This window comes from Rhinolophus ferrumequinum, chromosome 10, assembly GCF_004115265.2.
Source record: "Rhinolophus ferrumequinum isolate MPI-CBG mRhiFer1 chromosome 10, mRhiFer1_v1.p, whole genome shotgun sequence".
Lineage (NCBI taxonomy): Eukaryota > Metazoa > Chordata > Mammalia > Chiroptera > Rhinolophidae > Rhinolophus > Rhinolophus ferrumequinum.
In genome coordinates this window covers 86,065,013-86,209,191 of record NC_046293.1, presented here as the reverse complement: position 1 = coordinate 86,209,191, position 144,179 = coordinate 86,065,013, and the positions used below count along the sequence as shown (strand labels likewise).

At 42.4% G+C, this 144,179-nt stretch overlaps 2 protein-coding genes, 1 long non-coding RNA gene and 1 pseudogene across 11 annotated transcripts; 2 read left to right on the top strand and 2 right to left on the bottom strand.

Annotated features, from left to right (window-relative positions):
- Positions 1 to 28,947: 28,947 nt before the first annotated feature.
- Positions 28,948 to 112,591, top strand: GALNT8 (polypeptide N-acetylgalactosaminyltransferase 8). Of its 9 annotated transcripts, XR_004424171.1 has the most exons (13): positions 28,948 to 29,313; positions 34,534 to 34,798; positions 47,520 to 47,686; positions 52,191 to 52,374; positions 53,084 to 53,281; positions 53,786 to 53,900; positions 65,787 to 65,972; positions 74,090 to 74,227; positions 74,780 to 74,875; positions 75,893 to 76,060; positions 96,396 to 96,577; positions 107,493 to 107,692; positions 112,555 to 112,591. XR_004424171.1 is itself a non-coding variant. In XM_033117987.1 (12 exons), exons 1-11 carry the CDS (start codon positions 29,103 to 29,105, stop codon positions 83,090 to 83,092), a joined length of 1,794 nt encoding a protein of 597 aa, XP_032973878.1. In that variant the 5' UTR covers positions 28,948 to 29,102; the 3' UTR covers positions 83,093 to 83,139; positions 83,442 to 83,546. The 9 variants fall into 9 exon arrangements, 7 of the variants coding, with proteins under 7 accessions (XP_032973878.1, XP_032973879.1, XP_032973876.1 ...); XR_004424170.1 differs by lacking the exon at positions 112,555 to 112,591 and having other exon boundaries at positions 107,493 to 108,277; XM_033117987.1 differs by lacking the exons at positions 96,396 to 96,577; positions 107,493 to 107,692; positions 112,555 to 112,591 and adding exons at positions 83,027 to 83,139; positions 83,442 to 83,546.
- Positions 50,297 to 50,795, bottom strand: LOC117028263 (60S ribosomal protein L22-like; annotated as a pseudogene).
- A 1,011-nt stretch (positions 112,592 to 113,602) lies between the features above and the next one.
- On the top strand, positions 113,603 to 117,078 carry KCNA6 (potassium voltage-gated channel subfamily A member 6). Its single transcript, XM_033117993.1, has one exon. The coding sequence runs from the start codon at positions 115,419 to 115,421 to the stop codon at positions 117,009 to 117,011; it is 1,593 nt and encodes a 530-aa protein (XP_032973884.1). The 5' UTR covers positions 113,603 to 115,418; the 3' UTR covers positions 117,012 to 117,078.
- A 377-nt stretch (positions 117,079 to 117,455) lies between these two features.
- LOC117029023 (uncharacterized) lies at positions 117,456 to 134,767 on the bottom strand. Its single transcript, XR_004424172.1, has 3 exons — positions 134,509 to 134,767; positions 126,032 to 126,102; positions 117,456 to 117,593 (listed from the first exon to the last, which is right to left on the bottom strand). It is a non-coding gene; the product is annotated as an uncharacterized LOC117029023 (long non-coding RNA).
- Between the last annotated feature and the right edge of the window lie 9,412 nt (positions 134,768 to 144,179).

The window sequence follows — 144,179 nt, the reverse complement described above, 5'->3', positions numbered from 1 at the left end:
GTGAATTGGGTTTGTTTTTTTTCCATGAGCCGACAATGGGAAGTTCTGTTGTAGCTGTCAAAAATAGACACATTTTCTGCACTTTGATTTTTTTTTAAAGAAAAAATAATGTCCATAATTAAGCCCCTCAAAGGCGGGGACTTGTCTTATTTTCTATTGTATGCCCGGCACCTCTATTTGGTGCATTAGAGCTCAATAAATCTTTGTTGAATGAAACAAAAGAAAAAGAAAAAAAGAAGGAAGAACACATTTTCTTTAAGAAAACATTTTGGAGACTCATCAGTTCACTGTATTGTTTCATTTATTTATTAATTCTTTTATTTGACAGTTATTGAGACCCTGCTATGACCCCACGCTATGCTACGCTATGTAAATCAGAGACAAAGGAGATGTTTTCTGTCTCTAGGGAACTAAAGTCTTGTTGGGAAGAGACACACGTAAACAGACCAGTTAAAATACAGCCAGGTAATGCTGTTTCAGAGATACAAGCAAAACACCATGGGAGCACGGGGGCACGTCAGTGGCTGAATGGAGAGTTAGGAAAAGCATCCCATGGAAGATGGTGTTTCAGGTGGACTTCCCAGGATGAGTAGAAGTTTGCCACACCTGAAGTGAGAGAAACAGGAGAGGACATGTCAGGCAGAGGAAGCAGACAAACACACAGTGCTACAAAGAAACTGGGCTGGACCAGCAGCAAGTTTCATCATGCAGACCTTGCAGAGCAGGTTCAGACATTTGGACCTCATCTGACTAGAAACAGGAGCCACTGAAGGGATTGAAGCAAAACAGCAATATCAGGTTTGTGTTTTGGAAAGATCCCTCTGACTGTACCGTGTAGAGGGGATCAGATGGGGACAGAACTGGAAGCAGTGAGATCAGCTGGTTCTGGGGAAGTCATCTAAGCAAGACATGATGATAGCTGGAAAGCCTGGAGAAACAGAAGTCGACCAGTTTGAAAGATATTTAGGAAGTTCAATCGGCACATCTTGGTGATGAACTGGATGTGAAAGATGAAGGTGAAGAATCAAGGATGCTTCCAAGCTTTTTGGCTTGGGAAGCTAGCGGTTGGTGGCACCATTGTCCAAGGCATGGAACATTGGAAGAGGAGCAGATTTACCAGGGGAAGAAGATGAGTTAATTTTTGTATATATCTAATTGGAAGTGCCTGTGGAACACCCAAGTGGAAATGTCCAAGAAGCAGAATGATTTTGACTAATATACCTATGACAAAAGGTCAATACAATTATTAACCAAAGAAATGCAAATGTAAATGACAATAAGATATTTCCCATCTATCATACTAGTGAATAATAATAATAATCATAATCATACAGAGTTTGCAAAGATTGGTGATATGGGTAATCCTCCATACTGCTGGGAGAGAGGGATGGTGGGATATAAAATGAAAGGAAGAGTAACTTGGGAATATGAGAGCAACTTGAAGAGTAACTTCAAGGAATTTACCTTAGGGAAATAATCTGAAAAATTAAATTTTTATTCAAAGATATTTATTGTTGCATTGCTCCTAGTGGTAATAGATTGGAAATAGCTGCCAACAATCAAGGCTTGGATGAATGATTGTGGTAAAATTCCATCCTGCCACGCAAAATAACGTTTTTGAAGAATACTCAATGACATGGAAAGATATTTAAATATATCAGATTTAAAAATATCAGAAAGATATTTAAATATATCAGATATTTAAATATATATTATATATTATAGATATATAATATATATTTAATATATTTAAATATATTATATATCAGATATTTAAATATATCAGAAATATAAAATATCATTAAATTTTAAAAAGCAAGTTCAAACTTCACATGATCCCATTTTTATTGTAAAAAAAAAATGTTTTAAAAGGTGACCGGAAGGATAGAATCAAAGTGTCATCTCAGGTTCTTCCTCGCTGTTTTAAATGTTTGGTTTTGTTTCTCTATTTTATAAACTTTCTATAATGAACATGTTTTACTTTTATAATAATAAAACTAATAAATAATAACAAATAAATTAAAATTTTCAAAGCAGTAATAGTGATTTTTAGAGATTGCTGCCAGAGTATAATGGTGTTAAAACACCATTGCCAGTGTGGGCCTGGTAAGTTGAGGAGAAAGGATGAGCCTCAAGTATAAGGACAGGGGTCCATCAATCCACTGATACTATAAACAGTTTTACATGCATGCATATTCATTTATGTATTTTCTGTGACAAAGCTCTACTCAGATAAGAATTCAGTATTTTTATCCAAGAGTAGGTGAAGATTATTTAAATAAGGAAAGAAACACCTATAGTTGCAGCGATAAGCTGTGGTGCAGAAGCTTCTGGAAATACAGTTCTCTTCACAAGGCTTCTAGGTAGACCATCTTCAAACATTAGAAGATTACTGTGATCATTTTTTTTTGTTTTTGAGCAACCTAATACTTTCTTCAGTTGAAACCTTCCTTCTCTGGTAACTTATATATGATACAGATGAAAGCAAGGTCCTCTGTAGAAGCAGGAAGCAGTGAAGAGGACAGTAGGTCTGGGGCTCTGCTAGCCTGTCATCTACCTTCTGTCTTTATATCAGCCCACCTGTGTCTGTCTGGAGTTCCTAAGCTTCTCAGAGGACAGCTGGAAAAACCCCTGGCTTAGAGCAGTAGGGGTAAAAAGCTAAGCTCCTTGGAAAGGTGCTTAACCTTAGTAACATTTAGAAAGGAGAGTGTTCTGATAGCAAACAGACCAGGCTAGGGAGGAATGGGCCAGAAAAGCTTTCTGTTCCGCAGCGGGAGTGTGAGCAGGAACACAGTGGAGGAACGCTGGGTTCTTTCCCAGGATCCACCACAGCGCTGAAGCCTTTAGTAGAGCCACTGAGCCAGTTTGAAAGTTATGCCATTACTTGTCTGAATCAACCAGCTAGATTTAGAATCAAGCTGAGACACCAAGCACACACACACATACACACACACACACACACACAGACACACACACACCATACATGTAATAGGCTGTCTCCTACTTTGGTTCACACTGCCCCCATGAAGAAGTGAGAAAATATATATGTTTTTGTTCCAGAGGGATGGAGAAGAAGTCTGTTCCCAGAGAGCTAGAAATATGACAAAATCCCTAATTAAGTTTTTGCGAATGTTTTCTACCCTCTGCCCCTCAACTCCCTAAATAGTCCCACTGTGGCAACATTAAAAATGGCTAAGAGAGGTCACAGCAGTCGTAATACCTGCCCCAGAAGCATTCCATAATTCAGCCTGCCTCGAACCCTTATGGATATAGCAATTCCCACCCCCCATCACACAGAAACTCACGCCCCCCCCCACCCCACCACCCATATGTGGAGTCCCTCCATCACCTGTGGATGCTTCTCGCACCATCTCTGTCCTGCTTGGAGGATGTTGCACCGCATCCCAACTTTGGAGGAAACAGGAGACCTGCCTGGCTCCTGCCACACCAGTCTGTAGCTAAGAGCTCCCAAGGAGGGAAGAAAAGAAAGAAATTATTAGGACATCATTTCAAATGTTTATTTAAAAACCTCTCTGGCTCTCTCACATTTCTTCAGTGATTTCAGAAAAAGAAAAATTTCCTGGAGTTTCTAATGGCTTTTTTTTTTTTTTAATTACGAGGAGGCATATGCTTTAATTTTATTATTAAAATCTTCTATTTTGGTAATTATACAAGATGATGAATATTCATATAAAAGTCTTTTCATGGACATAAGTTTTCACTTGCCTCAGTTCCTAGAAATGGAATAGCTGGATCATAGTATAGGTCTATGTTTAAGTTTGTCAGTGAGAGTTCTGTAAATGCCAATTAGGCCACTTTGATTGTGTTGTTCAAATCTTCTGCATCATTATTATGGTTGGGAGAATTCTAAGATGGGCCCTATGATCTCCACTCCCTGATGTTATTGCTGTCGTTAAATTATGTTACATGGCAAAAGAGGGTTTACAGATGCAGTTGCAGGAGACCAGAATACTCCACCCCGAAAATATGCCTCTTTGGTGTAAGGATTATTTTGAGAAACAGCAGACACAGGAAGAAGCTCTGAAAGTAGAGTAGAAATTACTCTTTCTTTTATAAGTGAAATTTACATTTATAAAGGAAAGCTGCATTTCTAAGGGTATCTCCCTCTCTGGAAGAGAAGATGACTATATCACAAGAGACTCATCAATGGAGAGGGCACCAACTTAAATCTACAGAGCAAATCTTGCTTTTATTTATCATATTTTTCCTGATCCCTCTCATAATTGGCCTTTCCATACCCTTCTTTCTTTGTTTTCAGCTGAAGATGATATTTAAGCCTGAATTTTAAGCCATCTCTTAGAGTGTTATTCATTTCCCTGAGTATCTTCCCAAGCTCTGTAGGTGTTAATAAACTTCTGTTTGGTTTTCTTTTGTTAATTTGTATTTTGTTATAGGAATTCCAGAACTTAGAAGAGTGGAGGGGAGATATTCTTTCCTTCTCTACACAATTAAAATTATGAATCAGTTGACATGAGATAGGAAGGTTATTCTAGTAGACTTTCTCCATTGATATAAACTCTTTAAAAGCAGAGAGTTTTCTCTGGCTGGTAGCAGAAGAGGAAGTCAGAGAGATTTCAAACGTGAGGAAGATGGATGCACCGTTGCTGGCTTTGAAGATGGAGGGGACCATGTGGCAAGGAAGGCAGGTAGCTTCTGGGAGCTGAGTGGCCCTGCCTAACAGCCAGCAAGGAAACAACGACCTAAGGCTTGCCCCAGCAAGGAACTCAATTCTGCCAACAACCTGAATGACTCTAGAAGTGAATTCTTCCCCAGAGGCTACAGACCCCAGATTAGCTGATATTCTAATTTGGGCACTTTTAAGATTGTCCTGGATTCTGACCTACAAAACTGTGGTGTTTTAAGCCACCAACTTTGTGGCAATTTGTTATGTAGCAAGAAAAAACTAGTACACTTACTAACTTTTTGTTCTAATTGTTTTATCACTTATTCTCTCCAGGATTGTACATTTGCCTGTTTATTTCTGTCAGTTTTTGCTGCATGTTTTGATGCTTCATTATAAGGTTCATATATATTTAAGATAGAATTGACCCTTTCATTATTATAAAAGTGTCTCCTGTATTTTTGGTAATACTACTTGTTTGAAAGTCTTTCTTGTCTGATATTAATATAGCCACACCAATTTTCTTATGCTTATTGCTGCATGGCATTTCTTTTTCCAATCTTTTACTGTCAATCATTTGTGTCTTTATATTTAAAATGTGTCTCTTGGAGACAGAATATAGTTGAGTCTTGCCTTTTTATCTAGTCTAGTCCAGGGGTCAGCAAACTTTCCTCTAAGGGACCAGGTGGTAAAAATTTTAGGCTTGGCAGGCCATATGGTCTCTGTCACACTACTCAAATTTTTGTTGTAGCACAAAAACAGACACTGACAGTCCATTTATGTGTTCCACCAAAATTTTATTTACAAAAAAAGGTGGGATTCCCGGTTTCTTGTCAAACACGTAAGGAACTTGGAAGTTGTCACTTTGTCCTAAGAACAAGTAAAAAGCTAAATAAACTGAGAATCAACAGCTCTTCTGAGATCCTTCTGAGAACTGAGGTCACAAGGCAAATCACTGCCCCCCAAATTGAGGAAACAGACTGGCAGATACAGAGAATCACAACTTACTGGAGCAGAAACTGAGGGGGCAGGAACTGCCTTAGAAACTAGTACTGGGGTAGGAAAACCTAAACTGTAATATATGAATTACTGGAGGCTCAGTGTGAACAAGTCTCAGGTTAAAAATTCCTGGAAGGGTCCAGTTTTAGGAGGGCACCCACACTTCTGTGAGTTTTATCTCCAAAACTTGACGGAATTCTCATAGTGAACATTGGAGCAAAATATTTTTGTGCTTTTGACAGGGGGAGAGAAAAGTAATAATTCTGAAATATGCAAGAGCCATCTGTTCTTTTTAACAAGATATGCCCTCAAGAGAAACTATTTTACCACAGCCTAACCTGCTGGGGCTTTATCAGAGCCTAACTTACCTGGGGGAAGAGAGAAATGCCCAACTCCAGCCCCCTCTGGTCATCTTGTCCCACCTGAGGAGGAGGAAGAAACTGAGAAACACTTGTGAGGTTCAGAACCCAGGGTTACAGGTTCACCAAAAGACAGACCTAATCCTAGGACCATGTAACACTTTCATTCTCCACACACCACCTAACCACCACTTCACTAAAGGCCTATTTACCATGCTTCCTTTTACACATTATGTGCAATTTTCAATAAAAAGTTACGAGGCATACTAAAAGGTAAAAATACAGTTTGAAGACACAGAGCAAACACGATACCTAGACTCAGATATGTCAGTGATGTTGGAATCATCAAGCCAGGAATTTAGAATAACTATGAGTAATATGGTAAGTTCAATAATGGACAAAATAGACAAAAAAAAAAAAAGAGAACAGATCGTGTAGTATAAGCAGAAAGACGGACATTCTAAGAAACAATGAAAAATAAATGCTAGAGATCAAACCACTATAACATAAATGAAAAATGCCTTTGATGGGATCATTAGTAGACTGGACTCAGCTAAGGAAAGAACCTCTGAGCTTGAGATATGTCAATAGAAACTTTTAGAACTAAAGCAAAAAGAAAAAAGGCAAAAATAAAAAAATGGAGAAGAGTATTTTAAAAACGGACACTACAAAATGTGTAATATATGCATAGTGAGAATACCAGAAGAAGAGAGAAAAGAACAGATGTAATATTTGAAGCAACAATGACTTAGAACTTTCCCAAATTAATGTTAAACATCAAACCACTGGTTCAGAACACAAGAATCAGTGTTCTTATATAATAAATGCAAAAACAAACAAAAAACCCAAACCAAACCAAACCAAACAAACAAAAAATCCAAAACTACATTTAGGTATCTTATAGTTAAACTTTAGAAAATCAAACATAAAGAAAAATTATTCAAAGAAGCAAGAGAAAAGAAACACCATACCTATAGAAGAAAACAAAGATTACATCTAATTTTTCCTCAGAAACCATGCAAGCAAGAAGACAGGGGAGTGAAATATTTTAAATGCTGAGAAAAATCCCCTGCCAACCTAGAATTCAGTATCTTGCAAAACAACCCTTCAAAAGTAATGGGAAAATACAGACATTCTCAGACAAATGAAAGTTGAGGAATTTGTTGCTAGTAGATCTGCCTTACAAGAAACAAGTAGATCTGCCTTACAAGAAGTTCTTCAGAGAGAAGGAAAGTGATAGAGGTTAGAAACTGAGATTGACATGAAAATGGAAGAGCATTAGAGAAAGCATAAGTGAAGGTAAAATAAAAACTTATTTTTCTTATTCTTAATTCATCTAATAGATAAAAGTTTGTAAAATATAATGGCATTTGATGTACATGTTAAATGAATGACAAAGGATAAGAGGCAGGAATTTATTACTATAAAGTATTTGCAGGACCTGTGAAGCATTATTTGAAAGTAGACTTCAATTATTTGTAAATGTAGATTGCAAACTCTAGGACAAACACTGAAATAAGAAGGGAAAAAAAAAGCAGTATAACTGATATGTTAAGAAAGGAAAGAAAATGGAATCATGGAAAATGTTCAATTAAAGCCATAAAAGGCATAAAAAGAGTGAAAGACAAAAGAAAAACAAAGAACAAGGGAAACAGAAAATATTAGCAAATATGGGAGATATTAATCCAACTATTAAATAATCACCTTAAAAATCAGTGGTCTAAATATACCAGTGAAAAGACACATATCAGTGTGGATAAAAAAACTAGACCCAACCATTTGTTGTCTACAAGGAATCCAGTTTAATTATAAAAACACATCAGTTAAAAGTACAGGGATGGAGAAAAATATACCATGCTAATACTAAAGAAAAGAAAGCTGGAGTAGCCATATTAATTTCAGACAGAGCAGACTTCAGAGCAAGAAAAATTATCAGGGATAATGACAGGCTTTACATAATGATAAAAGGGTCAATACTCCAAGGAGATATAACAATGCTTAATGTGTATATACCTGAAACAGAGTGTCAAACCATATGAGGCAAATACTGATAGAACTGCAAGTAGAAATAAATGAATCCACTATTATACTTGGAAACTTCAGCTCTCCATTATATATACTGAAAAGATACAGGAGACAATCAGTCAAAACATAGTTGAACTCAACAGCACCATCAATTAACTGGATATAATTGACATCTACACAATACTTCATCCAACAACAGCAGAATACACATTCTTTTCAAGCTCATGTGGAACATTCACCAGGTAGACCACATTTTGGGCCATAAAATTCACCTTCACAAATTTAATATTATAGAAATCATATAACATATGCTCTTGTATCATATGGAGTTTAAATAGAAAGCTAGCTAGAATATCTCAAAATACACAGAGATTAGACAACACAGTTCTAAATTACACATAGATCAATATTCCATTGTATAGACGTACCACCTCTTCTTTATCCATTCTTCCATCAACAGACACCCAGGCTGCCTCCACATCTTGGCCATTGTAAACAATGTTGCAATGAACATATGGATGCCCATGTCTCTTCGAAGTAGTGTTTGAATTTCTTCAGATAAATACTCTAAAGTGAGATTACTGGATCCTTCATTATCTCTTGTTATGACCTTTGTTTTAAAGTCTATTTTGTCTGGTATAAGTATTGCTATCTCAGATTTCTTTTCTTTTTTTTTAAATTTCCATTTTCATGAAATATTTTTTTCCATCCTTTTACTTTCAGTCTCTGTGTGTCTTGGAATCTGAAGTGAGTCTCTTATAGGCAGCATATGTAAGGATCTTGTTTTCTTATCCATTCAGCCCTCCTATGTCTTTTGAGTGGAACATTTAATCCATTTACATTGAAAGTAATTAGTGATAGATATGTAGCTATTGCCATTTTATTATTCATAATTTTGATTCCTCCCTTCCCCCCCCCCCCCCCATCTTAAAGAACTCCCTCTAACATTCCTTGTAATACTGGTTTGGTGATGATGAACTCCTTTAGGTTTTTTCTTGTCTGGAAAGCTCTTTATCTGTCCTTCGATTCTAAATGATAGCTTTGCTGGGTAGAATAATCTTGGTTGTTGGTCCCTGCTTTTCATCACATTGAATACTTTGTGCCAATCCCTTCTGGCCTGCAAAGTTTTTGTTGAGAAATCAGCTGACAATCTTCTGGGAGCTCCATTATAAGTTACTAGTTGCCTTTCTCTTGCCGCTTTTAGGATTCTCTCTTTGTCTTTAACCTTTGTCATTCTAATTATAACTTGTGTTGGTGTGGGTCTGTTTGGGTTCATCCTGTTTGGGACTCTTTGGGCTTCCTGGACTTGTATGTCTATTTCCTTCACCAGGTTAGGAAGGTTTTTCAGTCATTATTTCTTCAAATAGGTTCTCAATCCCTTATTTTCTCTCATCTTCTTCTGGTACCCCCTATGATGCAACTGTTCTTATGCTTAATGTTGTGCCAGAGGTCTCTTAAACTATCTCCATTTTTTTTGGATTCTTTTTTCTTTTTGCTGTTCTGATTGGGTGTTTTATGCTATCTTGTCTTCCAAATTGTTGATTCAATCCTCTGCTTTATGTAGACTGCTGGTGATTTCTTCTTGTGCATTCTTCATTTCAGTTATTGTATTCTTCATTTCTGACTGGTTATTATTACTTTTTATGGTTTCTATGTCCTTTTTCATGCTTGCTATCTCTCTGTTGAAGTTCTCACTAAGTTCCTTGAACATAATTGTAACCATGTTTTGAACTCTGTCTCTGGTAGGTTGCTTGGGTCCACTTTGTTTAGTTGTTTTTCTGGAGTTTTCTCCTGTTCTTTCATTTGGGATGTATTTCTTTGTTTCCTCATTTTGGCTGCCTCACTATTTGTTTCTGTATTTTAGGTAGATCTGCTACATCCCCAGTGTTGGCCAGATGGCCTTATGAGTTAGGTGTCCTATGGGGCCCAGCAGCACATTTTCCCTGGTTACCTGCACCGGGTGCTCCAGGAGTGTTCCTTGTGTGGGTTGTGTGTGCCCTCCTGTTACAGTTGAGCCTTGGCTGCTGTTGACACATTAGTGGGTGGGATTGACCCTTAGGAAGTGGGGTTTGGCCATGCCTACAGTTTGCAGGCTGCTCTGCAGGGCACGGTTGGGGGGCTTACTCCACAAAGTGGGATTTGCCCCAGCAGGCTCTGGTGCTTGTTGAGACCACTCTTTGGGTGTGCCACTTATGGGGTTAATTGGACTGTGCTCTGCTGTGGTCTGGAACCAACCTCCAAGTATTTTCATTCTGGGGCCCATTGTGAGGGGCTCTGCTGCAGGCCCCTCACTGCCTGTGACCTGCCAGGGACTACCTGGTAAGAGCTACAAAGTGATCCATGGTTTTTTGCTGCCTGTTATAACCCTGGAGGCATATGGGAGATGCTGCAAATTGAGAATGTCTGCCACTGGTACTGGGTCTGGGGTAGCTCTGCAAAGAGCCAAGACACCCAGAGGCCTGCTGCCACCTGACAGCTTCCTTAAGGTTCAGCCACTTATAAAGCCTCCTGTGCAAGTTGAGTGAGAAAGAGTCTCAGGGAGTCACTAAAGTGGGAAGAGTTGTAGTCACCAGGTTAATGTAAATTCTGGTTTGGTGCTGGTGCTGAGCCTGAAGCTACTCAGCACAAGTCTCAGAGCACACCACTATCTGTCACTACCCGCCTGGGGTCTGTAGGACTCTGATAGTTTTTCAAGAAAGAGTGCAATGCGGGTGGGGATGGCTGCTCTTGGAGAAAGTGCCTTTGGCATTGGGGGAGTTGGGTGGAGTGGGGTCCCAGTGAGACAGCAGGTCAAAGCTGTGGAGCTCACCAGACCATTGAGATTTAGATTTGGCCATAAGTGTAGGGGGCGGGCTCAACACAGGATAGATGAAGCCCAACTGCTGGCTGCACGGGAGCAGAACCCCTCATAGGAAAAGTGCCGACTGTCCTCCAGCCTTAGTTTGGAAGTCACATGATTCAGTCTGCCTGCTGTATGTCTTCAACACCCCCCAAATTACTGTCCCTCTGCTGGAGTACAAGGTGAGTGTCCGGGAGTGAGAGAGTCTGTGCGTGAGTCCTGTAAGAGGATGCCTAGGTTTCCCACGGCCTTCCATCCCACTCAGATAGTCAGAATTCCCACTGTTTTTCACTGCCAGATGTTGTGGGGGCTCCTCTTCCTGGCACCAGTACTCTGGGATGGGGAGGACAGTGTGGGGCTGGGCCCCTCACTCCTCTGGGGGCAACCTTCTCAGCTGAGATATCCCTCCTGGTTCTCAACCACCACATGAAGGTTTGGAATTAGCCAGTTCTGTGTTTCTGCCCTTCCTACCTGTCTTAATATGGTTTCTTTCTTTTTTTTTCTTTTGCCCCCACCCCCGCAGTTTTTAAGCCATTGTTTCTTGATCTAGTTGTAGAGTGCAGCTCCCTGGCCCATGCTGGTATTATGAGCCTTGCACTCCACCTGGCTGTGGTAGTTGGTCACCACTTGTTGGTTGGCCCCTTACAGCAGCTCATGACAGCTCTCATCGGCTGCCGACTGCTCACGATGGCTGCCAGCCACTCATGCTGACTGCTGGCCAGCACAGCCACCGGCCTCTCACGGTAGCACACAGCAGCCCATGGCAGCTCACAGCAGTCCATGGCAGCCTTTTGCAGCTCACACCGACCTCTGGCTGCTCACGGCAGCCCAGCTCCAGGGAGAGCTGTTGTTCACAATCTTAGCTGTAGAGGGCACAGCTCCAGCCATGTGGGAATCCCATCGGCAGCCTTCAGCATTAGGAGCATGGTGCTCCAACCACCTGAGCCACTGGGTCTCCCTCAGTATGATTTCTTCTTTATATCCTTATACAACTTCTCTTCAGCCAGACTTCAGATGGTTCTCCAGCCTGATTGTTCTATAATTTAGTTGTAATTTTAATTTATTCACAGAAGGAAGCAGGCACAGTGTTTACGAGTATCTGCTCAACCATCTTGGATTTCCTTCCCTCATGAATCTATTTTTAAATATTATTTTTCTCCTCTTTTTCCTTCACATTAGATAATTTCTATTGATATATCTTGAAATTCATAAGCTTTTTGTCTAAAGTTGCCAATCTGCTGCTAAGTCTAGCCAATGAATCTTTACTTTCACTGTAAATTTCAGTTCCAGAATTCCCATTTTGCTCTTTAATTTTAGAGTTTCTACTTTTTCCTTGAGATTTCTCACTCTCTGCACTCATTATGTCCATTCTTGGACTTTTTTTTTTTTTTTAAGGATAGCAAACCTTAATTTTTGTATTTTATTTATTTATCTTTTCATTTTTTATTTTTTGACTTTCAAGATTACTATATGTTTCAGGTGTACAGCACACTGGTTAGACAATTATACAATTTACAAAGTGATCCCCAATAAGTCTAGTGCCCACCAGGCACCATACATAGTTTTAACAATATTGTTGACTATATTCCCTATGCATCCCAAATGGGATGTAGTCCCATTTGTTTACATTTTCTTTGTTTTTTCCCTTGTCTGAAAAGGTATATCAACAAAAATATTACTAAGGGTAATGTCAGACAATTTATTGCCTATGTTTTCTTCTAGGAGTTTTATGGTTTCAGGTCTTACATCCCTGTGACTTTTGTAACTATCAATTGTACTCCTTATTCCCTTCACTTTTTCACCCAGCACCCTACCCCATCATCTGGCAACCATCATTGTGTTCTCTGTATCTATGAGTGTGTTTCTGTGTTGTCAGTTCATTTATATTGTTCTTTAGATTCCACATATAAATGAAATCATGTGGTATTTGTTTTCCTCAGTCTGAGTTATTTCACTTAGGATTATACACTCTAGGTCTGTTCATGTTGTCACAAATAGTAAGATTTAATGTTCATATATATATATGAATATGAATATGTATATATACCACTTCTTTATCCAATCAGTTATTGATGGGCACTTAGGTTGCTTCCTTATCTTGGCTATTGTAAATATTGTTGTGACGAACATTGGGGTTCATATATCTTTTCAAATTAGTGTTTTGGATTTCTTTGCATAAATACCCAGAGTGGAATTACTGAGTTATAGGTAGTTCTACCTTTAATTTTTTGAGGAATGCTCTCCATGGTGCCTACTCCAATTTGCAATCCAGCCAACTATGTATCAGAGTTTCCTTTTCTCCACATACTTGCCAACACTTGTTTGTCGATTTATTGATGATAGCCATTCTGGCAGGAGTGAGGTGTTATGTCATTTTGGTTTTAATTTACATTTCTCTGATTACTAGTGATGTTGACCATCTTTTCATGTGTCTATCGGCCATCTGCATGTCCTCTTTGGAGAAATGTCTATTCAGGTCCTCTGCCCATTTTTAAATTGGATTTTGTTGTTGTTGTTGTTGTTGTTGTTGTTGGGTTGTATGATTTCTCTATAAATTTTTGGATATTAATCCCTAATTGGATATATCAGTGGCAAATATCTTCTCCCAACTTGTCAGTTGTCTTTTTGTTTTGTTGATGGTTTTCTTTGTGGTGCAAAAACTTTTTACCTTGATGTAGTCCCATTTGTTTACATTTTCTTTGTTTTTTCCCTTGTCTGAAAAGGTATATCAACAAAAATATTACTAAGGGTAATGTCAGACAATTTATTGCCTATGTTTTCTTCTAGGAGTTTTATGGTTTCGGGTCTTACATTAAAGTCTTTAATACATTTTGAGTTTATTCTTGCATATGGTGCAAAAAGGTGGTCTAGTTTTATATTTTTTTGCATGTATCTGTTCAGTTTTCCCAACACTATTTATTGAATGGACTCTCTGTACCCCATTATTCTTGCTTCATTTGTGATAGATTAATTGCCCACGTAGGCATGGGTTTATTTCTGGTCTCTATCCTGTTCCATTGATCTATGTGTCTGTTTTGATGCTAGCACCATGCTGTTTTAAATATTACAGCTTTGTAGTATAGTTTGATATCAGGAAGTGTCACACCTCCAACTTTGTTCTTCTTTCTCAAGATTGTTTTGGCTACTCGTGATCATTTGTGGTTCCATATAGATGTTAGGGTTATTTGTTCTAGTTTTGTAAAAAATGCCATTGGTGTTTTGATAGGAATTGCATTAAATCTATAGACTGTTTTGGGTAGAATGGACATTTTAATGATATTTGTTCATAGTATTTTTAAAAAATCTTTGTGTTTCTGTGGTGTTAGTTTTCACTTCTCCTCTTCCATTTCTGATTTTATTTATTTGGGTCCTCTCTCTTTTTTCCTCGATGTGTTTGGTTAAAGCTTTGACAATTTTCTGTATCTTTTCAAATAAGCAGCTCTTGGTTTCTATAATTTTTGTGTTTTTTTTTAGATTCTATTTTGTTTATTTTTTCTTGGATCTTCATTATCTTTTTACTCTCTTTGGGCTTAGTTTGTTGTTCTTTCTAGTTCCTTTAGGTGTAAGGTTAGATTGTTTGTATAAAATTATTCTGTTTTTTAAATAATTTTATTAAATTTATTGGTGTGGTGTAACATTGGTTAATAAAATTATATGGGCTCATGTGTACAATTCTATAATACACCATCTGTACACTGCATTGTGTGTTTACCACCCAACATCAAATCTAACTTCTGTTTCCATATATTTGACCTTCTTTACCCATTTCTTCCTCCCCCATCCCTCTTTCCCTCTGGTAACCACCGTACTGTTGTCTATGTCTATGAGTTTTTGTTTGTTTGTTTGTCTTGTTTGTTCATTTGTTGCTTTCAGTTTTATATACCATATATGAGTGAAATCATATGGTTCTCGAATTTTTCCATCTGATTTATTTTGCTTAGCATGAAATTCTCAAGATCTATCCATGTTATCACAAGGGACAGTATTTCATCTTTTCTTTGAGCTGAGTAGTATTCCACTGTATATATGTACCACATTTTCTTTATCCAATCATCTATTGAAGGATTCAGGTTGTTTCCATTTCTCGGCCACCGTGAATAATACTGCAATGAACATATGGGTTTATATATATCTTATGAATACATATCTTCAAAATTTTGGGGTAGACACCCAAAAGAAGGATTGCTCGGTCATATACTAATTCTATTCTTAATTTTTTGAGAGACCTCTGTACTGTTTTCCATAGTGGCTGTACCAACTTACATTCCCATCAGCAGTGTATGAGGGTTCCTTTTTCTCCACAACCTCTCCAACACTTAAACTGGATTGTTTATTTATTTATTTATTTATTTATTTATTTATTTATTTATCTGGATGAGTTGCATGAGTACTTTATATATTTTAGATATTAACCCCTTACAAGACATTTTGTTTGCAAATATCTTTTCCCAGTCAATTTTTTGTCATTTTGTTTTGTTGGTATATATATATATATATATTTTTTTTTTTTTCTGTGCAAAAGCTTCTTAGTTTAGTACAGTCCACTCGTTTATATTTGCTTTTATTTCTCTTGCTTTTGAGGTCAAATTTATAAAATCCTCTCTAAGGACCTTTATACTGGAAACTACAAAACATTATTAAAAGAATTTAAAGAAGACAAAAAGAAATGGATATTCCATATTCATGGACTGGAAGAATCAATATTATTAAAAATGGCCATATTACTCAAAGAAATATGCAGATTTAAGGCAATCCCCATCAAAATCCGAATGGCATTTTTTAAAACAAATAGAACAGCAACAAAATTATCAGATTTGTATGGAACCACAAAAGACCCCGAATCCTGAGAAATTCTGAGAAAAAAGAACAAAGTCAGAGGTATCACACTTCCTGACTTCAAATTATGCTACAAAGCAACAGTAATTAACACAGCATTGTGTTGGCAGAAAAAACAGACACCCAGATCAATTGTACAGAATTGAGAGTCCAGAAATAAACCCATATATACATGGCCAAATAATTTTTCACAAAGGAACCAAAAACATACAATGGAGAAAAGAAAGCCTCTTCAATAAATGGTGCTGGGAAAATTGGAAAGCCACATGAAAGAGTGAAACTAGACTGCTATTTGTCAACATACACAGAAATTAACTAAAAATGGATCAAAGACCTAAATGCAAGACTTAAAACAATAAAATACACAGAAGAAAACAGAGGTACTAAACTTATTGACCTTGGTCTTAGAGATTTTCTGTTGCTTCTTGAGGTAGGCCTGCATTGCTATGAATTTCCTTCTCAGAACTGCCTTGGCTGTGTCCCATAGATTTTGAGTAGTGTTTTTGTTTTCATTTGTCTTAAGGTATCTTTTGATTTCTTTCTTGATCTGTTGTTAACCCATTGATTGTTTAGTAGCATGTTACTTAGCCTCCATGTATTTGAGTGTTTTCCTTTTCTTCTTGGAATTGATTTCTAGTTTCATACTATTGTGATTGGAGAAAATGCTTGATATGATTTCAATCTTAAATTTATGGAGACTTGTTTTGTGGCCTAACATGTGGTCTATCCTGGAAAATGTTCTGTGTCTGCTTGGAAAGAATATATATATTCTGCTGCTTTGGGGTGAAATGCTCTAAAAATATCAATTAAGTCCATCTGGTCTAATGTGTCATTTAAGTATGTTGTTTCCTTGTTGATTTTTGTCTGGATGATCTATCCATTGATGTCAACGGGGTGTTAGAGTCCCCTACTATAACTGTATTACTGTCAATCTGTCCCTTTATGTCCATCAACATTTGCTCCATGAATTTAGATTCTCCTACATTGGGAGTGTAAATGTTTACAAGGGTTATAATCTCTTGTTGTATTGATCCCTTTATCATTGTGTAGTGTTCTTCTTTGTCTCTTGTTATAGCCTTTATTTTAAAGTCTATGTGGTCTGGTATAAGTGTTGCTACCCCAGTTTTTTTTTTTTTTGTTTGTTTGTTTGTTTTTTTAATTTTCCTTTGCATGAAATATCTTTTTCTATCCCATTACTTGGGTGTGGCTAATTGGGTGTGGCTCTGTATGTGTCTGCATGTGTCTTTCATTTTGAAATAATTCTCGTGTAGACACAATGTGTATGGGTCTTGTTTTCTTATCCATTCAGCCACCCTATATCTTTTGATTGGAGCATTTAACCCATTTACATTTAAAGTGATTATTAATAGGTATGTAGTTACTGCCATTTTATTATAAACATTTATATTCTTGTTTTCCCCCTTCTTCTTCTTAAAGAAGTCCCTTTAACATTTCTTATAATGTTGGTTTGGTAGTGATGAACTCCTTTACTTATTTCTTGTCTGGGAAGCTCTTAATCTTGCTTTCAATTTTAAAGAATAGCCTTGCTGGATAGAATAGTCTTGGTTGTAGGTCCTTGCTTTTCATCACTTTGAATGTTTTCTGCTAATCCCTTTTGGCCTGCACAGTTTCTGTTGAGAAATCAGCTGACAGTCTTATGGGAGCTTCCTTGTAGGTAACTAATTGCTTTTCTCTTGCTGCTTTTAAGATTCTCTCTTTGTCTTTAACCTTTGGCATTTTCATTATGATGTGTCTTGGTGTGGGCCTCTTTGGGTTCCTCTTGTTTGGGACTCTGTGCTTTCTCGACTTGTGTGTCTATTTCTTTCACCAAGTTAAGAAACTTCTCAGTCATTATTTCATCAGGTACATTTTCCATCCCTTGCTCTCTCCTTTCTCCGTTTGGTACCCCTACAATGCAAATGTTGTTATACTTGATGTTGTCCCAGAGGTCTCTTAAACTATCCTCATTTTTTCAATTCTTTTTGCTGTTCCAATTGGGTGTTTTCTGCTACCTTTTCTTCCAAATCACTAATCCAATCCTCTGCTTCATTTAGTCTGCTGGTGATTTCATCTGATGTGTTCTTCATTTCAGCTATTGTATTCTTAATTTCTGACTTTTTTTTTGGTATGGTTTTTATGTCCTTTTAAAAATGTTTACAATTTATTTGTTGAAGTTCTGATTGAGTTAATCTATTCTTCCCCTAAGTACATTGAGCATCTTAACAACCAGTGTTTTGAACTCTGTATCTCGTAGATTGTTTCCATTTCATTTAGTTATTTTTCTGGAGTTTTCTCCTGTTCTTTCATTTGGGACGTGTTTCTTTGTCTCCTCATTTTGGCTACCGCTCTGTGTTTGTTTTACGTATTAGATAGATCTGCTACATCGCCTAGTCTTGGCAGGGTGGACTTAAGTAGTAAGTGGTCTGTGGAGCCCAGTGGCACAGTCTCCTTGGTCACCTGATCCAGGTGCTCCAGGAGTGTCCCTTGTGTGGATTGTGTGTACCCTCCTGTTGTAGTTAAGCCTTGATTGCTGTTTGCTTGTCAGTTGTTGGGGTTGATCCTCAGACTGACTGGCTGTGAGGATTGCCCACAACCACAGTGGGAGCTGACCCCATGGAGCAGTATTTGCCTCAGTTTTGGCTCTGGTATCTGCCAATACCACCCTTTGGGTGTGCAGTTTGTGGAGCTAATTGGGTGTGGCTCTGTAGTGGTCTGGCATTGGCCAACTGGTGTGTTGGTTCTGAAGTCTCTTGGAAGGGGTTCAGGTACAGGCCCAGTTCAACTGCTGTCTGTCTCTAGCCTGGAGTCACCTGGTAGGAGCTATGCAATCTGCAGTTGGCAACTGCCTCTGCTGGGCCCTCAGAGGCTCATTGGTAGAGGCCACATTGCCACTCGAGCCTGGTTTCCACCTGCACTGGGCCTGGTGGAAGGAACAGGGCACACTGAGGCCAGTCATCACTTGTCTGGGGCCTGCGGACCTTGGAGGGGTTTTAGGAAAGCTTGCAGTGTGGGCTGAGTCTGCCTGTGAAGCACAACCACTGAAAGACACAAAGGCATTGTAAGAGTTGGGTGAACAGGGCTCTCTGGGAGTCACCAGGTGAATGCATATTCAGTTCTGGTGCCCGCCTTCCCCTGACAGCTTGTGGGGGGAGAGTTCAACACAGGGACAATGGTGGCCTTCATACTGAAGCCACACAATTCAGTTTTTCCCTGTGTGTCTCTGGTGTCTTTTGAGAGTCTGTCCCTTTGCTGAAACTCAGTGTGAGTGCCTGTGAATGAGTGAATCTGTGTGCAAACCCTTTAAGAGGATGTCTGTGTTTCCAGCAGCGCTCTGTCTCATACGGAAGGGATAGAATTGCCTCTGGTTTTCACAGCCAGCTGTTGTGGGGACTACTCTCCCTGGCACTGGATCCCTGGGCTCAAGAGCCCTGTATGAGTCTGGGTTTCCTTTTTCCACAGTGGGGACCTCTGCAGCTGAGATATTCCCTCCTGATTTTTAACCATCATATGTGGGAGTGACAGTAGTCTATTTGTGTCTCCACCCCTCCTGCCAGTTTTGATATGGCTTCTTCTTTATATCCTTAGTTATATAAGTTCTGTTCAGCTAGTCTTCAGATGGTTCTCCAGGTTGATTTCTCTGTAATGTAGCTGTAATTTTGATGTGATCATGGGAGGAGGTGAGCACAGCGATTACCTACTTTGCCATCTTGACTGGACCTTCTGCTTGGACATTTTTATAATAGCCACTTTAAGGTTGCTGTGTGTTTAATTATCACATGTGTGTCATTTTCTGCTCAGTTTCCACTGACCAATTTTCTTGTTTATGGGTCACATTTTTCTGCCTCTTCACATGTCCAGTAATTTGTGGTTATATCCTTAACACTGTGAATGAATCCTTGTAAAACAGATGGCTTATGTTGTCTTTAAAGAGTGCTGAGTTTTGCTCTGGATGTTAATATACTAGCAACTCATTTTGGTACTATTGAAAGTTGCTTTGAGGTTTCGTTAGAGTAGTTTTAGAGGGGCCCTTATCCTAGGGCATGTTTGTTACTCTTAAGTAGTGATCTTCCTGGTGTCTTAGCAGAATAAATTTCTGAATGTTCAGTGTAAATTTCTGAATTATGATTCAACCGGCACTCCTGTGTCCCCCAAGACTGTGTGACCTCTAATGTCTCTGCTATGTCCTCAAACCTGTAACAGTAGCTCTAAGATAGACTTCGTGGAGTTTCTCCCTGAGCCCTTTCATCCTATCCCTTGTCTGAGAATTTGGAATGAATCCCCAGAAAAACTTCTGTGATCCTTCTTTCTATGAAGCTCCTTCAACTTTGATACCCTGCACTGAAATTTCCAGATGCTTTAGTAACTCCCAAACTCTGCTCTCTGACTCCCCAGCACAGTGGGACTATCATGCTCTGCTTGGGGTTCACCATCTTATGCCATGATTGTGAAATTGTCCCCCAGTAAAGTGATGGCATACATGTAGCACTCACTTTATGTTTCTCTTCTCTCAGGGATCATAGTCTTTTGCTTCCCATTGCCTGAAAATAGTTGTCTCACATATTTTTCTTTCAGTTTTATAGTTGTTTTTGGTAGGAAAGCAAATCCAATCCTGGTTACTCTATCATAGCTGGAAGCAGAAGTTGATTCCAGAAAAATTTAAAAATATTGTGGTGCTTTTTCATCTGTTATAAACAGATTTTTTTCAACAAATTTTATATAAGATAGAAATATCCTTCTCTCAAAGCTATTAAACTAACATTTACTTGCCTACAAGTGAAGAGTATCTTTTCCTAAGTGCTTTTTACAATTTTCTTTTAAACTGATAGTTCCATGTTGAACTATTTAAAGTCTCACTGGAATGCTTAAATGAAATGGAAACTGACCTGTTGGCTGGCAGGTGACAGATGGTAAATAAGGTAGTGCTTTAAATCATCATCTGTTAGATAATACTTGAAGAACTGAGTTTAAAGTCATAAAATTCAGTTACATGGATAAGTGTGGGCTGTATAAAAATTGTGTCTATTCTAGTTCTGATGATAATGGCCAAGACTGCCTTGCTAGGTCACTGATGAAACTCATAACCAGATGTGGTTAAAAATCAAACAAACAAGCAGTGTTTTGGTTCTGGTCCCAGCTCTCCTCTTCTTTTGTTGCCTTGTTCTGCAATCTATATTCGTCTATTTTCCAATTCCATTCTTTTATAGGTACTTAGGGCTGATGGATAAATTGCAAAGAATTTTATTATTCTGGTGTTTCCCAAAGTTAAGTCTTTATCCGTTGTATTGACTATAACATTGGCTCTTCCTAATTTATACTCTTAATTATGCATGAGGTTTTATGATGCTTTCTAATTCTGCCGTATGATTCTTTCTCTTCTGTTCCTATGGTGGGAGAGATTTATTTAAGTCTCTTGATTATTGGTGTGAAAGACTAATAATCTTTAAAGTGAGTTACACCCTAAAGTTTTCTTACTCAGCAGTCTTACATTATGATTTCTTTCTGGGTCATCCTATTTTATATTCCCACTCCTGGCTGAGCACCAAGAGTGAAACATTACTGACTTGGAACCCTTGTATCTTTGTCATGTATAAACTTCAGAACAATGATAAATATAGAGGCAACCAATCCAGGAGATCAAAAAGAACACTAGGTGATATATATATATAATATTATAGTATATATATAATATATATATTATATAATATTATATATATAATATATAATATATAATATATAATATATATAACATATAATATATTATATAATATATATATTATACATATACTATAATATTATATATAATATATAATATATATTATATATACTATAATATATATTATATATATATACACACATATACATATATACATATATATATAATACATATATACATGTATATACATATACACAAATATATATATATATATATATATATATATATATATATATATATATATATACATGAGAAAAATATTTGTAGGTTATCTGTACTAATCTCTAAAACTATAGCATAAAGAACTGTGATTCAAACACTGAAAAGAAAAGACTACATCCTGATTCAGAGTAAATACCACTTAACCTTCTGACCCTCAGTTTCCTTATCTGTGATATGGGGTGATGATAAAAGCATCACAGGGTGGTTATGAAGGCCAAAAGAAATCACATATATACAGTGCCTAACACTGGCTGGCTCATAGAAGGTGCTTACAAAATATTTATTTCCGTTTTTCCTTCCAACACATGCTCATAATCTACAAATATGTTTTCTCAGCCATTACTATCAACCCTATTTCTTGTCAAATGAATGAATCTTTTGCAATTACACAGATATTTGTAACTGATTTAGTAAGGGTAGTTTAATCTCTTGAGAATATTTTACCTCCAAGTGAGCATAGAATGAGCAGAAATTTTAGTGATAAAATATAAGGGCAGAAGTTTTCCTCCAAAAGGGTCAGCATTATGATAAATAAAAGAAATCCATTATGAAATATTTACTGTCTGGCTGGGGGTTTTATGCTAAGGGAAAGGAAAAACAGACATTGTGAATGATTGAATCACCATTTTCCACCGATATGACTTAAGACATTATAAACTGAAATTGTCCATACTTGAATATTCCATTGCTATGTTTAATTACAATACGCTTTTACTCTCAAAAACTTTACTCATTTCCTCCAAGAAAATTTTCTGCCCTTGATCTCTCCCCAAAGCTTCAGAGCCAACTTTTCTTACTGGACACACCAAGGTCTGACAATTAAGTTTACGAACTTGTTTCAATCATTTTTCTAACGTTTTTTGATATCAGAAGTATTATTCATTATGAATTTGTACCAACTGGACAAACAGTTAACCAAGTTTACTATTTGGAAATGCTGACAAGGCTACATGAAAAAGTTAGACGACCTGAACTTTTCGCCAACAATTCGTGGTTCTTGCATCACGACAATGCACCAGCTCACATGGCACTGTCTGTGAGGGAGTTTTTAGCCAGTAAACAAATAAATGTATTGGGATACCCTCTCTACTCACTTGATCTGGCCCCCAATGACTTCTTTCTTTACCCGAAGATAAAGGAAATATTGAAAGGAAGACATTTTGATGACATTCAGGACAACAAGGGTAATACGACAACAGTTGTGATGGCCATTCCAGAAAAAGAGTTCCAAAATTGCTTTGAAGGGTGGACTAGGCACTGGTGTTGGTGTATAGCTTCCCAAGGGGAATACTTTGAAGGTGACCCTAGTGATATTCAGTAATGAGGTATGTAGCACTTTTCCTAGGATGAGTTTGCGAACATAATTGTCAGACTTCATATGTGATCTTGCAGAGACCTTTCAAATGAAATATATCCTTAGTTGACCTAATTATTTCCTCTTTCCCCATATGTACTCTTCCTCTTTATGCTCTCCCTGGATTATGGGCACTATCAAGCACTCATTTGCTAAAGCTATAAACTTCAGAGTCCTCTTTATGACTTCTCTCCCCTTAGCTTCTGTTTTCAGATGGCTACCATCTGGTAGCCAGTAATTTTATTTTAGAATATCATTAATTTATAAATGTTTCCCAGTATGAAGCTGGTAAGACAATATCACAGAATAATTAAAAATAGAAAAAGTAAATTAATTGCCTATACTGGTACTAATACAACCATTCTTATTGTTTCAGCATATTTTCTTCTAGTCTTTCTCCTTGTACAGAAGTTTGGTTTTCTTGTTTTAGTTTCCTTCTTCTTCTTCTTTTTTTTTCTTTTCTTTTCTTTTTTCTTTTTTTTTTTTTGAGCTTCTTTACTTTCTGGTACTACAAGATGCTTCAGGCTCATCTTATATTTTTCCTGCCCCAGAATCAACTATTTCTCTAAGGTACACTCGTTCCTTGTATTGGGGAATCCGGACATTGCATATTGGTCTTCTTTCCAATATTGCTGTAACCATGGTCATGTGCCGGGCAGGGGGCAGTTCCCATTTGGATTCTAAGCATGCTCATTACTTGGGTTTAGCCATGGCTGGGCACATCTGGCAAAATGGTCGGGGAGGCAACCAGGAGTCTGTAAAGACCAGGTGCCTCCTGGGGAAGAACTCACACTGAGGAAAGGAGTCAGGCAGACAAGTGTGGACAGATGTAAAGTCCTCACCATCTGAGTGAGAAGTGATTCTGATTAGGTGTGGTAGGTGACATTTGGATTATCTCTGACTCAGCATCCCTCCCAATCCTTATCATAGTTGTATCCTAGGTAGAAAAAAGTGCTGTCTGTGGGTAAAAATGGAAAGAATTTTATTTTCGCTACAAACTTCATAAGGCAATGGCATATAAGAGAGATTGGCTTTGAGGCTCCTTACCCCCAACTCTTTCCTTCCAGCACAGGGTGTCTCCTAGTTTGGGGCACCTCTAAGGGGACTGTGAGTACATCTTCTGAAGCAGTAAGGGCCTGAGTATTCTACAGAAGGAGCAGGGTGGGCTGTAAGAGTTTGCTGTGTTTGGTGGAGAGACCACCTGCTGATGCGGTTAAGGAGGAAAAGTGTAAGATGCTACATGGAGGCTTGCTGTCCATGCTTCTGAGACTCCACAGGGGACTTTCAGAAATATGTAAGGAGTCTTTGAAGAGATCTGGAATCTTGTAACAGCAGACATGGTAAGGGGCAAATAAATTTGGGCTGTCAGTGGCACTGTGTCACTATTTAGGACTCTTATAAGACCCATATAGGAAGCTTGGGCCACCCAAACAATTTTCTAGCCTTTTTTTTTTTTTCCACTTAGCATTTTGTTAAGAACAGTGTTTCATGTTGTGATATGGCTTTCAATACCTATTTACCGAAAACAACAGCAACGATAACATATAGTGTTTATTGAATATGCCAGGCTCTTTACAAAGCCTACCTCATTTAAACTTCACAATAACTCTGCAAAGGGGTGTTACAGATTCCTTTGCAGATAAGGGAAATTAGGTTGAGAGAGGTGAAATAACTTTCCTGAGTTTACCTGGCTATTGTGTAACAGAATCACTGTCTTACTATAACATCCGTACTTTCTCCAACAGTTTTTCCTTGCTGCCCATAATACTCTAATAGTCTATGGAGTGGAGGTACCATAATTTACTTAGCCATTACCATATCGTAAATTATTCCCCTGTGGTTGGACACTTAGATCAACTTATTATGATTATTTTTTACTATTATAAACAAAAATGAAGTCAACAGATTGTAGCATTTGCATGTCAGTTTTCATCTCTACATGCTGACCACCCTGAACTATTAGTCCCAGTTCAAGTATTTGTGCTTTTTCATTCCTTACACTGACTCCGTCTGTTGGAGGGACTGACACTTACATACTTTTCAAGATGCCACACACCAAGGCTGAACAGCCACTTGCTCAGTTGTGACCCTTGGCCCCTGTTGGTGCCTCCTACAGGGTTCTAATCACATTCACTCTAATTGCAAATCAGTCCATCTCTTCCATGGGTTTGTGAGCTTGCTGGGGCAGCGAAGTAAGCTTATTCATATGAGGCACTTGTTAAAATGCAGATGCCCAGGTCCCATGAAACCTATAGAATTAGAATCTGTAGGCTTGGGACCTGGACATCTGCATTTTGATCGAGCTACCCAGGTGATTTTTATGAACTTGAACATTGGAGGACCACTGTCCCAGTGTTCTGAGCAGTGATTGGATGCCTGAGGGAAGCTAGTATTCCCACAAACATTCACATGGCCCCTTTGGAGCAAGTGAAGACTACAGGGAAAGAAATAGTTGCTCTTTCTAGCTGACTGAACTTCTGAGATTGTGATGCAAATTTTTATTAAATTATTCTATTTATTTTAAATAGGTAATCCATGTAATATGATATAAATTTAAAATACACATAAATTGTACAGTGAAAAGTCAGTCTACTTCCTACCTCTATCTCTCTGTTTCCCAGCCCTCATCATCCCCACAGGTAACTTTCGTGTGTTTTTAATAAAAAGTTTATAATTTCAGACTGTAATCTACTTCAGCAGTAAGTTTGTTTAGGATAGGGATAGCTTTGTTTTTAAACATTTAATTTTGAAATAATTATCGATTCACAAAATTTTGCAAGAATAGTACATAGCACGTCTGTGTACCTTTATCCACTTCCCCCAGTGGATGCATTTTATATAGCTATAGTGCAATAGCAAAGCCAGAAATTTGACATTGAGACCGTGTGTGTATAGTTCTATGCCATTTTATCACAATGTAGATTTGTGTAACCACGGCTACAATCAAAATACTTGAGTGTGATCCCATCACCATTATACCTATATAACTTATTACAGTCTACTAGTGTTGTCATTTTACCCATTCAGGTGAAAGGTAGAAACCTTATCTGCTTTTAACTCCTTTTATCCTTTCCGATTTATAATGCAATTGTCTTTAAATATCTCTTTTACATACTTTGAGAACCACGTCAGACAATGCTATAATTTTTGTGACAACTGTCAAACAATTTAGAAACTCAAAAGGAGAAGGGAAGTCTGTATTTAGTAAGATTTTTACTTTTTCTGTTGTTCTTTCTTTCTTCTGGGTGTTCCAAGATTCCTTCTTTTGTCATTTGTTCATTTTGAAAATTTTCTGTAGGCTTTATTTTAGAGTAGATTTGCAAATTCTCTTAATTTTCTGAGAATGGCTTGATTTCCTTCATTCCTGAGGGATATTTTTGTTGAATATACGATTCTGGATTGACCACTCTTTTCTTTCAGCACTTGAAAACGTTGTGGTACTTCCTTCTAGTTTCTGTGATTTCTGATCAGAAAGCTGCTGTCATTCAAATAGCTTTTTTCTCCCCTACAAGTGAGCTATTGTTTCTCTCTCAGTGTTTTCAAAATTTTTTCATTGTCTTTAGTTTTCAGAAGTTTGATTATGATGTGTCTTGGGATAGATCTCTTTGAGTTTATCCTATTTGCAATTCACTCAGCTTTTTAAATCTGTAGGTTTACATCTTTTGACAACTTTGGGAAATTTTCAGCCCTATTTCTTTGAATTCTTGTTTAGCCTCACATCTTTCCTCTCTTTCTGAGACTCTGATGAAAAACTAATTCTTCTGTTATAGTCTCATGTTCTTGATGTTTTGTTATCATTTTTTGAGTCTGTTCTCACTGTGCTGTTCAGATTGGATAATTTCTATTGTCCTACTTATCTTCTGATTAAGTTCCCTGATCCTTTTCTCTATCTTTTTCATTCTGCTGTTGAGGCTCCTCCACTGATTTAAAAATTTTACTTATCATATTTTCATTTCTAAAATTTTTGTTTGGTTCTTCTATTCATTTTCTTATACTTTATTTTTCTTTGCTGAGACTTACTATTTTTATATTTGTTTCAAGCATGTTCATAACTGTTTGTTGAAGTATTTTTATGGTGACTGCTTTAAAATCCTTATTAGACAATTCCAAAATCTCTGTCATATTGGTATTGGTGTCTGCTGCTTTTCTTACTCAAGTTCAGGTTTTCCTGGTTCTAGGTTTGTCAAGGATTTTTTTGGACAATTCTGAGTATTATACTATGAGACTCTGGATCTCAATTAAATCTTCTGTTTTAGAAGGACTTTCTGACACTGCTCTGGTGGCGAAAGGGAGGTGCCAACTTGTTACTGCCAGGTAGGAGTGGAAGTCCAGGTTTCCCACTTTGCCTCCATTGACAATGGGCGGGTGGCGGGGATGTACCTTTACTGCTGGGTGGGAAAGGAAATTCAGGTTCCCCACTAGACCTCTGCTGGACACCAGCTGGCTGAGAGGGAGGGCCATTTCATTACTGTTTATTGACCTCATAGGGAACAGGCATAACATTTATGGCTTCCCACAAGGCCACCATCCTAGAGGGGGATGAAGGCGGGGCACCTTGTCACAGCTCGGGGTGAGGGTGGAAGTCAAGGCTTTCCACCTGGCCTTTGTTAATACGATGGGCGTGGAGCAGCAGGGTTTTCAGTGCTGTCTGGATGGAATAGAGCAGTTTTTGTCTGAATGTTCTCAGTCTTGCTCGGCTGCCCTTTCCTGTTCCTTTGGCTGCAGAGAGACCAGGATCTTTGGGGGCTTTTATTGCCTTTGCCTGTGGGCATTTACAGTTTGGCAACTTTTTCAGTCTGGGATATATTAGGCAAAAAGAAACCCCAGGCTGTCTTGAGGAGAAACCTCATGGCTGTCTTGTTCTTTGGGTCCTGAGATCTTTTGCCAGTCTGCCCTCTTTTCTCTACTTTTCAGAGTCTTCTTATGTGTGTTTTACATATAATGTCCAGAGTTTCTAGCTGCCTTTAGTGGGTAGGAATAGAGATAAGTGGTTTACTCCATTTTGAGTCAGAAATGGAAGTGATTGTGCATTTTTAATTTATTTTGACTCTAATTTGTCGGCGAGAACATGGGGAAGACTAATGAAAAACAAACCAACAAAATACTACTCATTTTGTTCATTTCTTTTTGTTTTGTTTCATTCTGCCTGTTTTTTCTGAAGCCACATTTCTTTACTTTATTCTAAATGTCTGCCCAAGCTCTTTTCTGCATATGTTGTGTTTGGGAACCTAGTAAGGTGTCCAAGGGTCTGGAACACGATGGGAGATGTGATTATGGAGGAACCCAACACTACTAGCCTGAGAACTTTAAATTTGGGGAGAATAATTTTAAGTGTTTAATCTACAATGGTGATAATTAGATGACTGGTCCAAAACATATAGTGAATGTGAGGTGTGGACGCAGAAGTGTTACTGGAAGCTGGAGCAGGGTAGAAGCTCTGTGTGCAAGTGACTGGCAGAGGACAGGGATCGGTGAGGCAGGGCCATCCCCTGGGGCTCACCTCCCAGAACTCCCTCCAGCTCATCCACCTGCTTCTAACAGAACCGGCAGAAAAATCTGCCCCCAAGTTTGTTGAATCAACATTCGTTGCACATCTACAATGTTCAAGTCTTGTAGAGTTAGATAAAAAGGCACCTGAGATGTGATCCTTGGTCTCAAAGAGCATACGGTACAGAAATTTCCACTTTGTGGATTCTTTTCTCGTACTATTTACCTCTTCTATACTCAGAAGAACAGACCTCACATGCCCTTTCAGAGAGTCTCCCAGGAGATTTTCACCAGGAAGAAGGAACATTAAAAACCCAAACCAAATGAAACAGAGTATAGAGAGAAAAGCCTCCCACCCTGCAGCTCCAGGAACAAGCATTAACCTGACTTCTGAGATAGAGCAGGGTGGGCCCAGGGAACCTGCTGGTCATTGGGCGGCTGCCATGGCACGCTCCACACACCTCATGCTGCTCAGGAGAAGCCAGGAAGCGTGTGACAGCTTTCCTAGTCAGAGAACATCTGGCTCAGTAGGCAAGGTGTCATCTATGCAGCCGGCGCAGACCAGGCTCAGCCTGCCTGGGCAGTGACACGCTCGGTCCCACAGGGGGAGGCACAGCCGAGACAGTATGACGCTCAGGAGAAATGTCTACAAAGTTCTGTGCTTTGGGCTGATTCTGGTTATTGCCTACAATCTCTTCCTGGTGTTTTATACCAAGGCGATTTTACAAAAGTTGATTCTGAGTAGTCTCCAAAAGGAGCTCCATTTGCCACTGTCTGAATGGAACGGGACTGTGATAAAGAGACTCTCACACTTGGAGTTGGATTTTCAGCATCTGAGTAAGTTTATAACACTAACTTGAAGGGGATGGTGTGTGTGTGTGTGTGTGTGTGTGTGTGTGTATGTTTAGGGACACTTAGAAAAACGGGGTGCGGAGACAAAAAGGAGAAAGAGGTCACATTCTCATCTCTCAGTTGCTCAGTTTCAGCATCTGACATTGAATTTTATGCCTCCAAATGGGTGGTAATTGAGAATTAATGGGGATCAGAGCAAGCAGTTGAGGGGAGGGGAGCAGCGTGTGTCTATGTGAGTGGTGTGTGTGTGTGTGTGTGTGTGTGTGTGTGTGCAGACACTTGCACACACACATGATCACAAGTACCTACATGCGGCAGGTAGGCCAAGACTCAGATGAAAAATCCCTGAGAGGTTCAGGGACATCTAGGCACAGCCCTGTCCTTAGCGCTTTGTGTGGCAGGGCTGTTCCACAGAGGTGACAGTCTCTGGGGCAAACCTCGCTTCCACTTTGCTGTGAGCTACTATGAGGAACTAATGGAGCCTTGTTAGAGGACCTAAGATCCAATCCTGACGAACCCATGACAACTGTGTGACCTGGAGCAAGTGCTTATGTCTCTCTGCCTGAGGCTCCTGATCTATAAATGGAGCTGATGAGAAGATCTCGAGGCCACACGGTTATGAAACGTATGCAGAAAGTGCTCTATAAACTGATGTGTATTAAATTTTAACTTCTTTTATAGGGGTATAATTGACATATAAAATTGTATTAGTTTTTTTCTTTCTTTCTAATTCGGGAATATAGGGAACAGCATGTTTTTCCAGGACCCATCAGCTCCATGTCAAGTCATTGGTTTCAATCTAGTTGTGGACGGCGCTGCTGACTGGCCCATGTGGGAATCAAATCGGCGACCTTGGTGTTATGAGCACCGCGCTTCAACCACTGAGCCAACCAGCAGCCCCAAAGTTATATGATAATGTGAAATGATCACCATGATAAGTTTAGTTAACATCCATCACCACACAATTATAAATATTATTTTCCTTGTGATAAGAACATTTAAGATCTACTCTCTTGTCAACTTTCAAATATATGGTATTAGTAACTATAACCACCATGTTGTACATTGTATCCCCAGGACCTATTTATTTTATAACTGGAAGTTTGTACATTTTGACCCCCTTCACTCATTTCGACTATCCCTCACTCCCACCTCTGGCAACCACCAATGTTCTCTGTATCTATGAGAAAATGCTCTGATGTGTATTAATACACATGTGTGTATTAAATTTTAACTTCTTTTATTGGAGTATCATTGACATATAAAATTGTATTAGTTTTTTTCTTTCATACTATTTCATACTTTTTCATACTATTTCATACATTTTTCTTCTCTCTCTCTCTCTCTCTCTCTTTTTAAGGTTCCACATGTAAGTGAAACCAAATGATATTTGTCTTTCTCTGTCTGACTTGTTTCACTTAGCTTCATGCTGTCAAGGCGCACCCAGTTTCAACCTCTTCACATGAATTCTGTGCTTTTTTTGTGATTCTGGCTCATTACGAAACTCTAATCCCTATGATTTGTGTGTGTCTCAGCCTCTGACTCCAGTCACTATGAAACTCTAATCCCTATGATTTGTGTGTGTCTCAGCCTCTGACTCCAGTCAGGGGAAATAGCCATGTATCCCCTGCTCCCAAGTGACAGGGGCCAAATGCCCGAAGGGACGTTGGATGTGTGAGCAGGAAGTGACTGCACAGGTGTGTGGGTGTGTGCACGAGGGGGTGGGCGTTGGGGAAAGTGTCTTTTAAAATGAGAATATTGTCCTCGTTCAGGGTGAGGCAGAGGGACAGATGGAAGGACAGACAGGAGGAGAAAAAGGAAGAAGAAATTAGGGAAAGGGACATGGAGAAAGAGGATGAGAGAGGACCAAAGAGATGAGGACAGAAAAGGAGCAAAGAAAGGAGAGTCTAGGGCAAGAGAAGGAAAGCGTTTATGTGAGGATACGAGGCCAAAGGGCAAAGGAGAGCGGGTGAGAGAGAAGGAGGCACAAAGCACCCTAGCACCGTCTCCCCCCCTCCCCCGCCTCAGGAGGCTCGTCGTAGTTTGCTATGGTACAATTTTCTGAAAGGCAAGCTTCATAAAGGTTGGTTCAATAACTGTCTCCTACAGAGGCTTACCACTCTATTCCCTGTGCCTGGCACAGAGAAATTACATGGATGAGTATGTGAATGAACGAGTTTGGGAAGAAGAGGACAGAGGACAGGCAGTCGGGGTGAAAGGAAGAGTGATACAGGACAAGAAAGTAGATCCAACAAAGGGAAGATTGACAGCTCCAGAAGCCCTGGCTTTGAGCCTATCTGACCAGGTTGACACTGACTTGCAAATGTGCTGAGTGCACCTTCACTGAGAGGACGCCTGCATACCTGGGCAGCCACTGTCACCCCTTGACAGAGCTCCCAGACCACACCAGGACTCTCATCCAACCCCAGGGCTCATGCCACTGGCTCAGCCACCTTGGGCCTTAAACAGCTGTAGCCTGGTTATTCTTTCCTTAAGCTGGAACACAGTAACACCTCGAGAAGTCCTCTGGAGCCATCAGGTTTACTTCCCTTTCCTCTTTGCAATGACCAGTTCCTCCTTTTCTTATTCTTGATGCTCCCTACCTTTTATTCACTTTAGAATGATGTGGTGTCAGGGACTCCTGACCACCTGAGATGAATTTCAAAGTGTCTTCTGGACCCTGTTTCCAGATCATAAAAGCTCTTTTTTCCCGAAGGGCTTCCTGAAATTGAAAGCCTGTTTAGTTACAAATCATCCTGCTTGCTCATTGCCGCCAAGGAGATTGAAGGAAATCACAAGCCAACAAGGGTACCTAGGCATATTATGTACACTACCACAGAGCAAAAGCAAGCACACAGTGACAATGATATCGCTGCAGTGGGACGGTAAGGACGCTAAACCAGTTTTCTGGAATTTCTCCTGAGGTTCTTAAAGGTCCCGCCACAGGATGCCATTGGGTCTTGGTAAGTTTCATGATAAAGCGTAGGGATGGTCTAGTGGCCCTACGAGCCCATCCTGCTGGACTCTGCACTTACATCCTCAAATTGACTCCGGGGTGTCCAGATCCAAACAATTTCCCAATGACAGCAATGAATGAAAGAGAAAAACCAGATATCCCCCAAAGAAGAACATAGGGGAATTCAAAGGAATGAAGAACCCAAGGCTACCCTATGACTCCCATGTGCTTAACACAAAAGAGTTTGAATAAAAATACTACTCAATTTGGAATACTATAAAAATTCTGCTCTCACTTTTATTTTCTACCTGAGCAAATATACATGGTATTCACATGAACCATCTTGGAAAGATACACCATTTATTTTCCTTTCTGAGTTTGCTTAGACCCTCTTCTTTTTGTCTTAAGCACTTTCATCATTGATTCTCCTCCTTGGACCAGTTTTATACCACCTTCTGAAAATGTCCACCTCCCAGTTGCAGGGCTTTCCTGCTTCCCTTTAAGGGTTGTATATGTAGCTGAAATTCAGCCATGTTCTGCTCACCAAGCCTGGTGCTGGGGCCCGGGGCTGCATCTGCCCCGAGGAAATTCACGCAAGGGGACTGTTCCCTCACCAAGCTGGTGGCCCAGGGCTACAATTATCAGAAAAAGGTGTGCTTTCTTTTTACTTTGCAGGAAGGTACATATGGGCTAAAGGTGATCTTATCAGTCTGGTTGGAATTTAGTGTGAATTTAGGGAAGGATTAGTGGGGACTAAGTGGATGTCTATGGTGGAGTGCCTCGGTTACCATTTGGGAGTTCCATAATCAATGTTGGCTTGGGAAATACTACTAATCGATTCTACGTTTGGTCCGATTACAGAAAGGAGAGAGTTGGACCTTTCCGTGGTAATAGCCCTTTATCTTACTATGGCTGTGGTAATAGCCCTTTATCTTATGGAAACCTGGCTGCCCTCTCTTTGCTAACATTTTTCCTTGTCAAGTTTTCTCACTCATTACAGACTTTGCAATGGCTCCTGGTTCAGGCTTCGTCCCTGCCACAAATGCTGCTTTCAGCCTGGGCCACTGCAGTGTCCTATGGGTGACCCATTCAACACCTTGGCCTTCCATGTATAAAGTCCATTGCCTCCATCCCACCTAACTCTTCTAAGGTGCATCCTAAACTGTGCCATCCCTCAGAAGTGCTCACGCCTGAAATGACAAGTTTATGCTGTCCTTTGCTGATCACAACCTCACCACTGCAGCATACTTATTCAGCCCTTCTCCGTGACAGTGCCATTTCTCCAACTCCTCTCTTGCCAATATCCACAACTCCATTGCACACTTGTTCTGTTGCACCCGCCTAGGAACCCCCAACATTGTGTGAAATCAGCTGCCCATCGTCTGTGCACGTTCACCCAAGTGTGGAGCACGCCTGGAAAATTCCGCTCACTGAGCCCTGCCTCAGCCAGCATTCTCCCCAACCCTCAGTGCTTCCGTGTCCCACAAATCAGTTCTCACTTCCATTTCTTATCATACAAATGTTTAGAGTTTTCCACTCTTCTCAAGACTCTCCCTCACCTCCCCCACAGCCCCAAGCAGAGGAAACAGAGAAGCCATAGAAAATAGAATCACAGCCAAACTTTACTGTGAGCGAGGCCCTACGCTCTTTACAGGTACTAATCCACATCGTTACCACAGCAACTTTCTGAGGTACTTGGCAAACCTAAGGCACCAAGAAGACAAATCTCCTGGCCAAGGTCACATCATTAGAAAGAGGCAGCCACTGATTGCGTAGTACAGTGTTTCTCAAATTTTGTAGTGCAAAAGAATGACTCATTGATTTTGTTAAAAGTGCAGGTTCTGGCCTCTTCTCCCGCCCCTATCTGACCCTGAGATTCTGATTTCCTTGGTTTGGGGATAAGCCTGGATATGTACATTTTTACATGATCACAACAGATGATTCTGATGTGTTTCTTGGGCCTTATTATCAATGTACGTGTTTCTTAGATTACAGTTTTTGGAGGAACTCTGAAGGTGTGGGACTTGGGATAGATAAGTCCTGATAGACGTAGAAAGAGGTGTGTTTTAGAGTACGCCATGCCAGAACAGCCTGGCATGATGACTCTGACAACTTCCCCTGACATATCGCATCCTCTGTAAATTTTAGAAATTGGAGAGGAAAACATTTCAAGGAAATTTAAATGCAAAGCAACGCCCAGCTAGCTAATGACTGGCTGAAGTGTCTTTTCCCTTGCCCTTCATTTGCAGAAAAAAGTGTGCAATTGGTTGTGAAGCAACAAGAACGTGTGGACAACATACTGGAGAGGGTGGAAGCCAAGGCGAGTGAGATGAAGAAGCAGAAACCCAGAGAGAAACTCTTCCCAGACTCACTGCTTTTCAAGCAGTGGGGGGAGGATCTTCCTGAGGCTGAGCAGAAAAAGGCCCAGGACCTCTTCCAGAAGTTTGGTTACAATGTTTACCTCAGTAACCAGTTACCCTTCAATCGTCCCATCCCAGACACACGAGATTCCAGGTAGGATGAACCTCAATTTAATTTGGGGATGAGCTTTGGGAGCAGTGAAAATCAAGAGATGGAAAGAGGGTTGAGGGAATGGGAAATTGGTAGGGAAGGGATACTGGGCGTAGAAAGTTCTGGCAAGCTGACTGAGCAGAGTTCTTGTTTTTAATCCATTTTATAATCGCAGCTCAGAGAAAATAACTGGTCCAAACATTTGTAGCCTTTTAGAGATGCACAAATGTCAGAGATTCTTGAGAATTCTGGTATGATGGGTCTAACTCATAATGTTACAGACAGAGAAACTGAGGCCGAGAAATGGAAAGGACTTGTGCAAGTTACATGAAGTTAACAGGTCTCCTTCCTCCCTTGGTGTTTTCCTCAAGCTCTCTTTTTGAATTCCTCTTTGTTATTAATTCTAACTTACAGAGTATCCCCTCTCTCTTTCCTTTTGTTTCCCATTCCCATTATTTTTTCTCTTTCTGCCTCTCCTGTCCTCCTTCGTAAATTTTAAAAATAACACCTTTGTGTAGATAAAATTCACATGTCATATAATCCATCCATTTAAAGTGTACATTTTTATGGTTTTAGTTTACAGAGTTGAGCACCATCACCATAATCAGTTTTTAAATATGAATTAATATTAGGATGCCAAACAAACCTCAAATTCTTTGCATAAATTCCATTTGATCATGGTACGTAATTGTTTCTTTACGTTGCTGGATTTAGTTTGCTAGTATTTGTTGAGGAGTTTTGTGTCTCAATTCATAATAGATACTGATTTGTAGTTTTCTTTCCTTGTGACGTTCTGGTTTGGTTTTGTGACTGGATAATACTAGCTTCATAGAATGAGTTGGAAAGTGTTTTTTCCTTTTCTATATTTCGGAAAAGTTTGTAAAGGATTGGTATTAGTTCTTCTTTAAATACTTGGTAGAATTTACCAGTGGACTCACCTGGACCTGGGCCTTTTTTTCGTCGGTATTTTTTGATTAGTAATTCAATCTCTTTGTTTGATATAGTCTATACAGATTTCTATTTGTTCTTGAGTTAGTTTTGTAATTTGTGTCTTTCTAGGAATTTGTTCATTTCATCCAAGTTTTCTAATTTGTTGGCAGACAGTTGTTTATAGTATTGCCTTATAATCTTTTTTATTTCTGTAAAGTCTGACTTTTATTCCTGAATTTAGTAATTTGAGTATTCTTTATCATTTTATTGGTCATTTGTAAATTTTGTTGATGTTTTCAAAAAACCAACATTTTACTTACTTTCTTTATTGTTATACCTATTCTCTATTTTATGTATTTCTACTTTCATCTTTACTACATCCTTCCTTTTGCTTGCTTTGGAGTTAGTTTGCTCTTTCGTTTCTATTTTCTAAAGAAAGAAAGCTAGATTTTTGATTTGAGATCTTTCTTCTTTTTAATATAGGTGTTTACAGCCATAGATTTCCTTCGAAGCTCTTCTTTATCTGTACCACATAAGTTTTGGTGTGTTGTGTTTTGTTTTTCAATCATTTTAAGGTATTTTCCAATTTCCCTTGTGATGCTTTTCTTTGACTAAATAGTTATTTAGGGATGTATTGTTTAATTTATACATATTTGTAAATTTTCCAAACTTTTCCTCTTTTTATCTTTAATGTCACTCTATTGTGATGAATTTAATCTTTTTAAATTTGCTGAGACTTATTTTGTACCCTAGCATCTAGTCTCTTCTGGATAATGTTGTGTATGCAGTTGAAAGTATTCTGATGTTGTTGGGTAGAGTATTGTATAGATAGATGTCTGTTAGTTGGTTTGCGGCATTCTGTAAGTCTTTCATTTCCATGTTTATCTTCTACCTTGTTGTTGTATCTATAATTGAAAGTGGGGGTGTTGCAGTCTCTAAAGATTATTGCTGAATTGTCTATTACTCCCTTCAATTTGTCAGTTTTTGTTTCAGGTATTTTGAGACTCTGTGGCTAGGGGCATACTATGTTTCTAATTGTTATATCTTCCTGATGGATTGATGCTTTAATCTTTATAAAATTTTTTTATCATGCTAGTATAACTACTCTAGCTTTATTTTTGTTGTTTGCATGATATATTCTTTACTTTCCACCTATTTGTCTGTTTTGACCCAAAGTGTATTTTCTGAAGACAAAATATAGTTGGTGCTTTAAAAAAAACAAAAACAAAACAACCACAATGTGACAATCTCTACCTTTTGATTGAGTAGTTTAATTCATTGATATTTAATATTTTATTGATATGGTTGGATTTATTTCTGCCATTCTATTTTTGTTTTTTAATGTCTCATTTTTTTTCCTTTTGTCCTCCTTTAGTACTTGTTTTTTTATATCAAGTGAATACTTTCTAATGCAACAGTATAATTCTTTTAACAATTTTTTAGTATATTTTTATAATGGTTCCTCTAGGGCTTATCACATACATCTTAATTTATCTGTCTACTTAGACTTATTCCAATGAGATATAGGAAGGTTGCACATATATAACTCTATTTCTTCTTCCTCTTTTTTGCTATTGTTGTCACATATATTACATATATGTATGATACCAACCTAAAAATATACTGTTATAGTTATATAATTATATGCCTACTAAATGTCAGGAAATAGGAAAGTATAAATTTATAGAGTTTTTATATTTATCTTTTTCTTTACCATGTCAGATTCTCTACACTTGCTCCTGTGATTCAATTTACCATCTGGTGCCATTTCCTTACTTCAATACAGCTTTGCTCTCATCCACCTCTTTTGTGCTATTATTGTCAAGTACATTAAATTAGTATGTGTTATAGGCCCAACGATACAAGTGTATACACTTTTTAAAAATATGATTGCTTTTAAACTCGGTTAAGAGAACAAAGGAGAATAAGCATTTATACTGTCTTTTATAATTACACAATTACCTTTATTGATGCTCTTTGTTTTGTGTGTGGATTACTGTCAGAGATTACTTGCTTTCAGCCTAAAGAACTTAGTATTTCTTGTAAGGTGGGACTGCTACCAACAAATTTTCTCAGTGCTTGTTTGTTTGCCAGTGTCTTTATTTCACCTTCATATTTGAAAGACATAAGATAAAAGATACTTGGTTGACATCTTTTTTTTCTTTTTTTTCTTTCAACACTTTCAATAGTTATCCCATTGCCTTCTGGCTCTATTGTTTCTGATGAGAGGTCAACTATTAATATTATTGGGGTTCCCTTAGAAATGGTGAGTTATTTTCTTGCTTCTTTCAAGACTTTTTTTTTATCTTTGGCTTTCAGCTATGGTATGTCTGGGTATGTACCTCTACCACTCTTGTACCTGGGGTTCATTGGGGTTCATCGAGCTTCTTGGATGTGCCTTGATATTTTTGAGTAAGAATTTTTCCTTTGGGGGTTATGAAACACATATTCTGCAATTTTGTCTTCCATGTCAAGTCCAGTTGACTGGTAGTGACTACCTGGAGTGTTGTGGTGGGGAAATTTTGAGTCTATGTGGTCCAAGGTATGAGTGCCATAACCTATTGGAGATGCCTGCCATCATGCCAGGGGAAAATGGCGGCATGTGTGTCAGTATTTGCCACTTGCATACCAGGAGGCAAGTGGGACATAATACATTTTCTCCTGGGTTGGTTGCATAATTTAGATCTTTAGGTATGAAGAGAATATGGTGGCATCAGTTGATAATTTAGGGATTAGCTCATGAAAGTGCTTGTTAGAAAGCATTACTGTGGATAAAAAAACATGTATGTGTCAGTTATACATATATACTTGCATAACATCTGAGTCACATTTGATATTTATAAACCAAATGAGGACTCTTTCTCCCTGCTGTCCATTAAAAAATCCATGTGGTTCAGATATATATGGATTTCAACGCTAAAACATTCTGGAAACCACCATGGTTAGAGAAGTATAGGAAGAACACTCCATTGACTTTCTCTGAGAGAGAAATAATTTAGTAAATCAGAGCTATCACTTAGAATCTTGAATTTAGAGATTATAAAAGAATAAACTTTCTATGCCATTTAATCCAGCTTCCTGCTAAACCAGATGTCAAAGCGATTATAGTCATTAAGTTTCCCCAGCTTTCTGAGTAGCTGTCTGATACCAGAAAGATGCTAGCCCTGGCAGTTCTCATATTGTTGTTATGCCCTCTCTTTACCTTTCAGAGACCAGAGAAAGGCTATTGTATGGAAGAGTATTGTATGGAATCAGAGAATCAGTCAGTCACTTTATTGAGTTTAGGTAGATATTGAATACCAACAAACAAACACATGAAAAGACATAAGTTTGATAGTTAAACTCTATTAAGTAGTCCACCAAAATGCTGTGGCCAGGACCAGCGACAAAATTTGCAGGGCCCAGTGCAAGATGAAAATGTGGGGCCTTTTGTTTAGAACATTATTAAGTATTTCAAGATGGTGATAGCAAAGTATGAAGCCAAGTCAATTCACTAACTGCCCAGGCTGCACACTCAGGAAGCTGGCTTTGCTGCTGGCATAACTCGCCTTAGGAAATCCCAGTGTAAGAATATATTTTGCAATTGCTTAGAGCCTGTTTGCACGTGTACCTATCAGTTTATTCTCTCTGTTTTAGGCAAAGTTGTGATATGCATAAAATTTACCTTTCTAACTATAACACCTAGAATTTACTCACTGTATCTATTTCTCCCATTGTGCCCCTTGTTGCTAGACGTGGTGGAGGGGGCGACTGCGGTTCTATATTGGGAGGAATTGCTAATGATCAGTTACACTGGCTGTCATCCAAGCAATACTATTTTTCAATAGTTTCCTGCACACCCAATATGGTAGCCACTAGACATACATGGCTAATTAAGTTTAATTTAATTAAAATTGAATTAAATTAAAATTGAATTAAAGTAATAGTGAATTAAATTAAAAGTTTTTTGGTTACGTAGCCACATTATAAGTGCTCTATAGTCACATGTGGCTAGTGACTGCATAATAGACAATATAGATACAAAACATTTCCATCACTGCAGAAAATTTTATAGGACAGTGCTAGGAAGCAAGGAGGAAGGAGAGATCATTCTTTTTGGAACTGCAGGAGCCACATTTCCTGCCTTTCTTCTTTTTTTTTCTTTTTTGTAATTCTATTCTTAATTTTATTTATTTATTTATTTTTATTATTATTTTTTAATTTATTGGGGTGACAATTGTTAGTAAAATTACATAGATTTCAGGTGTACAATTATACAATATATCATCTATAAATCCCATTGTGTGTTCACCACCCAGAGTCAGTTCTTCTTCCATCACCATATATTTGATCCCCCTTACCCTCATCTCCCACCCCCCACCCCCTTACCCTCTGGTAACCACTAAACTATTGTCTGTCTTGTCTATGAGGTTTTTTTTGTGTGTGTTTTTTTCCTTAGACGTTTATCATTTCTATCCCTCACACTGTGGACCCCCCTCCCCCATCCACTATCTCTCTGATATCGCACCGAGCCATCCCATTTCCACTGTCTCCACTCCCAATGCTGTATTCTGCCTCTTGTAAATGTATACATACCTATATATACATATATATGTGTATATATATACATATATATATACATATATATATATATACATATATATATATATATAATATTATAGTTGGCATTCATTATTGTTCAGCTTCAGGTGTACAGTGCAGTGATCAGGCATCTACATCTTCCCTGAGATGGTCTCTGAAATGGGACACATGTCTTCCCTGCCTTTCTTGACAGAAGGTGGGGAAAAGAATGTGGGGTGTGCCTAAGAGAAGTGTTGTGAAAGCATTTGGAATATAGTGAAGAAAATATTCAAACAGATGCTGGGTAGAGGAAACAGAATCTGATTGGATTATGTGGATTAGAGGGAAGAGAAGCTGAGCAGAGTTTTAATCAGTTTTCAATTTAACATAATTATCAGATCCACTCTCAATTCAATGCACATTTATCATATAGACCCTCTGTGTGAGACATTAAGAACTGCCACTGAGCTTGAAAAAATTTTAAGTTCTCCTCTCAGGCTCCTCTGTCTCAGCTTGAAATATGGATGATCATCAGGCTTTAGCTCAAGGCTCTTATCTGCATGTAGCTGGAATGATTTTATCCAAGTCTTAGGAATCATCCACTTACATGCTGAAGACACTCAAGTTCACAGGTCGCTAATCCACATTGTTCATCCGCGTCTCTGGGACCATCTATTCAGTAACCTATGGCGAATTGTATGGTGTGTCTCAGAGGCACTTCAGACTCAACATGGCCAAACCTGAAAGTACCCGTTTCTTTTTCTCCTCTGGTTGTTCCTACCTCAGTGAATGGTGTTATTGTACAAGTAATAATTATAACAACAACAAGAACTATCACATTAGTTATAAGAGCAGCTAACATTTTTAGAACATTTATTCTGAGCACGTTAAGCACATTATTACATTTGACTTTCATAATAATACTATTGAGAGAGAATAGAACATATATATTGGTCTCTGCCTGGGTTCTTGATACAAAGATCCCGAAACCCTTGTAAATCCCTAAGTAATAAGATTCTGAGCATCATTTGTTCTACTGAGGCTACTCTGGGTGGGCTCCTGGATGAGGGCTGGTCACCAGGAAGACCAAAGCATTACCAGAAGCTTGGACTTTTTGGTTGTATTCCCCCATCCCCCAGAGAGGGGAGAAGGGCTGCCTGTGGAGTTAATTAATCACGCCTATATGAGGATAATTCCATAAAATCCCATAGTACAGGGTTTGGAGAGCTTCCATGTTGGCAAACACATCCACCCAGGTGGGTGACACATCCCACCTTCACGGGAAGAGACGCTTCTGTGCTTGGGATGCTCCCAGACCTTGCCTGATGTATCTCTTCATCTGGCTGTTCATTTATAACCTTTATTATATTCTTTAATAATTTACCAATGTAAGTGTTTCCTAGAGTTCTATGAGCTGCTCTAGCAAATTAGTTGAACCTGAAGAGGGGGTCCTGAGAACCTCTGATTTGTGGTCGAGTCTGACAGAAGTTGTGGGTAACCTGGAGACCTCCCACTTGTAATTGGCATCTGAAGTGGGGTGGGGAGAGTCTTGTGGGACTGACCCTTTCACCTGTGGGATCTGATGCTATCTCTAGGTAGATACTGTCAGAATGGTTGGACACCCAGCTAGTGTCACAGAGATAGTGCTTCTGATGCTTGTTACCAGAAGTGTCAAGAGTGAAGTGTTCTGTGTGATAATAATATGAGTAATAAAGGAGACACATAGTAGGTGTCTGTGTACCTACCCTACATAGGTGGAAAACTGGTAAGATTTATACTACTATAATGTAAGTATTATTATTATTGCTACTACCATTTTACAGATGACATAAAGGAGGCACCAAAAGGGGAAGGTAACTTTCCCAAGATCATACAGATAGAAAGCAACAGGGCTGTGGCGTGACTACAGAAACTCTGCTTACTTGCTCCTATTCATTGTCTAGGAGCCCCCGCCCCCCCCCCACCCCATTCCTGGTTTTGCTTTCTGCACTTTCAGTTACCCACAGTCAACCACTGTCAACCACAGTCTAAAAATATTAAATAAAAAATTTCAGAAATAATTCGTAAGTGTTCAATTGCGTACTATTCTGAGTAGTGCGATGAAGGCTTGGGCCAACTCGCTCGATCCCGCCCAGGATGTGAATCATCCCTTTGTCTGGCATCTCCACACTGTACATACAGTACAATATGATATTTTGAGAGAGAGAGAGACCACATCCACATAACTTTTATTACAGTGTATTGCTATAATTGTTCCGCTTTATTATTAATCATTGTTAATCTCTTTCTGTGCCTAATTTATAAATTAAACTTTATTATAGGTATGAGTGTGTTAAAAGAAAAAAACCACAGGCCCAAAATGATGTCACTGGTGCTAAAAGCCCATGATATCAATCCTAGATTTAATATCTGATCCAACTGTAGTTTCAACCTCTCCTAGAAATGAAATCTTAATCAACCAGTCTGGAATTTTCTGGCCAAGCATCAGTAAAATGTGGGCTCTCTTCATCCCATAGAGAAAGAAGAGGTAATCTGTATGCGAAAAACCCTTCTGTTCTCTTCCCCAAAGAAAAGGTGGGCTTGCCCCAAAATAATCCTTTCTTTTCTTTTCTTAATAGCTCCCTTGCCCCACCGTTCTTCCTATAAAAACCTTCCGTTTTGTACAAGCACTCCAAGCACACTTCTAGTTGCTAGATGGGATGCTGCCCAATTCATGAATTTCTTAACTAAAGCTAATTACCGTGTTTCCCCAAAAATAAGACCTAGCCAGACAATCAGCTCTAATGTGTCTTTTGGAGCAAAAGTTAATATAAGACCCAGTCTTATTTTAATATAAGACAGGGATAATATAATATAATATAATACTATGTATAATATAATATAATATAATATAATATAATATAATATAATACTGGGTCTTATATTAATTTTTGCTCCAAAAGATGCATTAGAGTTGATGGTTCGGCTAGGTCTTATTTTCAGGGAAACACTAGATCTTCAAATTTGGCTGAATTAAACATAGTATATATATCTATCTATATATAGATAGATATAGAGATAGATATCTCTATATCTATATAGATATCTCTATATAGATATGTATATATCTATCTCTATATCTGTCTATATCTATATCTATATCATCTATATCATCTATCTATATCTATATAATATATATATATATATATATATATATATATATATATATATATATATATATATTATCCGTAATTTCAGGCATCGATGGGGGTTTTGGAAAGTATCTCTTGTGGGTAATTGGGGACCACTGTCATCTCCAGGTTAATCTACAATCCCTTTCAAAATACCAGCTGAGTTTGGGTAAGAATTGACAAGCTGATCCCAAAATTCAGATGAAAATGCGAGCAATCCCAAATAGCCAAAACATTTTGAAAAAGAAGAAAAAAGTTACAGCACTCATATTTTCCTAATTTCAAAACTTACTACCAAGCTACAGTACATAAGACAAGGTTCAGGATAGACAGATGGATCAGTGGAATAGACTTGATATCCAGAAATAAACTTTTATAATAGGAAATATATGTTCGGACTTTGCCCATGTTCCTGGCACAGAACTCCTAAAATCCTTGGAATTTCTTAAGTGAGAAGAGAGATAAAGGTGTTTTTCTGTTATTCATAACAAGCTCTTTTCACCCCTACCTGAGTTTATGTTAATGAGGTGACTTCTGACAAGCTTCTAAGGAGGTGGGCCAGTTGCCAGGCTAAGCAACCTTGTGATTAGAGGTGTGGAACATTCAGCTCTTCCACCCTTCAGGGAGGGGAGAGGGGCCCTGAGAAGATGTGGTCACAGATGGCCAATGATTTCATCAGTTATACCTACACAGTGAAGCCTCCATAAAAAGTCCCTGAACTATGGCATTTGGGGAGCTTCGGGGTTGGTGAACAAGAGACAGCTGTGAGCCACATGCCAGCTGTGTGCTGCACCCCAAACTCCACTGGGACAGATGCTCCGGTGCTCGAGACCCTTCAGGACCTTGCTGGTCATTCGTAGCCTTTAATATCCTTTGTAATAAATTGGTAATCTGGTAAGTAAACCGGTTTCCTGAGTTCTGTGAGCAACTTTAGCAAATTAATCTGACCCAAGCAGGGGATCGTGGGAACCTGTTTTATAGCCAGTGGGTCAGAAGCACAGGTAACAGCCTGGACATGGGATTGGCCTCTGTAGTGGGTGGGGGAGCAGCCTTGCGGGCCTGACCCCTGAACCTGTGAATCTGATGTTAACTTCACATAGACAGCATCAGAATTGAGTTCAATTATGGGACACCCCTCTAGTGTCACAGAACTCTTTTATACGGAAAAAACCCACACACTTTTCGTCACTGAAGTTTTCTTTGTGAGTAGTGCTGTGAGTAGAGAGAAAGACAAAAGGAGAGTTTTTCTTCTTTACAGGTGCCATGATAATTCAATGGAGGAAAGAATAGGCTCTTCAACAAATGTGTTGGGATAACTGGCGATTTATATGCAAAAAAGATGAAGTTGGACCCCTATATCCTACCATACATAAATATTAATTAAAAATGGTCATACATGTACATGTAAGAGATAAAACTATAAAACTCTTGGGAGAAAACATAGGAGTAAATCTTGGAGATCATGGGTTAGGCTAGTGGTTTTTAGATATGACACCAGAAGAGAATATTGAAAAGTTGAACTTCAACAAAACTGAAAAATCTTTTGTTGCAAATAATATCATCAAGAAAGTAAAAAAAGGACTCACAGGGTGGGAGACATATTTGCAAATCATGTATCCAATAAGGTACTTGAATCTAAATACATAAATAACTCTTACAACTCAATAATGAATATACAAATAATTAAATTAAAAATGAACAAAGGACTTTGACATTGCTTTAAAAAAATACACAAATGGCCAACAAGCAATTAAAAGATGCTTAACATCATGAGTTATTAGGGAAATGGAAATCAAAACCACAGTGAGAATACTTCACAACCACTGGGATGGCTAACATTAAAATGACAGAAAATGACAAGCGTTGTTCAGGATCTAGAGAATAAATTCTCATTCATTACTGGTGTATGGCGATGTAAAATGGTGCAGCCACTTTGGAAAACAGTATGGCAATTCATCAACTTGTTTGTAAACCTAAATTAATTTCAGACTGTAATAAAGAATAAAAGGCATTTATTGAGAGGAGCTGCAGCTCAGGAGACACAGATTCAGGTAGCAACCTAAACTGTGTTCCACTGAGACAAAGGGGAGGGGTCTTTTATAGCAAAAGTTTGCACCCAGGTTCTCCATTTATGTAAATGAGGTATCCAAATTGTGCAGTTCTGGTTAGACAGGGCAGGTCTCTGGCTGTTTAGAAAGATGAAACCAGGCTTTCCCGACAGTGGTTGATGCAGATGGCATAAACAAGTGGGACATAGTGTAGGAAGCTGAGCGTTCAGTCTGAGGATCTTCCTGGTGTACAGAGTATGTGAGAAGACCCTGTCAGCACATGGCCACTCGTCTCCTATAATTTATAAAGTTTGGGCCCTTAGTTGACCATGAGGAGTCCCCCTCAGCAGGTAAACCCTTTCTTGAGGTTCACATCAAATGAATCTTTCTTCTTGGGGACCACATGTTAAACATAGAGTTATTTGACTTAGCAGTTACAGTCTCAGGTGTGTATAGAAGTGAAATGAAAACATATGTCAACATGAAAACTTGTTCAAGGATGTTCACAGTGGCATTAATAGTGAAAAAGCAGAAGCGTCCTAAATGTCCAACAACTGATGAATGGATAAATATGTGGCATATCCATGCAGTAGAATATTATTAGGCAATAAAAAGGAATGAAGTACTGATATGTACTACAAAATTGATGAACCTTGAAAATGTGCTAGTGAAAGAAGCCAGTCACAAAAGACCACATATTGTATGTTTCCATTTATATGAAAAGGCCAGAATAGGCAATTCTACAGAGATAAAAATTAGATTAGTGGATGTCTCTGGCTGAAGTGGGTGGGAGTGAAATGGGTTGGGGAGAAATGGTGAGTGACTGGTAATGCGTATGGGTTTTTTTCAGTGTGATGAAATATTTTAAAATTAGGTAGTCGTGATGGTTGGTCAGCTCTGAATGTTATAAAAAACAGTGAATTGTACACTTTTAAGTGGGTGAATTTTATCATATGTAAAATGTTATCGCAATAAAAATATTTTAAAGAAGAGTAAGCCAGTGCCTAGCATATGGTAAGCATTTAATAAATGCAAATTATGACATTTAAAAAAGTGTGTCAAGCACAATTTTTTTGGGCCGTTTGCCACCTCTCTATAGTGGTGAAGTAAAAGACTGTGTGAGAAATGAGTGAAGGTCTGAGAACATGGGGAAAGGGTGGTGGCAATGACAGAAAGAAGGCCTCTGGCAAGGAAGCTAATTTGGGGATGGAAGAGATATAGAAATTCCTTTGGGGGTATGTTGAATGTTTAGGTGGAAATATTTACTGGAGGTTAATAAAAAAGAAATGGATTTTATCCCCATAACAGGAAAATTTGGATAAACAAATATATAATCTTCTTGCTAGTATGATAAGCAAGTAAGAGTTTCCCTTCCTAATGAGCTTGGAGAATTAATGAGTTGATTGATATTATAACATTATATTTGATGGTGGGGCCAACATATTAATGGCCACCATCTAAGGACTGATAAATGAAGGAGGTGACTCCATTGAATACAACAGAATTTATTATAGGGTAATATACTTATGGGAAGGTTAAGTTGGGGCAGAAGAGCTGATGGAGCAACTCTGAGCAGATTATTCTCCACTAACAGACCCCTGTTACACTACTTTTTTATAATATAATTCTGGGTACTAATGACTGGTAGGACAAAGGGACAAAGATTGCAGTAGGGTCAGGGGCCATACCTCCTGGTGCTCTTGTGATTGTTTATAATCAATTCTCTGACCAGTTTGATATTTATCACACTTGTCCTGTCATTCTGGCTGTTATTAACAAAAAAAATATATGGCTACATTTTATGGAACACAGATAATCATTAACTAGAAGACTTTGATACGCTTACTAAGAACAGCGAGGTCAGTCAAAGGTCACAGCATGAAAGAACACAAAGATGGAGATGGTGTTTGTTTACATCTACACCTATACACATTATATGTAGTGAAGGGGTACATTGGAGAGTGATGTTTAAACAATTTTAAAAGGCAATGTGGTTATAGAAATGGTCTCTTGTAGGTGCCTTCAGAAGACATATCCTTCCCAGCTCCCATCCCTCAGTGTCATTCTCATATTCGTGAACGAAGCTCTGTCCATTATACAACGGGCCGTCACCAGCGTCATCAACCGGACCCCCTCGCGACTGTTGAAGGAGATCATCTTGGTGGATGATTTTAGCTCAAATGGTGAGCAACTCGATCAAGGAATACTAGTGAAAACGACCACTTATCGACTGTGCTTGGTTGGAAAGGCGTTTTAGCTTAGTGTTTGGGACACTTTGGGCTCCTCATAAAGGAAAGCGAAAGGGATCATTTACTGAGTGCCTGAGGGTTCTGGGCACATTAACATTCTCACAGTCGGACGGGACCATCGTGTTGCTTACACAAATGAAGAACGAAGACAGAACACATAGTGTGCCCAAATTGCGTGGCGAGTCAGGGTGGCGCTGAGTCAGGCCCAGGAGTGTGCAACTCCAAAGCCACCTGTGCCCTGTCCATGCACCATGAGAGAGGCCTGTGGGAGTGAGGCGGGGTCCAAAGGGGGATCTCAGAAGGGTTTCAGAGCCATCCCCTATGGGGGAAAAAAACAACCTTTTCAGGTAATTAAGCCCAGAGAAAAAGGCAGCTTTGGATTCTGAGACCTCTACAATGACAATGTCTTTTGCTCACAGCATGCCCCATCCCCACCCTGGTCTACCTCACCCAAGGAAGGCTCATGGAGAAGTGGAAATAGTGGGTGGACCTGAGTCCTCACGTTCTCGGGTTTCGGAATCCAAGTTCCTCCCTTATAAGCTATGTGTCCTTGGGTAACTTCACTTCTCCATGCTCCAGTTTCCATATATGCAAAATATGGAAGTTGATAAAAATAACTATCTGATAGACTACAATGATAATTAAATGAGATAATAATGATAGCTAACATTGTTTGTTCTAAGCACCTGATACACATTAACTATTTCATTACAATCACCGCATGAGGAAGGAAGCACTTTTTTTTTACCCAAATCACTGATGTGAAAAACTAAGGCAGAATCTGGTCAAGGAACATGCTCAACTTCACACAGCTGGTAGGTAAGTAACAGAGTTGAGATTGACCATAAACCTCAGAGTCTAGAGTCCTAGCTCTAGCCACTGTGTTCACTGATTATGAATAACATTTAGCACATAGTAACCTCGCAGCAAATGTTAGCTTTTAGTTTTATTAATTTGGGGCACCAAATAAAAGAAACTAGAATTAAGTCATAAAACCGGAGATTTGTGCTAGCAATAAGGAAGAAATTTCTGATAGTAAGTGCTGTGAAATGGCAGCCCATTAGAGGAGTAATTTGTTCCTTCTTGGGATCTTTAAGTACCAGACAGGTTATTGCAGCTTGAAATTAGGGGCAGTTTGACTCAGGGAAAAGAGACAAATGCCCTCTTCAACCTCCTTTTTTGGATTTCCAGACACTAAAAATACCCCTTTTCGTGATTTATATACCTTCCTCTCTTGTCCTTCCAATATAACTGCACAAAAATGAAAAGGTACAGTTCCTAAGCAAAATTCCACCACAAAGCTAAGAAAAGAGAATGGCTGACTTCACTCATTTCTGGGCAGGGAGACTGATACCAAGTTGCACACCTGGTTTCAAGCAAGAGATGAGAGCTTAATTAGATGGACCTCTGCTCTGGACACCTGAAGACACCCTGCCTCTACTCCCTGGCTCTGTGAGATGATCTGAGCAAGTCAGCTCACTTCTCTGGGACTCCGCTTCTTCCTGGGGCAAACGCAGGGGCTAAGCTAGAGGACCTCTGAAGATATTTTATTCTATGAAAAATTTTAAAAAAGTAAATCAATGGTTCTATAATTCCATATTCCTGAGGAGCAGATAAAGGTTAATTGAAGTCTTCTTCTTGTAGAACAGTGAAATCGAAAGATACAAGATTGGCTTGCTCCCAGTAAATGTCAGCTAAAGTTATTATTACTCCTCGTTTATCTCAGTGTCATCTGCAGTACTCTTGAAATGCCACAACCTGGTATTAGAGGTGTTCCCCCTACCTCCCCGCCATATGTAAAGCTTCATTTGTGTAAAGACAAATGTTCTAAGTGTCAGCAGAGCTAATTTAAGCTTTTCAAAAATTGTATTAATGTAGATAGAATCCTGTATTTTCTCACCAATTCTAGGCAAATTCCAGAATCAACAACTATTTATTGAGTTTCTATGATGTGCCAGACACTCTGCATGGAAGAGAATGTCCGTGATTTCAAGTTCTCATTTGAGTTGATGGGGCAAGACACCTATGGAAAGATACCTCAGTGTGTGAAAAGTAGTGTGCCAAAGTGAGTGCAAGAAAGCTCAGAGAAGTGTTGGGAAGACCTAGGGAGGTATCCTGGAAGTTTTGGATTGGGACTTGAAAGCTTGGTTGGACTTGAAAAGACAAAGAAAACAAGGGGAGACTGGATGTGGTGGTGGGGGAGATAAGGAGTGGAGGAAAATATGATGTGAGCAGAGCTGCAGAAGCCAGAAACACCCTGAGCTGGCCAGCCTGGAATAAAAGTCTTTACGTGGGGGTGGGGAGTATCAGTGGGAGAGCAAGTCTGAGAAGGGAGCATACATTTACTTTAGAAGATCCGTTAAAGGGTCTTTCATTTTGTGCTAGACTATAGGCAGTGTTTCTGAGAGGGTGACTCAGAATCTACACCTCATAGAATTTTGGAATCGGGAGGATCCTGATACAATATCCAGCCTTCTCTAAGTTGAGGAAACAGAGATCCCCAAATGGGAAGTGACACAGAATTAGATAGTGAGGGAGTACAAATTACAGTCTACATATCCAGGGTCTATGGCAAAGCCTTCTTTTCCTTTCTTTTCTTTTTTTTCCTTTTCTCCCCCCATTATATTCCCAAATTTTGTTCAAGAACTCATAAAAAATATTCCAGATAAATAAATTTTGATCCTCACCTTTCTCTTCATCCTGGTTAATCTGGAAGTAACATAATTCCCAATCCTCTTTGCTGTTAGCAACTACATGCAACCAATCACATAGATTATATGTAGTTGAAGTATTTTTTGGTGACGTATTTCAAACACCTTTTGGAAAAATGAACCTCAGAAATTATGGTAATTTTGTTCTTGCTCCTTTTAATAGTTACAACCCCTCCACCGAGTCCAAGCTTTTCTCACTTTAATCTTTCTTGAAGAAATTGCTCCACATTGGCCGAATTCATAATTCCATTGTCTATAGCGTGGGTAGAGTCAAGTGTCAACTTCAGAATGAGCTTCTTTTTTTTTTTCCTCTACTTTTTCACGGGTGCCATGGTGGCAGCAGGCAGGAAAAAAAAAATATGTCAATCTCTTCTGATTACTTCCTAAAAGTAGTGACTGGGTGAATGTAGGGACTTCCACCTTTTGTTTCTTTTCGTAGGAGCAAACGGCCTTTAGATCTTTTGGCTTTTTTTTTTTTTTTAACACTTTTGATTCTTGAGTCAGTCACCCTGGAGTGTAACAGGGAAAGTTATAAAATGAGGCAAATTTTAGTACCATAGTCACGTAGGTATTGATTCCAGGTCCCAGCCACTCCAGGACTCACAAATCTCCTCTTCTGAGAAAGGAACCAGAAAGAATTTCATCTCTTGGCAACAGGGGTTGGCGGTGGGGGAGAGGAGATGCAGGGAAATCTTGATAAACCCAACCAAGTACATACATAGTTTTTGAGGCAGCATGGCCTGGTGGTAAACACTTCCAGGTGTGCCACTTACTAGATGTGTGACTTGAACAAGTTTCTTAATCATTCTGTGCCTCAGTTTTTTCATCTGTAAAGTGGGGATACTGAAGTGCCTACCACATAGTAATCTCTGAGAATTAAATGAATGAATATTATCAATGAATAACTTGGAATCATTTGGTTAGATACTTTAAACACCACTTAGAAGTTTGCATGTAAGTTGTTTTCAGACATATAAAAACAACTGATAGGCTGAGTCAAAGAACTAAAGCATAGACATGCCATATAAGAGAGGAGAGGGAAGAAAAAAACTGTGAACAATCTGGGAATAGAGAATCTTGTTTGCATAATTATGGGGATAAACTCATTAGCTAGAAGCTGGAAAAAAGATTAGTCTGGATATTCTTCCCCATTGGTCCTTGAGTAGGCCGACTAGGAATAGTTAACACAAGACAAAACAATTTCAGTTGTTTATGCATTGTCTAGAAACTCTTGAGTGCTTAGCTGTGGAGAAAGTGTTGCAAGCTGTCTCTCTGCAATGTCTGTCCACCAGCACTTCTACCTTAGTTAGATCAGGTCTGTCCTACTCATTCTTGTTAGAATTTCTCAATGTACATAAAACTTGTGTAACAGTGTCTGGCACATAGTAAGCAGTATTATTATTCTAAGATAGTCTAACTTTGAGGGAAAGGAAACTAGGAATGGTAATATTAAGCCTGAGGATGGAAGAGAGAAGAGAGGTAGGTGCAGGGGAAACACTGCCTGTTTTCTCAGTTAAGGTTGTAGGATTGCTCATCCTAGGCTGGAGATAGCCAACCACTACTAAATATATATATATATGTTTATATTTACATACATACATATGTATGTGTGTGTGTGTGTATGTATGTGTGTGTGTGTGTGTGTGTGTGTATGTGGTAGTATGACATTTCTGCACCAAATTGATTATTGCACTCAGAATTTCTATAGATGTGCATTTGGTTGGCAGAAGAACTAAAGGCAAACTTGGATGAGAAGATTGAACTTTACAACCAGAAGTATCCAGGACTACTGAAAATAATACGGCATACCGAGAGAAAAGGTCTTGCTCAAGCACGCAACACTGGCAGGGACGTGGCCACGGCCGAAGTGGTTGCCATCTTGGATGCTCATATTGAAGTAAACGTTGGGTGGTAAGGCTCCAGGAGGTTTCTCCTGCTGGGAAAGGGGAGAATGGAGATATTGTACACGTGCTGAATACAAGATAGGATAGTGTGGAAATATGGAAAGTCAGCACCGGACCTTAAACAAAGGGAAGTTCCAAAGAGAGGTTGCTTTTACTTAGGGATTTTGGTTGGCTAAGCATAATAATCTAGTGCTAGAGAAAAAACAATGGGCGTGGAGTGTTGATAACTGATCCCAACCCTGACTTTACCAAATAAATCACCTCACCTAACTAGACATTCATGTCCTTTATCTATAAAATGCAGATATTATCTTTTGATATTTCCTAAGGTTTTTCCCAGCGCTGAAATTACATAACACAAAGAGAGCTGTGTTCTTTGGAAAATGTAGAGAATCAGACAATACAGAGATATCATTTTGGAAACAGAAATACCCAAGAGATAATGTAAATTCAGGCAGAATACTGATAGTCTTGGTTCACAATAACTTGGGATTGGTATTTGGGTACTAATTTCAAATATACTTTTGACATGGGTAAACTGCTAGAATCCCCAGTTATCTCAAAAGCTGCAGAGATTTTGTGGACTCTGGTGAGTTCTACATACCACCCAGCACAGCCTAAATGAAGAAGGTGCTCATTGAGGGCAAGATGCTTGGAGCAGCTTTGTCTGCTTGCTTCTCCTGCCAACCTGGGTTTGGTACACACTCTTCTTCTAGGTCAGAGCCCATCTTGGCTCGAATTCAGGAAGACCACACCGTGATTGTGTCTCCTGTGTTTGATAATATTCGTTTTGACACCTTCCAACTGTATAAATATAATTTGGCAGTTGATGGGTTCAACTGGCAACTCTGGTGCCGCTACGATCCACTGCCAAAGGACTGGATTGATCTGAATGATGTCACTGCTCCAGTGAAGTGAGTCTGACTGGGCTCCAGGAACTGGGTTAGCACATGGGAAGTCAGGAATGGATGATGTGGATTTTGTTTGTCTTTGGCGATAGTGATGGAAGTGGGGTGGGATGAGTGAAAAACAGGGGATAGAGAGAAATAAGCTGATCCCAGATAAAAAATCACAGACACTGTGGGCTATTGAGAGCTTTCAAGCAAAATAAAGCAAAGTATGTAATGTTTTAGAAAAACATTTGGGCCATTTAAAGCATTTATCAGGCTATGAAGTAGGGATACCAAGATGAAAAGATGTACTTTCAATAGAATTCGAGAAGGGTTATGACAGTACAGAGGATGAGGGAAAGCTACATGCACTGAGTCCAGCCTAAGGCTTTCGGGATAGCCTACAGGATAAGAAGAGGCTTGGGTGGAGTTTCACAGGCCAAACTATCAATGGGTCCTACCCCTCAGCTCCATCCTTACCCATTCATCATCAAGAGGTTAGTAACTCTCTTGCTCTCTGCTCTACAGGAGTCCTTCCATCATGGGCATCCTGGCTGCCAACAGGCTCTTCCTGGGAAAGATCGGATCTCTGGATGGTGGGATGCTGGTCTATGGAGGAGAAAATGTGGAACTTAGCCTGAGGGTAAGTACATTTGCATTCTCCTTATGGGACAAAACAGAAAGGGAGATATTAGGAGGGTAGTAGGATCTCTGGAATCCTGGAACAAAGCTGAATGTCATTGGCTCAAAAGGTGGACAAAGCCTCATGTTTCTAGGTCACTGGAGATAGGCAATAGGACTTCTGGAGTGGAGCTTTCTTGTGTAGGTCTACACATCTAAGAGACATGAGTAGAAGGGGTAGAATTGAAGCTCAGAACATGGTGTTCCTATTTCCCTTGAGGAATCCAGGCATTTTGCAAACATCTCCTAGGATAAAACAACTTTGTGGCAGACAGCTGTCTGTAAGACAAGTCAAAGAGAAACTGGGCAGAGGGACCAAAGGATATAGATGTGTGGGCAGCCAACCAGCTCCTGTATGGACAGATAGAGCAGCTGGCATGATGACATAAGTCCATGCTGAGATGTAGTCTAGTTTAGGACAAATAGCCAGTGATGGGTTATACAGCAATAAAATCCTCAAACCAATTCTAGTTCTGACCAACTTCCTGTGTACCTGGAATAAAACTGGCTCTACACTTCAGCTATGGTGCCTCTTCTCTGCACCTGACAGCTTCTCTTGCTTTTTCAGATTAAATTCACATCCTGTAGTTTTGTGCTTTATAAGGGAATTCAGGGTACACACTAAGACAATTACAGAAATTCCAAGTGCAAGTTCATATTACATCAGTGTATCAGTTCGCTATTGCCACAAAAATGCTATGTAACCAACCATCTCAAACTCAGTGACTTTTAAAAAATAATTTAAAAAATTTTTTTTCAATTACAGTTGTTTCCGATGTACAACATAGTGATTAGACATTTATATAACTTATGAGGTAATTACCCCAATAAATCTAGTACCCATCTGACACCACACACAGCTATTACAATATTATTGAGTATATTACTTATACTATATTTTACATCCCCATGACTATTTTGTAACTATTACTTTGTACTTCTTAATCCCTTCACCTTTTTCTTTAATCCCCCAACCCCGTCCCATCTGGCAACACTCAAAATGTTCTCTGTATCTATCTATAAGGTTGTCTCTGTTTCGTTTGTTCATTTGTTTTGTTCTTTAGATTCCACATATAAATGAAATCATATGGCATCTGTCTTTCTCTGTGTGAGTTACTCCACTCACCACAATACCCTCTAGATCCATAAATGTTGTTACAAATGGTAAGATTTTATTCATTTTAATGCCTGAGTAATAGTCCATTGTATATATGTACCACATGTTCTTTATCCATCTATTCATTCATTGATGAACACCCAGGTTGTCTCCATATGTTGGCTATTGTAAATAATGCTTCAGTGAAAATATGGATGCATATGTCCCTTAGAAGCAGTGTTTTGTGTTTCTTTGGATACCATGAAGTAGGATTACTAGGTCCTTCTTTGTCTCTTGTTATAACCTTTGTTTTAAAATCTATTTTGTCTGGTATAAGTATTGCTATTCCAGCTCTTTGTTTGTTTGTTTCCAATTGCATGAAATATGTTCTTCCATATCTTTACTTTCAGCCTGTGTGTCTTTCGATCTGAAGTGAATCTCTTATAGACAGCATACGTAAGGGTCTTTTTCTTTTTTTTTTTAAATCTTAAGCAACCCTATCTTTTGATTGGAGCATTTTATCTAGTTGCATTTAAAGTAATTATTAATACATATGTAGTTATTGCCATTTTATTATTCATATTTTTGATCTTTTTTTTTTCTTCTTGCACTTAAAGAGGTCCCTCTAACATTCCTTGTAATACTGGTTTGATGGTGATGCACTTCTTTAGCTTTTTCTTGTCTGGGAAGCTCTTTATCTTTATTTTGATTCTAAATGATAGCTTTGCTGGGTAGAGTAATTTTAGTTGTTAGGTCCTTGTTTTTCATCACTTTGACTATTTTGTGCCAATACCTTTTGGCGTATAAAGTTTCTGTTGAGAAATCACCTGACAGTCTTATGGGGGCTCCCTTGTAGGTAACTAACTGCTTTCTCTTGCTGCTTTTAGAATTCTCTCTTTGTCTTTAACTTTTGGCATTTTAATTATGATGCATCTTGCTTGTGGGCCTCTCATCTTGTTTGGGACTCTCTGTGCTTCCTGTACTTGTATGTGTATTTCCTTCTCCAGGTTAGGGAAGTTTTTCATCATTATTTCTTCAGATATGTTTTGAATCCTTTGCTCTCTCTCTTCTCCTGGTACCCCTATGATGTGAATGTTGATACACTTGATGTTGTCCCAGAGATTCCTTAAACTATCCTCATTTTTAAAAAATTCTTTTTCCTTTTTGCTGTTCTGATTGGGTGTTTTCTGCTACTTTGTCTTCCAAATCACTTATTTGCTCCTCTGCTTCATCTAGTCTGCTGTTGATTCCCTCTAATGTATTCTTTATTTCAGTTATTGTAGTCTTCATTTCTGAGTGGTTCTTTTTTTTTATGTTTTCTATCTCTATTTTTATGTTTCCTATCTCCTTGTTAAGATTCTCACTGACTTCATGTATTCTTCCCCTACATTCATTGAGCATCCTTATAACCAGATTTGGAACTCTGCATCTGGCAGATTGCTTGTCTCCATTTTGTTTAGTTCTTTTCCTGGACCTTTGTTTTTCTTTCATTTGGGACATGTTTTCTTGTCTCCCCATTTTGGCCACCTCCCTGTGTTTGTTTCTATGTAGTGGGTAGGGTTGCTACATCTCCTGGTCTTTGTACAGTGGCCTTATGTAGTAGGTGTCTTGTGGAGCCCAGTAGCACAGTCTCCCTGGTTTCCTCAGCTGGTTGCTACAGGTATGTCCTTTGTGTTTGTTGTGTGTGCCCTCTTGTTTATAGTTGATCCTCGGTTGCTGTTGGCATGCCAATGGCAGGGATTGACCCTCAGGCTGATTGGTTGTGAGGAATGGCTGTGACTACAGTGGAGGAGCGATTGTGCAGGGGCTGACACTATGGAACAGGGTTGGCTTTAGCAGGGGTCTGGTGCCTCTCCAGTCTGCCATTTGGTTGTGTCATCTGCAGAAGAAGCCAGGTGGTGCCCTGGTTTTGTTGCAAGCCAGTCACAGGGTGTGATAGCCCCAGGACCTCCTGGGACAGGCCAAGTTCAGCCCCAAACCTGTGTTCTGCCCCACAGACACCTGGAATGAGCCACAAAGCAATCTGCAGATGGTCACCACCCACTCTGTGTTTGAAGGTACCTGGGAGAGGCTAAGATTTAGACTGAGGCCAGCTGCCACTAGTGCTTAGCAAGAAGTATGGAGCATACTGAAGCCAAATGCTGCTTGTTTGGAGTTTATGAGCCTTTAAGAGATTTTAGGAAGTCCAAAGCATCAGCCGAGACAAGCCATTAGTAGGAAAAAAAAAACATTAGAAGCAGCTTAGCTGTACCTGCATGTTGAGTGGGGCGGGGTCTCAAGAATTTACCAGGGCAGTGGGAACAGTGTTATCTAGGTTAATGGAGACTCAGATACAGTGACTACCTGCATCTGCACGTTGGGAGGGGTGAGGGATGGCTCAACGAAGAAACAATGACTTCTGCCCGCACTTTTGTCTGGGAGAAAACTGACCCTCCAGCCCTTGCCATGAAGCCAGACAATTCAGTTCCTCCTATATGTCCTTGGTGCCTTTTAATCTGCTGCCCCAGTGGTGGAGCTCAGAGTGAATGAGTCCATCAGTGAGTAAGTCTGTGCTCAGGCCCTTTAAGAGGAAGGCCTAGGACTCCAGCTGCCTTCCATCTCACTCAGCCACAATCTCTGCTGTTTTTCACAGTCAGAAGTTATGGGGACTTCTATGCCCAGCACTGAAATCCTGGGCTGGGGACCCTGGTGTGGGGCTGGGACCCTTTGCTCCTCAGGAGAGACCTCTGTTGGATATCCTTCCTGATTTTTTGCCATGATGCGTGAGTGTGGGACCAGCCCATTCTGTGTTTCCCTCACTCCTACCAGTCTCGACATGACTTATTCCATATTTCCTTAGTTATAGGACTTCTGCTCAGCTAGAATTTAGGCAATTCTCAATGATGGCTGTTCTGTGGTTTAGTTGTAATTTTGATGTGGTCTTGAGAGGAAGCAAGTATGGCATTTCCTATTCCGTTATCTTGACTGGAAATACCCAAACTCAGTGATTTAAAACAATAATAATTTATTCTCACAGATCTGCAGGTTAAGCTGGGCTTGGATGGGGTGGCTCTTAAGGCTTAAATTTGGAATTAGCACATTATTTTTTCTGTCCCATTTGTCAAAGTATGTCTCATGGCCAAAGTCAAGGGGTGGGGAATATCTTCTCTCTATAATGAAGCCATGAAGAGAGGTATGAAGAATTCAGGCCAATAAATTCAACCCATCATGATCAGCTTGGAACAGGTTTGATGCACAAAATATCGCTTCCCGCGTATACTTTGCCTCTTCTGTATAATCTACAGGCCTTTGTTAAAAGCCGTGACCCTTGCATTTATAACTGTTCTTATTAGTTTATTCCTGTTTCATCTTTTAGCCTAAGCCTAAGCTCTTAAAAGAGGTCTGTCGTGCTGGGTGTCACGCAGGACCTCTGGTCCCACTCCCCGCATAAGAATTCAGGATATGGTGAGGCCAAAAAGGAACTCCCACAGAGCCATCGATAGAGAAGTCATACTACTATATTCTCGATGGCGGCTGGGTTAGAGAAACAGGAAACAGGAGCCACATGATCCGCAAGCCTCATTCCCCCACTTGCTAGCTCAGCCACCATCTTCTTGCTAGCCCCCATTTGCTGCTAGCATAGCCATAGCAGTTATATTAGTGGCCAATGGCTCATTGGTTACAGCTGATGGCCAACTAGCCACAGCTGATGGCCATCCAATCACAGTTGATGGCCATTTACTACTTGAGCCAGCACCTTTCCAGGTGAGGCCAAGAGCCTGGAAACTGCACTCCTGGCTCTGTCCCCACACTCCACCCCTACAGGGTCTCGCCTCACAATCTATGTGACAAATGTCTTCTGTAAGGGGCCCTGTGCGAGGAACCTGGAGGTGAATGCAATATCCTGGACACAGCCAGGCTCTCTGGGCACAGCCAGGGTTTCTCAGGGCACCACCAGTTCTTCTGGGCAGAGCCAGAATTCCTGGGCTTCTCAGGGCACCACCAGTCTCCCTGGGCACAGCCAGGACCTCTCAGGGCACTGCCACTCTCTCTGGGCACAGCCAGACTTCCTGGGCTCAGCCAGGGCTCTCAGAGCACTGCCACTCTCTCTGGGCCTCTCAGGGTACCGTGCTGGAACAACAGCGACTCACAGTCAAGGTGCTTACATATTCTCGATGGCGGCTGGTCAAGACACAAAAGCAAACATCTGCCAGTTTCACTACATGGTGGTATATTCCCAAGCAAATAGTCAAGTGGTCCATTAAATTAGGGATGGAAGGCAATTCCCCATAGTCCATAGTCATTCGCCAGGACTGTCCTGGGGGTGAGGGACGGCCTTGACCTCACCCTCATCTCCCATGGAGGACTCAGCAAGCATTTCCTCCTGGGACTACAGGTCCTGCATCTGGGCTGCCTTAGCAAGAACTTCCTAGTCCACAGGGCTGCAACGACCTTCGCTTTCTCTGGCCTATCCTGGTTGGGGAAACGTCCACATCTTCCCACCCCTCCACGGGGGTCCAGCTCTCCAGCAGCTGCTCCTCCTGGTCTTCCTGAGATGGAGTGTTCATATGTACAAACTGCTCCACCGCCCTTCGGAGAGCTTTGGCCGGCACCGTTCCCTGCTTGCTGCACCATGTGTCATGCAGGGTATCCAGGCGGGGTCTCAGTTCCCGCTCCCCACATAGGAACACAGGATATGGTGAGGCCAAAAAGGAACACCCACGGAGCCATAGATACAGGAGTCATACCACTGTAGTCTTGCTGGTGGCTGGGTAGGAGACACAGGAAGTAGGAGCCACACTATCCGCAACCTGCCGTCAACTTCTCTCTGCCAACCAACCTCACTTGCTAGCTACAATCTGCCGTGCTAACTGCAATCCACTCTTGCTAGCTCAGCCACCATCTTCTTGCTAGCCCCTCTTTTTTTGCTGCTAGTGTAGCCATCGCAGTTATATTAGTGGCCAATGGCGCACTGGTTACAGCTGACGGCCAACTAGCCACAACTGATGGCCATTTGATCACAGTCGATGGCCATTTACTACCTGAGCCAGCACCTTTCCTCGTGAGGCCGAGAGCCTGGAAACTGCACTCCTGGCTCTGTCCCCACAAGGTCACATATGGTAGTGAAAATTACACAGATGTTGGAATCTAAATAGTAAATCCAAGTCCTACTCTTCCAATAGAAAGTGTGTTATCCTTGGCAACATACAAGCTCTCTAAGTCATACCTGCTATATAAAGAACCTAGCATGATGAGTCACACATGGCTTACACTCAATAAATGGTTAATGATAAAAAATAATAGTAAGGATGTCAGGGTGGCATTGTGAAGAAGGCTGGACCTAGGTTCTAATCCTTACTGTACTAGCTTCCTGTGGACTGAGCTTCTAGAAATTAGAACCCTGCGTCCCAAGTCCAAAATTCTGTGCCTGAGACGAGGTGACCTCTGGTTCATTGTGGTGTCTGGAGGAGCAAGATAACTTCCTGTCTCAAGCTTGCTCAGGCCTACACCCTTCAATTTCTTTCCAATTGATACTGATGACCACATATTGCACCCACTTAGGACCCAACCAGGACCCCATATTTATAAGCTAACAAGTAAACTTTGAGTCCTCGTCTGGGTTATCCATTAAACCAGAGTCATTCTTTGGCAGAGAGAACTGTTTTTTTGCATGGTGGTCTAGATCAGTTTACCCATTTGTGAAATAAAGAGAAGTGTCCTTATTTTAACTACCTCATAAGGATGATGTTACCGTTAAAATGTAATAAATAATTTGAAATGATTTATAAAGATATTAGTTAGAATCCTTGCTTGGCTTCTGGGACAGAAGCCAAAATAACAGAGGTTTAAATAAGATAGAAATTAATCTCTCTGTCCCGTAACTGTTTAACATAAGCAGCTCAGGATTGAGATGGCAGCTCCAGGGTGATGGGGACCAAGAGTCTCCCATCATGAGGTTCTACCACACTCAACACCACATCTGCATTCCATTTAGTAGGAGGAGAAGAGGGGGAAGGAGAGAGCAAGCTGTTTCTTTTGCAAGGGCACCACCTACAAGTTGTATATATCATATTTCATTAGCCACTGCCATGTGTGAAAGAGGCTGGGAAACGTAGATTTCAACTAGTTGGACATGTGCCCAGTTATTCTCTTTATAACTATAGATATAGAGGGGAATAGACATTGGGAGTACAATTAGTTTCTAGCACAAAGAAATATAAATGCAGAAATAATTATTTTATGCCGGGTACATAGCAAAATCCTGCAGATGTCCCAACATACATTGTGGCTGGGGTTTTCCTACCTACCAGACCTTTCCCCAGTTCCCCAAGTTATGACCCAAAGTCCTTCTTACCACTTGTGAGTTCCTTGTTCTTTTCTCTGCTTTTCCTTTCTGCATCTAGGCTGCTTCTCTGTTTCCATTCCTCTGTCCCATGTCAGACTCTGCCATTATATTTTTTACAAGAAGTCCTCTTTTCTTTTAAATTTTGCTGGAAAAGTAGGGAGTGTCAGGGAAGAGTCATTCTTATGCTTTTCTTGGTGTAGTGCAGGGGATCCTGCCGACTACGCCAAGTGTCGTGCGGGGCGTCCGGCGGGGTCTCTGGTCCCACTCCCCACATAAGAACGCAAGACATGGTGAGGCCAAAAAGGAACACCCACGGAGTCATAGGTAGGGGAGTCACACCACTATACTCTCACTGGCAGCTGGGTTGGTGACACACGAACCAGGAGCAACACAATTCTCAACCCTCACTGTGCCACTTGCAGACTCAGCCACCATATTCTTGCTAGCTCCCCCCTTTTTCTTTTTTTGCTAGCGTAGCCACAGCAGTTATATTCGTGGCCAATGGCTCACTGGTTACAGCTGACGGCCAACTAGCCACAGCTGCTGGCCATTTGATCACAGTTGATGGCCATTTACTACCTGAGTCAGCACCTTTCTATGTGAGGCCGAGAGCCTGTAAACTGCTTTTTTGGGGCTCTGTCCCCACACTCCACCCCTACAGGGTCTCGCCTCACAATCTACGCGACTAGCGTCTTCCGTGAGGGGCCCTGTGCGAGGAGCCTGGAGGTGAATGCTATTTCCTGGACACAGCCAAGCTCTCTGGTCACAGCCAGGGTTTCTCAGGGCACCACCAGTACTTCTGGGCACAGCCAGACTTCCTGGACTTCTTAGGGTACCACTAGTCTCCCCGGGCACAGCCAGGGTTTCTCAGGGCACCACCAGTACTTCTGGGCACAGCCAGACTTCCTGGACTTCTTAGGGTACCACTAGTCTCCCCGGGCACACGAGGGACTCTCAGGGCACTGCCACTCTCTCTGGGCTCAGCCAGACTTCCTGGACACAGCCAGGGCTCTCAGGGCAGTGCCACTCTCTCTGGGCACAGCCAGACTTCCTGGACACAGCCAGGGCTCTCAGGGCACTGCCACTCTCTCTGGGCCTCTCAGGGTACCGTGCTGGAACAATAGCGACTCACAGTCAAGGTGCTTACATATTCTCAATGGTGGCCGGTCGAGACACAAAAGCAAACATCCCCCAGTTCCACTACATGGTGGTATGTTCCCAAACAGTCAAGCTGTCCATTAAATTAGGGATGGAAGGCAATTCCCCATAGTCCATAGTCATTCGCCAGGGCTGTCCTGGGGGTGAGGGATGACCTTGACCTTACCCTCAGCTCCCACGGAGGACTCAGCAAGTGTTTCCTCCTGGGACTACAAGTCCTGCATCCGGGCTGCCTCAGCAAGCACTTCCCAGCCCACAGGGCCGCAAAAACCTTCGCTTTCTCCGGCCTCTGCTGGTTGGGGAACCGTCCACGTCTTTCCACCCCTCCACGGGGTTCCAGCTCTCAGGCAGCTGCTCCTCCTAGTCTTCCTGCAACTGAGTGTTCATAGGCACAAACTGCTCCACTGTCCTTCGGAGAGCTTTGGCCGACACTGTACCCTGCTCGCTGTGCCATGTGTAGTGCAGGGCATCCTGCCGACTATGCCAAGTGTCGTGTGGGGCGGCCTGCGGGGTCTGTGGGGATCTCTGCTCCCACTCCCCACACAAGAACGCAAGACATGGTGAGGCCAAAAGGAACACCCACGGAGCCATAGGTAGGGTAGTCACACCACTATACTCTCACTGGCAGCTGGGTTGGTGACACAGGAACCAGGAGCAACACAATTCTCAACCCTCACTGTGCCGCTTGCAGACTCAGCCACCATCTTCTTGCTAGCTCCCCCCTTTTTCTTTTTTTGCTAGCGTAGCCACAGCAGTTATATTCTTGGCCAATGGCTCACTGGTTACAGCTGACGGCCAACTAGCCACAGCTGCTGGCCATTTGATCACAGTTGATGGCCATTTACTACCTGAGCCAGCACCTTTCTATGTGAGGCCGAGAGCCTGTAAACTGCTTTTTTTGGGCTCTGTCCCCACACTTGGATAAAACAGTTTACCCATATCTAGGTTCCTTGGCCATTTGGCTTTTCAAACCTGTAAACACTGTTTAGGATCTTTCTCCAATAACAGATTTTGGAGGATATCAGAGCTGCATAGAGTGTTTTATTTTGACATCTAGAGGCCACAGCAGTGATGATGTATGTGGGTGTGCATAAATGGAGATGGAGTGATGGGGCTGATGGACGAGAAAGGAAAACCAGTGTTTGTCAAGCACCTTGAATATTCCTGGCACTTAACAGATGAGCTTAACAGATGAACTGCCTGGATTCATAATCTAGTTCTGCCATTTACTAGCTGGCAGACATGGGCAAGCTACTTAAGTGGGGATAATAATAATACTTATATAGTGAGGGTTAAATGCATGAAAAATATTAGGATAGTATGTGGCACAAGGTAAGCCATTGCTATTATAAGCAAAGCTTCATGTCTTTCTGTGTGGGGGGTGTTTGGCAAATGGGAATAAATTGCGAGAGTAAAATTTGAAAAGTATTGATCAAGGATAATAGTTAACGTTACTTCATAAATGACAATTCTGACTTTTATCTTTTCACTTGAATTTAAGGTTTCTTGTGCCAACAGTTAATTTTTCTCTCATAAGTTCCTGTGATTTGGAAAATTCCTTCCACTAGAAAAGTTGAAGTTGTATTTGAATTTTTAAATGTTTTTCTGTAAAAAATAAAATCTGGAAATAAATTAGCTGTAAACTCCACATAGTTCTGGAAACTAATGAGGAGAAATGGAGGAGGATAATGGAAGAAAAGATGTGCTTCAAGTTAATAATCGTTGACACTGCTGTTCCCTGAGTACTTGTTATGTCATTTAGTCCACCTGACAAGCCAGGAGACGGGAGTGTGCTTTTGTGATGAGCCACGAGAGGCTCATTGACGGGGAGTGTTTTGCCCCTAGTTGTCAGGTGTGCAGTTATAGATTTGAACACAGGTAAGTCTGACTTCAAAGTCTGGCTTCCTCCTCCCCCATTCCACTATTCTGGGTTGTAGAGGAGGCAAGGGAAAGGAATCTGTGGGTTCAGAAGTGGAGGAAGGGATGAAAAAAAAGAGTCAGGTAAGGGGACCGGCCTCTCAGGTGGTTGGTTCACTGAACAGGCAGGACTTAATTTGCTCGCGGCTGTCTGAGCGGTTCCAACAGGTATGAATGCATCAGGTTGCTAACCACTGCTATGTAGGCTACTTATTTCCCAGAAAATAACTCACTTGGGCAACCATGAAGAGAAGACACTGAAGCCATTATATCAATCCCATAGCATTAGATAGCTCTATCATCTACTGGGAGGAAGATCATATTTTTAAGCCAAATATTAGAATGTGTGGTCTGACGAACATGTTTGTACCCCTCAGGATGACAAGGAAAAATATTTATAATTATCTCGTAAGTATGATATCGCTTGGTAAAGAATTCCCTGTATTAATTATCTATTGCTGTGTAACACCATTATCTCAAAGTGAGTGGCTTAAAGCAGGACACGTTTGTTACTTCACAGTTAATGTGGTTCTGGAGTCCATGCCTGGCTTAGCTGTGTCTTCTGCAAGGTTGCAGTCAAGGTGTGGGTCAGGGCTGGGTTCTCATCTAATGTTGACTGGGGAAGGATCTGCTTCTAAGCTCGTGTTGTTGGCAGCAGTCAGTCCCTTGAAGTCTTCCAGACTGAGGAGGTATTCAGGTTTTGTATCAGTTGGCAGCCACCCTCCATTTCTTCGTTCTCCATAGGCTCACAGCATGGTGGCTTTCTTCTTCAAAGTCGGCAAGAGAGTGCATCTTCTAGGAGGATGCACACTACAGTCTTATATAATGTAATCACACACATGTAATTGTGTACATACTGTCACCTTTGCCATATTCTATTTGTTAGAAGATCACAGGACCACACTCAAGGGGAAGGGAGTAGGGAAGTGGTGAGAAGACCAGGAGGCCGGGATCATGAGGACCACCTGAGAGTCTGTCCACACGTTATCTTATAACTGGCACGCAGGATGGAGAGGGATCATGGGAAGCTAAGTCCAGTGGGATTAGCTCAGGGTGAGGCACCTCAGGACTTTGGCACTTTCCTTAGGGATAAATGAGCACGGGCAGCAGGAAAACTTCCGGAAGGTAAGATTTCTGGAGCTGTCTGAACCACAGGAGAGAAGTTTGGTAGACTTCAAAGGAAGCTTGTTTTAGATAAACAGGTTGGAAGGCGACGTAGGAGTGGGAGTGGGAGGACTGAATTTACATTCTTTTAAAAATGGTTCCAAAATGTAGTCTCTGTATGTCAACAAGCTATGTAACTTGTCGGCCATGGCCCAGCGTGCTCAGATGGTTTTTTTCTTCTCTTGCAGGTGTGGCAGTGTGGAGGGAGAATTGAGGTCTTGCCCTGCTCCCGGATTGCTCACCTAGAGAGACACCACAAGCCCTATGCTTTGGATCTGGCACCTGCCTTGATGCGCAATGCTCTGAGGGTGGCTGAAACCTGGATGGATGAGTACAAAGACATGGTCTACTTGGTCTGGAACATACCTCTCCAGGTTCGTCATGGAATTGAACAGAAGCAGAGAAGCACAAAAGAGGAGCTGGTGGTGGTAGTGGTGGGAAATGGGAAAGAATAGAGCAAAGATGCCATTCTCAGCCCTAAAGAATAAGGGTAAAGTCCCAATGGTGTGATGATGATGACACTTAACACGTGTGTAGGAATACCATGTTCCAGGCACTCATTAATTATGACAACATACCTATAGGGTAGGTTGTATTTAAAATTTGTTTTTGCAATTACAGTTGACATTCAATATTATATTAGTTTCAGGTGTACAGCATAGTGGTTAGACTTTTATATAACTTACAAAGTGATCCATGTGATAAATCTAGTACCTACCTGGCACCATACACAGTTATTAAAATATTATTGACTATATTCCCTATGCTGTACTTTACATCCCTGAGACTATTTTGTAACTGCCAACTTGTACTTTTTAATCCCTTCACCTTTTTCGCCCAGTCCCCAAGCCCCCCTTCTATCTGGCAACCATCACTTTGTTCTCTGTATCTATGAATTTGTTTCTGTTTTGTTTGTTCATTTATTTTGTTTTTTAGATTCCACATGTAAGTGAGATCATATGGTATTTGTCTTTCTCTTCCTGACTTATTTCACTTAGCATAATACCCTCTAGTCACAAATGGTAAGATTTCATTCTTTTTTATGGCCAAGTAATATTTCAGTGTATAAATGTACCACCTCTTCTTTACCCAATCATCTATCAGTGGGCACTTGATTGCTTCCATATCTTGGCTATTATAAATAGTGCTGCAATGAACATAGGGGTGCATATATCATTTTGAATTGGTGTTTTGGATTTCTTCAGATAAATACCCAGAGTAGAATTTCTGGGTCATAAGACAGTTCAATTTTTAATATTTTGAGGAACCTCTGTACTGTTTTCCATAGTGGCTACACCAATCTGCAATCCCACCAGCAGTGCACAAAGGTTCCCTTTTCTCCACATGCACACCGACACTTGTTTTTTTATTTATTGATGATAGCCATTCTGACAGGTCTGAGGTGATATCTCATTGTGGTTTTAATTTGCATTTCTCTATTATTGACATTGAGCATCTTTTCATATATCTATTGGCCATCTGTATATACTCTTTAAAGAAATATTTATTTAGGTCATCTGTTCATTTTTTTAATCAGATTTTTTTTAGTGTTAAATTGTATGAATTCCTTATATTTTTTTGGATATTAACTCCTTATCAAATATATCATTGGTGAATATCTTCTCCCAATCAGTAGGTTGTCTTTTCATTTTGTTGATGGTTTCCTTTGTGGTACAAAACCTTTTTAGTTTGATGTAGTCCCATTTGTTTAAGTTTTCTTTTGTTTCCCTTGCCTGAAGAGATATATCAACAAAAAATATTACTAAGAGTCATGTCAGAGAGTTTACTGCCTGTTTCTTGTAGGAGTTTTATGGCTTCTGGTCTTAATATTTAAGTCTTTAATCCATTTTGAGTTTCTTCTTGTAGATGGTGTAAGAAAGTGGTCCAGTGTTTTTGCATGTATCTGTCCAGTTTTCACACCATTTATTGAATAGACTCTTTTTATCCCATTGTATATTCTTGCCTCCTTTGTCATAGATTAATTGCCCATATTGGCATGGGTTTATTCTGAGCTGTATGCTGTTCTATTGATCTATGTGTCTGTTTTGGTACTAGCACCATGCTGTTTTAAATACTATAGCCTTGTAGTATAGTTTGATATCAGGTAGTGTGATACCTCTAACTTTGTTCTCCTTTCTCTAGATTGCTTTGGCTATTCGTGGTCTTTTGTGGTTCCATGTAGATGTTAGGATTATTTGTTCTAGTTCTGTAAAGAATGCCATTGGTATTTTGGTAGGGATTATATTGAATCTAGATATTATTTTGGGTAGTATGCTTCCATTTATTTGTGTCTTCTTCAATTTCTTTTTACAATGTCATAACTTTCTGATACAGGTCTTTTACATTCTTGGTTAAATTTATTCCTAGATATTTGATTTTTTTTTTTGGATGCAATTGTAAATGGGATTGTTTTCTTAATTTCTTGTTCTGAGAGTTTGTTATTGGTGTATTTAAAAATGCAACCAAATTTCTGAATATTAATTTTGTGTCCTGCTACTTTACTGAATTCATTTATCAGTTCCAACAGTTTTTTGGTGGAATATATATATATATATATATATATATATATATATATATATATATATATATATATATATATGAATGTCATCTACAAATAATGCAGTTTTACTTTTTCCTTTCCCATTTGGTTACCTTATTTTTTTCTTGTCTGATTGCTGTGGCTAGGACTTCCAATACTATGTTGAATAAAAGTGATGAAAGTGGACATCCTTGTCTTGTTCCTGATCTTAAGGAAAATGCTTTTAGCTTTTCCCCATTGAGTATGATGTTAATTGTGGGTTTGTCACATATGGCCTTTATTATGTTGAAGTATGTTCCCTTTATTTCTACTTTGCTGAGAGATTTTATGATAATTGAATGCTGGGTTTTGTCAAATGCTTTTTCTACATCTGTTGATATGAGCACATGATTTTTATCCTTAATTTTGTTTATGTGGTATATCATGTTAACTGATTTATGGATATTGAATCAATCTTGCATCCTAGGAATAAATCCCACTTGATCATGGTGTATGATCTTTTTGATGTATTGCTGAATTCGGTTTGTTATTGTTTTGTTGAGAATTTTTGCATCTGTGTTCATTAGGGATATTGGCCTATAATATTCCTTTTTGGTAGTGTAATAATGCTAGCCTCATAAAATGAGCTTGGGAGTCTTCCCTCCTCTTCAATTTTTTTGGGAATACTTTGAGAAGAATAGATGTTAACTTTTTTTTTGAATATTTGGTAAAATTCACTTATGAAGCAATGTGGCTCAGAATTTTTTTGGGGGGAGTTTTGATTACTGATTTGATTTTATTAGTAGTTATCAGTCTGTTCAAATTTTCTGTTTCTTCTTGATTCAGTCTTAGAAGATTGTATGTTTCTAGGAATTGATCCATTTCTTCCAGGTTGTCCAATGTGTTGGCATTTAATTATTTATAGCATTTTCTTATAATTGTTTGTATCTCTGTGGTGTCAGTTGTCATTTCTCATTTTTCATTTCTAATTTTATTTATTTGGATCCTCTCTCTCTCTCTCTCTTTTCCTTGATGTGTCTGTTTAAAGGTTTATCTTTTTTTTTTTTTTATCTTTTCAAAGAAGTAGCTCTTGGTTTCATTGGTCTTTTGTGTTTATTTTTTAGACTATCATTTATTTCCGATCTGATCTTTATTATTTCCTTCTTTATACTCACTTTGGGCTTTGTTTGTCTTTCTTTTTCTAATTTTTTTTATTGTAAGGTTAGATTGCTTGAGATTTTTTTAGTCTCTTGAGGCAGGCCTGTATTGCTATGAATTTCTCTTTTAGAACTGCTTTCACTGTGTCCTCTAGATTTGGGGTTGTTTTGTTTTCATTTTCATTTGTCTCATTTATCTTTTGATTTCTTCCTTCATCTGTTGTTAACCCACTCATTGTTTGCTAGCATGTTATTTAGCCTCCATGTGTTTGTGTGTTTTTCAGTTTTCTTCTTGTAATTGATTTCTAGTTTAATACCATAATGCTTGGAGAAGATGCGTGATATGACTTCAGTCTTTTTAAATTTATTGAGACTTGTTTTGTGGCCTAATATGTGGCCTATCCTGAAAATGTTCCAAATGGAAACCAAATGGAAAGAATGCATACGCTGCTGCTTTGCGATGAAAATCAATTAAGTTCATCTGGTCTAATGTACTACTTAAGGCCAATGTTTCCTTGCTGATTTTCTGTCTGGATGACCTATCCGTTGATGTCAATGGGGACTTAACGTCCCTTACTATTATTGTATTGCTATTGTACTGTCCCTTTATATCTGTCAATATTTGCTTTATATATTTAGGTGCTCCTACGTTGGGTGCGTAAATGTTTACAAGGGTTATATCCTGTAATTATATCCTGTCAACCCTTGTTGGACTGATCCCTTTATCATTATGAAATGTCCTTCTTTGTCTCTTGTTATGCCTTTTCTTTTAAAGTCTATTGGGACGGATATTTGCTACCCCAGCTTTTAAAAAATTTCCATTTGCATGAAATATCTTTTTCTACCCCTTTACTTTCAGTCTGTGTGTATCTTTCAATCTGACGAGGGTCTTTTGTAGGCAGCATACGCATGGGTCTTGTTTTCTTATCCATTCAGCCACCATATGTCTTTTGATTGGAGAATACATCCATTTACATTTAAAGTAATTATTGATAGTATGTGGTTACTCCTATTTTATTATTCATATTTTTTATCTTTTTTTTCTTCTTTATCTTAAAGAAGTCCTTTTATCATTTTTTGTAACACTGGTTTTGTGGCGATGAACTTCTTTAGCTTTTTCTTGTATGAGAAGATCTCCTTTGATTCTAAATGATAGCCCTCTGGGTAGAGTAATATTGGTTATAGATTCTTGCTTTACATCACTTTGGTTGTTTCATGCCTGCAGTATTTTTGTTGAGAAATCAGCTGACAGTCTTATGGGAGCTCCCTTGCAGGTAACTAATGGCTTTTCTTTTGCTGCTTTTAAAACTCTCTCTTTAAACTTTGGTGTTTTAATTATGATGTATCTTGGTGTAGGCTTCTTTGGGTTCATATTGTTTGGGACTCCCTGTTCTTCTTCTACTTGTATGTCTATTTTCTTCACCAGGTTAGGGAAGTTTTCTGTCATTATTTCTTCAGATAGGTTTTCAGTCTCTTGCTCTCTTTTTTCTCCTTCTGGTACCCCTATAATGGGAATGTTGTTATGCTTGATGTTATCCCAGAGGTCCCTTAAACTATCCTCATTTTTTTTTTAAGTTTTTTTTTTTTTTTTTTTTTGAGCTTTGTTCTGGGTTGTTATTACATTACTTGAAACAGTTTGGTCTTTTTTTTTTTTTTTTTTTTAAGATTTTATAGGGGAAGGGGGACAGGACTTTATTGGGGAACTGTGTACTTCCAGGACTTTTTCCAAGTCAAGTTGTTGTCCTTTCAGTCTTAGTTGTGGAGGGTGCTGTTCAGCTTCAAGTTGTTGTCCTTTCAGTCTTAGTTGTGGAGGGTGCTGTTCAGCTTCAAGTTGTTGTCCTTTCAGTCTTAGTTGTGGAGGGCGCAGCTCAGCTCCAGGTCCAGTTGCCATTGCTAGTTGCAGGGGGTGCAGGCCACCATCCCTTGCGGGAGTCAAACCGGCAACGTTGTGGTTGAGAGGACACGCTCCAACCAACTGAGCCATCCAGGACCTCAGCAGCAGCTCATCTCAAGGTGCCATGTTCAATCTTAGTTGCAGGGGGTGGAGCCCACCATCCCTTGGGGGACTCAAGGAATTGAACTGGCAACCTTGTGGTTGAGAGCCCACTGGCCCGTGTGGGAATCGAACCAGTAGCCTTCGGATTTAGGAGCATGGAGCTCTAACTGAGCCACCAGGCCAGCCCCCTATCCTCATTTTTTAAAAAATTATTTTTTCTTTTTGCTGTCCCAATTGAGTGTTTTCTGGTACTTTGTTTTACAAATAACTGACTTGGTCCTCTAATCTGTTGTTGATTTTCTCTAATGTATTCTTCATTTCAGTTATTGTATTCTTCATTTCTAGTGGTTCTTTTTCTATGATTTCCATCTCTTTGTGTAAGTTCTCACTGAGTGCATCTGTTCTTCTCCTAAGTTCATTGAGCATCCACATAACGAGTGTTTTTAACTCTGTATCTGGTAAATTGCTTTCCTCCATTTTGTTTAGGTCTTTTTCTGTTGTTTTATCCTGTTATTTCTTTTGTCTCTTCATTTGGCTGTCTTCCTGTGTTCATTTCTGTGTATTAGATAGATCTGTTACATCTCCCAGGTTTGGCAGGGTGACCTTATGTAGTAGGTGTTTTGGGGAGCCCAGTGTCACAGTCTTTCTGGTCACTTGAGCTACAGGCTGCAGGTGTGTTCCTTGTGTTTGCTGTGCATGCCCCTCTGTTGTAGCTGAGCCCTGATTGTTGTTGGAACATCAGTGTTTGGGATTGACCCTCAGGCTGATTGGCTATAAGGGCTGGCTGTGACTACAGTGGATGAGCTGTTGTGTTTGGGCTCACCCCACAGAGTGGGATTTGCTATAGCAGGGCTCTGGTGCCTGCCAAATCCACTCTTTTGGTGTGTTGCTTATGGAGATAATTGGATGGTTCTCTGGTGTGGTCTGAAGCCAGCCACTGGATATGTTAGTTCTGGAACCTCTTGGGAGGGGCTCTGGTATAGGCCATGGTCTATTGCTTGTGTGCCTGGCCTGGGGCCACCTGATAGTAGCTACAAAGTGACCTGCATTTGGTAGCTGCCTCTTGTGGGCTTGGAGGTGCCTGTGAGTAGCTATGCTGTGAACCAAGGCTGGCTGCCACAGGTGCCAAGCTAAGGGCCTCCTAAAAAGAGGTACAGGGCATGCTGAGGCCAATCGCTAACTGTTTGGGGTTTTGTACTTTTAAGAAATTTTAGGAAATTCTTAAGCAGGGGCCAAAGCCAGCCACTCGTGAAGAATAGCTGCTGAAAGAGATTCACATTCCTGTATGAGTTGGGTAAGGCTGGGTCTAAGGGAATCATCAGGGAGAGGTGAGCAGTGTTAGCCAGGTCAATGGAGACACAGATGTGGCACCCAACTGCACATGCAGGTTGTGTGAGGAGATAGCTCCACAAAGAGACAAATGGTGCCTGACAGAACTTCCAGTTGTGCCTGCCAGCTGTGTAGGGGGAGGGCTCAACAAAGGAACAATGGCACCTGCCAACTCTTCTGTATGGAGAGAAATGCCCCTCTAGGCCTTGCCCTGAAACTAGTTAACTCAGTTCCTTCCTGTATGTCTCTGGTGCTTTCTGAGCTACTGTCCCTTTGCTGGTGTTTAGGTGCGTGTTTGTGAGCAAGTGAGTCTGTTCTCGGGCCTTTTAAGAGGACTGGCTCAATAGCATTCTCTCCATCTCACCCGGTGGGTTCCCTGCTGATTTTCACAGCCAGATGTTGTGGGGACTCCTCTTCTCAGGACTGGCACTCAAGGCTGGGAAGTCCAGTGTGGGGCTGGGACCCCTTGCTCCTTAGGAGGGATCTTCTAAGCAGAGATATCTCTCCTAATTCTTAACCACCACATGTGGGTGTGGGACCATCCCATTTGGTGTCTTCCCCGCCTACCAGTCTTGATATGGCTTCTTCTTTATATCCTTAGTTATGGGAGTTCTGCTCAGCTAGTCTTCAGCTGGTTCTCAAGTTTTTCTATAATTTAGTTGTGATTTTGATGTGGTCATGGGAGGAGGTGAGCACAGCATTTACCTTGGCTACTTTTTATTTTTATTATTCAAGTTTACAGACGGAGAAACTGAAGCACAGAGAGTTGAAAGAAACTTGTTTAAAGTAATAAGATAGCAAGTGACAGACATAAGTTTCAAGCCTAATAATCTTCTAGATTCCATGTTCTTCATCCATCATTTATACTAGTAGAAACCTTGTGAGGCAGAGTTGGAATCAGAAATTCAGTGTAAGAGGACATTAACATGGCAGGTGGGATGTTGGGGTGATGGGAGTGGGGACTGTGATCCTTTTGGACACATGGGAATGAGGATGACTTTCTTGGCTCAGGGCACATCATTTGTCCTTGCCACCTGAAGTCAACATGATTTGCAGTCCTCTTTTTCTGAGCTGTGGATCTTGGCTCAAACATCCTTTCACTTTGATTTCCCACAGATATAACTTTTAGGAAATGTCCCTTAACTTCCAAATTTTGCTGCCAGAATATTCCTTTTGAAAGCCTTTTCTGCTATCATGAGGAATATTTCATGCCTTACTGATGTAAATGTTACCTCAAACAGGAGCAGTCTGTGCCAGCTTGCTAATGATGAAAAATAAACCTGAATGACCCCACTGCATAAGCCTCGCAGGTACCTTTGAAACCAGCAGAAATTCCTAGGTTTCAAGGTTTTCCCACTTGTCCTGGAAAACTATAAATTTCAAGGTTACCTTACAGGGCATCATAAAAATAGCCAGTTCCCTCAGGTTTCACCCATACCCTTTGGTGGAGTCAAGGATGTTACACAGAAATACTCCATGTTTCATTTACAGAACTCTGGAATCGATTATGGAGACATTTCTTCCAGAATAGCACTCCGTGAGAAACTGAGATGTAAAAGTTTTGACTGGTATCTGAAAAATGTTTATCCAGCATTGAAGCCAATGCACAACATTGTGGCCTATGGAAGAGTACGTATTATGAAATAGAATTTCAGATTTAAAATGTTCGACTGTAAAAGACAATGAAACCTGAATTGCATGACTGCCAGAAAAGTGTTTCCAAAACCCTTCCTGTCCAAGATTCCTTTTCTACCCCCAACTCTTTCCTCAGCTTTTTGCCCTTGGACCCTCTTGGTTTCCTTTCATCTCTTGCTCCCCAGTCCCTATCTCTTTTCCTTCTCTCTTCCTTGTTTTGCAAACTGCAGCCCTTGCTCTGACTTTCCTGATTTCTCAGCCAACCAGATGTTTGGCCTTGCCCTCATGAACACAGGCATAGGTGCCCTTCTCTATATGTGCTGTGATGGTCCAAGTGGGTAGGTGATCCCAGGAAGTGGGAAATACCTCACTTCAGCATTTGTCTAGTGCTTAGAAAATGGCTGCCAGGATCCCAAACTGCTGCTCCCTTTTGGCTGGTAATTTCTGGCATCCTTGGAGTACTGGGGAAAATGCAGAGCTTGGGGAGGCTTGAGGGCCCTCTTTCTCTGCCTCTTTCCAAGAATGTTATGTGTTTTGACCTTTCAGATGAAAAACTCACTGGATCAAAACATCTGCCTGGATCAGGGACCCATTCCAGGCAATACCCCCATCATATATTCCTGTCATATATACAGTCCACAGGTATTTTCACAATCTTCTTTACCCCGACAGGGTAAGTCTGTTGAGGCTCAGCCCCCAGCAACCTTTGTCAGATTTAGATTCCATGTTAGGTGATGGGAAAGCTGGAGCTGAGCATCCTGGATAATGGGTAATGATGAAACCCAAACCTGTACTTATAATTAAACACTTCCAAGTTCATTCGGAAAGTCATGGCAAGATAGTTCCATTTCAGATACAGGGAGGCTGGGTAGAAAGGCTCTGTTCTGCTGCATTCATTCTTCATGGTAATATTCTCATTGACAGTAACCTTCAATCCCTTTTTCCCCTCCTCCCACTGCCTCCACCCACCCTCCCAGTACTTCTTGTATGCCCTGGAAGGTGGACAGCTGAAGCTACCGGTGGCTTCTTCTGTAGAGAAGGAAACAGCTACAGAAGAGAGGCTCTGAAAGAAGTGCCTCCCTGGGATAGAAGAGATATGGCACCAAGTGGAAAGTGCAGCCAGGGGACTTTCTTTCCTTGACAGTACTCACATCTATCGTGTTACTTTGCATGTTTCACTTATAGGAACATTTTGAGAGAGGCAAGATAGCATTTCCACTGGACAAATGCAAAAACCATGACACAAAAACAGCTTCCTTGCCCAAGCTCACTGAGCAAAGCAGTGTCAGATTGAGAAATTGACAGGTTTCCTGACAACAAGCTCATAGCTGAGGCTTACAGTGACACCTTACAAAGTTCAGTTGTGTTTTTCCTTTTTCAAAGATAAGCTCCCTCATCCATGCAAGCTATGATTCTATTGGGTTCCCTGTATGGAAGAAAGCAGGCTAGTGCCACCTCCTCATGCCTAGTCTTCTTCCTGGAATCAACTGGGGTGGTGTGGGGAGAAAGGAGAAGGCACTTCTTGTTACCCAGGAAAGTTCAATGCGCCCTGTGGTGACCGAGTGTCTAGGGCACCCAAGAGCAGTCTTCATACCCTCTGTAGAGTTAAGGGCCTCTCCATGGACTGCGTCCATGGCACATCCCTTTGTTCTCTTTTAGTATACCTACTACCACCTAACTGGGGAATTCTATGTGGGAGGACTGATTGCAGAGAAAGGTGTTGATGATCGCTGCCTGACAGACCCTGGCTTTGGGGAGAAGCCCACTTTAGAACCATGTTCCAAGGCAGCCAAAAATGGACTGCACATACACTGGGATTTTAAACAGGTGAGTCACGTGCTTTTTAAAGGATAAATATATTCACATGTAATCTGAGAGGTGCAGATTTGATTTGATAGTGTTATAGAAAGATTTATTTTGTAGCAGTGTGCAGGGAAAACCCTGGAAATGGAACTGGACTGAAACACTGAGTCTGTTGACTAAGGCGGGGTGGCTAACGGGAAGAAATATTGGAATTTGTTATGGGTTAACAGTTAAGAATTTGCGTTTAAATCCTAGTTCAGCCACCTTGAACAGTTTTTTTACCCTTTCTGAGACTCAGTTTCCTCACCTATAACATGGAGATGATGATATCTGCTTTATAAGCTTGTTGGAAGGATTCAATGAGATGATGCATATAAAGCATTTAGCATGGTGCCTGGCACATAGAAATTATTCAATAAATATCAGCTATTGTGATCAGTTTTATTATTAATGATAATCAGAGTCTGGAGCCCTGGGCTGAAATTTGACAGGGACTAATGTAAAAGCCCGGACTTTAACTTCAACATCAATTGACCAAGGGGAGAATCTGGCAGAATTCACGTGAAATTGACGAGGGACTTGGCTGACCACAGTCAATGTGCGAATCTACTGTGTGGTAGGGCTGCATTAAGCCACGTTGGCGGGGATGTGATGGCCTGATGGAGGGGGTAAGGCTTTGTCTGTGAACATACTTCTGAGCACGTGGTACTGTGCTGGGTTCAGGAGCCACCCATTCAGGAAAGACATGGACAATCTAACTCAAAGCTCATAACCCCTTTGAGAATCTGCTGCAAGCTATGGACTGTTTCCAGGAAAACATATACATACATGCACCTATGTGCAAAGTTTTACTTACAATTTCAGAGGCATTTTGGATCCTAGATTAAATCTTTCTGAACTACATAATACCAGTGAGGAGAAAAAGGAGACAGGAATCCTGGCTCCCTGCTCTAAGCTCCAACTGAATGGAACTACATGTAATTCTACAAAAGGCCATGCCACCTCCTTCCTCAGGCACGTCTGTAGGTATTGTTCCCCCTCCTCCCACCTCTTTCAGGCCACGTGCAAAGTGTTCCTCCAGCCTTATATATTGTCTTCTTCAAAAAGCCACCTGTGACTCCACAGGACTAGGATGGGTGATTCCTCCGTGTGTTCTCAGGGCCCCTCCCATAGGCCTTGTCTCATTATCTTTTCTAATTACCTGCTCACTTGCTTCTTTTCATCACTAGACTGTGGGCTGGAAGGGCCTTGGTTTTGTTTGTTGTTTTCTCTCTAGCATCTAGCACAGTGCCTGGAGCCTTGCAGGCACTCAAGAAATGCTTGCAGAGCAAATCAAAGATGGGCAGGCCTGCAGGTATTGGCTTGGAGAGGCGAATCTAGAGAAAAGATGATGCTGTGTTCATGAGAAAGAGGAAGTAGACTTGTTCAGTATCTTCAGGAGGGCAGAACGAAGACCAGTCGCTGGAGATCAAGGAGTTTGACTTAGTATAAGGGGCAGGGGGAGGACTTTCTAACAATCTAATGGCTTAAGCTGTCCTACAAAAGCTGGGCAGCCTGGCAAGGTGGTGAGCTCTCTGTTAATGGTAGTCACCAAGCAAAGCATCTAGCAAGTATAATTGTCGTGCGGGGTGTCAGGCGGGGTCTCTGGTCCCACTCCCCACACAAGAACGCAGGACATGGTGAGGCCAAAAAGGAACACCCACGGAGCCATAGGTAGGGGAGTCATACCACTGTACTCTCGCTGGCGGCTGGGTTGGAGACACAGGAACCAGGAGCAACACAATTCTCAACCCTCACTGTGCCGCTTGCAGACTCAGCCACCATCTTCTTGCTAGCCCCCCCTTTTTCCTGCTAGCCTAGCCATGGCAGTTATATTCATGGCTAATGGCTCACTGGTTACAGCTGACGGCCAACTAGCCACAGCTGATGGCCATTTGATCACAGTCGATGGCCATTTACTACCTGAGCCAGCACCTTTCTACGTGAGGCCGAGAGCCTGGAAACTGCTTTTTGGGGCTCTGTCCCCACATTAGTTGTAGGACTTTTGCCCACCTATACTTCAGGAGATTCACAATGATGGTTATTATGTAGTTTAGTTGTCATTTTGATGCTGTGAGAGGAGATAAGCACAGCATTTACCCATTCTGCCATCTTGACCAGACATCTTCAAGCAAACTTTTTATGACAGTATATACTGAAATCTAGTTGGAGGAGGTCATGGAGAGGATATGGGTAAAGATTGTCTGGGAGCTGAACTCTGGCTTTTAAAAAACCCAGGATATCGTGGGACCTGGGCTATCATGAGCAAGAATTTTTTTTTAATCATGATTGTAAATTGGATTTTATCAAATGTTTTTTCTGTGCCAATTTATGTAATCATGTTTTTTCTTCTTTGGCTTGTTGATATGAAGATTACGTTGGTCAAATTTCAAATGTTAAACAGCCTTGCATACCAGGAATAAGTCACATTTAGTCATGGTGTGCTAGTATATTTTGTTAAAGATTTTTGTGTCTAAGTTCATTAGAGATAATGGTCTGCAGCTTTTTTTTTTTCCTTTTATACTGTCTTTGGTTTTAGTACTGGCTTTTAAAATGAGTTGGGAAGTGTTTCCTCTTCCTGTTGATAAAATTTATCTTTTTGACAAAAAATTGCAGAATAGATTAATTTCTGGGAGAGGCATTGTCTGGAAGAGATTTTCTGGAAAAGATTGATTTAAATTGGTGTTACTCCTTTAAATGTTTAGTATACTTTTTCAGTAAAACCATCCCGGCCTGGAGAATTCTTTTCAGGAGCTTTTAAATTATGAATTGAAAAAAAAAATTAATGGTATACGGCTATTCAGATGATTTGTTTTGAGTTTTTGTGATTATTTATATTTGTTTTGGTGGTTTATGATTTTTGAGGAATTGACTCCTTTCTTTAAGTTTATGAGTAGAGACTTATTTGTAACATTTATTTATTTATATTGAGATACAATCAACATATAACATTATATTAGTTTCAGGTATACAACACAACATCCATAATTTATTATATACTGCAAAATGATCACCACAGTAATGGGTTTAGTTAGAACCCATCACCACATATGCTTGCAGAAATTTTTTTCTTATGATGAGAACTTTAAGATCTATTCTCTTAGCAACTTTAAAAGGGATTTTACATAGTAAATTCTCTTAAGCATTACACACTGTATTTATAAATTTAACACATTAAATTTCTCTTTTTAAGAATTTCAATTATCTGATTTTAAATGGAATGATTTTTAAGTTTTCTTAAGTGTTCAAAAGCATGCGCTATCCAGTAAAATTTCAACATAAAATAACAGATTTAATTATTAAATTACACATTTTAAAATTGGTATTACAAGATTAATCAGTAAGACAATTTTTCTTAAACATAACAAGTACTTAAAAATAGTAATACACATAGAATCTTTAACAAATACTATGTGTTTGATTCTCTTAATATCTGTACTTCATTCTAAATCTCCTGGAAATTAAAGCTGTTACATACACTGAAGAAACAATTATGACATCCTAAACACTTTGAAGGTTGTCTTTTCAAGAGAATTTGGAAGATCACTTTCTCAGGTGGCTGAAGTTGCTGATAGAATACAGATGGTGGCTGGGTGAGACCTGGAGCTGCAGTAAATCCAGGGGGATTCTGGCCACCACTCTTGTGTCCAGGTTGGATCTCATTTTATGATCACTTGTCAAGAACTTCAAAAGTTAAAGATGGAGGTGATAATGCAGTTCTGGTGTTTCCTGATTTTAGCCAGTTTTAAGTCAATTCATTGTATCTAAGCCTTTCATATCCATCTGATCTATTAGGACCACAATTCTTTCAGATATAAACATGATAGTTGATTGACAGTTGGGACCCTTTTGTGCTCTATTTACTTTATAGACACTACTTACACATTGATACTACTTAAAAATTACCAAAGATATTTCTCAGAATTGAGAGGGAGGTAAAACTAGATAATCCCTTTGTTTTCTTCCAATTTCATGATTAACGTTTTGAGCCAACCAGAGAAGGTTATGACTTTCAAAGACCACAAGAGAGATATTGGCATTGGCTGAGAAGTGACTCGATTTGAGGAGATGAGGCATATTTGAGATATCTGAATTTGGAGATGAGGAGCAGAGTTGAGAGTAGAGATGCAGCTGAAAGTGGGGAGAATGTGGGTGAAAGTCACTGTTCAGAAGTCTTTCGGATAGAGTGACAGCTCGGGACACAAAGAGAATCTTTGGGAGAAGTAGTGAGAAGAGGGACACCACTTGTAGTCAGGGTTCAAGAAGAGCAAGAGCCCTGTAAGGGGAGTGCTCTCCCCTGTTACTGGTGGACATAGTTCCAGGAAGCAATTTAGCTCTCTAAAACCCTGACACTGATCAGAACCCCAAAACTAATTATGTCCCATTTTAAAGGCACATAGATTAGTGCCTTTAAATCTTAAGATATTAAATTAATATCTTAATTTAAGGAATAATATAAAATGTAGGTCAAGATTCATATAGAAAATATCTTAATATTTATCATAGCAAAATACTAGGAAAAAAATTAAACATCCAACGGTAGGGGAGATTTTTGTTCATCCCTTGGACTGAATATGATAGTCATTCAAATTGCTCTCAGAAAGTATATTTTCAAAAAAATAATTAATGGGGCTGGCCTGGTGGCTTAGGCAGTTGGAGCTCCGTGCTCCTAACACCAAAGGCTGCCGGTTCGATTCCCACATGGGCCAGTGGGCTCTCAACCCCAAGGTTGCCGGTTTGACTCCCGCAAGGGATGGTGGCCTCCGCCCCCTGCAACTAACAACGGCAACTGAACCTGGAGCTGAGCTGCGCCCTCTACAACTAAGATTGAAAGAACAACAACTTAAGTTGGAAAAAGTCCTGGAAATACACACTGTTCCCCAATAAAGTCCTGTTCCCCTTCCCCAATAAAATCTTTACAAGTAATAATAATAATTAATGAATTTGGAAAATTTATGAATTTATTAAATTAATGAAATTGGAAACTGTACAATGATATAACATTAAATTTAAAGAACAGAATATAAAAATTACATATACAATGTTATCCCATTATGACTGCTTCTAATTTTAAAAATATGTTTTCCAAGTTAAAAAATAACCACATATTCCCTTTGTAAAAATGAAAAAGAAAGAAAAATCCTTTAAAAGCTGGCAGGCAACACCCCCTAAATAAAAGCCAAAGCAAAAATTGACAAGATCCAGAGGAATACAATGTAAAAGAAACCAGAGAAGAGTCTGAAGAGGATGTAAGAAACTCAGCCAAAGCACATGTCACTTGGAGGTGACGAGAAAATAGATAAAGGCTATAGTGACTCTCTCAGGAAGGTCAATAAATTATAGTAACCAAGATTTATTGAGTACATATTATGTACCAGGCACTGGGTCAAACAGGATCTACTTTAAGTCTTTACATAAATTTTATAAGAGAAGTATTGTCATTATCTCTTCTTCACCTATGAAGTAACTAAAGCACAGAGAAGTCAAATAATATTCCCCAGGTCAAACAGCATATGAAATGTTTAGGAGTCTAACAAAGAATCTCATTAGCTTTCTGTTATTGCCTTGCTGCTTAGGACGTTTGATTCTGAAAGCAAGAAAAATACTGAATGTTGGTTTGAAAGGAAGGTAGAGTTGGGGTGTTTCTTTCCCCTCTTCTAACATTGGGGCATTTGGGTCTATTTGAAGTGAAGAGAAGAGGAAGCTGCCAAGAGGGAGAAATAAGCGGATATTAGACAGCAAGCAGGTCCCTCGTGTTAGGTGCATCCAGGACGGGCGTGCTCAGCGCACCGGGGCTGCTGGCGGTAGAGGCCGAAGCTGGGCAGCTCCTCTGAGACCGTCCACGAGCAGCATCCGAGCTGTGCCCACGGCTTCCGGGTGAGGGGCTGCATTGACTGGAAGTGTGGTCTTCTTGACAAAGTGAAAAATAAAGGCATTTAGTGAAAGTGAGCATCAGGGGGTAAAGCGTGCTGAGGCGGCCTGGGGGAGCGACCCTGAGCAGCAAGCCAGTGCTGAGGCCAGAGCGCTGCAGGCACATTTGTGGGCCAGGCACAAATGTGGTCTGGAAGCTGGGCCCCGGGGGGGCTGGGGGGGAGTTCAAGAATAAGGAGAGCTGCCCTGAATGATGACACTGGATGGAGGCACCCCAGGTGAGGGGGGCGCAGAGGGAGTCCAGTGCAGCCAGTGGCAGGTGAATTTGGGGGAGCAGGGTTGTTGGGGCAGTTTGTGATTGGAAGAGGTGAGAGGTAGGGAGGTGATGGCGAGGGAGGGAGCAGGGATTTGGACATAGAGTTGGTGTACTGTTTGGTGTTAAAACACTTGGTGGCAGGTAACCCAAGATGGAATAGCGAGATCAGGGTTTCTCACTCAATAAATGGAGGCTGATAACTGAGGATGATAGCGAGGGAAAACAAAGGTACCCCTGCACTAAGACAGATGATGAACAGTTATTCCTGCTGAAAGGGGTATAAGGAGTGGGAGGGCTGGACGAAGAGGACAGGCCCAGGACAATGGCATCTCGTTCATTGTTGAGCCAAAGGGATAAGGAGGAAAGAGCTCAGGGGTTTGGAGTTGGCACATGGGAAGAGAAGGAGGACCCCTCCTCCCTCTTCCCCCATTAATGGGGAGAGGCAGAAGCAGAGATGAACTGACATTTATTATACATCTTTTATGTCAGACACAAGATGCTCAATAAATATTAATCTGAATTTTAGCCCTAATATTAACTCTAAACCCATTTTATAGATGAGGAAATCGAGACTTAGACAGGTGAGATAATTTGCCGAAGTCCACTCTGGTTGGACAGGGATTTAACTCAGGTTCTTTAGTTCTAAAGCCCCTAATGTTCCCAGGGTTTCCCAGGGAGGCCCCCACAATGGGAGAGGGAGGGACTGCCCCCAACGTGGTGGAGAAAAAATAGGCTGAGATTCCTGAAAGTAACTTCTGCTCTAGTCCCATCACAGAGCCTCAGTGAAGAGGAAGGGAGAATCCCAGCGGGTTTCATGCGCTCAGGGGTGAAGATGTGAAAAGGACTATCAAGCAGAGAAGGACCGTGGCTCTCCCTGGTGTGTCATGGCTTGTCAGTCATACTGACATGCTGCTTCCATCTCAGGAAGGGCAGATGGTGGGATCAGAACCCAGCACTGCATTGCTTGCTCCCAGATCTGTGGTTAGTTTGCCACAGGGCTAGTAGAGAAAGCATTGGTGGCCTAAGTCTACACTTTGCTTCGTTTGTCCTCTGGATGACTTACAGAGGATTGAGGGACCCCTCAAGCATGTCTCTGAGCATGGCAGGGAGGGTCGGAGGAGGGGGAAGCTGTACTCCTAGGGCATTTCCGTACCTGATTCTGTCTCTCTTCCCATCCAGGGAAGAGCTGTCAGAAACAGAGCCACCCAACGATGTCTGGAGATCAAGAAGGACACTTCCGGTTACTTTGTTCTTGTGCTCCAGACTTGTACCACACAAGGGTGGACAATCCAGCATACCGTCCGAAACTGGGGGGCCAACTAACCTCCAGTGATCCTCAGAAAGCCTCAATTTGGGACACCAGTTCTTGCTGCTGCAATGGCTTCTACTCCCAATGCTGCTCAGAGTGGGGGAGGGGGAGAGAAAGACGTGTGTGTGAGTGTGTGTGTGTGTGTGTTTACTATGACTTCAGCCTGCAACACACAGGATGCAGGGACGTGAGGTCTGTGCATGTGTTGGGGTGTCCTGGCTGGGGAGGGGTGAGGAAACTACAAAGCCTTGCTCCCAGCTTCCCTTGAAAGGTCATGATATATATGAAATGCCATTGTTGGAAACTCCTTGAAATAATTGCCATCATCTGGCTGTCATGTAGGGAGAGAACCAGAGTGGAAGTTTACCTTTGACTTCTGCCAATGCTGTTTATTCTTCATTCCTGACAACTCCTGTGGCCCCCTGCCCCACTCCTGCTCCCCCGACTCATCTCAGAGACTCTCCGCTGCCCTGGGGCTGCCCCATTGGAGAGGCCGGGTCATCATCAGGCAGGCTCTCCGCTGCCCTGGGGCTGCCCCATTGGAGAGGCCGGGTCATCACCAGGCAGGCAGCGTGACAACTATTCAGGTGGTTCCGATTCTCTAAAGGCGTGTTGCTGCTCCCACTCTCTCTTTTCTGGGCTGTCCTGAAAGATACAGCAAATAGACAAGCAACTTTAAAATTTGCTCCATTCATCCCCACACAACAATTGTATTTAGATTATCCAATCTGTCCCCTGTCAGATAGGTCCCAGAGGCCAATGGTAGGAGACACCGCACCTCCACTAATCACAGCTCTGCATAGCGCAGAGACAATGGTCGAAAAACCCAAGCCATCTGCAGCTTTCTTTAAGTAGCTTCTAACCTTTAATAGACTTGATTACCCATTTCCTTCTACTGTCCCTGCAAATAATGGAGAAAATGAGGCTTGAAACAGAGGGACATCACTTGTTGGGATGCAACGGAGAGATTGTAGGAGAAAGGTAAAACCAGGGGTCCTTACTGCTGTCCACTGGGTACATCCTTCCCCCTAGCTGGGGAGGTGGCAGGCATGGCTAGAGCAGCCAATTTGGGCAAGTTCTTGGAGTTTGGGAGTAGGCCCCATAGTAGGAGGGAAGGTAGGATGACCCTGGGTGTGTGTTGTGTTGTGGGGCTCACCTTTCAAATATGAGGTCACAGGGTCCCTTCTTCAAAGGGCCACTTTGCCCTCTTAGTCTCACGTCACGGCTGCTTGGGTGTGAGTCTGCGAATCACTGGGTTTGTTTTAAGCACTTGGCAAGCAAAACACTGTTCATGTTGCACAGAATTAAATCAGCTAAGAATTTTAAAAAGCTTTTAGAAATGCACAAGTCGTAAGTGTGCAGCTTGATACAGTTTTCGCAGTAAGCACCATCCATATCAAGAACTGAAACATCACCACAGATAAGATTTTATCATGAAAAAAATTAAGGAACAGGATAAATGTTCAGCAAATGTATAACTTCTAGCCTCGGCCTAGCAAATTGAAGGGAAAATGCAATTCATAGAAAAGTTTTTTTCAAAAGCATGTATCCAATGGAAAAGTAGACAAAAGACACAATGTCTTGAAACACATAAAGAGATGCTTAACCTCACGCATAGTTAGATAAATGCAAATTAAAACTGTACTGAGATCATCTTTCATTTAACACTGGCAAAAATGAAAAAGTCTGACAACACATTCTGTTGGCAAGATTGTGGGGAACAGGCAATCCATATTTTGATGGTAGGGACGCAAACTGTACAATTCTTTTGGAGAGATATTTGGTGATATCTAAAAAGACTGTATGTTCATTTTCAATTTGTGCCAATAATTCCACCTCTAGGAATTTACATCTCCAAAAAATAAGAACATACTTATGTATGAAGTAATTATTTGCAGTATTGATTATAACTGTAAAATGTTGGAAACAAAGTATGTGCTCAAACATCCATCAACACCCTGGAGTACTCTGCAGCTATGAAAAGAATTAGGAACAGTTCTTTGAACTGATATGGAGTGATTTCCAGTGTGAAAAGGAAAAATGCCATCTATAGTATGTACTTTTTAGGTTAAAAAAACAAGGAAAAATGTATATTTGTTTATTTCTGCAAAATGAAACATAAGGATAAACCAGAAGCTAATGAGGTGGGTTTCCCATGGGGGGGGGGGTGTTTGGAAATAGTGTGGAGAAGCCTGCAGATGGGAACAGGACAGAAGGGATGTGGAGGAAGTGGCACTTCTCAAAATATACATTTTCCCTATAATTTAGACTTGTAGAACCATGTTCTATTTCATACGCTGAAACATAAATACATATAACCAACAACAATTGAGGGAAACCCAAACAAAAACAAGTGAACCTAACTATATTTCTCTAGTCTAAACGAATACACACTCCGTCTAAGCACACACAACATCCAGCATCTGGGTCTCAGTTTCTAAATATTTTCCTGTAAAAGGACTTAGTACTCCTTAGAGAAATAGCCGATTTTAGAGTTGTGTGGCTGAGGAATTTTCCTAAGTTAAAAAATAAGAAACTGCTCAAAGAATGATGGGGACATGTTCAGCAGCCATTTCAGGGGGTTCCCACTGGCCAAATCTTGGACAATTTGAGGATTAAAATAAGTAATGATTTTATACAATAGATTATAATAGATTATAGAATAAAGTAAGAATCTGATAGTTCATATAACTGAATGCATGGATGGATGGATGGATGGATGGATGGATGGATGGATGGATGGATGGATGGATGGACAAGTAAACAGAAAGGAAAACTCTTCTTTATGACAGAATGCCAACTCAAAGTTGTAGGAAGAATTATGGAATTAGAAAATTATTTAGCAACCCACGTGGTTAAAATTGCTTCAGGCAAGAATCGTCAATGGATGTTAAAACTAATGGGTGATGAGAAACAGGATACATACACAGTATCAAAGCAACTCCCCAGAGGATATTTATTAATTACAAAATAGTAATTTCATGGGGAGGAACCTGGCAGACACCATCATAACTAAGTAATCATTTAGCATCACTGGTTACTGAACAAATGGGTATCGTATGCCTCCTGAGACGATGCACCCAGAACAATACCTCATTTCTATGGTATTCTTGACCAAAATCTATAATCTTGAGGAAACATCAGTTAAACCCAAACTGAGGGACAGTCTTTAAAATAAACGGATTGTATGCTTCAGAAATCTCAAAGTCATAAAAGACAGACTGAGGAACTGCCCAGAATAAAGGAGACCAAAGAGACATGACAGCTAAATATAATGTGTGATCTTGGATTGACATCTGGGCCTGAGGGGAAATTATTTTTCCTTTGCTTATAAAAGACAACAGTGGGCAACTGGTGACATTTAAATAAGGCTTGTGGATTAAATAATAGTACTGTATCAATGTTATTTTCCTGATTTTCATCATCGTACTCCAGCTATGTAAGAGAATGTCCTTGATTTTATGAATTACTCATTGGATGATGGATTGGGGTAGGGGAGAGGCAATTATCTCTGAGATTTTATACATATGCATATGTATAAGCAGTGGATTGATGGATGGACGGATGACAGACAGACAGATGGGGCAGAAAATAATAAATGTGGTAAAGGGAATCTGGATGAAAGGTAAAGGGTAGACAAGAATTCTCTGTACTATGTTTGCAACTTTTCTGTGTGTGAAATTGTTTCAAAATAAACAGATTTGAAACACACTCAAACAAAAGTTGCCTGTCTAGCTACACATTAAATATTTCTTCCTGCTAAACTGTAGCTATAAGCGATGCTGCTTAATCGAATTTGGTATTCCATATTCTTTCAGGAAAATGTGTAACTCTCGCGGTCACAGTTAGGATGACGGCAAGCGCTCAGGCTGCCCCCCTGTCCCAGAGGTTCTCAGCTCCCTGCGGCTGCTCTGATGTGTGAGGCAGCCTGTTTGTTCAGGCCAGGATGGTGTTGATTTGCTTCTTTGGCCCTGAAACCACCTATTTGTCCTGTTCTACATGGAATCCGCATCTCTGGTTACCGTCTGCTCTCAGCCCTCACCGGTTAGGACACTGGGAAGATCATCTCAGTGACTTTCTTTAGTCCAGTCAGGAGACTATTTCCTTGTAACCAAGTTAATTTTTCACTGATGCCTCTTTCTCTGAGTTTTGGGAATGTTGGAGCTTATTCTAAGTTCAAGTTACCTTGTAAACAACAGAAACGTGACAGGTTGGTGTACAAGACATCATAAAACCCTAACAGAGAAGTGATTCGGTGGTTGCCCCAGGACTTGGATCTCGGGGACCAAGCTCCTGCCAGCTCTCTTCCTCTGCTCAGACAGTGATAGCCCCTGGGCTGTCTCACAATGCCCATTTCTCTCCCCATCTCACACTGCTTCTGGGTTTCTGGGTGGCCATCCCCGACAGACCCTTCATGGGGCCATGGGAAGAAGCTACACCTGCAAGCATCCTGAAGAAACCTCACTTCACTGTTACAAAATGCTCCTCTCAGCCCTATGGTGGCCCGCTTCTTTCCTGTTTTCATGCCATCTGTCCAAACTAAAGGTACAAAGCAGCTATGTTTGGTCCCCACAAGTTCCCAAAGAAACCCCAGGGATGCAGCTTGGATTTGTCCCTCTCCTCCTTGCACCTGCTGCTTCTCTAGGATTCTGGCCTTTTTCCAAAGGGCAATAGGCCTGGATGGCAGTCGTGCCATCATGACCTTGTTGTCCCTTCTCTCCAGGCCCCAAGCATCCACCACACCAATGCTCTCTTTACGATGAGCAAGTTCCTCATTTGTGCAAAACCTAAGGCATAAGGAGCCAAGAGCTGTGTCATAATAATGTGAGAGTCTAGCAGCTTTAAAGTTCATCTTACAGAGTCCCTTTATTTTACTCGTAATCCATTTTTACAACAGAAAATGTGCTTTGAGCTAATTTCCTCATTTTAAGGAAATTTGTAAAGTCTTTTCACAGAGATTCTGTGAAATAGAGTTAGATCAGTAACGTCACGGTGAGGAATTATCACAGAACTGTTGGATAAAATCAACTTCTCATGACTTCAAATTGTTAATTTTAACAGTTTTGTCCTGCAAACGTTTTGACAAATGTAGTTTCAAGGACCAAACTTGTCTCAAGATTATCCTTGGAATGATAAAAACCAAATTTCTCAATATTATCAGACAGCTGTTCAGCCTCCTTAACAGAAAGACGTAGGCAGAAACATTATCACAACAAGATAAGAAATAGGTATGGTTTTAACTTCCCTGTCTAACAAGTCATACATAACAGCTACGCCAGGGTTTGTCTTTTCCAAGCACCTTGTCAATCTTCCATTTTTTTTTTTCCTTTTAAGTGTGTTTTTTTTCCAGGCCCCTTCAGCTCCAAGTCAAGTAGCTGTTTCAATCTAGTTGAGGAGCGCACAGCTCCCAGTGGCCCATGTAGGGATTGAACCGGCAACCTTGGTGTTATGAGCACCACGCTCTAACCAGCGGAGCTAACCAGCCGGCCCCCAATCTTCTCCCATTCTTTAAAGGTTTTTCATTAACTACTGAATGAGTCTCGCGGCTTCTGCTTCTAATATATTTTCTAGCCAAGAATAACTTGAAGAAGATGGGCTTATGCTTTGCTGTTTTCACAGGTGAGTTGTCCTGGGACTGGCTGCAGCCCCGAAGTCCCAGCTACACCCCCTTCATCAAGCTCTCTACTGCTGCTTCCAGAGAGACTGCTGCTAGGCCTTCCCCACTGTACCTGCAGCATTTCTAGTATTTCCATATGAGGATTCCTCCCCAGCATTGCTTGGGAAATTTCTGTTTTTTCCAAATTCCAAATTTCAAGATAAATCCATTGAGAAATTAGGAAAACAAAAAAGAGCTCCATTATTCTCCTGCAAGAATTAAAGCTTTGCGAGTAATGTAGAGACGTTACTGGTTTGAAGGAACCCTTTGAAGTCCAAGAACTTGAGAACAGGAAACAGGGACACACAGAGTCCAAGGTTAAGGGTGATATTTTTGGAAACCAGGACAGCAGGAGGCAGAATAAAAAAGCAGTCAAGATCTAATTCGTTAGTTGTAAGTGTGTTTGTGACTCACCTGCCTCTCATGGTGAGTAATTGTTGCAAATAACAGATACATATTAATAAGCTTTTGTGCATAGTGTACTTGATACATATCTTATGAATGATGCTCTAAGAAATAACAAGTTTTGGAAGCAAAACATGTCCTGAAATGGGCAATTTCAACATATGATTCTGACCAGTGCTATTAACCTAGTTAACCTGTTACCAGGCGATCTGAATGCTACATCTTTTGAATGTTACATAGTAATGTTTGCTGGTGTTTCCTAGTGTTTGAGTATTTGCTGTAGACTAATTTTTGGGTAAATATTACTAAACTTAATACTTCTTATTTATTAAACAACTTTTTAGATATCTACAATAATGGGTAAAGAGAAGAATTAATTTTGGAACTACTTAAAGAATAACATGATTTGGGGGAATTCCTGAAAATTCCTGAGAGTTCTGACTTTGGTTCCTGAATTCTAAAATACCTGTTGAGAAACTGCTGGGACTACAACCTTAACATTGCTGACACCTATTGCATCGTCTCCCCCAATTTATTGCTTGGCGTTCTCCACCAAACAATCAATCAAACAGGTTTCCTTTATAAAATTTTTGTCCTTTTCCCATATTTTTTACCAAGTTTTTTTTTTTAAACTGCGTTATTGAGTGTGACTGACATGTAAAAAGCTGTACATATTTAATGTACACAACTCGATGCGTTTGGGGATGTACGTCCATAAAACCATCCCCACCACCAAGGCCATAAACACATGTATCATCTTCCAAGGTTTCCTCTTGGCCCCTTTATTCCTGTTATTTGTGTGTTTGTGTGTGTGTGTGTGTGTGTGTGTGTGTGTGTGTGTGTTAAGCATACTTATCATAAGATTTACTCTCTTAGAAAATTTTAAGTAAACAGTACACTATTGTGAGCTATGGGCACTAGGCTGTATAGTAGATCCCCAGAACTCACTCATCTTGCATAACTAAAACTTTGTGCCCTTTGACCATCATCTCCTCTTTTCCCCCTCTCCTGACCCCAGGGAGCCAAAATTCCAGTCTCTGTCTCTATGAGTTTGACTATTTTTAGATTCCACATATAAATGAGATCATACAGTATTTGTCTTTCTGTGTCTGGCTTATTTCACTTAATATAATGTCTTCCAGGTCCATCTGTGTTGTTGCAAATTTGCTACATGTTTTTGATCTAAAATGCTTTTATTTTGCCTTCATTCTTAAAGAATGTCTTTGTCTTCTTCCTCTTCCTTTTCTTCTCCTTCTCCTTTTCCTTCTCTTTTTCCTTCTCCTTCTTCTTCTTTTTTTTTTTTTTTTTACCAAGTGTTTTTAAATGCTTTGACAAGATCGTTTCCCAGCAGTCTTTTCTTCTTACGTCTGTGTGCGTGTTCTGTGGTTGGCATGAAGTTATGGCTGGATGGACAGCAGCCTGGACAGTGTCTGTGGGCTCCTACGGGGCACAGTGGTTCTCAGGGTTGTAATAATCTTCAACAATTACTTCCCAGTGACTTTTAATCTTCATGAGCTTCTGTCCAGGGTAGGGGAGTTTTGCTGGAGAAGGAATTCTCTGAGGAGGAGTAGAACTTGTACTTTCCCTGTGTCCTCTGACCCATGGGGAAAACAGGAAAACCTAGGAATATGGGTTACAGTACCAATGGCAATGACAGAAGTCCACGAGCAGCACAACACTCTAGCACCACAATCCATGGAACTCCTTTCTCCCAGAAGTCTCACCCCAGCCCTGTGAAGGAACCCCTACACTGCTGCTAGAATCTTTCCTCACAGATTGGTAGAGGGTGCAGGGGGTGGGAGGGTTGCCACCGATTCTGTGGTACAGAAGGTCTAGGCTCAGAGGCTTTGTTTTCTAAGCCTTGGGTCCTGACACTCTGATGAGGGCTTAGGTTCCCAGTCGGAGCTGGACACTCGTTCCCGGGCAGGGCTGCTGCTCTGGGGACTGGCTACCCACCAGGGCTCGTTTTGCTCTCCTGGGCTGGAACACTGCACTCCCGAGTTGCCCAGCATGGCTTAGGGAACAGGGGAGACAGACTGAGGGTATAGGAAAGCATTGGCTCAGGGGCAACAGAGGCGGCAACGGTAAAGTCAGTCTGAGTGATGGAGGATGCTGCAGGCTTGGTGTGGATGCATGGGTACCAGCGGTGCCGGCTGTGGTACCAGGTGCCGTAGCACATGGTGGCCAGGGCAGCAGATCCTGCAGGTGATGGAAGGGGTGGATGGGCAGAGCCTATTCCTGCTTCCAGTAGCTGCTGCTGGAGATCCCAGTGGTGCCAGATGGCCCTCAGGGAACTGTATTAATGGCAGGTAGTGGCTCAGTGTGCAAATGATGATGGCTAAACCTGGGATTGGCCAGGTGGGGTGAAAGAGCCAGGAGAAAAGGCCCTCTATCTGCAGCTGCGCTGCTCTCATCCCGCTCCCTGCAGGGGGGCTCTGGTTTTCTCACTGTGCCTGTGGGATTTTCTTCTCTCTCTCCTCAGATGTTAGGATCTTTGCATCTGGGATTAATTCAGCTTCAGAGGGGCAGGCACTGGTTGCTATTGATCAATGGGGTAACCTGCTCTTGTGCATCTTCCTGTTCCGTCAGAAGGGAGCCAGAGGCGGTCTTTCCTCATAAACACTTTGCCCTATGGATCTTTAATCACGGACGGGCTGTTTTCCATAGAGGATTTTTCTTTGGGGTCCTATCCCCACCCTTCGGATCTTGGAAACAGCTCAGTAAACAGAGTAACGTCCTACCCATGAGACTCACCTTTCTCCATTAAAGCCCTTGTGAGCAGAGAAGATTTCTTTACACCCTAATAGGAAACACCCCTAAAAAGTGAAGGCGTCTCTTCTGCTTTACCCCTACTACTGTGAACTCTTTATAGCCAAATTCTCTTAGAGAGAGAGGGAGGGGTTGAAGAGAGAGAGAGAGAGAGAGAGAGAGAGAGAGAGAGAGAGAGAGATTGAGAGAGAGAGAGCGCTCCATCAGTTTAGGGCAATATCCAGAGCCTGGGCAGAAGCCATTCCACTGAGGCCGCCCAGAACTGCTGTCCAAGTGAGACTCAACGGCCAACACAGCAGATCCCTGGCCATCTTGAGTTTTTCCAAACATCCTGTTTATGTATAGAGGGGTTTGGAAAAATAAAAGCAGTCCAGGGCCAGTTCCATCCAGAAGACAAGGAAGGGAGGTTTTTAAGGAAGCAGCTGAGGCCCCAGGGGGAGGGTGGCTGTGGTCAGGTTGGGTCTCTTTGGGCAAAGCGACCAGTTGGCCAGTTACTCCCTGAACGCAATATGGTAGAATAAACAGGCAACTGTTATGAAATCCAGCTTGCCCTGGCCCTAGATGGGAGCGGTCTGGCAAATCCAGCAGTGGACAGACTTCATCTCAGACACGCTTTCAGTAAGGTACCCAGCGAGCTCTCTGCCAGCACTCTAGTCTGTCTCCCCCCCAACCGTAGGTCTTTTTGGCTCCAGACAAGATCAAAGATTCTGGCTCATCTTGGCCAGAGGCCTCAGACAGAGGGATTTGTAGGAGTCTTTTCATTTTGGGCTCCTGGTTGCTGGAATTCGAAAATCTGGCTGTGAACACTTATTGCAGGCCAACTGTTGGCACCAGTGTTTTAACAAGGATCAACTTCTACCCCTCCCCCGCCCCCTTTCAAGTCAAATATGGAAACACTCCATTTGGCAGTTCTTTTCCCTGAAATAGGAACAAGAAGGGAGACAAATATCCCATTTTAAAAGAGAAAACTTTGGAGTGAATCAAGGATTCTCTTATAATGTTATTTTAATAAGTAATACCTTCAACTCTGTCACCACACGCTGGCTATTTGTGGTTATAAATGGGCCTCTAGATCAGGGGATGCAAGTTGTTCTAAAGTCACCACTAAATTCTAAAACACAGTGTATTAAAGATGGGGGAGAGGGAGAGAGAGAGAGAGAAGCTACATCCATGAATAGAAAATTCCAGGTAAATAAATCCCTGCAGGGGTGACAGCTCCGTTTACCTTGAGACTGGGCGTTTCCTCTTGGGTCTGGAGGGGACCTTGTAACACAGTGTTTTTCTTTGGAGAGTGTGTGTCCTTACAGAAGAGACACCCTGTTTCTTCTCTTTCAGACACCTTCTCGTGCCTCCTCCGACAGCGCTCAGAGAAAAAGGGCCATTTGAAGCCCTTTCTGTTGTTGCCTTTTGAGACTTCACAGCTGCTGGATGGCCTAGAAACACCAAGTTATGCAAACTTCGTCTTTCCAATTTTATGGTTTTCATCCATTTTCACACTCTTCCCACCTTCAGTCCTAACTTTCATTTCTATGCATCTGTCTTATCAACTTGAATGGTGCAGAAAGGGAAGCAGGATCACTGGAAATCAGGGATGGTCTAACAGGGGTGCGCTAACAGGGGTGTGGAGAAGGTTTTCGGGTCACACCTCAGGCTTAGAAGGCTTCCTGACCAAAGTGGGATTTGAGGAGGTGAGTGAGGAGACATGGACTCTCTCTGCTCCAGAGGCCTGAGACTGTCCCAAGGATGTGGCCACAAGTAAACAGAGAACTGGGAGCAAAGAGAGCCAAAAATAACTTTGCCTGGATGGACTGAAAGGGCAAGGAAGAGAGGAGGGCAAGCCCTGGGACAGAGACAGGGTTGAACCTAAAGGAACACAGCAGTCATCAAAAATGTCTTCCGTAATGCTGTCTCCCCAAGGAATGTGGAGAGAAACAAATGAATACTTACTTACGTTTTATCTTCCACTGTAAACATTTCCAAAACATATAAAGGCAAAAATAAATAAATAATAAACAAACACAAATCACATGTGTGATCTTACCACTTTGAGGTAATAGTTACAAATTTCTCTTTATTTCCTTCTCTCTTTCTTTCTTTGAATCTGTGTCTGGCTATGTTTATACATTACATAAAATTAGGACCATAGCTTACATACAGTGGTAGCCTGATTTTTTTTTTAAGTTTAGTATTTTGTATAGAAATCCAGCATTTTTCACTAGTCTGTTATTCAAGGATTTAGAAAAGTCATCTGTCAAAAGACAGAAGTTACTAGTACAGGCTTTGGAAAATACCTCTCTAGAACAATGGTGTCTGTGTGTTTCTTGCAGGCACAGGTTTGGGGTGGAGCAGACCCCCTCAGACTACCAGCCCAGCACAGGGTGCCTGCTGTTCTGAGGACAAAGAAGGCAGACAGAGGCACGTTAGGAAAAACAGAGCTCTGTTCTCCCAGGGTGGGGTGAGAGGGAGCCCAAAGGGCCGAAGCTGTAATGATGGGGTCAGTGCTTCCCCACTGAGGGCAAAGGCGTGTCCTCTCATTGGGAGGGTGCTCAGTGAGTTAGCATTTATTGAGCATCTACTATGTGCTGGGCATTGGAGCCTGTGCAAATACTATCTGCATCTGCCTAACAATCTGACATAATAGGCATTATCATCTTTACTTTCCATATGAGGAAACTCAGGCACTCAGAGATTAACATACCAGCCCACAGTCACACGTGGTAAATGGCTGCATGAGGACTACAATTTGGGTTTCCAAGAGTATAGAAGAATAGAAAAATATAGACTTTGAAAGAAACAGAAAAACGTGGATTTGAATCACTTTGATTAAAACACAACTTTCTTTTAGACTATAAAAGTAATCAATATTTTGAAAGAAAAATTGCTACTAACCTCTTTCATTTCTCTGGTACCTTAATTTGGAAGTCTCTGCTTATCTGACTTTCCCTGTCACGATCTTACATAAATACATTCAACAAACATTTATTTTTCAATGATCATGTGTTAATCACTGTTAAGGGAATGGAAAAGAAATGGATAAGATTTAGCCCCTGTGTTCAAGAAATAGATAGTGCAATGGCATCAGGCAGCCACATCCACACTGTGGCAACTGCAGTGAGTACTGCCGTAGAGATGTGAGTTGGGGGCTGAAGGAACGTGGCTGTGGGAGGAAGATTAAACCTGCCTGGTGAGAGCCAAAGAAGACTTCAAACCGACGGTGGTATTTCCCTCTCGGAGACGTGATCATTTCATCTGTTGAATATGGGAATTGGACAAGAGTGACTTCTGGCCTTAGCATTCTGTTATTCTCATTCCCTTTTCTTACACAGATTTGTCACCAAGGACAGCTCTTTTCCATATGTAGAAAACTACATGTGTGTTACACGGATGTTCCCTGGGCACTCTGGTCCAGAGCATACTTTGCACGGCTGCCTTCAAAGGCCCCTTCCTGTACCATGGCAAGTGACCACAGGCAGATTTCCTATGCTTGGCTTTGGCAAGGAGAGATCTGCTCAGCTATAGGTTCCAGTTCTATTTCCCTCCTAATTGTAGCTCCCTCCCTCTTTGAGTGCTTTCTAGTGTCTTGTAGTGGCAGGTCATCATTTGATCCAGCCCTCCCCACCCCCCAATTCCTTGGAAGGATAGACCCCCAAGGTCAGGATTTGTTCCCATTGATCCACCTATCCCTTCAGACCTTAGCATAGCGCTTTGTGCATGGACGATGTTTAATTACCGTGGAAGAATGAATAGCAGTTTTCTCTTCTGGAACTTATTTGTATGCAGTTTAAAAGTGCCTGTATTGGTTTCTTCAAATTACCACCAAGAGTGGCTGAGAACAACATAAATAACATTATTTTACAGTCTGGAGGTTAGAGGTCTGAAATGTCTCTAACTGGGCTAAAATCAAGGTGTTGGCAAGGCTGTGTTCTAGAAGTTCTAGGGGGAAAATCCGTGCTTTTCTATTCGTTTATTTTGTTTCTGTTTTTGTCTTTTCCAGCTTCTAGAGGCTGCCTGGATTCCTCGGCTTGTGGTTTTCTTCCATCTTTGAAGTCAGTGGTGGCTGGTCAAGTCTCTCTCCCATTGCATCACTCTGCCACTGCCTCTCTCTTTTACCTTTGAAGGATCCTGTGATTACATTGGGCCCATCTGGATACTCCAGGATCATCTCTCTGTCTTAAGGTCGGTTGATTAGAAACCTTCACTCCATTTTGCCATGTAACATAACACAGTTACAGGGTACAGAGATTCGGATGGGGACAGCTTGGGAGAGGCATTATTCTGGCTACTATGGTGCCAAGTGACTTTTCTTTAGGATTCTGTTTATTCAGTCATCTACTCATGCACTTACCAGCATTTACTGAGCTCATACTATGTTTTACGTGCTCTGCTGGGTGCTAGGAAATCAAAGCTACACACAACATAGTCTGGCAGGAGGCAGAATGAGCTACTGTAATGCAGTCTGAGCAACACTATAATGTTGGTGTGCACAGGAAATGGGGGATGGGGGTACAGAAGAGGAGCATCAACCCAGACTGGAGAGAAAGAGATGGCACGTGACCTGAGCTTTAAAGGGGCTGGGACTAGGGGCGGGGGACTGTGCAGAAGGAACAGCATTGCAAAGACCTGGGCAGTGTGGTGTGCCCTGGGAGGTGAGATAGTCTAAATTGCTCAAGCATAAGGTACTTTTCCCCACTCTTCCTGTGCCAACCTTAAGAAAGCTGAGGCTGAAGAGGTGAGATGCGTAGATTACGGTGGACTTTGTGTGCAGTTTGTGTGGACTTTATGCCGTCGCCCCTGGGAAGCAACTGAAAAATTTCAACAGAGTGATGGTGGGCTGATTTGCTGGCTATGCAGATTGACTTTCCAAGAATTCTTATGGGCATGTGTGGGGCTTCCTTCCTTCCTTCCAGGAGCCACGCGTGGTCTACCTTTTTCTAATGTGAGCACAGTGTAGCAATTTTCTACCCTTGCTGACAACCTCTCTAGGCTAACCATGCTGCCGCCTGTTGGCTAAGGCTGTTTTGAGGTTCTCAGAGGTGACTTTGGAGCATCTCTCCCCATACCTGCCCAGGACCTGGCCCTGATTACCTCCCTGTTTTAGTCTGGTTTTCCCCAGAGCCATCTTAATTAAGGTCCTAATTAGGACAGCATCAATGAACTGTAAAAGCATTTGTATAAAATGATTGCTTGCCTCAGCAGATTTGTTGCTTTTGTGAAGATAGTAGCAGAAGGGATTCTGGGCAGCTGTGGTGTAGTGGCTAAAGCACTAATGTTAGTCAGAAAACCCGTCTGTGAATCCCAGCTCTGCCGCTGAATAGCTACGGCACATACATTCATTGAGTCTGAATTCCATGATCTGTAGGATGGGGATATATTGGACAGGGTAGGTTAACTGCTATAACCACAATTTTAGTAGTTTAACGCAATAAAACTTTGTCTTACACAACCATCCAGCACAGGTGTCGCTGGTCCAGTGGCTCTTCTGACTTGTGACTCAGAGGCTCAGGAGCTGCCTTGTGGCTCCCTAAGCCCTCTGCACCCACAGTCGTCACCGTCCTCCTCCTTTGACCAAAAGAAGGGGAAAAGGAGAGGGATTGTTAAGGTTTGTGTAGTTTTATGGGCCAGAACAGGAATTGACCCACATCCCTTTTGCCCACATTTCATTGGGCAAAACCCAGTCACATGACTGCATTGAATCAATTGCAAAGGAAGCTGGGGAATGTAGTTTAGCTGTGTGTCCAGGCGAAAAAGGAAATGGTTTATGGAACACCTGATCAATCCTTCTGACTGTCCTACTATAAAGATAAAATTGTTTCTAGAATTAAATTAGATACGTAAGTGCTAGTGCTGAGAACAGTGTCTTGTACACGGTAAGTGTTGAAAGTGGGTTGAGTACACAGCAAAGAGTACCTTAGAAAATGACAAATACTTCAGGAAGGAAATGTAAATTGTGGCTTGTGAGAGCAGTTCTCCTTCATGGTTTATTTTAGAGTGTATCAGGAAACAATATCCATAAGAAATAGTCCATTAGTATCAGTAAAACATATTTCAAAAGAAAATAATCCATTAGCCTCGGCACCCTTAGGAAAGAGCTCTTAGTCTGACAGAGGGAGCGCTGCTTCTGGCTGTGCTACCAGTGTCCCCAGCCTTCCTCATCTTCCTTAGCTGCCTCTTTTCCAACTAATTGCACCCCTCTGCCCCCAACCATCCTCAACTCACACACACTAATTCCCTTCATTGAGGATTATAGGGGGAGCTGAATCAAGAGTGAAAAATGGGAGTGGAGTGGATTAAATCAGAGAAAGATAATTTAGAGGAATAACTAAAGCAACATAGGTCATCTAAAGGAGAATTAAATAGAATTAAGAGAACGTTCCAGACTAATTCAAGTGTGTGCAACTGAGTATGCAAATGAATTGAACAGAAAGTAGAGGGAACACTAATGTAAATGTTTGTAATGAGATAAGAACTTTGTTTATTCCAACTGTTAGGGTCCTTATGCCTTTCCAATCCACTTCGAGTTCCTTGTCCCCTCTCTCCCTACCTGATGATGGGATCTGAATTAGGAATGAAAAAATTTCACCTCCCTTCCTGCATATTTCAGGGATGATGATTTTATTAGAATAAGTTATTTTTTCAGTTTTTTTAAAGACATAATATGATTATTTCCTCTCCCTTTCACCAGTTCAAGCCCTATCTTTGAAAAAAAACATCAGGAAGAAACTATTAACTGATGTGTGCTGCTTTTAGAGCCATCCCGGGGGAGAGATACATCTCCATTAAGCGTCCAGTTGGTGAGAGCTGCAGCAGGCTGGGTAATGAACTCTGAGAGCTGAGGGCTGGGGGCTGCCTGGGGGAGGCTCTAATGGTGGCCTGGAAGGCAAGGCTCTCTCTGAAGATGTCCAAGACGGGTCATTAGCAGAGAGGGCTGAGGGTCAGGCTGCAGAGAGTGATAAATGGGGGTCATTTGAAAGAAAAGACATGACAAGTTAAAGTGAAATAATGATTGCGGCTCAGGACTCAGAGCTTTTATTCAGCCGCAAGCTATTCTTGCTCTTCATGAGGGAGAGAGGGCTGCAGGCTTCTGCTTCAGAGTGAGAACATGAAATTGCAGAGGGCCTGCTCTTGGGTGAGTGGGTGGCTAAGAGGTTGGGGATTAGCCCAGAACCTAGAAAAAGTCTATTCCTAGGTATGTACCCAAAAGAAATGGGAAAATGTACACAAAAAGTGCTCATAGCAGCTTTATTTATAAGACCCAAAAGGTAGAAACAGCCCGATTTTCCATCAACTGATGAGTGGATAAATAAAATGTGATATATCCTTGTGATGAAATGCTATTTGGCCACAAAAAGGAATGCATCTTGATACGTTCTGCAGCATACATGAACCTTGAAAATATTATGCTAAGTGAGAGAAACCAGTCACAAAAGACCACACATTATATGATTCCATTTATGTGAAATGTCCAGAATAAGCAAATCCATAGAGACAGAAAGTAGGTTAGTGGTTTCCAGGGGCTGGTGGGAAATGGAGGAGGGGTGCTAGGGGAGGCTTTCGAGGTGATAGCTAAATGGGGTTTCTTCTGGAGGTGATGAAAATGTTCTAAAATTGATTGTTGTGAAGGTTGCACAACTCTGCATATACTAAAAATCACTGTGTTGTACACTTTAAATGGGTGAATTGTATGGTTTGTGAATTATAGCTCAATAATGCTCTTACAGAAAAAAACAAATGTATATTATGTCAGGTGGTGATAAGTTTTATGAAGAAGAATAGAGCAGCAGCCAGGGTAGGTGGAGGATGCTGTTTAGATAGAGAAGTCAGAGAGGCTTCTCCAAGAGATGACAATTAAGTGGAGAAAAGTGAGAGTGACCTCGGCAGACATATCGGGGTGTGGGGGTTGGTCCAGGTTGAAGAAACAAGTGCAAGGCCTGAGGACACAGACAGCACTCAGAGCCCAGGAGCTATGAGAAGGACAGTGTGGCTGAAGCCGATCTGGCACTAGCGATAGCCGGATCACGTGGGATGATGTGGACCAAAGTTGGGAGTTCCAACTTTGTACTTAGTGTGATGGGAGGCGATGCGAGTCTTTGAAGCAAGCAAATGACCCACCTGGATGCACATTTTTAAATTACTCTGATTGTGGGTGGAGAATAGTCCACAGGAAGGTTGGGATGAGTGGAATGGTGGTAAAAGCTCTTGTGGGGGTGGGGGTGGGGGGGCGAGGAAAGGTCCTGGTTTGTAATGTTTGCTGATTTCTATGGTGTAACTGCTCTCACCATGGCCAATTTCAAACTACAACAGGCTGGTAAAATTCCTCAAAATTCAGTCGTCAGCTCCTGTGAGCTCTGAGCTCTAGCACACCCCTGGCAGGAGACTAATGGAGAGACCTCTAGAGCAGCAGTAAGTGGTCAGAACAAGTAATCAGCTCTGGGGTATATTTTTAAAGCTTTCTCCCATTACAAACCAGGGTGAGTGATGCTCTTGCTGTATGTCATTGAATCCTTCCACCAGCCCAGGGCTGCCTTTGGCCCATCGAGAACCTGGAAACTTGGCTCTTAGCATCTGCTTCTCATCAGTCCCTCAGATGCACTCCAGTATCACCTCACATCCCAAAGCGCATCTGTGTGCCTAGGCTTCCAGGTGTGCCAGATTGCAAGGGCAGGGAGGTGCAAGGAAGACAAAGACTGGAGAAACCTAGGATTATATATTTTATGGCAAAGTTTTATTGCTGGAGTTGTGGCAGCTCAAGGCCAAAAGGAAGGAATTACAGTTAAGTTTCTAATTTATATAAAGTATTCCAAATATCTTCACATTGGGAAGAAGAGAGATGTTAGCTTCATTTGAAAGATGAGAACATTGAGGCTCAGAGAGGTTAAGAAATGTGCTTAGGGGTGCACAGCTGGTGAGTGGCATCTGGGGAGGTGGCCTGTACTCTTTCCATATAATCTCCCAGGAGCTTGAGCTCTATCAGTGGGCATAGGAGACCCACATTCATTGTACCCACACTTCCTCAGAAGATCACAGGCATTCCGGACAAGGAGCAAGCTATCATCTACTTCCTGAAATATTTAGGAACTTGACATCAAGCCAGGTGTATGGAGAACAGCTTTTCATTCATTCAACAAACAATGAATGTCTATTATTTATCAGCCACACCAGTTAGGTATTAGGGCTGCAGTGATGGATAAGACACTGTCTCTGACCTTGTAAATTAATCCACACCCCTCTCTATGTTCTCCTGTATAATTTGGGGCACAAATTCCATTTGCTTATTCCCAATCCATCCATGGCTTTAAGGAAACCCAGGGTACTCACAGGGGTGACATTTCCCTCAGCAATTGTGGGACGTGGAAGCTGGCACAAGAAAGCTGTCAAAAATGGCAACTACCTTCTTCTGTGCTTTGGAAAATGTGACTTTGCCCCTTTCTCTGCCATTCCTGACCTGATGAAACTAGGAATGTCCACGGCAGCGTTTCTAGACAGGATCAGGCCTGCCCTCTGTGCGCACGCACTTCTCCCTTCTTGGTCTCCCTATTTTTGACAAGGGAGCAAGAATTTGTTTTGTGAGGATGCAGGGTACTTCCTTAGAGCAGGGCCCCTTCCTGGCTTTGGGAAGGACCACAGGACGAGGCTGGAAGTCGTTGTTATTATTTTTTTTTCATGGAAATGGAATTCAAATTGGAACCTTATGTCTGGTTCCTCTGTGCTGCAAAGTATGGCTAGAGCATGGCGTACATCAGCCAGATCTGGCATTCCAGAGGTCTGCTGACTCTTTGATCAGCTAAGCTTTCTCCCGAAATGAAAGGCCACACGCAGACCCTTTCCCTGTAAGAACTTACTTCTGGTGTTGAGGTAGTGAAATATGATGCCCAGGTGTTTCTCTGTGTGTGTGTGTGTGTGTGTGTGTGTGTGTGTGTGTGTGTGTGTGTAAAGGAAGCTTCAGAGGGTTAGTTCTGCATTCAAGAAAGCAGATGAATAAGTGGAGCCCTGGGCCTCCCTGAGCTCTGATATCTTGCTCCTTTCCCAGAAGGTAGTCCGTTCTAGGAGCTCAGCGGGGGTTGAATCTCCACTCCATAACTGATCAGCTGAGTGACTTTCTGCGAGTTACTTGGCTTCTCTGAGGGTTTCAGTTATCTGCTGCTGCATAACAAGGTACCCAACACCCGGTGGCTTAAAACAACAATTTGTTATTATCATATTGCACAATTCTATATGATTCAGGCATATCGGGCAAGTCTCCGTGGAAATGTTCCACATCTTCTCTGTGATACCTGGGACCTCAGCAGGGGTGATGTGAATGACTGATGGTGTGAATGCTGGAACAGCTAGGGGCTGGCTGGAGAGTGTCTCTCTCAGTGTGCGTGTGTGTGCGTGTGTGCGTGTGTGTGCGTGTGTGCGTGGGCGTGTGTGTACATATGTATCACTTCGCCCCCTACTGGACTGCCCTTGGGTTCAGGTGCCATGACTCTTTTGTTTCACATTGTATATCCAGCACCTAACACAGGAGCTGGTGCACAGAACACGCTCAGTGATTATTTGTTGAATAAATGAATGAGTTCCTCTCACGTCTCCAGGATGCATGGGCAGAGGACAGCAGGCAATGACAAGAAAGAGCAAGGGTAGAGAGACAGCCCCCTCAAGGATCCTTCGTTTTGTTCTCTGCCCATACAAACGTAAATACTGCTCAGTTCACCCAGAAATGGGTGGGGAAGCCTATTTATTTTGCAGTTAACACAGCTTGGGGAGTTCAAGGCTTATAGATCCTTACCTACACGATTGCCTGGGATACTGTGAAGTGCCTGCAGTAATTAATTTGGGCTTTTCAGATTAATAAATCCGGGCGTAAATGGGACACTCAGAGTACTGTGAGATTTTTAGATGATAAATCAGTTGGAAACACCTTCCACTGTAATTGTCACCTTCCCATATTTTGGTTGTTAGTCTAAGATCTTTCACCTTCTGCCACTCATCTTATCCTCAGATAAGCGCTTCCGAGTATAGAATATAATGGGAATACTTTTGACTAGAAGGGAAACGGCACCTGGGGTGGTGAGTGTGTTTGCATCCTGGCTCTCTCTGCCTCTGTGGCTGTGTCTGCTGTAGCTGATAACCTGTCCTCAGCATTGCCTCGGAGTGAAGTCCTGGGCCCACAGGGAGGGCATAGAACTCAGTCCTCACCCAGCGGGAAGGAGCTGGCGGGTGACAGCTGGGCTGCGGTGGGAGACCGCTGCCACTGTCAGTCTTGGGGACAATGCCGTTCTTTCTGCTCATCAGTAGACAGATGCCTAGAGACGCTCTGAAGTGGTATCCGGAATCTGAGGGTTTTAGAACTCGAGTTATAATTTCTTAGACCCCAGAGTTCTCTCCTATAAACTCTTCTCTGTGCAGGAGAGGAAACTGAGGCCCAGGGAAGTGTGGTGACATGGGCTGTGGGTGTGGCAGGCCTGGAAGCCAGGCTCCTGACTCCAGCTTCAGTGTGACCACCCTTTGCAAACCGTAAAGCACCACGAAAAAGTCCTTATTAATGTTATTACTATCACGTGTCCCTTGGTCACTTGGATAGGAAGTGTAAGTAGAGAGAAACGGGGCTGCATTTGAGAATCTCCTTTCTCACCAGAGCTGCACTCTCGTTGCCCTCCTTTCCCCTGCACCCCTCCCCCACTCCCTCGACACACTGGTCCTCTGGTTCGCCGTTGTCCTGGATTCAGGTCTGAGTGGAAACAACACATACATTTCAGAAAAGAGTGCGCAGAGGGGAAGGAAGTGTGTGAAGGGTGCTTGGTGAGGCTGTGACCTGTTCAGAGGAAATGGCTGAAGTGTGAGGACTCGGAAGAAATGCATCAGGATTTTCCTTCGCTCTCCTGCCTCACATCCCCCCGGGCCCCCAATCTCCAGGTGTCCTGGAAGTCCAGCTCTGTGGGAAGCAGAATGCCGGGACCCTAGCCCGCAGCCCAGGCCAGCATCCTCAGCCTGCCGTGGTCAGAGCCCGCCTGGCCTTTGTCAATTGTGTCTGCGAGGAAATGAGGTCCTCCTTACACCAGGCCATTGCCAGGCTTCTCCAACTACTGAGAGCACTGGGAGGAGGGATGAATAATTCATAAAAGGCCATAAAACATAATTTGTTACTAGCAGTGAGTTTGAATCTGTAGTTAAAAAAAGAGAGAAGTTACCATCAGTGGACCAGAAGGTTTGCATTATTTAGGCCCAGCTATTTCATTACCTCAGTAAAGCAGAAGAGCCAGAACATTAAAATCACACCCTTTGCTCCTCAGGAAGGGACGCATACAACTACGTACAACTTAGACTCCCTGGGCCAGGGACAGTGGTTGTCTGCCTGGAGTGCACTTGGGGAGCGGGTGATACACATGCCTTGGATGGAAACAGGGGACAAGCTTCCCCAGCCTCCCCACTACTGCTCCTGTCTATTTGCATCAAAGGTGGGCAAGGGAGTGAGGGGTGCCCATGGAGTCTCCTCTTGCTGCAAGGATCCTCCCGAACCTCCCCTCCTTCTCTTCAGAAGCAGCGCCTTCGTTCCCCAAGGCTGGGAGGGAAATTCAAGCCTGAAGAGAAAAGAGCCTAAAAGTGGACATCAGCACCTCTGTTCTCACCTCTGCATCCCACCCATGCAGTGCCTTCCAGGAAATGTCTTTGAGACCTTGTCGTCCCACCCAATTTTGAGGACCTGTCCTTCTCGACAGAGAGCCTTCTCTAATTTCTTCTCTCTGGGGGAAAACGAAAATCATTTTACTTTTGTTTTAACGCAAAGTGATTTTATTTATTTATTTATTTATTTATTTATTTATTTATTTATTTATTTACTTACTTACTTACTTACTTACTTACTTATTTGCCTTAAGCTCTCCTTTGCAAAGAATATCCCAGGCTTTGCCATTCTTGACCATAAAGTCCTTTAATTTGTTTTCAGAACTGAGAGAAGTTTGCACCCTGTGGACTCCACATTTAGCCAAATTAACCATAGATATAAACTCTGAAACTACAATTTTTCAAAACTCTGTCGAAGGTTCCAGATCAATTTCTTCATGATCGTATTCAAAGAACTTCCACTTCACTCCAGTGGTGGAAGAGGCAGGAAAATATTTTCTCCATTGTTTTAGGACACACGACAAAAGTCATGGCTCTTTATGTTCTTCCATGACTGGACTGGCTTTGGGTACCCCTTTATCTCATGCCTGTTATTTGGGACAATATCTTCAGTTAGACGTGATTTTCTGTCTTGTCCAGCTCTCCTGCCTTCCATCACTCAACCTCGCCATCCTGCACACACTCACACACACTCTCACACACACACACACGCACACGCACACACTCATGTTCACATATGCAGCTATACAGGATTTGCTTTTACTCCATCAGCACCTTTAATACAATGGCGTTACTGCAGGTGAAGAGACAGCCTTTTGGATCTTGGGGCATTTCTTATGTCACCTGCTTAAGAACCAACATTCTCTCTACGTGGGCTACATGGTCTCTTCATCTCTTCTCCCTGGTTACTTTATCCTCTTCCTGTTCCTCATTTTTACTCATCAAAGAACATGACGAGCATCTGTTATGTGAAAGATACTATGCTAAGCCGGGGGGTAAAGATAGAAGACACGGTCCTTGTCCTGATGATGATTGGAATCTGTGGGAACTTGGGCTTCTCTCTGATCTGCTTCATCCTGGAAGAGTTCGCTATTTGTAACCCACGGAGCAGAGACATCATGCTGAACAGGAAGTAAGTGATCTGGATTCCAACCACCGTAGCCTGGACCATGGGAAGTCATTACTCATTTTAAAGTCCTATTCTAGTATCAGCAAAATAATGCAGTTAAGTGGGGTGATGTTCACTGTCACTGCTCCTGCTTGGCTTTTATAACTTAAATTGCTCCAATTATGTTCTACAGCACATACATCTTTCAAAATATAAGGTTAGGTGAACAATAGGGTTCCAAGGTTAAATCCATTTGGGAGACATTGGGTTAAACAATGTTAAGGCATGTATCCGGGCCTTTTTAAAACAGCCTTTACTCTACTGTCTGTCGGGAACCTCCGAGTCAGTTACAATATCAGTTTCCCAAACTCATTTAATTGGGAGTGTGTGTGTGTGTGTGTGTGTGTGTGTGTGTGTGTAACATCTATTAACACGATGTAAATTAGAATTGTGTAGAACACAGTTTGGGAATGAGGAACAGAGGGCCTACAACACGAGCTCTGATAGAAAGATTGCTTGCATTTGAAACCTGCTCTTATCCGCAATACTTCTGCCACATGGGGGGTTATTTAACTTCTCTGTGCTTCAGTTTTCTCATTTTTATAAGGAGGTGAGGGAAAGCCAATACCTCACAACTCTTAGAAAAGTGCTTGGCATACAGTAAGCATTCACTGAATGCTTATAATTAGCTATTACTATCTTTAGTTAATATTTATTAGAAAGTTAATGAACAAAAGGTACTTAACTACATTCTATCATGAAGACTTAGCTCCATGGTCCCGTTGGAGATGGGACACCAGAATCAGACAGCAGGTTTTTGTTACTTTAGTGGTACAGAGTTAGGTCAGAAAATGGACAGGGAAGAACAAAACTTCAGACTAATTCAATATAACACATGAGAAAATCTCTACCAAATGATATGGTAGGGGGAGAAGTAAGCAACAATAAGAACAAAAAAGTAGTCAAATTTAAGCTTTTGAAATGAATTTCATGATCCATGTTAAATTTTCTTCTTGTAGTCATAGAAAGTAGAATCCTAATGACCTCTGTGTTGTATGTATCTTCTAAGCAGGAAAGCAGGTAGGTGTATTGGTCAGGAGAGTCCAGTTTATGCTCTAGTAACAAACATCCCGTAAACCTCAGGGGGTTATATTGAAGGATTATTTATTACTCAGACTACAGCGCATGTCTGAATAACACTGTTTCATTATAACGCTGATGAGGTGCCACAGGAACTTAACTCTTGTTTATATCAACTAGTCTTATGGTAAAATTGGTTTCACTTAAAGTCGCAGAACATTATCCTGCCATTGACTTACTGTACACGTCTATGACTGATGTTCTTGGGGCTCAGTTTTATTTCTTTCAATCTGGTCATAGGCTGGTGGAACAATCACCTTCTCAAGTGTGCTGGACCATTAAGGCAGAGGAAGAAGATCTGGCAACTGAGTACTGCTGGCCACATATGACACACGTCACAAGTTATCAGAAATAGTCATATGATCCTGCTCAACCATAGGTGAACCAGGAGAGACACAATCTTACCACGTACCCAGAAGGTGGACAGCTGGGAATATTTGGTAAATAGCAACAATCGCTACCATCCACTGCCCTTCTGTTCAAAAAATGTTTGGCTCCCACAAACAAAATATACTTGCTCACTCCCTAAAGTAGACAACCCAAAAGCCCTATCTAGCCCTGGTACCAAGTTGAAATTCTAGGATCATGAAGTAGTCTTCATTTTAGGGAGTGACATATTCTAGTCTCTACATCAGTTGTGAATGTGGCTCTTCGTAATTCAGAGACATAGGGAACCAAAAAGACAAGTTATCTTCTCTTTTCCCACAATACAACAAACAAGGGTTGATATGGAATAGGAAAACTTTAATAAATATTCCCATTCAAAAATGGGAAAGATGGAAGAAGTGCAGCCATTGCTGGTCTGTAGTGATTCTGAGACGTCACTGAGCAAAAGTAGGACCTCATTTCACCACTTGGGAGGGGCTCCCAGTCCCCTCTTCTCTGCCCTTTGGCTTTTTCTCCCTCTGAAACGTTCCTGTTTCTTTGTTATCTTCCTTGATCAGACCTGACATGGGCATTGCCAACGATATCCTCCTCGGGGATTGAGCAGCTTTCTTGACTTGCTTCTTGACCATTAATATTTAGGGGCCTAAAGGTTGTTTCAAGTCTTCAACAGTCATGACCTGGTTAGTCCAAGTCATGGTTCCTTTGGCAGTATGACTGGCTTAAATCTCCTTAGGCTTTTCCTGTTTGTTTAGACATCTGTATGTGCTGACAGCCAATAACCACTCATGGTTCTTCTTGAGATGAACCTAACGGTAGATAGTTTATGTCTATCATTTTTCTGTGGGAGGCCCAACCTCTAATTTTTTTCCCCCTAAGCCACTTTGTCTAATCAAATGATTTTTTTCTGAAAGCTATCATTTTACAATTTTAATTAGGTTTCACTCTAAACCACCTTATTCCATTCAGAGGTATTAACAATAGACATTCTTGCCTTGTGCTTAATTGTTTCGTGAAGCAAGCCTGAGTACCAATCAGCCTTTCTTCACAGAGGCTTTTTTAAAGTTTTGTCTATTCCTTATTGGGGAGAAGAAATAGTTGCCTCTGTCAATCCCCATATTTCTGGACTCTCTTGTCCATTTCATCTCTACTTGCTAACTGGCCAATTCTTTTCTGAGCTCATCAATATTTTGCCTTATATTGTCAGAGACAGCCAATAGTAGCCACCATACAATACTAACGATTTGTTTTTGAAACTCTTCCAAGATATGCATGCTTTTTAGGTATAATTATCTGCCTATTTGACAATTTTTCAAATATTTGACATTTTTTCAAATATTTTGTCATTCATGACATGGACTGCCTTTAACAGATTTCTGTGAAGTTTATTCTCTGCCCATTATCTGGCCACTGAGCCAATGTCACAAATTTTAGGTTTTTAGTTATAGCAGCTTCTCATTTCTGGGTCCTACTACTGAATCAGTTTAGCTTATGCTGTGGTAGCAAATCAATCCCCAAGTAGCAGAGGATTAGAACAACAAAGGATTGTTTCTCTCTCAGAAACGTTCCTATTGCTGTGGCTGGGGCTGAGTTCCATGTCACCTCACTCTGGAACCCACCTCTCTCTCATGAACGGCCACCATCCTGAGTGATGATGGACATTGTGGCTGAAAGCTCGGGAGGCATTCACTTTGGTAACTGAACGTTTTGGTCCAGAAGTGACACATATCACTTCTGCTTACAATTCATCGATCAGAACGCGTTGCCTGGTTCAACCACGAGTGAGCTAGAGAGTACAATTCCCGTGATTCGAATAAGTAGGGAGCTGGAGACATTTAGAAAACAGCACTAATGACTGCTACAGTTGGGGAATGGGACGAAGACGCCGTCTGTAAACTTACGAGACTAAGAAGCTCTCCTGGGATCCTCCCTGAAAGATAAGGAGTTCTTCACAGATTTGTTTCTTGGCATGGTTAGTCATTTCCTAGCGCTGTTGATTTGCATGGCACAGATGTCTAATGCATTCCTTTTTCAAGATACAGCTTCACTCAAGCAAAAGCTGTTAGATTTTTCTCCAGTGAATTCTGGAGCGTCATCATCACCCTCACCACTTTGTAGCCGGTACCAGCATCATCTTCGTCATCATCAAAACCTTTGGCTAAGCAGCTAATTATAAATGATGCTTATCAATAGGATATATAGTTGCATTTATCCTTCCCCCTGTCCACTTCAGCCCCAGGAAAAGCCCAGAAGGAGGGAAGTGGTCATGGGGCTTCCAAAGACTAAATTAATAGAAGGGACTTTAGGTGTATGAGTTATCCTATAAAGTGTGAGCAGTGAGCATAAGTGGGTAGATAGAATTAGTTTGTAGAATCAGTGGGTGCTTTGGTCAGGAAATTAACCTTTGAAGTTCAAGACATTGATTTTAATGTAGATGATGAAATTTGTGTGGGGTGTGTGTGTGTGTGTGTGTGTGTGTGTGTGTGTAGATGGAAGGGAACAAAAGGAAAATAGCAAAAAATATATGCATGGTATAGAATTACCCACTATCCTCTCCATTCCCTCCAGGATTGAAAACTTCCTTCCCTCACCTCCCCAGCAGGAAAAGTGGGGGAAGGTTAAGAGAAGTAGTAAAAATGACCCAAGAAGAAGGGGGGTGGGTCGTGAGGGACTGTGTTCCGGTCAGAGGAACTTTCACGTTGGCCATCCTGAAGATGGACTCGGGCAGGGAGCCCTGCCAGAAGGTGACACAGAAAGACGAGGGACAGTGTCTGACTCATCACCCCTGCCCGCAGCCATCACTGTGCTGTTTGCCTTCTATGGTGGAAAGCTACAGACAGAGGTGATTCCTCTTAGGGAGGGTGTGTGTATACTCGTGCACAAGTGTTTACTCAGTAGGAACTGAGGGAATTGGCCACTTACCACTCTTTCCTTCCACGGAGGCCTTCCATAGGGTAGCGAAAAGAGCCATTCCCAGAGATTACTCAGAGAAACAAGGCTAAGTTTATGACCACTGCCGTCTCTCCCCAGAGGAAAACTGAAAGGCTTATACTGTTGGGGTTATGACAGGGACGTACACACACACACACACACAGCAAAGTAAAAAATGTAATAAAAGATGACTGGAAAATAGAATAAAACAATCATTTGTATACCTGGAATAAATACATTTTAAGGTCCAGGGCAGAGATATGAATACAAATGGTTATTACATATGTGCCACACTACATGTGCTCATCTCGGTTGGTACATACACCTGCTTTTAGGCGATTCCTCCCTACTGGCACCTTTTTCTTCCCACCACGTCCTCCTGATCTGATGATGCTTGTGTTCAGCTGGACGGTCAGCCTGGGCCTGGGAGGATGGGAGCCCTGGGGTCTGCTCCCAGTCCTCGGTTTCTGACGACCCCTTCTCTTGATATTTCTCCCACCTCATGACAACCCCTTGGTCTCCTTTGCTGGCTCCTCTTCCTCCTGAACTTGAACTGTAAATTGTTGACTACTGGGAAGGACTTGGTCTTGGTTATATTTCTCTTCAAGATCTATATTCTATCTCTCTGGAAGACTTGAGTGCCCTAGGTTCGAATATTTCTAAATATCTTTAATTCATAAATCATAAATTTCTCTACCATATTCCAGACCTGAACAAGTCATCACCTCCTTGATGTCTTCATTTGGGTGTCTAATTTGCCTCTCCAGTTTAATATGTCTATAAACAACGTCTTGATTGCTTCCAACTTGTTTAACCCACATCTCCCCTTTCTCAATAACTGGTACCACCAACCCACCTAGTTGCTCCAACAAAAATCCTGGCATTCGTTGTTTAATTCTCATGTCCTATCCCTCATCAATTCCTGCTATTCCATCTCCTAAACACCTCTCTACCCCTACCCCCCTCCTCCCTACTCTGTCTCTACTCATCCTACCTTACCATGGTCCAAATCACCATCATCTTCCCCCCACACTACTGCAGTTTCCTGCTCTTTCTACTTTTTCTTTTGCCCCTTTGTGACTCATTTTCCCGACAGCCTCTATGTGCCGTGTCTCCTCTGCTTGAGAACCATCATTGGCTTCACATCCATCATCCTTTAGGTAAAACCTGAGCACCTCACCCTACAAGAATGTACCCCTTGCTTCTTCTTCAGTCTCATCTTTCACATCCCTCCTCATCGCCCCATCTCCTCCCAGCAAAGGGCCTTCTTCATCGTCCTTGAACACTCATGACCCTTCTAGCTCAAGGCTTTGGCACTCATCTGCCCAGAATGCTCTTCCCTGGCTTTTAGCATGGCTGGCTCATTCTTGTCTTTGAATTCTCAATTGAGATATTATCTCTTCCAAGAGAACTTTCCCAACCACTCTCGTCAAAGTTGAATCTCCTGGTTCATTTCTGATACAGCATCCCATTTATTTTCTTCAAAGCATTTACTACAACACATGAATATCATCTTTATTGTTTTCTGTTAACAGTCTTCTATCTAGAATGTGATGTATTTATTGAATGAAAATGTAGACTCATAAAAGCAGATATTTTGTTTAGATCACACCTAAATCCCCAGCACCTGACACCATGATGGGCGCCCAGTAGTTTCACAATTAATGCTTGTGAAATGACTGAATGACCCCTACCATTATTGCAAGTGTCTGAATTTAGATACACCAAGAAAAATCTGTGCTGTCATGACATCGGTGCTCACTGAACGCTGGGTAAATCTTGCTGTCTGTGGATGCGGTTGTGCCTCATCTTCCTTCACCTGGGAACTGTCACTTCTGAAGGTGTCACCTTACTCACCCTTAATAAATGCTGGAGGGGAATGACCGAGGCACAGGGCTTTTCTTAAAGCTAAGAAATGAGTCTCCTTCACAAAAGAACTAAAAACAGAATTCTGGTTCATGAATTTGCTAATGGCTTTTCCCTCCAGGGGAACTTCTCCGTGCACAGTGAAACTTCTCTTGGGGCATGCCCTGTGCCGGATGTGAAGGCAACCATAGGATATCAGCTCTGCTTGGAGCTTGGCAAGCTTAACCCAAGGGATAGTCCAGTGGTGGTTCCTGCCACCATATTAGACTGTGCGCCCTTCTGGAGGGATGCAGGTCCTTCCCATGTTTCTCCAAGGTTTGTTTTGAAGAATTACTGGCCTAGTTGATAAACTCGTGAATAAAAATGGCAATGATGAAGACAAACGTGCCGATGTATATTTCATTATACAGTTTGAAAACAAAGACAAAAGAAATCACAAGGAATCCATTTGCAACCTAGAAAGTAATTACTGATAATTGGACAAGGGTAAAAGAGTATCTTTTATGTTGTATTTGTTGTTGTTTTCCTTTAAAAACTATTTTTGAATGGAGCAACTTACTTGTGTGAAGTCCAAATTGCTTAATTACATACCCTGAAAACAGGAAAATGATCAACTGGGTGACTCAAAACAGGTACTATCTCTCGCCTTTCATTGAAACATGCAAGGTGAGCGGAGGGAGTGGAAACTAACAGAGCAAGCACAGACAGGAAGCAGAAACTATGGCTTGGCAGGCCTGGTGACAGACAAAACTAGAGAACGAAGACTCAGTGAGATGCTAGTGTCTCTCTCACCCACTCGCCACCTGACCTCTTCCTCACACACCCAGATCGCTTAGTTCCCTGCTCTCCCTCCACCTCCAGGGAGCCACTGTGGTTTTCAAACCCTCTGTGCCATGCCAAGAGCTTTCATAGTACCTTGTGGTTTGAGAGTACCTTTACGTAGCATTCCGTCATTATCATCAATGAACCTTTACTAATCATCTAGTATGCAAAAGAAGCGACACAAAAACGCTTGTAGTTGTAAGCCAATTAATTTTGGCCACAGACACCCCAAAAGGGGAAAACTGAGGCCCAGTAAAGCAAACGTAAACCCTACCTGTAAGTGGCAGTCTGAATAGATCAGACCAATCCTCCTCCACCAGCCCCTAACATGTCTGATAAAGTGACAGAATACTATATAGTCTCTGGCAGAAATGGATGGAAAATCGTTCTTGCCGCCTCCCTCTTGGAGAGTTAAAACAAACCTTGGTCCCTACCCAAATACGGCAGGTGGGTCAACATCCTTGTAACACCACCTAGAGCAGAGGCCATCTGTCTCACAGGGCTGCGAGGACGGAGGGAGAGAGTACAGGTAAAGCACCTCGATTGTGGCTGGCATAAAATAGATGCTCAGTAAACCTAGCTATGATTTTTTTTTTTTCAAATCAACATTCTTGCATACGCTTTCCACTCACCCTCTCCTCCCTTTTCTTGTCTGCACAATAAGCAGACATTCTGCATGGCTTCCCAAGGAGGATGGGAGCAAATGAATTCTAGGCTGCACTTCCCTGGATTACCATACCTCTGAGATGCCATCACCTTCTGGTTCTTCCTTCCCCCAGGCTGCCTAAGTTCCTAGGACTCCGGTGGAAAACTTCTGACGGGAAAGGCAATGGGAGCCTTTCCACCACTTTCTCTACTATCATGTTGCAATCCTAGGAGACTTGCAGCCTCGTCCTCCCAGGTTTGCAAAGAGGGGTACAGGGTTCTTTGGGGATTTACACTGGAGTACAATTTAAATTGGACGCTCTCAAGACATCTCGAAAATGGTTCCTATACTTTTTATTTCTCAGTGGAGATTGGAGAAGCTGGTAAATGGGTCTTTGTGTACACAGAAGGACAAAATATAATTTGATGTTTTCATTAAATACTGGATAGAGTGGAGGCACAGCTCTGTGCGGTGTGGTGGGGCCGGGTGTGTTTTCTTTTGGATGAAAGGCACTGCGCAGGTCGACTCGGTAAACCGACGGAGAAAAGCTGATTGCGGGGGAGGAGGGAGTGTGGTGTGAGGGCACTGCTGCTCGTTTAGGGGGGCCGTGAATGTGAACGTGCGAAGGGGAGAGGCGTGCCCAAAGAGCGCGGGAAAGATTACTCTTGTGGCAACTGTGCGTCTATTTCCACAGCTCCCTGGCTGGCGGCAGCCCCTGGCTGGGCAAGGGGTGTGATGTGGGAGTGGGGTGGGAGGGGGCAGCAGGCGGGGCCTGCCACGTCACTTGGCTAGTGAGTGTTGGGAAGGAAGGGCAGAGCGGAGAGCCGAGCCACTGCAGCTGCAGCGGCTGCAGCGAAGGCTTGAGCGTTGGGGAGGTGGGTCCCCGCGCCCCGGCGCCAAGACAGCCCCAGAGCCCTCTACGAGGCTTTCAGCAAGGCCCATAGGGAGGAGGTGACGGCTGTGGCGCGGGAACAGCGACCTTGGCTAGATTGAACCGCGGTGGACGTAGGGCGGAGGCCGGAGCCCCGCCAGGAGTCTTTGCGGAGCCGGAGGGAGGCGCATCTGGGGCTTGGGTACCCGCGGCTGCCGGGGGGCTTCAGCTGTGGGAGAAGCGCAGTGGGAGCTGGGGAGTGCTCACCGGTCTGGAGGGCGGACCCCTGCGTCCCGGAGCCCAATCCCAGGCACGGTGGGACGAAGCCACGCGTCTTTTCAGGCATCCAGTTTCACACGCGCCAGTTTGCGGTTCCAGGTATCCCAGTAAGCGCTAGCACCCAGGCGCGGACAACTGGAAGCGCGGAGCCAAGTCCTCAGCGCCCAGGGCACCTCCCCTGACAGCCTTACAGGGACCAGGGCTTCGGGGCTCACGGACCCAACCACAGGTCAGACACCTAGCTCCGAGGAGCGCGAGCCCCACCCTAGAAATAGGGCGCAGCCTGGCGCGGGGAAGCGCTGCCGCGCTCCAGAGCTTGTGTCGGGGGGCGCTGTCCTAGTGACCGGGAGCGCACAGCGGAGGGGACATGAGATCGGAGAAATCCCTTACGTTGGCGGCGCCGGGGGAGGTCCGTGGGCCGGAGGGGGAGCAACAGGATGGGGGAGACTTCCCGGAGGCCGGGGCAGGCGGGGGCTGCTGTAGTAGCGAGCGGCTGGTGATCAACATCTCCGGGCTGCGCTTTGAGACACAGTTGCGCACCCTGTCGCTGTTTCCGGACACGCTGCTGGGAGACCCCGGCCGCCGCGTCCGCTTCTTCGACCCCCTGAGGAACGAGTACTTCTTCGACCGCAACCGGCCCAGCTTCGACGCCATCCTCTACTACTACCAGTCGGGGGGCCGGCTGCGGAGGCCCGTCAACGTGCCCTTGGACATCTTCCTGGAAGAGATCCGCTTCTACCAATTGGGGGACGAGGCCCTGGCGGCCTTCAGGGAGGACGAGGGCTGCCTACCCGAAGGTGGTGAGGATGAGAAGCCACTGCCCTCCCAGCCCTTCCAGCGCCAGGTGTGGCTTCTCTTCGAGTACCCGGAGAGCTCTGGTCCTGCCAGGGGCATCGCCATCGTCTCCGTGTTGGTCATTCTCATCTCCATCGTCATCTTTTGCCTGGAGACCTTGCCCCAGTTCCGTGCAGATGGTCGAGGTGGAAGCAATGGCGGTGGTGTGAGCAGAGTCTCTCCAATTTCCAGGGGGAGTCAGGAGGAAGAGGAGGACGAAGACGATCCGTATACATTTCATCCTGGCATTACCTCTGGGGGAGTAGGGGCAGGAGGCTCAGGCTCGCTAAGTACTCTCGGGGGCTCCTTCTTTACGGACCCCTTCTTTCTGGTGGAGACCCTGTGCATTGTTTGGTTCACTTTTGAGCTCCTGGTGCGCTTCTCCGCCTGCCCCAGCAAACCAGCCTTCTTCCGCAACATCATGAACATCATTGACTTGGTGGCCATCTTCCCCTACTTTATCACCCTGGGCACGGAGCTGGTGCAGCAGCAGGAGCAGCAGTCGGCTAGCGGAGGGGGTGGCCAGAATGGGCAGCAGGCCATGTCCCTGGCCATCCTCCGCGTGATCCGCCTGGTCCGGGTGTTCCGCATCTTCAAGCTCTCCCGCCACTCCAAGGGGCTGCAGATCCTGGGCAAGACGCTGCAGGCCTCCATGCGGGAGCTGGGCCTGCTCATCTTCTTCCTCTTCATCGGGGTCATCCTCTTCTCCAGCGCTGTCTACTTCGCAGAGGCCGATGACGACGACTCTCTCTTCCCCAGCATCCCGGACGCATTTTGGTGGGCAGTGGTTACAATGACCACAGTAGGTTACGGGGACATGTACCCCATGACAGTGGGGGGCAAGATCGTGGGCTCACTGTGTGCCATCGCTGGGGTCCTCACCATTGCCCTGCCCGTGCCCGTCATTGTCTCCAACTTCAACTACTTCTACCACCGGGAGACAGAGCAGGAGGAGCAAGGCCAGTACACCCATGTCACTTGTGGGCAGCCTGCACCGGACCTGAAGGCAGCTGACAATGGACTTGGCAAGCCTGAATTGTCTGAGACCACCCGGGAACGTAGGCCCAGCTACCTTCCCACTCCACATCGGATGTATGCAGAGAAAAGAATGCTCACTGAGGTTTGACTGAAGCAGGAAGGGCCTGCTCGAGAAGGGTGACACTGAGCAAATAATCTCCTAGGCTTCTTCTCGTTCTCCAGAATCTCACCAGAGCTCCAGTTGACTTTCTGACTCCTTCCCCTACACCCAGTGCATGGCATCCAGGACCAAATTCCTGGACTGTCAACATTGTTGCTTGGTCCCTGCAGTATTCAAGGTTTATCCATCTAAGTGACGTTTTTGAAATTCTAATGGTGCCACCCAGTTATGCCCATCTTCTGTTACATGGATGAGATTTCTGTCTGACTTTCCCTCAAGACTCTGATTTTTCATGTCTGAGACTTGTATTATCTGTAGGAACAGAGATGTCAACAGGATGGAAACCAGGTTATACCTGGGTCCTGTTTCTCTCCTTAGTGTCCTTTGCTTTGGGTCATGCACCCGCCTTAGCTTCTGGCCAGGTGGTATTTGACAGCAACTGGAGGATAGAAACAGTACTCGTCTGGCTGTTGTATTCCGGGGCTCGGTAACACCTGCTGGCCGTCTGGCGGAGGACCGTTGGTGCAGCCTTTAGCTGCACAGCTTCAGCGTACGTTATTCATCTCTAATCTGGGATGGAATTAGAGAAACTACAATTAAACTTGGCCATGTGGAGGACATTAAAGCCAGTTCCTGACAAAAAGGGGGCCGATGGATTTTCCCAGGTGTGTTCTGGCATAGTACACATCAGTCTTTGGTCTGCATTTAGTCCTTCCCACTCTCATTCCCCGACTCTCTGTAGCTTCCAGGAAGGTTCCTTCTTAGAGCCAATACTCTTTTTGTGCAAGTGCCTTCCTGTGCAGAGGAACTGGAAAAAGGGAACCACAGAGCCAGAAGAAATGGCTGAGTAGAGTCAAGCAACTGGCATGTCCACATATCTGAAGGGAGGTGTCACTTAAACAGATATTGTCATCTCAGAGGGGCAGAGGAATCCTGTTCCTGACGGCAAATTTCTCTCCCTCGCTTTCCCCCAACCTCTCTAGCCCAGCACCCTTCTTCCTGGGAATTTGATTTAGGATTATAGTTGAAGGCTTTCTAAAACAAACTTCAGCTTAAACCTGCAGACAGGTAAAAAAAGCACACATTGGATGCTAGCATGGTTTTTTCCCCATCTTGTGGGCGATGGACTAGATGGTTTAGAGTAAGGAAGAAGCATTGTTCCTTTGCTGACAGTCTCACTGCTAGAGGTTTTTTGCTGAGTCAAGCAAACATTCACCCCTTGGAGTTGCAGCCAACTTGCTCAGACTGGTAAGGTAATGTGGTGGTGTCACCACCTGGACTAAGCCATTTTCTTCCATCGTGAAACTCTTGCCTTCCAGCCTACTGCCCATTTCCCCTCATTTCTGTCCTGGTAACATTGTCATTTGTTTGTTGCCTTGATAAACTGTGATGTACTGTTCTGAGCTCTTTTGGGTACAGCTCAGAAACTGAAAGGACTGTTAACGTGTTTTAAATTTTATATCTATACTTTAAGACTCTTTGATGAGAATTTTTTTTTTAAAATTATTTTCTCGAAGAGAAACTTATGAGGGACAGCCTTTTGAGGGTTTTCTAGAGACACTGTGGCTCCTGTGAGTGCCAGCTCTAAATCTGGATTTTGGCACAGCCTTACAGGGTAACTTTGGCACCACAGTTCCTCTCTGTGCCTCAGTTTCCCCACCCATTAAATGGGAACATTAATGTCTTCCCTCCCTACCTCATGGGGAGTCCAATAAACTCATGTGGGAAGCTGGGGATGATGCTATGCAAATGTGTGAATTTTTGTAAAATGGACTTGAGTTTTAGTTCACTTCCCTGTCTCCCATCTCCCATAGGCAAAGCCTCCTCCCAGAGTTTCTGCCTTGGATCCAAAGCCCAAGAATAGACCATTCTGGGTCATTAGCTCCTTAACTCCCTCCTCAGCCTCTCGAACTGGGCCTTAGTCTTCTTTTTACGCTTCAGAAAGAAGGCTGTTCTTTAGACAGGTTCAGTGGGGTCCTTCCAGGGCCCTGGACCACCCTCATGGGGAGTTCGACTTCTCCAAACCTGGAACACAGTAGGATACAGGGGAGGTCGTGATTTAGAGACCTGCTCTGAGGCCATAGAGTGCTGCTTTTCCAAATCTCTTCAGTTTCTCCTGGCTATTGGAGAAGGGCCCACCCGGGGGTAACTGTTGGAACATGTGGGAGTGTATCTCTGTACCTGTACGTGATCACCCTCATCACCATATGTAATAAAACATTTCCTTTTCAAGTCAGAGCATGCCTGAAAGTAAGGGGTTTGTGGAGAGCCGGGCTCTCTAGGGACTCTGGTTGCCATAGCAACCTCTAGACCGTTCTATCTTCTGATTTGGGCAGCAAGGAAGAACAGAAGACTACATACCCCCAGCTTCTGAAATGGGAACATCTCCTGCATAAAGGGTTAGGGGCTGGTCGTGCCAGAACAGAGATGTGTGACCTTTGGAAAATGAGAGGCAACCAAGTCCCCAAAACTTTCACCCTGGACCTTTCTTCCTGATTTCCCCACCCTGTCACTGAAGCTGCCTCATCTCACCTCTGAGTCTTCAGAAACTTGAATGCTAAGCAACTGCCTGTTAAACCAATGTCAATATTATCTTTTTCACAATGACACACAGAGCGCTGGAGGGATTTGCTCCTCAAGAGGCAGTCAGGCTGGGCATCGCAGAAAGTCATAATAATTTTAGTCCATAATAGTGTCACGGAGTTTTCATGTCCTCAGAGAGAGGCTCCTCCCAGCTCTAAGAGAGATGGAAAGAAATGACATTCTTTCCCCCAAGGAACAGTCTAGCTCCTGGGAAGAATTTCATAGGTGGTTCTTAAGAAGTTGAAGAAAAACTGAGAGGCTGTGACCTGACCTAGTTCCTGCGAAGGATTTTGCCAAATGATCCCTCTCTGACTCTGAGCCTCTTTATGTGGATTTTGTGCCCTGAGCACCAAGAAAATATGCACCCTGTGTTGCTGCGACACCTGGAGTGGCGATTTCACAGGTCCCAGCAAAGGCAGTGTTCAAGCCATCTTTACACTTGACTCAGTTCCCAGAAGTCTTCCTGGATCTGTCAGGCTCAGCAGAGACGTGGGATATTCCTTTGGCCTGATCACCCCCAAGGAGCGAGAGGGACAGCTGGCCGTCTTTGCATCAGAGGTAGGTTTTATTGCTGGGGAATTTTCCTTCTGGCTCAGTCCTTTGGGCCAAATTAGAACTCAGGGTGGGAAAGGGTTGAGAGAAGGTGGGAGAGCATGCATTTGGGAGAATCAGGGTTTGGAATTCCCTGTCCTCAGCAACCACCTTGCTCTCTTTCTGTATATGTTTTTTGACTCCATCCATTTTAGTTTCCTTCTTGTTTCTCTTCCTTTACTTCTGCCTCACCCTACCCTTTCTCATCATCTCTTTTCTTTGCATTTCCCCCTTCTTTTCATTCTCACTTGCTCTGCATTTTTTTCTTTTCAACTTTCCCTTCTGTTATTTTAATGCCTTCTTCCTTCTGTGTGTCTCTTTCTATCCATCTTTCTCTCCCTCTTCAATTTTTTCCGTGGCTGGGAAAACCTACAGGATTTCTGCTGAGGTCACACTATAAATTCTAAGACTAGCAGTGTTTGCTAAGGAGATTGTTCTCCAGCTGAGGATTCCCCTTTTACCTGACATCTCATATACCGTCCGTTCCTACCATGCTCACCTCTGAGGGAAAGTCCTGACCTTACAAAGCAATATGAGATTGCTATGGGTTTAGAAAAATGTCTCCCAGAAATTTCCTGAACCTGCAAGGATGAGAGAGAGAGAGAGAGAGAGAGAGAGAGAGAGAGAGAGAGAGAGAGAGAGAGAGAATGAGAGAGAGAGAGAATGAGAACCTGAGATAAATACTCTGCCATATAGCACTGAAATATAGTCACCTTCGGGTCCCCCAACCTTAAGCAGCTTACAGAAAGATTCAAGACAAAGGAACAGTAGAAATAGTAAAATAAACAGAGAAAAGAGGACTTAGAAAGGTATAAGATTGGAATTAGCCTGGAAAAAGCCTTAACTCACAGGTGGCCTTCTGACTGCCCTTAGTCCGCTGAAGGTTCTCAGCTCGCAGCTGTCTCTTGTGCACTGAGGGCAGAACAAAAGCTAGGACATAAATCCCAGCAGTGCAAGGTGTACGGGATGCTTCTTGACCAGAGGGATTATGATTCACCACCAACCAGTCTATAGGAGAGCCTGTGCACCCTCCTTGCTGGAGGTCATAGAGCAGGAGTGTCCAAACTTTTTTCAGCGTTTTTTACCAACGGCCATATGCGGTAAAATACACAAACAGCCGGGCCACTCACTTGAGGTGAAGTACGTATTGCCTCACCTGGTTTATTTAAGTAAACTAAATATATTTTTGGAACTTGCTGCGGGCCAATTAAAAATGGATTGCAGGCCACAGTTGGCCCGAAGGCCACAAGTTTGGACACCCCTGTCATAGAGCATAGGGTTAAGTCCCACCTTCATCAGGACATTGGGGGTGGAGCTTTTGGGGGGTAATGGGAGTTTCCTAAAACAAGACTGTGGTGAAAGTACACTATAAATTAACCAAAAAAATCATTGATTGTGAACAAAACGTGACAAGAGGCGAATAACCTGGGAGAGTCACATCTTGGCTGGGAGGATGGTTTTGGTTTTACGAATCTAGAAGTTTAGCATCTCTAAAGATGGACCAGGCTGGATACCCAGGGTGGAATGACAGTTTCTTTCTTCTGCCACATGGGGACACTTTAGAGACTTGTTTTTTTTGTTGTTGTTTTGTTTTGTTTTTGACTAACCATGGTTGGATTTGCATATTTGTTTGTTTTTACTCTAAAGATAGTGCAAACCGTTTTTGGTAAATGCAGAACATAATTAGCATGTATGGAACTACAGTAAGTATGTGGTTATTATTCATTACATGGGACGAGGGTGTTGAACTTGCCTGAGGAACTTACACTTTGCTGGCAAAAAAAAAAAAAAAAAAAAGAAAGAAAGGAAAAAGAAAACAGCAAAATCTCCACAAACAAACCAAACAATCCCACCTAATCTCTGCACCTGTAAACCCAGAATTCCTGAAGAAACTGCGGAGCTTTGTTCTCCCTGCAGCAGTCATTAACCCTTAACAGCCTGATGACGGGGTTCCAGCAATCTTTGGTGCTTTGGGTAAACAGAAGAAGTGGGGTAGCAGCCTTCCATTAGCTCCCCCTTCCCTGTGGTTGCTCATCAGACTTTGCTCTTTTGCTCTGACTCAGCTGTCACTTACTAACCCCTTCCTTCTCTCCCCTTGGTGCTTTTCCTCACATGACACCTTTCAGTCCTGAGGCTTATCTTTCCTCTCTCCACTGGCTGAGCCGTTGCTCTTGGCAGTATTTCTGTCCCCTGGCATCTCTACGTGAATGCCAAATAGATTCCCAGAGAATATTGTCCTCCTGGGACAAGCTGGCTGGAAGTGCTATCCAGCTCTGATTGTTTTTGACTATGGGTTATTGCCCCAGGAAGCAAAGTGTGGTTCAATTCTAGCTTGTCAAGGTCACTTAGGGAAGGAAAAGAAATCCATTCTTTAAATGGTAGGATTTCCTCTCTCCATCCCACTTTATACCTGGCTGCCTCCGGTTGCACAGATGCTTCATGGCAGAATCAGGCCTGGAGCTGGGTGGGAGCTTTAGCGGGAGAGGGAGCTTCCCAGATTCAGGCCACTGAGAATAAGGACAGATGGGTGCCTGGCTCTCCTGTTACAGTCCTCCATGAACCACTTTCCTGCTCTGGATGCGAGGTCTCTGTGGGGTTGGAGACTGCCATGGCTTTCACATCCCTTTGCTCTGAACTCCCAGAGAAAGGTGTTCGCCCTGCCTCCTCACCCTTTGTTGGTCCTCATCCCCTTGCCACCCGAAGCAGGAGTGGAAACCTAGCGCCAACTGCTTTGAAAGGTGATCCAAACAGAACAGTGACTCCCTCGTTTCCAGAACAAAAGAATAAAAGGGGCTGACACTATAGCCAGTATCAATAACACTGGTCTCAACTTGGCTATCAGTTAGCCTATTTGGGGCCTAGCCCTGGTGGGGTTTAATGACACACACACAAAAAAAAATTAAACACAACTCCAATCTCATCACTGTTACTGTGAAGAAGATTTTCCCCTTGTCTGTCATGGGCTCTGGCAGACACTCTGCCTGCCCCTAGCAAACATCTTGGAACCTTCAGCAGCCTCAGCTGCAGGCTGCAGGGAGCACAGACAGACCCCGGCTCTTTGGCGAGAGCAAAGCCGACATTTCAGAAGGAAATTGCAGCCACGCAGTCTGCTGGCGCTGCTATTTTTGACATGCTTGCTGTTCTCCCAGTCTTGACAACCGCTGTCTCCAAGAGACAGACAAACCCGCTCTTGGCAGCAGAGATGCTTTGCTTTGAAAAAGAACATAGGAAGACAGTCCTGCGGCTGGGAGGGGCCGGAGGACGCGCCATTCCTTCCCTCTCTTCCAGGAAGCCCCGCACCTGGCTAGCCGGGTCGTAGATCTGATGCTGAGGTGCCGTTCTCGCCTGGTGAGTTCCCACCACTCTCATCCTCCCCGGTGGGGGTAATCCTAACAAGAAGGAGAATCTGCCCTTCATTTAAAACATGCTCAGTGCTTTCAGACACCACGTCATATCCCAAAGAGGTTAGGAGCATGGACTGTGGGCCAGATTTTCTGGGTTCAAATCCCACCTCTGCCACTTACCTGCTGGGTGACATTAAGCAAGTTCTGAAACCACACTGTGCCTCAGTTTCCCTCTCTGTCAAGTGGGGGGGATAATAAGAGTACCGATTTTGAGGATGAAATGGGCCTCCTTGTACATATTGTTACATGTAAGCATAATGCAAAGATCGGCTATTATTATCCTACAACAACTAAATGAGGTAATAGGCGAGGCATTGTTTTCCTCTGGCAGATGAGACAGTTGACGCTCAGAGGGCATGTTCAAGGGCACACTGCTAATGTGTGGTCCGTTGTCCTCAGGAGAGAGAGAATTAGAACAGAATGCCGTGAGGTTCTGATTGGTACTAAGCAAGAAGACAGAATGAGTTCGTGGTTCTTGAAAATGTACGTGGGCTTTTATTTGCATGCCAGTTTATGTCTGATGGAAAACTAGCAGGTGTCCTGTGTGTTTTTCCCAATGGGGCTCTGACAGCACATAGCTACCTATACATCATTCTACAGAGCCTTTTCTCACTACCGTCACTGTTCTCCTCACCTCACGTGTTAACGTCCCCAGGGGTTGGTCCTCCACTAGAGCCTTCTTTACATACTTCCTCACGTCTTCCTCCTTGGGACTAATGCAGGGTCTCACAGTTCGCCCTAGGGACAGAATCCGAAAGCCAGACCCCCTGCTCAGAGTTTTCGTACACTGTTCCAGTGGCTTTCAAAATCCCACCTCCACTGGTCCTTTTCCTCAGTGTCCCCCTCTGTTCCCCAGCCACCTTCACATCCCACTGTGTCCTCACCCCTCATTTTGCAGGTGGGGGATGCCCTGTGACATTCTTTGGGTGTGTTTCAGCTACGCTTTCCTCCTTTCAGGTGGAGGAGACAGGAGACCCCAGAGTCAGAACAAGCCAGGTCCCCTACTCCTGTGGGTGATCCTTGGCTTCCACTGTGACTAGAGAGCGGCTGCCTCAGCTCCCATTGTGGGGTCCCTGCTCAGGCCAGATGCTCTATGCACCCTCTCATTCCCACAGCCACTGAGCTCCCCAGGAGGACCTTGCCCAGGGCAGCGCAGTGGGTCTGCCCCACTGCCATCCTGAATTCGGAGCTTCTTGGATTGCTTGCCGTGAGAGTTGGGTCTGAATCACCATTTATTAGCTGCACCTCATTTAACCTCTCCAAGCTTCAGTTTTGTCATCTGCAAAATAAGGAAGCTAATTCCATTTGCTTTTTGTGAGGTTTGAGGCTCAAATGAGGCTGCAAGTTAAAGGGTTTAGCAGGAAATGAACTCTCAGCAGAGAAGGCTTTCCCTCTGCCAGGCAGCTGAGGGGGCTCAGTGACACCGAATAGCCACAGGCTAGGGCTGGGACCACCTGTATTCTCAAAGAAAGACAGGGTCCCGGTGACTTCAGTTTTGCTCTCTGAAACAAACACCAAAATGAAATATGACATAAAAAATTGACTGAGCATAAGTAGCTATTTTACCAGAAGGCTCTTTGCCTAGAGGCTTCACAGCAGAATCTCTTTAAATAACTGCACCTCAGATGTGACATAATATATAGAAATGCAACTTGAACATATCTTGTAAGAATAGGATGGATATATGGGCAGTAGTTTTTTCAACAGTGAATTTCCAACCAAAGTTGAGTGAGGAATCTTCCTCACCCCTTCCCACGAGCACAAGAGCACTGCGAAGGGCGTTTAGGAGGGTCGCAGATGGACAGAACCCGAGAGCTGGAAGGGGCTGGAAACCCTCCTTTGTGAAGGAGGCATCTGCTGCCAAGAAGTGGAATGACCAGCCCACAATCGCACCGGCAGTAAGGGGCAGAGCTGGGACTCCCATTTTCTGACTCCAACCTCAGGATATTTTTCTGTGGAAATTGGAAAACTAAGGATCATTTAACCATTTTTTTAAACCAACTTGATTCATTTCCCACCCAACCTAACTCCTTAACTGACCTGTCCACAGGAAGTGGAATTAAGTGCTTTTTAATTTCATCTTTCTCTCCTGACTTTCCGAGGTACAGAGGCAGCAGGCCTAGCTAGAGAAATCCTGATCAGAGAACCAGCTCCTGGATTTTTAAGGAAGGGTTAATAACTGTTACTCTGTTGAGTACCAAAGGTATTCTGCGTTGGGCAGAGAGGCTTGTGTATAGGCTGTGGCCTGGGCAGACACGCCCTGGGCTTCAAATCTCACGGAGATTTAAACTTCCAGGGCTTTGCTTTGCTTTTTCTGTTAAATTTAGGGACTGGGCTGCAGGAAACTGTCATAGGTTGGAAAGCAGGAGGTTACTTGAGACTTCTGTATTTTATAGAAGAAGGGAGGAATGTAGAAAGTTAGCATCTTACCCACAAGTGCTGACTTCTGATGCCCTGGGAAACAGAATCAGCTTCTAGACTCTTCTCTGTACTTTGTTGCCCTGGTAGAGAAAGAGAAGTTATTGTTGGGTTACAGGTCTCTTTTATAAATCATTGGACTAGGGTCAGGGAGAACAAAGTTTCCAGAAGCCATGGTAGCTGGGCCATAAATCAGACAGATGCTCCCCAGCTGCTTGCTGCTTGGAGGCAATTTGGCATTGCTGGAAAGAAAGTCTGGCGTGCTGGAGCAAATAGCGTGCGTGCCCTGCAGGACTGCTCTCTGCTCAGGAGGGCTCCCATTTGCCCTAGAGCGGCACTCACATGTGTGCATGTGCAGCCCATGCCCTCAGCCACACCCAGCCAGAATCCTATTAGCTGTCTTCTGCTCATCTGGAAGTATGATTGCTTTTGTTTTATTTATTTATTTTTTTCTGCATCTGTAACCCTCTGGTCATGGTTTTCCATGCCTGCAGAATTCCAAATAGCAATCCCAGAGCACCCAGCCTAAAACTGCAGGTTACACTTGATAACAGGTCCTAAATATGTGACTTCTGGGGCAAATATGACACCATGTTCAGAAATACCAGATATGACAATTATATCTCAATAAAGCTGGAAAAACATACAGTAAATATTGGAAGATGGCACATGCAGTGCTGGGTTTTTGGTTTCCCTCGAAAAACTAAAGGTCTGGTCTCGTTGTTACTGCATTTCGACTCTCCAACATCAGTCAGCAGGGGCTGAGCACAGCTGCCCTCTTCACTGGGGAGTGGGTTCTCTTTTGCCTAGTGCCACCAGGCCGGGCCGTCTGTCATTTGCGTTGTGCGCACAGCGTTGTTTTTCTTGTAGGTGGGAAACACTTTCCTCTGTGTGCATTTCTACCGCAGATTACAAAATCAACGACTGAAGGGTGTAGTGTTTAGGGAAACTACACCCACCCTGCTGCATCAGGTGACCCTGTGGGACACTGGTGCATGACTGCTCTTGAAAGACTTTCTGTATGATCTCATTTAACCGAGTCACGGTGGACTATTAAATGGGGAAGAGGTAGGTTTGGTTGTCAGAAACACATAGTGAGGGCTGACAGCCTGGGGAGGAGACAGTCACAACTCCGGAAGGCAGACAGAATTATGTGGTTGCATGGAGAGCAGGAACCTCAGAGGAATCAAGAACATGCTAAGTTTTGTCCTTCGTCAAGTGAAGACGGCAGGGCAATATGTGATGCAATTAAGGATTTCGCTCTAAAATGATTAAAATGAGAAAAAGGCAAACTTGGGTATTTGGATATTTCTTATTTGAGGATGACCTCCTTCTTCTCTGATGTCAGCCAATGAGCCATCACTCTGCTCCTGCTGGTGGGATGGGATGCGAGAGAGTAAAGAGTGGGGATTCCTAAGTGATGTGTGGCTCTCCCGGGGAATGGTTGGCGCCCAGCCACGGGCTCTGCGGCTGTCAGGTGTCTGTGTGACATGGTCACCCCAGATCCTTTCTTGCCTCTCTTCCTAGATTTTACCCCGTCAGTTTTGGCTCTCGGGTGGACTCTCCTGTCTGTGAATGTTATTGGTCAAAAGTTAAGTGACTGTAGTTGGAACCGTGTCCAACATTTTGCCTTGGGAGAGAGATGAGAAAGGCTCTCCTCTTTTCCTAGGTTGACCTGTAATTTCATTAAAATATTTCAGGGCCAGAATTCAGGAGGGCAGTCTCAACAGCATTTCAGGCTAGAGCCAGCTCAAAATCCTTAGGATTCCAAGAGAGAAATAGATTTCACATGGGTCACCCCTCAGTGGAGACAGCTTTCACTTCTGAAAACCCAAAGTTAAAAGGATGTATAACCGCCCCACCATCCCACCGCCCCCAATTTGCCCTTTGCAGGAGTGCATAAAAATTACATGAGGCTTAAAGAAAATCCATCCCAGACCTTACATCTTAATGCCTGTCTGCCTCACTTTTTCCCAATAAGTACACTTCTGAAAAGTTATTGTTTTTGACATGAATTGAGTGTGTGTGTGTATAAAAAAATTAAAATATTTTTCCTATCAGAGGTGCTTTTTACTAAAAGGGGGCCTTTTAGGTTTTAAAAACGTATACAGTAAATTTGAAAAAGAGTATATAGTCTGTAGAAAAATGAACTTCAACTGGTTTACGCCATACTTCATACTCATAATTCTTTCCTCCACTGGAAGGAAAAGGAATGCTGTGTTAGTAGAAATGATGGAGATTGCTGACCAGATTTGAGAAAGAAAGAGGCTTTTTATTCATTGGAGGAACTAGGGGATATTTTTCTAAATATGTGTTCAAAAGTGGGAACTCTAAGAAACTCTCTTACCATTTCCTCTTTTTTTTTCTTACTGCATTTTGACTCTCTGGGTGAAGAATTTGCAACCCAGTGCAGCACGGCATTTCTATCATGCCTGCCTATGGGGAGAGGTGGGATGGGGGAACCGAGACACAGTTCTGAGTCCCTCGTCTCTGTTAACCATATAGGACGGGGGTGATGTCGGGCCCCCCAGGAGTCAGAGTCCAGTGCTACCACCCACAGGCTGGGTAACTATGTGGCCCTGGGAACTTGGGGATCTTCTCTGAGCCTTGGTTTTCTTCTCTGTAAAATTGGGCTGTTAATGTAACGTCCCTCGGGGTGGCCAGTAGAATTAAATGAGATAATGCTAACCAGGGTGCATCACAGTGCCTGGCATGTTTAAGTATCCAATAAAAGTGGGTTATGATTTCCATGGTCTCGTTCTTCTCTGCCTGTTTCAGTGGCTACTGAGGCCCGGCAAGGCCTCTGACAATCGCCCAATCTTTAGGAACAGCTGAAACCACTCAAAGCCCTTGGAAGTCAAACTCTTTGGGGAAATATATATGCAGTCGTTTCTCTCACTCTGTAGGTTTCTATTTTCTGACCTAACACAGAGCATGATTAGCCTATTCAATCCTGAAGTACTTGGTTTTGACAAAGGTGACTCATGCAAAGAGCTTTAATACCCTTTTAGACTGAGAGCTTCTCCATGCTAAAAAAGCCAGCAGAAGAGGAGATCCAGGAATTCGGACAAATTTCTATAAAAAGAACATAAGCAATGAAGTGACTTATCCATTCAAAATCCCTAGGAGCAGTGAGAACATCCAACTCACTTGGGAATTAACTGAGAGGTGGAATACGTGAGTGTGGGAAGATCCTGTGGCGCAGCCCTTACCTTGCCTGACTTCCGGAGAGGGAGCTGTAAGGAGACTGACTGCTCAGGACCCAGTAGAATGTTTCCTCGAGTGCCCAGCAGGTCCATAAGTGTCCCTAAGTGTCGATATATTTGGGGTCGACGTTCTTCTTTGGAATTGCAATACAAGTCAGTGGAAAATATGACTCAATTCACAGATAATATATTTCCTTACGGACAACATTTCAGGAATTATTTAATTTGCAAGGACATCAGCTGAACTCACTTGATATGTAAGTAGAGAATAAGACAAGATGATGTGGAATAATTGAGCTGGAAGAGGCTTCCAAAAATCACGGAACCCATTACTCTGCCCCGCAATAGAAAAAGTTCCTGATTATCCCAGACCTCTTCTGAAACATCCCCAGAGAGAGAGAATCCATAACTGAGACTCCTTCAAGCTGTGTGTGTTGGAGCTTCACCCCTTTGTTGTAAGAATGTTTTCTTCCTGTCTTGGTTACACATCGCCTGTGTACTTTTAACTTCCTTCCTCCCATTTTGTCCTTTACTGATATGGCTACTCGACTGACCATATTATCTAGAATAATTCCTTATGCCAGAGTTCCTCAAATGTGATCTACAGAATGCTCATCTGACACGACAATCCCATGGAAAAAGAATCCCCAGGCACTACATTTCAGAAACACTGCCTCTTGGAGAGACACAATGTATATGAACAAAAGATTAAAGGCACTGACAAATCATGCAGCAAATAAACCTATTTCATTTTTTTGACCCTTTCTGGGGTAACTTCTAGTCACATCCCACAAAAACTGTAATCTAAGGAATACATTTTGAGAAACTCAAAGAAATATAAAACTCCTTGTGATGGATTTGAGTCATGGAACCTCAGCCCTTAAAGGTTTTCTCAAATGGACCATTTTTGTAGCTTTTCTTCACCCCTCTTGAGTTGTGCAGAGACATAGAATCAGTGTTTTGATAAGGCTCTGGGTACCGTGAAAGAAGATATCCTTTCCCCTCTTGCCCTTCAAAGCCTTCTTAAAGAGAAGTCTTTGGGAAAAGTAACTGTAAGAGTTAGTTTTATTTGTTAGATTTAGAGTTTCTATTTTGCTGGCAAATGTCCACACTTCAGAGACACTTCTCCAGACAGAAGACTTACTTATGATGTTCGCTTATGGAGTAACAGTCTAATTTCCATGTATGTTGTTAACCAAATAAAAGATGGGAACATGCATTTCTATGCAGGAGTACTTTTCTAACTAAACTCGACTTTTAATGAAAACATTCAAGCGTACCTTTACTAATTAATGATCATACGTATAAAATCTCAGTCACAATCTGTGGAAGACGCAAAGAAATACTAGTCATGAACTCTAAGTAACCAGGTTTCCCAGTTTTCTTTCTCGTTTTCCTACATACTGCTCTCAGGTGCGACACACTTTCTCCCAAGGTACTTCAGGCACTGGTGCCTCCCTGTGGGATCTGGTCCCTCCAGCGCTCGAATTTAAGGCCTCTGGAAAGCTATTTCCACTCTGTGCTCTTTGTGCTGCTCAGGGCTCTTACCTTTGACTCCACTCTGCTGACCGCAGGAAGGTCTGATACCCTTGTCTGCTCCTCCACCTGCTGGCTCAGACTCAATTCTTTCTTCCAAGGTTTCCCTTCTGTGCTCAGAGGTAAAAAGGAGAGAGGGCCTAGCTATTCTTGACCTGTCATTGCCTTTGAACCTGCTCCTTTTCTGGACATCTTGGGCTGAGGAGGAGTTTTTGATATCTGATTGCTTCTTTCATCATTTTAAATCCACCAAAAGTCAGAACAAGTGAACTGTGGGGAAGGTGGGGGAAGCATCTAATTCTGGGTTTGTCACTACCCTGCTGTGTGACCCTGAGCAAGTCACTTGCCTGGCACTCAGCAAATGTTAGCTGTTAGTATTATTCTCTGGCCTCGTATCTTCATCTGTACAGTGAGATGGTTGAATCAGACAATTTTTGAGTTTTTGCTTGAATATCCTATAGCTTATTCATTAAATGTACGGATGGTTCCCCTGATGACGTGGCAAACTTGATTGCTTGGTTTTTGCCACCAGAATGATCTTTAAAAAGAGAGCTGGAGTTACTAAAATTTCAACATTATATAAAATCACTGAATTTCAGGCCTCATCTACACCAGCCTCTTATTTTACAAAGATCAGAACATAACGCTTAAAAATGTACTGAGCAGCTTACAGCAAAGTTTTGAAAGAGATGTAATAATTTTCATGTAATACCAAAGTGAGAAATTTCTTTTGTCTGCTTTTCTCTTACTTTTCGTCCCTCCTTCCTTCCTGCCTGCCTGCCTTCCTGCTTCTTATTTTTCTTAGACGAGTTCTATCTGAATTATTAAGTGATTCCAGGTCATTTTTTATTTTAAAGTTGCAAAATAAACATTCCTTGCTTTGGGCTGTGTCAGCACCTTGGCATCATGATTGGAAAAATGTTGGACACTGAAAGGAAAGGCGCTTCTATAGTAAGGAAAAGCAGGAGAAAGCAGAGCAGCAGGGGTATAACCAGTATTCCCCGGGTCTCTGGCTTTCTACTTTCCAGGGAGTCTGTTAAAAAGACACAGGAAAGAAAAATTGGTACAATTCTTTGGAATCCTCAGACAGGGCAGTGGCCCCCAGGGCAGGCGTTGGATTGGGTGCCACGCAGTGGCTCTGGACAGAAAATTCTTGGCTGGGTAGAAAGTGTCTAGCTCTGCCCTTCTAGCTCAGCCCTGGGAGCTGGCACCGTGCGTCTAAACCAGGGGCCCTCTGAGCTGGGTCCCCATCCCACACGGCTGCACCAGTGTGGGTGCTTTTTGGTGTTCGGCCATCCCCTCATCCATTGAGCTTCCCTTCCTACTGCCAGCGCAGGCTGATGAAGCAGCAGAAACCTGGAAAGGAGCCTGTGTGGGTCCTGGTATGCTATTCAGCCTTGAGCAAATTGCTCGAAACAAACATTTTATTTTCTGACTTTAAAAGTAATATCTGATCATTATGGAAAATTAGTGTACTTCAGAAAAGCATAAGGAAGAGCATAAAAGTCCCCATAATCCCACAACCAGAGACATCCAGTGTTGGCATTTTGTTGGGTTTTTCTTCTAGACTAGCTCTGTCTTAGTTTGTATCTGTATCTCTATAGAGATCATATTGTATTTCATTTAAAAAATTTCATATCATGTCTCTAATTTTCTCATGCAATGATTACATAAGCCCCCACAGATGCATCATGATTTTGGTAACTATCCCCAAGGTTGGACATTCAGTTTGTTCTTCTAAATGAAGCTACAGTGACCATTGTCAGTACAGGTATTTGTTCACATTTATGCCTATTTCCTTAGGTTGTATTCCCACAACAGTCAAAGAAATATGACAAATTGACGAAATCATTTCCTAGACTTCAGTTTCCTCACCTATAACAGAAACCACACTCATTAAGAGCAGAAAACACTTCTCAGCAAGCAGGAATGTTGCTAGTAGGAGCTTTGGATGTACTAACTCATTTAAGCTTCCTAGCAGTCTCAGTCGTATTTCCACTTAACAGAAATAGCTTGCCCTAAGTCCCACAGCCAGTAAGTAGGGTGGTGGGATTTGAACCCAGGCAGTCTGGTCCCAGAGTCCTGGCTCTTAACTGCTGTGCTGACACTGCCCCTATGAGAGGAAAGAACTAAAGTGAACCTAATCCCTCGGGTACCTTTCAGTCCTAGCATCATCTGCATTCTTCAATTCGACACTCGCGTTGTTCCACAATAACACAGTTGCCTCTTCATCCCCCCATTTGTGTGTTTAATGAGGTTGCGTGAATGCGTGTGTGCGTGTGTGTGTGTGTTTATATAATCTTATAAATGGAAGAGTCAGCAGAGAGTGTGAAGCAGGAAAGCCTGGACAACCCATTGACAAAATAATAAAACACTCATAATCTGTGTTATTCGTTACAGATTACTCATCATGGTTTCCTTTTTATCTGAAGGTTCTCAGGCTCTTTGGCTGGGAAATTTGTCATTATAATAATTGGACTGTCAGCCAGTGGAGCAGGAATGGGATTGGATGTGGTCGTCCAGTGCGGCCGGGCCCAGGAGCACATGTCTGTACATATTATCCAAGCAGGACACGTCCCCTTCCTAAGCTGCTCTGCCCGTGCTGTCAAGAGCGTTCTGGGTCTGACTCCTCATTGTGTCGGAAAGGAGAGAATTGACACCTCGCCCCTGGAATGGCACGTCCATGCTGCTTGCATTAAAACTTGCTCAATATACAGATGGCCAGCCCTCCTTGAAACTCGGATTCATCAGATCTGAGAAAAGCCAAGAACTTGCATTTTAAAGACGTGCTCCAAGTGATTATCTTCAGGAAGTTTGGGGAGTCTAGGCAGTGGGCCTCAACTTTCATAGGCCATCACAATCACCTGAAAAGCATTTCTTAAAAGTACCATTTCCTGTCCCTTCTGCTGTCTCATCTTACTCCTTCCCCAATTTGAATAACTGATTTAGGGTGAAGTCCAAGTGCAGCATTTTAAAAAAAGCTTCTCAAGAGATTTTAGTGCACAGCCAGAGGTGGGAACCACTAGTCTGAGAATTTCTGACGATAATGATTTGACACCTTTACATGTAAGTGCACTTCACATTTTACACATCTCTTTCACAATGGAATATCATAACAATCCACTAAGGTCAGGAGAGAAGGCTTTATGATGATTGACCTTGGCCCAGAGACGTTGACTGAGTTACCCAAGGTTGCACAGCCTCTCCCTCAGTCAGCAGTAGCTGTTCTCTGCCCAGCCTAGCCCTTTGCAGAAGGGCAGCCTCCCACTCCCTGAGGATCTTCCAGGATGAAATCACATTAGCCTCCCTCAGCTGCCTCTCCTAGTGTTGACTCGGGAAGCCCTTTCTTTTCATCCTCATCCACAGCCCTTCTACTGCAGCCACTCCTCTTCCCCTGGGAGCCCTCTGTGAAATGTGCAGTTAGGTCTCTCTCCCAAACTCCATCCCACTCAGCAGTTAGATAATGGCACTGAGGCACAAAAGACCTGGGGACCTGGACGGTGCCTGCCACCCACAGCCGTCTGACCTTTGGCCCCCAGATTAGCCCTTCACTGCTGGTCGTCTGCAGCACGCGCAGTGCCTCACAGGAGCATGGAGGGTCACCTGCAGCACAGCTGCCCGTGGCCAATTCCCATCTCCCCAGCTGTCATCTCCTGTCCTGGATGAATGCTCACATTCTCACTGAAGCTTCTCTCCCCTGCACCCACTCCGTCTCCCATCCTGCTCCCAAACAGCCTTAAGGCCCACCTGAGTCCTTCCTGTGCGGCCGCCGTGGGGGCTCGAGGCTCCTGCAGTGGTGAGTCCCCAGTCTGGACATCTGGAATGGATTGGCGCTTAACCAGGCAGAGCAGGGGAAGGAAAACAACCCGGTCACTGCATGGACCCCTCCACCACCCTCCACCAGCAACCAACTATTGGCTCAAATTCCCACCTGACTCAAACCAATGACTCTGTTTCCCTTACTCTTTCTCTCCGCATGCAAACCCTTTCCCTCGCACAGGCTGTGTCCTGGAGAAGTTCCCAGCGACTGCAGGCTTTCTGTGTCAGAATCCTGCAGCCTCTCTCCCTGGGAGGCTGGGAGGAGTGGTGGGAGGAGGCGGGGTTTTGCCTCATAGGCAATGCAGGTAGCAGAGCAGCCCCGGAGGGAAGAGATCAAATGCTTATTCCCCTGACTTCCCTTTATTTAGCCGTCAGCAGCCATCTAACTGAGACCACGCCACCACCTAGCCAATTGCTGCTGCCATGTCATTCTTTCCCTCTCCCAGGGTCTGCCCACCATGGGTTGTTAATTGATTTGGTGGGTTGGTGTGTGTGGAGAGCCAATCAATATCTTCACTGATTTTTGATCCCCCAGGACTGACTTTCAGGAAAGGCACCTTAGTGTGGCTTTTCTGCCAAGTAAGAGGATTTGGAAGGAGAGGAGTGGGGATAAGACTGACAAGCTCTCCTTTCCCAAAGCAAAGCAAGCAGTGGTGTAGTTTTCCCAGGACCCAGAACGGCTGGCTTGCTGGATCTTCACCCTTCTGGTTGGATGTTGTCAGACAGAATGATTCTCAGAGGGTCCACGAGCCCATCGCACTTACCCCCTTCACTGCCTGTCACCCCAAGGCTGAGCCTCCAGCAGCCAAGTTGGCACTGGCTGACCTCACCCCCTGACATGGTGGGTTGGAGGAGGCTTGAACCTGAGCCAATCTGAGCCTCTTTTCTAGAAGCCCTGACATGGGACAGAAGGCTTATTCAGTCTGGGTTAGTCTTTCTATGGAAGAGATGGCAAACTTCCCAGCGGTGGGAGCTGGAAGGGGTCTGATCCATCATCCAACTTAGCTTTCTCATTTTATAAATGAAAAAATCATTGAGGCCTCAAGAGAGCACTTGATTGGCCCAAAACCATATAATTACCATGGTTACTTTAGAACAGAGCTGATTCTGAAGTCTAACGTGTCAACTAACTTACTCTCTTGGCTAAGATGGCATGCCTATACAAATAATCTCCAGTGAAAGCTTGCGTTCCTCTCAGACTGAGGAAGTCATCATAGCCAGGCACTGCATGGGAGCTTCATGGGGAGAGTACAGACTTCAGTGTCAGGATGACCTGGGTTCAAATCCTGCCTCTTCCGCTCACTAGTGTGGCGACTTTGGGCAGTTTCCTCCTCTCTTGGGGCCTGGTGCTCCTCAACTATAAAGTGGGGATTGTTATGCTCATCTCACAGAAATATCGTGAGGGTTTTCTCATGAGGATAAAACATGCTTAGCACACAATCGTTGCTCAATAAAAGGAAGTAGGCTTCTTGGCCAAAATAAATAATCGTTTCCTTCTTCCCTGTGCTCTAATTCTGAAGCTGGTTTGGTTTTGGAATTATCTAGTGCTTCCATGTTTGCAGTTGGGACCAAAGAGTAAGGGGGCTTCCTCTTACCCCTGAGCTCCAAAGGGACGACCCTATCCAGAGCCTGGGGTAACCCTGTAAGCCCACGATCATTCCTCTCAGGCCCAGGGCAACTCAGATGGAGAGAGACATGCGGCAGACTCGAGCAGTTTGAAAGAAACAAGCACTTCTCTGTTACTTTTTTCATAGGCTTGTAAAATCTCTTCAGCCTGCTGTCCCACCTTTACTAAAGGTGTCCTCTGTGACACCACCGCCATGCTGTCACCAGTAAGCTCACTGGGTAAGAGAAAGGGAGCAGGAACCCACCGGTGGAAGGGATTCTTCAGCCTGGTCCCTCCTGGGGTCATGGGGTGACCCCTGAGATGATGCACCTTTTGAAACTCTTTTGAGAGTCGCTGTGGAGGATACTGGCTGTCCTTCCCGGTAGCTCCGCCTTGTGAACTCACAGCACGGATATTTGTGGGGAGAGGGGCCTGTATTGAGAAAGCTATTCTTTCCTTGTATGTCCTTCATGCCCTAAATCACCTCATCTGGGCTCGATTCCTAGTCATTTATCTCTTCCCAGAACAAATCCCTATGGAATGTCCATTGTTCAGGCCCAGATAGGATCCTGCCTCTCTTTACCTCCTGTTCTGTCCTCATCTGTCTGAATCCTAAGTCTCCCTCAAAGACCATCTAGCTCATATACAGTGTCCTGCATGAAGCCTCTGTGTGGACTGGCCCACTTCCTTTGCACTCAGTGGAGGTTACCCTGTTTTTTTGTGGGTTTTTCTTGGGGGGGAATCATTTTTTAATTGTTTTTTTTAAATTTAAGTTTATTGCAATGACAATGGTTAGTACTGTTAGGTTTCAGGCGTACAATTCTGTAATACATCATCTATATACACATTGTATGTTCACCTTCCAGAGTCAGTTCTCCTTCCATTACTACATATTAGATCCCGTTTACCCTCATCTACTGCCCCTTCCCCCCCTTACCCTCTGGTAACCACTGAACTATTGTCTGCGTCTATGAGTTTTTATTTCTTCATTTTTTCGTCTCGTTCCATTGTTGTTTTCAGTTTTATATACCACATGTCAGTGAAATCATATGAGTCTCTACGTTTACTGTCTGACTTATTTCGCTTAGCATTATAATCTCAAGATCCATGCAAGTTGTCACAAATGGCACTATTTCATCTTTTCTTATGGCAGAATAGTATTCCATTGTGTATATATACTACACATCATCTTTATCCAAGCATCTATTGAAGGACACTTTGGTTGTTTCCATGTCTTGGCTACTGTAAATAAAGCTGCAATGAACATAGGAGCACATATATCTTTAACGGATAAATGTTTTCTGATTTTTTGGGTAGTTACCCAGGAGCGAGATTGCTGGGTCGTATGGTAATTCTATTCTTAATTTTTTGAGGAAAGTGGAGGTTACCTTGTATTTTCATGCACATTTTCAGACTAATCCTTTCTAGATACACAAGGCACCAGTCCTCACCTCAAAGGATTGACAACCTACTTGAAAAACATATGTTTTAAGTCCAATTGGACTGGCATTTCCTTGAAGGTGGGAGCCCTGTCTCAGCTTTTCATTCCGCAGCAGCACTATATCAGGGAGATATTGGCTGCGTCCAACAGTGTCAGGAAAACAAAAACCAAAAGCACATTCATTTTCTCCTGTAACTTGGAGTCTTGAGGAGGGACAGCTCCAGGACTGGTAAACCAGTTAGCTATCGCTATGTAACTAACTGCTTTAAACCTTAGGGGTTTGAAACAAAAACCATTATTTTCTAGGTCCCAGTTCAGCAGGTCAGCAGTAGGGGCTGAGCACAGCGGGGCCTCTCTTCTGATCGGGCCTGACCTGCGCTTCCTCGTGCCTCTCTGGTCATTCTGGGTTGATCAGGTGGCACTGCTTCTGGGGCTTGGCTGGCTCTTGTCCAGGGAGTCTTAGTGCTCCTGCACGTGTCTTTCCTGTCCCGCTAGCAGGTGGCCTGGGCTTTTTCTTATGGAGGATATAGGGCCCAAGAGCAAGCCGAAGCATCAAAGCCACCTGAGATCAAGATTTGGAACTAGTGCAGTCACCTCTGCCACATACTGCTGGCTAAAATAAATCACTAGACAAGTCCAGACTCAAGTAATGGGGAAATAGACTCTGCCTCTTGGTGGGAGGAGCTTAAAGTGACCTTGCAAAGGCAGGGTGGGGAGCTTGAACCACTTTTGCAACCAGCCTGCCCCAGCCATGATATTAGGTCTCAGAGGATTCTTTGGGACTCCCTTGGCTTCCCCCTCAGCATTTGCGATCTGTGGTTGCAGAGGGCTGACTGTATGTGGTGGTCTACGACCATTTCATATAAGGGCCTAGCACATCTGCAAATTCTGGAACCAATCCCAGGTGGATACCAAGGGGCTACAGTGAAGTTTGTGGGGAGTCAAAAGTTATTTGCAGATTTTTGACTGTATGGGGAGGGGGGAATCAGCACCTCTAAACTCCCTCCCATTGTTCAAAGGTCACCAGTAATTAATGGAAGCAGAGGGGGTAGAAGATGCAGTAAGTGACAGCGGAGGCACGTAGCAGGTGCTCCAGCTAAGGGAGGAAGAGTAATGAATCCGTCCTGGCTGGAGGCAGTCAAGGAAGGTTTCCCAGACAAACTGACACAGCGTCCAAGCCTGGCAAGACAAGTCAGAGTTTTTAAGGTTGAAAAGAAAATTCTTAGGAGAAGGCATGGCTTGAACAAAGGCCTGGGGGCCTGAAAATGGGATGATGTGTTCAAGATACTGGGAGCTTGGGACACATGGGGATGGAGGGTGAAAGGGTGCAGGGGAAGCTGGAAAAATAGGTTGGAGTCAGATTTGGATGATTCATGAAGCTGCTAGAAGTTAGATTCATTCTGAAGGCCGTGGAAGAAAGCCAGAGTTTTAAAGCAGAAGCATCACATGCCTAGATCCCATTTGGGGGTGATGCTTCTGGCTGAGGTGAGGACAGGAGTGGGAAAGAGACTAGAAGGTGGGGCCCCAGAGGGAGTAGTAACTGGCATTGTCAGTTGTGGGCAGAGGTGGTCCACCCTAGTCTGGAGGGATACTTTATCACTGACATGGTTTATAATTGCTGGCACGTGTGAAAATGAAAGGCTCCGACTTTTGGTTAGTCTTACTATTGCTTTTACATCCTCTGTGGACGACGCACCCCTTTATTGCCTGTAGGGGGGCAAACCTCTCTTAGCGCGCTGCCCTTGGTGTGCCATTGGCAGAAGGCTGTTGTAGGAATCCAGGTACAAGAGGTTACCATCTCTTACTGAGCATCGCTAGGGGCCTGTGGATGGACAGGCTGAGTGTGCGCCCTGCAGTTCAGAGGTAGATTTGAAAAGAACCTTTGTGTTTGAAGTGCTGCTGCGCCAGGCCGCAGAAACTGTTCTCTGATTGTCTCAACAGGGGGAAGTGCGCATGCGCACTTGGAGGGCGTGGAGTGAACCTGGGGTGGGGTGGTTGTCGTCATCCTACTGACCTTGGGGGCATAGTGTCATAAATTCCACCTCCTTCCGCCCCACTGGTCGACCCTCTCTAGGAGCCTGAAGCCCTCCCTCAGGCTGCTAGGACGGGGAGGTAAGGGACTGTGTCTCTTCTGTTACTGGAACTTCCTCCATAAAATATTCAGGGCTGCCAGGAAGTCATCAGGTGGAGATGTTTGAAAAATAGATTTACTCAGAAACAAACCGAATAGCCTGCCAGCCTCCATCCGTCCAGGCGTCTACAGGGGCTCCTGGCCCCGCCTTTGCCGTCCGTCCTTCAGGGGGAGCAGCCACGCACACGAGGCTGCAGCTGAGCACAGTGGGTGCGATGGCTGGAGAGCAGAAACCAGGACGGCAAGAGCGCTTTCCCCACTTCTGACTGCTTTCCAAGGGCAGCCTAAGTGAACTGGGACATGTTGTTCCAAGGGCCCCAGCCACCTCTGTAAAGTGAGGACCTTTGTCATATGTTTGCTAGTGAGCCGCTCTGCCTCACTGTGAACGGAGCTACTCACCTACTTGCTATACCTGTTCCTTTAGAGGGATGTCGGGTCACTGTGAGAAATACCAAACACGAGGTGAATTGCACATAGAACGTCATGTCACAGGCAAATGTGCACCCATCGTTTTATTTATATACTGTGATATATTCATAGAAAACAGAAATGATTTATTGGAAATCTGGTAATTTCTTTGCCTCAGGTCTGCATGTATCCATAGTTCGTGTCTAGCTTGTACAGTTTTAGGCAGTGTTCATATAAAGTGGAAAATTTGCAATTATCCAGTTAACTTCAATAATGGAGTTGACTTTGATTAGTGCTTTGAGATTGAACGATGTTAACTGGACTTTGACACGACTCACGTGAGCCAAAAACTTGCTTTCACATCTTAATCCTCGCTTGGAAATGAGGAAAAGCGGTAATACTGAGGCAACTTCCTTCACTCATTTTAAACTGAGGCTCTGTTTACCCGCTTGGCTTCAAATCAGAGCTATTTGTGCGGTTAGGCTTTCTGGTGGTTATTTTAACTGAACTGGTAGTGCACCCAAGCCAAATAAAAGAACTCTGTGGCGTGAGACCAGAGTTCAGAATTCAAAGGTTAGACTAGGAGATAGCATGGTGCAGTGGAAGAACAGAGATTGGTGTTTATCATCCTGGCTGTACCCATCGAGCTGTGTGATTTTGAGTGAATTATTTAACCTTGTGGAACCTCAGGTTCTTCACCTATGAAATACAGAAAATGATGTCTATTTCAAAGGATGGGTGGGCTTGTTCATGAGATAATGTATTTAAAATGTCTAGAACACAGTAAGTGATTAATAAAATGTAGCTGTTATTAGAGCTATTATGAGAGCTGAGGTTGTAGAGCTTAGGTGTTGGTGGTTCTGTAATTAATTGGGTCAAGTTAGCTTTCTTTTGGTTACAAGAGACTAAAAATCGGGTTCAAGCCAACTTAATCAAAAAAGGGAAATTTATCAACTCATATAACTTCATCTAAAAGTCGGCTTTGGGTGGCAGAAATATTATAGAGCAGGCCGAAGCTGCAAAGTTGGAGGGGTTGAATGACTCCTTAGTAGGGCCACCAAATTTAGCAAATAAAAGTATTCATTGCTCAAATAAATTTGATAAATAGCTCTAACTGCTGAAGTTTTGTAATTTATTGAAAAAAGTTGACAACAGGACACTTAGGGTGTCCTGAGAAAGTCACTACAGGAAGCAGGCATAATCATTAAATACGGGACATGTCCTGTGTATACAGGATGCTTGGCAACCCTACTCCTTAGGGTATTCCCACCTATGAAATTCTACCCGTATCTTTAAGTAGTGTTTCCACCTACTGCTATTGACTCAATTAATTTCATTCTTGTATCAATTAAATTAACTAGAGACTTTGCTGGAAAATTCATAAGTCTAAGGTTCATACTATGTTACTTGAAAATAATAAAATTCTTTAAAAAGTAAAATTGATTCAGATACAGTATGATCCAGGAGGTAAAAATCCTTTCATCTCTATTAATGCAATTCTGCTGTCCATGTTGGCTTCGGATGGTGGTAAGATGGCTAGTAACTCCAGGCATATATCCTCCCAGGCAGCAGTCCAATAAAAAGAGTGCTTCTGTTGATCTGACAAAGCCTGTGATCTGATTTTCATTAGTTAGAATTCTACCTCATTCTTTTGTCTGGACAAAATTTTTATATTAGGCCAGGAGAATGGTTTGCTCTGACTGGACATATTTGGGTTACATGCACACTCTTGGAGCCAAGGTTGGAATCGATTTTAACCAAAGCACGTGGACTGAGTATGGGGAGGGGAAATGGTTTCTTCAGAGGAAAACTGGTTCTCTGTAATGAAAAGAAAGGATAAAATGGATATTGGGTAGCCAGAAAATAAAAACACCTCCCTGTAAACAAACAAATGAACAAAAACAGCAAATATACATCCAGGTTCTTCTGTGGCTCAGACAAGGAAAAGATGTCATAGTTTAGATAAATCAACACCCAAAGGGGATGAGGAACGTGCCCTCGGCTTTAGGTGAGGAGTTCCTGAATTGGTTCATGGACTCGTTGCTTCAGATCTGAAGATTACAGAATTATCAGAGAATGCTTTCATTTCCAAAATTGTAACAGCTATATGTTTTATTCTGGTTATTAAAATAATATATGCACAAAGGCATAGAGGGTAAAGTAAAAGTCACCAATAATGCCGCGAGCCAGAGATAATGCCTGTTAACATCTTTGTATAATTATTCAGATATTTTTCATGTGTGTGTTTAAGTTGTACGTATAAAATACTTCGTTAAAAATAAAATTAAAATTACTTTATTACCTTTTTAAATTTAATGTCATATTTTGGACATCTTTTCATAATAATAAATATGGATTTTAAAAATATCATTTTAAGGCTGCATACATTTGAACAAAGGTACCAAAACTATTAAATGACTCTTACGTTAATTCGTTTTTGTATGATTATAAACGATACACTGATAATATCTATTAGCCAATGATTTTTGTGTGTGTGAATAAATTCCTAGAAGTGGGATAGCTATGCTAACAATTATGTATGCCTTAAATATTTTGACATGCATTACTAAAATGCCCTCCAGAAAATTGTTCCTGTACTGGGTAAGGTTGCCAGATAAAATACAGGATGTCCAGTTAATTTGAATTCCAGAAAACGGTGAATAATTTTCTTGTATAAAAATATCTCAAATATTACAAAATCATCTGAAACTCAAATTTAACTGCAGATCCTGTATTTTTATTTGCGAAATCTGACAACTCTAAAACTGGGTATAAATCTCAGTTCACAAACCCCGTAGGGGCTATGCAGCGTCATTGTCAGGCTAGGAGCCCCGAGCTTCAGGTCTGGCCACTTTTATGCACCCTGTAGCCTGCGCTCCAAATTCTGGCCATCTCCAGGGATGTTAAGCCTCTAGTGGTGGGTGGGTCCCTGCCCTTGACCTCTGACCTACCCACTGTGCCCTCACATTACCTTTTCTCTATAGAGGGAGAGAGAGAGAGAGAGAGAGAGAGAAAGAGAGAGAGAGAGAGCGCTCCAGGGTCTCTCTCTTTTATAAGGACACCAATCCCAGGGGACCAGAGTCCCGCCTCCATGACCCCATTTATGACCTCATTACTTCCTTAAAGGCCCCCATCTCTAAATATAGCTATACTGGGGCTTAGGGCTTCAGTATATGAATTTGGAGGGTGGGGCACAAACATTCAATCCATAACACATAACCTTCAAGAGGTTCTCCTCTTCTTGCTGCTTTCAAAGACTCTCAAGGAGTTCAGGCTTTTGAAAAATAAAACAGGCAACCTCTGCTTATGAATAGAGTAATAAATTGTGTCAACTGAGCTCAAAAGCTTCAGGAAGAACTCAATTTAAAGATTTATAACCTCAATAAATTAAATATTTATTTATCAAAGCAACCTCTCTTCTAAATAATCTTTTGGTCACACAAAAGCCACTTTGTGGGAACATAAACAGTGCACATTGGCATATATATATGTACATATGTATGCATAAAAAAGAGTGGAAGTATATCAATAACAGCAATAGTCATAGCCACCAGTTACTACACACTGTGCCACATGCAAATATCCTCTTAAATCCTCACACCATGAGGCAGCTTCAGTCCTTATTTCCACTTTTCAGATGAGGCACCGCGTTAGTAACTAAGACCAGCTCTGTGTGACTCCAAAGGCAATGTGGTTTTTTTTTCTGGGTTGAAGAGATGTACATAATTTTCAGTTTCTTTTTAACTGAATCGTAGTAGTCCCTGAATTGTTTGCAAGGGGTGTATATTTTTTTTTTTAGGATCAGAAACATTATTTCCATCTTGAAAAAACGATAATAGATGGTTATAGATATTGAAAGGCAAACAGATAGAAGAAATCACCAGCTCTGAATGAGAGTGATTATAGCACCCAACCAGCCCTGAATATTCTAGTGTGCATGTGTGTGTGTGGGGGGGTTGTTAATTTGATCAACATTAAATAGTATCTTGTTTAATTAGCATTTCATTGATGAT

What these genes read in the sequence shown, in the direction of transcription:
- KCNA6 (XM_033117993.1), top strand. Translation starts at nt 115,419, where the DNA reads ATGAGATCGGAGAAATCCCTTACGTTGGCGGCGCCGGGGGAGGTCCGT.
- GALNT8 (XM_033117985.1), top strand. Translation starts at nt 29,103, where the DNA reads ATGACGCTCAGGAGAAATGTCTACAAAGTTCTGTGCTTTGGGCTGATT. An exon ending in GGATGATTTTAGCTCAAATG is followed by an intron (nt 47,687 to 52,190) that starts GTGAGCAACTCG and finishes TTTGGTTGGCAG; the next exon opens with AAGAACTAAAGGCAAACTTG. An exon ending in TACACTGGGATTTTAAACAG is followed by an intron (nt 76,061 to 83,441) that starts GTGAGTCACGTG and finishes CTTCCCATCCAG; the next exon opens with GGAAGAGCTGTCAGAAACAG.